Source organism: Tamandua tetradactyla, chromosome 19 (genome assembly GCF_023851605.1).
Source record: "Tamandua tetradactyla isolate mTamTet1 chromosome 19, mTamTet1.pri, whole genome shotgun sequence".
NCBI lineage: Eukaryota > Metazoa > Chordata > Mammalia > Pilosa > Myrmecophagidae > Tamandua > Tamandua tetradactyla.
In genome coordinates, this window is record NC_135345.1 from 47,963,808 (window position 1) to 48,107,986 (window position 144,179).

General features: G+C 36.3%; 1 long non-coding RNA gene across 1 annotated transcript; it reads right to left on the reverse strand.

Moving 5' to 3' along the window:
- Positions 1-15,562: 15,562 nt before the first annotated feature.
- LOC143663592 (uncharacterized) lies at positions 15,563-59,491 on the reverse strand. The gene is made up of 4 exons (XR_013166060.1): positions 59,336-59,491; positions 50,389-50,571; positions 43,152-43,241; positions 15,563-15,753 (listed from the first exon to the last, which is right to left on the reverse strand). It is a non-coding gene; the product is annotated as an uncharacterized LOC143663592 (long non-coding RNA).
- Between the last annotated feature and the right edge of the window lie 84,688 nt (positions 59,492-144,179).

A 144,179-nucleotide genomic window follows, 5' to 3' on the forward strand; every position in this document is an offset into this window, starting at 1 on the left:
GTGTTTTCTAAATTGTTTAGTAACACTGTGGTTTGGGTCTGATTATCTGCAATGTTTTGTGACAGAAGCATATTCAGTTCACCAAAGTTTATAATTCATTCATATTTCTTAATATCTTGTTTTAAAGCCTTAGGGACACTCTTAGATATGAATTAATGAGTTACATTCTCTGCTACCAAAGTGCTGCTTAAAACATTTTCTGTAGAAACACTATATGATGAATGGACAATCTCAAAAATGTTTCCACATATTATTACTTGGTCTATGTATGCCTAGTCATCTGTGGAACTTTGCTCTTTACTGGCCTCAGTTTCTTTAGAGATCCATGAATTTAAAATCACTAGACTGAAGGATTATAAATGAAGTTACTTTAGAAGTGGGTAGCAATGTTTGAGTATGATAATAATGGTGAAAATTGAGGACCGAGTGTCATATCAGTTTGAGAACAAGACAATACAGAAGAATCTGGGACAGCTTACTGTACAGAGGGCATGAAGGCTTGTGAGGTATGAGGCAGATCCATCTGCACATTGATAGAAAAAATGCTGTTCTTCTGACATGTAGTTGTAAAGTAGTAGGTGGATTTTATCCAAATTCACCTGTGCAAATCAGCTCCACAGTAATGTGATTCACAGTTTTTGAGAGAGATAGGCTCTCCTTAAGAGCTATGGTCTGGCCCTCAGCCTCAGAGATAGAAATACTTTTAATGTGAATATTAGAAGGAGAAGAGAAGAAGAAGAAGGCAGAAAAAATCTGAGAATATAATGGCTATAAACTTCATCAATTTGATGAAAATAATCTTCAAATCTATGAAACTCAGTGAAGTCCAAAGAAGTTAAACTTGAAGAGATGCTTGCCTACATATATCATGGTCAAACTGTTGAAAGCCAACTTAAAGAAAAAAAAATCTTAAAATCAGCAAGAGAAAAAGGAATCAACAAGTAAAAGTGAAAAGTGAACCCCACCTTGTGATTAGTAGCTAAATTTACATCAAAACAATAGAGGCCAGAATGCAGTGGGATGACATACTCAACAAAAGAAAAAAGACTTTCAATCAAGAACTCTATATCCAGCAAAATATAGCTTTTGAAACTATGGGCAAAATAAAGACATTCTTAGATAAGTGAGAGAGAGAAAGAGAGAGAGAGAGATTGAGAATTGCTACTAGACATACCTTACAACATGTTGAAAGGAACTGGCACTGGTTGATAACCTGCATCCATAAGAGAAGTACAGTTAACTGGCAAAGATAATTACATAGGTCCTTATAAAAGGCCACATAAATGTCCTTTTTTCTCTTAACTGACTTAATAGGGAATTGCATAAAATAATAATTGTTGTATTGCTATCATCATAATATCTAAAGATATAATATATAGGACAATAATAGAGCAAAGAGAGAGAGGAAATGGCGATATGTTAAGGCAAAGAAATGGCACTAGAGAGTAACTCAAATGCATAAGAAAAAATGAAAAATAGGAGAAAATGTAAATGTGCATGTTAATATAAAATGCTAAAATATATTTTTCTCTTAACATCTCAAAAGATGTTAGACTGTTTAAATAAATAGTTATAAAATTGCATTGGTGGGTTGATATTTGATATACATATGGAAATTAGCCCAAAAGAAGGGAAAAATGTAGAGAGATATTGGAATAATGTCTCTATATTTTACTCTAAATTAAGTTATTATTATTAAAGTTAATTATATTGTTATAACTTCAAATTCAAACTTAATCTCTAAAGCATCTTTAAATATAAAAGTTTAACAAAATTGGACAAATGACATATTACAATTTCAAACTTACCATAAAGCAAGAGTAATCAATAGAGTATGATTTTGGCATTAAGGTAGACATATTTCTCAATGGAAAAGAAGTGAGAGTCCTGAAATGATACAACTATGATCAAGTGATTTTCAGGAAGTTTCAGGAAAAATGCCAATAAAATGAAGAAGGAAAAGGTGGGTCTTTTCAATAAACTGATTTAGGGCATTCATACACATCCAAAAAGAAGAAGCTAGACCCTTACCCCACACCATACAGAAAAATGCACTCAAAATGGTTGGTAGACATAAGGTGAGAGCTAAAGTTAGAAACACTTTAAAAGAAAACATAGGAAAAATATTTGTAACTTTTGATTTCAGAAAAATTTCTTAGATATGACATAAATGATCCATAAAAGAAAAAAAGTGCAATCAGACTTCATCAAAATTACAAACCTTGTAATTTCCAAATACACCATCATGAAAATGAAAAGAAGTTACAGAATGGGAGAAAATATTTGGATATTATATATCTAACAAAGGACTTATTTCCAGAATATGTAAGGACGAATTAAAACTTACTAATAGACAACTCAATTTTAAAAGAGAAAAAAAATTTATATAGACAGTTTACTAAAGATAGACAAATGACCAATAAGTACATGGAATGATGCTCAATGGCATTAGTAATTAAGGAAATGCAAATAAAACCACAATGAGATAATGCTTTACAACTACAAAATGGCTATCATTACAAACACAAATAGGTGTTGGTAAGTACACGAAGAACCTGGAGCTTCCTATATTGACGGTGGGAATAAAAAATAGTACAGCCCTTTGATAAATAGTTAAGCAGTTTTGTAAAATGTTAATCACATATAAACTACATAACTCAGCCTTTTGACTCCTTGATTTATACCAAGATGCATGAAAATATGTGTATTAGTTAGGGTTCTCTAGAGAAATAGAATCATCAGGAAATATTCATAAATATAAAATTTATAAAAGTGTCTCACATGAACATGGGAACATAAAGTCCAAAATCCGTGGGGCATGCTGTGAAGCTGATGATTCCAACGGAGGGTCTGGATGAACTCCACAGGAGAGGCTTGCTGGCTGAAGCAGGAAGAGAGACTGTCTCTTCTGAATCCTCCTTAAAAAGCTTCCAGTGATTAGATTAAGCATCATTCATTAAAGAAGACACTCCCTTTGACTGACTACAATTGGAATCAGCTGTAGATGTAGCCAACATGATCATGATTTAATTCTATGAAATGTCCTCATAGCAACAGACAGGCCAGTACTTGCCAAATCAAACAGGTCCCACCACCTGCCAAGTTGACATATGAACTTGACCATGACAGTCCACCTCTTGTCAACTTGGCAGTTATACTCATCACCTTAGACCACACCTAATTTATAAATAGAAAACAGTAAAAGACACATTTTTTTTCACCTAACAATACTCATCTGTCCTGCATATAACCAGAAGCACATTAAATCTCTTCAGAATAGGGTGCAAGTACTTGAGTAATAGTCATTCTTAAACTTGATCTCTTACAACTTAAAAAGTATAAAATGACCAAAACATGTTATACTATTACATTACAGTCCTTGTTTTTGTAACTGATCAGGTGGTCATAGTTCATATTTATCACTACCTTCTTCCACTATCCATTCCATGTTTCCTTTACCCTCAGCAAGCACTTCAGCTGGCCATGGTTCTTTGCCTTGTGTTGTGACCCAAACCTTCAATCCTGAAGTTTCAGAGCCATTGGTAATCCTGCCAGTACTGAGCTGTTGCAATTTTCCATTGATTTTAATTATAGGGCTTGGTAGTACTAAAAGATACCCTAGGGGATCTACTATATTTCAGGAAAACTCTTCTTTACCTCCATTGTGTAATTGCAGCCCTATTTCCCCCTGATAGTTGGGGTCAATCACCAGAGCCAGTAATGTAATCCCCTTCTTGGCTTGTTGATCCAGGGGCATGAGTAGCCCAAAGTGACCAGGTGGCAGTCTAAGATTTCAGTTCAATGGAATCATTGTCATTTCTCCTGGTGGAAGCACTTTCTTTTTTGAACTAAAATCTGTAGACCAACAAAGTTCAGGGTCGCAGGGACAGGAAGCAAACATCTTCTTAGTGGATCACTAGGGGTAAAAGTGAGTGGTGCCACTCCCATTTTGACCTCTTGGTTCCTGGACTCATGGATCCTGGCTATGGGAGCAACAGCACCATACAGCAGAAACTGATTCAGAGTACACACAACTTCCTGGAGAACATTACCCCGTCCCTTCAAGGTATTGCCACCTAGTTGGCACTGTAATTGAGCTTTCAAAAGGACATTCTACTGTTCTATCTATCCAGCTACTTCTGTGTGGTAGGACCAAAGAATTTCACAAGCATGTGCCCATTCTCACACGTCATTTGCTGTGAAGTGTGTTCCCTGGTCAGAATCAATGCTGTATGGAATACCATGGTGATGCATAAGGCATTCTGTAAGCCCACAGATGTTAGTTTTGGCAGAAGCATTGCGTGCAGGGAAAGCAAACCCATATCTGGAGTTTTAGTCTCTTCCAGTTAGAACAAATCACTGCCCCTTCCATGAAGGAAGTGGTCCAATGTAATCTACCTACCACCATATAGCCGGCTGGTCACCTTGGGGAATGGTGCCATATTTCAGGCTAAATGTGGGTCTCTGCTGCTGTCAGATTGGGCACTGAGCAGTGGTTGTAGCCAGGTTAGCCTTGGTGATTGGAAGTCCAAGTTGCTTAGCCCATACATAACCTCCATCTATACCACCATGACCACTTTGTTCAAGGGCCCATTGGGCAATGATAGGGCTTTCTGGGGAAAGAGTCTGACTGGTATACACAAAACAGGTCATCTTATCCACCTGATTTTTAAAATCTTCATCTGCTGAAGTCACCCTCTGGCTTGCACTCACATGGGACACAAATACCTTCATATTTTTAGCCCACTCAGAAAGGTCTGTTGACATACCTCTTCCCCAGACCTCTTTGTCATCAATTATCGAATTATGGTCTTTCCAGGTTCCTGGCCATCCAGCCAAACCATTACAACAGCCCATGAGTCAGTATATAAATGTACCTCTGGCCAGTTCTCCTTCCAAGAAAAATGAACAACCAGGTACTCTGCTTGAAATTCTGTCAACTGGGAGGATTTCTGCTCACCACTGTCCTTCAAGGACACCCCAGAAAGGGATTGTAGTGCCGAAACTGCCCACTTTCAGGTGGTACCTGCATATCGTGCTGAACCATCTCTAACCAGGCCTGAGTTTTCTTTTCCTTAGTCAAGTCACTGTAACGAATACCCCAAGAGACCATGGCTTTGGTCTGGGAAAGAGAAGTAATGTGACTGGAGTGGAGACCATGGACATTTTGGCCACTTCCTCATGTAACTTAGTTGTGCCTTCAGGGTCTGCTCTGATTCTATCTTGTATATACCATTTTCATTTTACAATAGAGTGCTGCTGAGTGCTCAACTTTATGGCTTGGTGGGTCAGACAATACCCAGCTCATGATAGGCAACTCAGGTCTCATGGTAAGTTGGTGGCCCAAGGTTAAGTGTTTGGTCTCTTAAGGTTTAGTAGTAGGCCAAAAGCTGTTTCTTAAAAGGAGAGAAGTTATCTGCAGCAGATGGTAAGGCTTTGTTTCAAAATCCTAAGGGTTTGCACTGTGATTCTCCTATAGGGCCTGCCAAAGGCTCCAAATAGCATCTCTATTTGCCATAGACACTTCCAGCACCATTGGATCTGCTGAATTATATGGTCCAAGTGGCAGAGCAGCTGTACAGCAGCCTGGACCTGTTGCAGAGCCTCTTTTTGTTCAGGTCACCACTCAAAATTAGCAGCTTTTCTGGTTTCTTGATAAATGGGCTGGAGTAGCACACTCAAATGAGGAATATGTTGTTGCTAAAATCCAAAGAGACCAACAAGGTGTTGTGTTTTTTTGTGGTTGTAGGAGGAACCAGATACAAGTTAGCCTTCACCTTAGAAGGGATATCTCGACATGCCCCATAGAAATGGACATCTAGAAATTTCACTAAGGTGGAAGACCCCTTTGTTTTTGTTGGATTTTTCTCCCATCCTCTGACACGCAAATGCCTTACGAGTAAGTCTAGAGTAGTTGCTACTTCTTGCTTAATAGGGCCAATCAACATGATATCATCAATATAATGGACCAGTGTGATGTCTTGTAAGAGGGAGAAATGATCTAGATTCCTGCGGACAAGATTATGATATAGGGCTGTAAAGTTGCAATACCCCTGAGATAGGACAGTGAAAGTATATTGCTGACTTTGCCAACTGAAAGCAAACTGTTTCTGGTGGTCCTTACTAAAAGCTATTGAGAAAAAAGCATTTGCCAGATCAATAGCTGCATACCAGGTACCAGGGGATGTACTGATTTGCTCAAACAAGGATACCACATCTGGAAAAGCAGCTGCAATTGGAGTTACCACCTAGTTGAGCTTATGATAATCCACTGTCATCTTCTAAGACCCATCTGTTATCTGCACAGGCCAAATAGGAGAGTTGAATGTGAATGTGGTAGAATCACCAACCCTGCATCCTTCAAGTCCTTAAGAATGGCAGCAATCTCTACAATCCCTGCAGGAATCCAGTATTGCTCCTGATTTACTATTTTGCTAGGTAAGGGCAGTTCTCGTGGCTTCCACTTGGCCTTTCACACCATAATAGCCCTCACAGCACGAGTTAGAGAGCCAGTGTGGGGATTCTGCCAGTTGCTCAGTATGTTTCTTTCAATTATGCATTCTGGAACTGGGGAAATGACTGCAGAATGGGTCCAGAGTCCCAGTGACCCACTGTGAATTGGACCTGAGATAAGCTCCATCAATCAACTGACCTTCATAAGCCCCCAGTCTGACTGGTGGACCAGAGTGACAATTTGGGCCCCTGGATTTAATGTCACTTCTGAACCAGTGTCTAATAATGCCCCAAATATCTGATAATTTCCTTTTCCCCAATGCACAGTTACCCTAGTAAAAGACTATCAGTCTCTTTGGGAGAGGCTTGGGGGAATAGTAACAGTATAAATTTGTGGCAGTGTAACAGGACTCTCCCCCAAAGGGACCTGAACTTCCCTTCATTCAAGGGGCTATGGGTCTGTAAACTGTCTCAAGTCTGGAAATTGATTAAGGGGCCATGACTCTGTGCTTTTGTAATTCAGGTTAGACTTCTGTTCACTTGACCTAAAACACTTTTGTTTATACAACTCAAACAAGAATTTAGTAGACTGCCCATCTATTATATTTTTAGGTACCTCATGATTTACTAGTCAATGCCACAAATCTCTGCAAGTCAGATTATTTTGACTCCTCCTTTGAGTTTGCTGTCTATTATAATAGCCATGTCTACCCCATCTTTGGTGATTAAGTGCTACCACCTGGCTTCTGCCGACTTGAGATCCGGTCATCCCCATTGTGTTTAAGGATTCCAGATCAGTGACAGCAGTTCCCACAGTAATATCTGACCTACAGAGAAGTGCAACTACAGAGCTCTTCAAGGATGATGGTGCTAGTCTCATAAATTTATTTCTCACTGTTCTGGTAAAAGGTGCATCTTCTGGACACTCCTGGGATGTAAGAGCAGGCTTTGCATGATAAATCCACTCTAACATTCCAATCTATCTAAGCCTCTGGATCCTGTCATCTATATTATACCAGGGAAGTTCTGGCATTTCAACCTCAGTTAATATCAGCCATCTTTTGATCCATGTTTCAGCCAACCATCCAAACAAACTGTTAATGCCTTTTCTAACTCCTCAAGCTATAACATTGAATGCAGAACCTCTGCTTAGTGGGTCTATATCAATAAATTCAGCCTGATCCAGTCTTATCCCACATGCTTAAAATCCATTGCCACACATTTTCCTCTGTCTATATATATTTTGGAAAACTCACACAGTTCTTTTGGAGTATAATGTACCACCTCATGTATGATACTCTGTACCTCACTTTTAGGGGCCTATTGGGACTTTAGTGTAGGTCTGGAAGAAATGAGGGATGGTGGGGGTGAGTCATAAAAAGAATTAGAAGTACCTTCCAAGCCATTTGCTTCAGGGCGTTCATTTGCAGTTTCATCTGGTGAAACAGGATTAATCACTCCAGGGCTAATCCCTTCAGGTGGAGGTTGGGTGGCCAACTCCTCAAAGCAGGCTGGAGGTGGGGCAGCTATGTCCTCAGGGCAGACTATTACAGGGTTATCTAGAGAAGAGTCACCATGACTTAAGGTTCCAACCTCACCACTAACATCATTATCGATCCATATGTCACCATCCTATTTTTCAGGGTTCCACTCCTTTCCAATCAATGCCCTCACTTTAATGGCAGACACCATGTAAGATTGAGACTTCAGCTTATGTTGCAAAGTTGTTACTCTAACAATAAGATTCTGAGTCTGATTTTCAGATATCTCAGTGTACAGCTATGGGAAATAAGATTTTCCTTCAGGACACTCATAGAAATGTTTATATCTGTCAGACAGCACTTATGCTTCTTGTTTGAAGCCTTGAGCCCATCCCTTTCACTCATTAATGTATGCAGTATATCTAACAACAATCAGCCAACATCTCTACACTTCATAACTCCACAAAACTCCATAAAGGTGTCAAAAACATTATCCCCCAGAGCCTGGCTTCATACAAGAGAAGTAATAGAAGAATGGAATGGTGATATTTTAACTATCTCTTTTGCCAACTCACTCCATGATTTGGAAGATTATGGGAATCAGAGTCCTTAGTGCCTTTGAGTCCAGTCAGAGTAGAAAACCATTCATCAAAGCCCATTTTTAAGATTCTGTTTCTTAGGAACCACTCCTGGTACCAAGTTGTATTATTAGGGTTCTCTAAAGAAACAGTATCAACAGGAAATATTCATAAATATAAAATTTATAAAAGTGGCTCCCGAAACTGTTGGAACATAGAGTCCAAAATCCATAGGGTAGGTTGTGAAACTGACGATTCCAATGGAGGGTCTGGACGAGCTCCACAGGAGTGGCTCGCCGGTCCAAGAAGGAAGAGAGACTATCTGTTCTGAATCCTCCTTAAAAGGATTCTAGTGATTAGATTAAGTATCACTCATTAAAGAACTCATTCCCCTTGGCTGATTACAAATGGAATCAGCTGTGGATGTAACCAACATGATCATGATTTAATTCTATTAAATATCCTCATAGCAACAGACAGGCCAGCACTTGCCAAATCAGACAAGTTGGTATATGAACTTGACCATGACAATATGACTACACAAATACTTATGAGGGAGCATTATTCATAACAGGTAAAAAAAGCAGAAACAATACAAATGTCCACCAACTGACGAATGGATAAGCAAAGTATAGCCAACAAAAGAATACTACTCAGCCATAAGGAATAAATTATGCTACATGCAAAAAATTAATGAACCTCAATAATATTATGCTAAATGAAAGAAGCCAAACACAAAATAACACATATTGTATTATTCAATTTATATGACATGTCCAGAGAAGGCAAATATGTAGGGGATTTATTACTAGTTCTGAGAGCTTGGAAATGAAAATGAGTATGGAGAATCTTTCTGGGCAATGAAAGCATTCTAAAATTGGGTTGTGAGGTTAGATGATCTTCATGTCTCAGCCTGCCTATCTTGATGCATTTCATAAACATCTCTTAAAAAAATGTTAGTGTGTGTGTGCATAAACTAAAAAGAGCTCTAATAAATGAGCTGTAATATCAGAAATCCAAATCTATGATGTCACAGAGTGACCACAGATGACTTTCTCACACTTTTTCACTCTCCGTCCTCTCCCTGTACCTGAGAAGTAATGGCCACTCTACAATGAACAAGAGGAGGATTCTTGTCCTCACAGATATTGACACATCTTTTATACTTATGTTAGTTGAAATAATATGTTGTTTGGGCAAAATTTAGTATGTGGCAATAGAAAAATAAGACATTATGAAACAGATCATAGCATATATAAATGTTTAATAGATTTGATTACAGAAAGCTAAGATTCTAAAAATGAAATGATAGATTATTAAACATATTCTATTGGGGAAATTTGGATCTCTGAAAAGCATGTTTTGCTCATCATATTTCATACAACCATGGCCATTTCAAATGATACAAAATAGCATATGATTAATTCATTAGAATTATTCTATTCAGGTAAAAAATATTTGAGGTTCTAATATTTTAAGCTTGCCATATTTTATTGCCCATTCTATGGTTATCCCATATTATTTGTTTAGATACCGCATTCAGAAGTAAGAAAAATACATAACATTTGAATAATGATAGTATTGCAAAGCACCCCTATGAATGTCAAATCATTTTTATCCTTCTCAACACCAAAGAAAAGTGAGTGAAAAGATGAATCATGTTAATATATCTTTTATTATTGTTTCTTTGATGTTTTCACTGAAATTTTTTGAAATATATGCACTTGTTTGTATGATCTCAGGCTTTATTTAGAGGTCAATATAGCAATAGATTATTGTTATGTGCTATATTCTACTTTATGTTTTATGAATAATAAATAATATTTATTGAATACAATTTTGCACAATTTATAGTAACTACTGTATAGAGATGTTAAGAAGCAGAAAAAAAAAGTGTACTTTCCTTAATGAAGCATTTCTAACTCACTGAAAGTTTTATCATCTGTTTATTGTGCACCCTTCACGGCAGAAATTACATGATCACAGTATAATGAAATATTAGGAAAGGGAACTTCTAATTTCAATTATACCACACTACCCACTCTTATTTATTATCCCCACTGTTTATCAGACCCTGTGTACCTGTTTAATTCCAAGCATCTTTGTTTTTTATCAATCCCTGTAGAACTATCGCTTGCTATGTATTTTAGTAATGAAACTTCTTAATTATTGTCCATTTTTGAAGTTAAGTTCTTAGGCCAGCACAGGAAAAAGGCTTTCATGATAAGCTGAAGAGAAATCTAATATTTTCTTTTAGATAATGAGATGTTGATAGAAAATCTGTCCATTATCTGAAGAAGAACCCAGGATAAATCAGACTCTCATATTCTCTGTTATCTCCCTGATTTTTTCCATATTGGTAGGCACACAAAACAGAAAAAAATGGGACTGATGTTATTTTGCTAAAACAGGTACATACAATTACTTTTGTTCATCCAAATAATGATCCTCTATTATTTCAAGCAAAGTCTGAAAACCATTTTTTAAAACTAGAATTAAAACTTCTATGTGGATCCATTCAAATAAGCTCCTGAAATACCCACTACTCAATTACCATTTAAAAAATATATAAAAGTGACAGAGTAGTGATGTTAAAATAGTGATATTCTGTTCCTTCCTGAAATTATGTCACTTGCTTGTATTTCACTTTCTTCTTCCTCTCTTCTTTCTTCTTTTTTCTTTTCCCTCTTTACTGAGATTCAGAGGTAAAATGTATTGGCTCAATGCAATCACTAAAACTTTGCAAGATAAGAAGGGAAGGGCAAACAAGAATGATACCCAACATAATTATTTAATTGTTCTCTGACTAGCTTAAGTTCAACCATTATGCAATGCTGATTGTGTCTAGATTATCTAGTCACTGACTTGATTGTTTATGACAACATGAAGGGGATGAAGGTATTTATCTGTAAGAGATGTGATTTGATATGTTTTCTTTTTCCAAGTGGCCTAAATAAAATTCTTTGGAAGATAATATAAAGACAAAGATTCAGTGCTTGATTTTGCTTCTAAAGAAGGAGTAGATAATGTACAATCAAAGTGACAGCAATTTTGACAATTTCCTGAATAAAGCCACCAAATGTATTCAAAATTAGACTAATTTTATTTATGAAGCTAGTAAAGTACTTGACAATAAATGAGAGATGCTGAATATTGAGGCTATCAACTGACTCAATTTCTTCCTTAGGTTTAGCACTTTGCAATTTACATGTACTTACATTGATGCTGTGGTTTGATAATTATAAGAGCATTTAGTCATAAATAGGGCATGTTTCGTTGATGGCACTAATTTCATAACAAAGTAAAGTACAAAAGTTTGGCATCCTGGACATGCCACACAACTAGTGAGCAATAGAGCAAGTATAGGACTGCAGGTTCAAGCTTTCAAGTAGTATTTCTAGATTCAGGCTTCCTCCATCTAGTTAGTACTTCTGGGTATATTCAAAATAGATATTATGCAAAACAAAGTATTGGGAGGATTTAATAACAGTTAGTATTGTTATTTTTTTGTGCTGTATGTTGGGGTCACATTTAATTCTTTTTCCACGTGAGTATGCCGTTATTGCAGAACTATTTGGTGAATTTTTTTGTTTTTTGTTTGCTTGTTTGTTTTGGGAAATGCATGGACTGGGAATTGAACCTGGGTCTCCTGCATGCAGGTGAGAACTCTACTACTGAATTACCCTTGCCCTTTCTGCACAAGTTATTTTTTCTAATATCTTAAATTGCAGTACATACAAACAATCCTCAACTATTAATAATGTTGACTGTATTTTAGTACTGGTGATTCTGAATAATTCCCTTTAATCAAGGTAATAGTGATATGTATAATAGAAAAGTGGTTTATTCCTTACAGTCTATTTATATGTATGTTCTAGTTTGCTAGCTACCAGAATGCAATATACCAGAAATGGAATGGTTTTTAAAAGGGGGGATTTATTACTTGCAAGTTAACAGTTCTAAGGCCATGAAATTGTCCCAATTAAAGCAAGTCTATAAAAATGTCCAAATTAAAGCACCAACAAGAGGTTACTTTCATTCAAGAAAAGCCGATGAAGTTCAGGGCTTCTCTCTCAACTGGAAAAGCATATGGTGAACATGGGGATATCCGCTGGATTTCTCTCCAGGCTTCTTGTTTCATGAAGCTCCCCCAAGGGCATTCTCTTTCTTCATCTCCAAAGGTCACTGATTGGTAGACTCTGTCATGGCTCTGCTCTCTTGGAATCTTGTCATTCTTAAGCTTTCTCCAAAATGCTTCCTCTTTTAAAAGATTCCAGTAAACAAATCAAGACCTGCCTGGAATGGGTGAAGCCACATTTCCATGCAGATAATCAAGTTTCCAGATACAGTACTGAATAGGGTTTAAAGAAATGGCTGCCTCCACAAAATTGGATTAGAATTAGAACATGGGCTTTCCTAGGGTACATGGATCCTTTCAAAGCAGCACAATGTAGCTTTGGAATATGCTTTTCTGGTTTACATTTGAATATAAGAATAAGCTTCTTTCTCTTGGTCTTTTATTCCAGAATATTTCTGGCAGTTTTGCATGAATTATCAGCTGTCATCTCCTCTGGACAGAAGCATTTCAAGTAGTAGATAAGTTACAGCAGATACCTTCATGGACAGATTAATTGGGAAAAATACTCCATCAGGAGAGAAAATTTGAAAAATTCACCCTTTGGGCAGCTGAATTAGAAAAGGTTTCCCTATTCAAGGGATGTGAAATATGAAAATGTTCTCTGTGGCCTCCTCAATCAAAAGAATTTACAGAAAACTTGGACATAAGAGTAGTTGACAGACAACCTATGGTCAAGGCTCATAATTTCACCAGTCTTAGGACACAAATTTATGAAACTCTCTTCCAAGTATAACAAGGATTAAATTTCTTCCAGTTTTCAATACCACTCAATGGGTTGACTTTAACAACAGCAATTTATTGTCTCAGCCTAGAAGTTGGAAGTACAATATCAAGGTATTAACAGATCTTGCATTCTCTAAGAGTCTGTAGCATTCTGGCAATAGCATCTCTGGCTTATTGTGATTGTGTCCAAATTTCCCCTCTTTCTAAGGACTTCAATCATATGAATTAAGACTCATCACATTTCAGTTTGGCTACAACAAACTGAAGGAACTTTGAAGATCCTTTTCACGTTGAGTCTACACAAAACTCAGCTTGGTATAATCAAAGATCTATTTACAAATGGATCGACACTGACAAAAATTAGGATTAAGATTTGAACTTGTTTTTTGGGGATACATGATTTGACCCCTCAACACATACTATATATCAAGGAAAGAGGAACGTTATGATACTCGTGGTTTTAAACCTGGTTTAACTGATCCAGTATCTGTAGCAATAGCGATTGGCATTAAAATGATTACTTTATATCAAGCAGAGCTCACCTCTATGGATGGTATTATTCTATCTGAGTAATAGCTTGTACAATATGAGTGGTGACAGTATTGGTGGAGATGTTTAAAAGATGCTAGAATGATAACTGAAATATTCACTATTATATTTGAATTGAAAATCACTCTTCAATATCGTAATGAAATCAAGTCACCTAAGCAAATCCACTAATTTTGCTTACCCAATTTGATAATTTTTCTTGCTTTAGACAATCTTTAGACTGAGAAGATAGCTACAATATAAACTTTTACTAAGAATATGAAGCTGAATCTTCCTGAGTACCTTGTCATCATAATTAAAAACACATGTTCTATGGCTGTATTTCTTGGGTTCACACCATTTTTGAGGGGTATGACATGAAGCAAGTTATTTAAACTTTCTGTGTCTTATTTTACTCATTTCTCAATCATAAAATAGGGCTAAAATTAAGACAATGCTATGAAGACATATTATAGGGATATTGTGAGGTTTGTAATAATCATTATACTTCAAATACATAGAAAAGTGCATGGTACATATTATGTTACATATGCTTTTTTTATACATATAAGTTAGTAAGCTATCATTACAAGTACAATCCAAAGATGAAGTTAATATTTAAAAAACTCTAAAGTTTACATAGTGAGCATTATGTCTTAAAACTAGAACAATGTTTCAGATTTTAATATATATACAATTTATGTATATGTATATATATGTTAGTGTGTGTATGTGTGTGTATACATATTGTAATATATATGAAATTAAATTATTGCAGTGGTCATTACTCTGGAGATCTGAGATAGAACCTTATTTTTTCATATCTCCTTGAAATATTCAGATGTATAAAAGCAAACTAACATCTTTGTGCAGAATTAGCAGAAATATATGAGTGTATTCATGAAAGCATAATGGCATATCAAGATACTCATCAGCCTTTGCCTGATCCTGTTAGCAATCTCTTGCAGTGCAAATTTTTTATGGGGGTAACAGTTCAGGCATCCCCATTACCCTGAGACCAAATCTGTTAACACAATTATTAACACCTTGTTCTAACACACTGTGCTAATCAGATGGAGTAGCATTTGAAGTGGCTAAAATAGATGCAGTGATATGAATAGCGCTTCGTACCTTTGACTCTACAAATATAAGAAAAGTTATGCTTTTTGTCTTTGAAATGTCATTGTGCTATCAGTTTCCTAGATTCTATTTATCCACGGTGAAAACAATTGTTGTCCATGTTTAGATAATTATTAACTATAAGTTTTTGAAATTGAAATTTTAAACCTTTTTTGAAACATAATATTTTATACCCTACCGAATATTTATTATTTTGTAACATCAGAACAGGAACTCTATATGGCTGTTAGTATTACTCTTGAAAAGTACACTAGCCATGAAAAATAAAACTACATGATCACTTATCAAAGTGTAATGGCATATATTATTTTCACTTTATGTTCACCCAATTCAATATTAGTTATTTTCTTAGCTAAAAAATGAAAATAAAAATCATTTCCTAGTGATATGTCTCATTTACTATGAAGTCTTCTCTGACATCTTTTCTTAAAGAAGTTCACTCCAATTTTTATCTTCTGGAAGTTTTTACAATCCAAAGCTATTTTATTTTTTCCCTACTACTAAACTAAAGTAGAATTTTAACCATCTTATTGTATTTCCAGTCTAGCACAAAATGAGTGCTCAATAAATTCAGACATACAGCCACAACTCCTTATTCAAAGCCCCAAGGTCCACATGAGTTCAGAATTTCAAAGTATTTTTCTGTTTCTGGAAGTGCAGCAGCAAATAGAGGAAATCTCTCATTATACTCCAGTAAGGTCTTTAGTAACCCCTGTAATCAAACACAGAAATATTTCTTCAGTAAAACATATGGGATTCACATTCATGAGATAAAGAATCTAAAGACCCCTGCCAAAATGAATTATAGAAAAAATTTGCTTTCCAGAATTCGTAATTTATATACAATAGCTGAGATCTTAAGGAAAGAAGAAGTGAAACAAAAAAAAATTAAATTTTGCCAAAACATGTAATCTGAAAGTTGTAAGTGAAGATTATGAAAATATTGAATAAGAGACATGTAATAGACAGTGAACAAGAGATCATGGCATTTTACATTTGATTTTTGGGACTTCATAGATTGCTCTACCCATGGTAAAAATTTAGTAAGTTGTTATTGAATAAGTAATAAGAAAAGCAATAAGAACTAATATTTTATGCTAAACTATTTACAGTACATAGTTTTTTATAAATATTAACTCCATTTAATACTCATAACTACATGAAATAGGTACAATTTTTATCCATTGTACAGATGGAGAAATGAAATGTTCAAGTAATTTCCCTGTTGGTCAGAAGGAGAGACATGTAACGAGATGACAACCCACTCCATAAAGGGTGTCCAAATGGCTGGCAAAAGTACAGCTCACACAGGCTTTGATGGAAAGATGTTTTACTCACATAAAAAAGAGTTAGAGTAAGGTCAGCTTCATTAGTAGGCACCAATTCCACATAGCCAGTGGGTCTATCTGTGGTTGAAGTAGGGATATATTTTATGCACAACACCCCTGTCTTGTATTCACACGCTGCTGCACACACACCTGTGGTTTTCTGCAACTTCAGAATATTTCTGTTTACAATTATGCTACCTTGATCAACTCACTTTTTCTCTCAAAACGTCATATTATTCACTGATAAAAATTTTTCAGAAGCTTAAATGCTTTTTTATCACCCTTACCTCCATTTCTATTTTCCTTACTATTAGGAATTAGGATTTTGGAAACAAAGAATATAAATAGATATATTCCATTAAAAACTATTTTTTCTGTAATACTACCAGATTTCCCTAAGGCAATGAACACCAATTAGCTTCCTACTAAAACTGGAGGAAATAAAAGAGAAATATAGAGGGGAAAAAAACAAAGAATTCAGTATTTTAAAATATTCTCCTTATATATTATATATTATAAAGATTGACATCCACTTATGCTTAGGGGTGAAAAAAATGTCCTATTATTGAAAGAATATATTTTTGAGAAGTTAGTTTTAATCAGTAGGTAGTGACATGATTAACAAAGAGCAATGTTATCAGGTTAAGTGGATGATAAAATGTTCACTCATATGATTCAAAGAATGAGATATTGGAGATTATAAGTAGTTTTGTGAATATTCAAAAAGGTCAGAAATTTTAATGAAATGATGACTGGACACAGTATGTTTGGCAAGAATCATTATAGAAATCTTCCCTTCAAATCCATAATTATGGTTTATTTTGGTGCTGTTGGCAGCTAAGAGTGCGTGTAAGATTTTAAAGAACAGACGAAAGTAGTAAAACATGTCAGTAAAAGGAACTTGATTCTCGTTACTCTTCAGACATATCTTTGAGGCGATGATGAAAAGAAAAAAATTAAACACAAAATAGAGATTAAAAAGGAATTTATGTGGTAGAAAAATTCTTGAATAGTGCACAGCTATCAATGAAACAATGGCACAGCATTCCATACATACATATATATATAATATATTATATATTCATCATATACCCTTTATTCTGGCTCAGATAGCATGGCATATGTGGGTCCATCAAATCACTGAAGAGATGAAAAGAAAGCCAACGGCCTTAAATCCACCTACAGAATTTGACTAACATAAGTCAGCATCACTCCGCGACTCCACTGAGTGAGCGAAGAGGATTGGGGGAGGTGTCAACCACTCACTTGACTGCAAGGGGAACAGAACCCTTTCATTTTTATCATAGCAATTGTCACTCTTAAAAGTAAATGGTAAAAACAAGCAAAAAAAAAGTAAATGGTGCTAAGACTCAAACTATTAGTCACTTAATCTCAAGCAAGGTTAGCAACCATAAAACAAGATTTGCCTGTGAGAGAACTTTCATGGATAATAGGACAAATGCATGGATGTATAAACAGAACTGAGAATGTTAATGCATTGCAAAGCACTAAATTTGGCACAATCACTGTAATAGTTTAAGATTAACAAGTTCATAAACCTGTATGAAATATAGAAAATTCAGAATAGCATTTACTTTTAAGAGTTGGGTTTCAATTTAAATTTAAATTTTTTAGGTTTAAAATTATAACCTATAGTCACAAACATTCAGAAGGGAAATGAGTTTGTTTTCTGATTTTTGTCAGGAAAGTTTTTTAATACTTCATTACTAACTGCTTTAATGACCATCAATGAGAAATTGAAATGGATTAACTATTCATTGTTAGTATAATATATGATTTTATGCTACTATCATTGATTATTGCATTTTGACAAAGTGCTGGCCACAGACAATATTAGAGAACTGCAATTGTGTTATGACAGACTATTATTTTAAACATCTGCAACAATGGTAGAAATAGATAACATGACCCATTTTTCTTTGTTCCATTTCTCTGGACAACAATTAGACTTATCAGCTATACTTAGATAATATCTTTCAGGTGATATTCTCTGATAAACTAATATGCATGTGTATTAGTTTGCTAAATGCTGTTTAATGCAATATACCAGAAGTGGAGTGACATTTAAATAGAGAATTTATTAAGTTTTAAGTTTACAATTCTAAAACCATAAAAATATCCAAAGTAAGACATTCAGAGAAAGATACTGTGACATAGGAAGGGTGATGTCTGTCACATATGAAGGTATGTGGCTGGTGTCTCCTGGTCCTTATTTCCAGTTCTGTTGCTTCTAGCTTCTGATTCCAGTGGTTTCCTCGCTAAGCATCTGTGGGTCTTCATTTAGCTCCTCCAGGACACAACTATTGTTCTGACTTGCTTAGCATTTCACAGGGCTGAGCTCTGCATCTCCAAATATCTGTGTCTAAGCATCTGCTCTCTCTGTCAGCACTTCAAGCATCCTCAAATGCCTGCATCTCTGTCAGCTCTAAAATAAAATGAGCGCCCTGGGGTTTCTAAAGTCCTCAACATCTGTGTCTACATCTGCATCTGAGGTTTCTCAAAAATGTTTCCCCTTTTAAAGGACTCTAGTAAACTTATCAAGACCCACCTTTAATGGGCGAAGTTACATCGCTATCTGATCAAAAGTTCGCATCCATAAATGGCTAGGCCCATCTCCATGGAAGCAATTCAATCATAGTTTTCCACCCTGAACAATAGATCTGGCCCCACAAGATTGGATCACAATTAAAAATGGCTTTTCTGTGGTACATAATAGTTTTGACCTGGCACAGCATGCTTTTGAATTTTATTTTATCAATACTCCTTGAACACAAAATATGTTATATCATTCATTTTTACCAATACAGAAATAAGCGTATGTGGGAATAATTAAAATTGGAAATGGTCTCACTTCTCTTGCCTCAATTTTTCCATTTGTAAGATAGGCATAATAATAGTACTAGTCTCAAAGATTATGTGAAGATTAAAATATTAATAGAAGTAAAACACTTAAAACAATGTCTAGGGCATAGTAGCTCTTTAATAAGTATTACATATATTCAATTTCAATATTAAAACTTGTTCAGTATCTCTGTAACAAAACTGCAAGACCTAGGAGGGTTACGAGATTCTTTGTATATAGTATGTAATTATGCATTTATATTTGTTAATTAATTCAGTGTAGCAGATGCTTATTATAATTGTTATTTCAATCATATTCTTCCTTGTCTTTTCTTACTTCAAAGGATAAAAAAATTAACATAATTAGTAGCTCAGCATCTGTTGCAGCTATCAATGATTATATGGCACATTTTTGGCCAATGAGATATAGGTAGGCATCCCTGGCAACGCTTCCTTTTACCAATTCCTTTTTTTTTTTCACTTTCTGTCTGAAGTGACAGTGATGTATCTTAAAGTGCAAGGATCATATTGCCTCCATTAGGCAATCTTGTAATTTCAAGATTACAAAGCAAGAACAATAAAGATCATTTTCTGCTAACCTTGTTGAACCATTCTATTGATCCTGAATTGTCTATTGCCAGGCTTCTTTCACATGAGATAAATAAAAAAATTAGTTATTTTAACAACTGTAATGGGTATTTTTGCTGTCTGCACTGAAATGAATTCCTAGAAGATACTTCAGTGTTTAAATACTTCACCATATAAGATTATTTTTAAAATAAAATTATTTCAAAAATATGTAAACATTACTAAAATATGATTTGTTCTTCATTTGCAGTATTAAAAATTACAGAGCTTCTTAATAAAATAGAGATTTCAGAATAAATTATGGCTTCAGAACAAATAAATGAGACTGTAGAGTATAGATGTGAAAGGAGTTGCATCAGAGAAGTTAGAGCAGTGGAGAGTATCATGTTAAAAGAACCCTCACAAAGCCAGGCACCATTTCCTATGTACAGTCTCGTATCCAAATGAAAATCTTAGCATAAAGCAGGGTAACTCTGAGACTTAGAAAAAGTGCTCAGGACTAAGTATGAAGAGATTTGGGCTGTGTCTTTACACCGTTTTTTAGACTTAGATTGAGAGCTATGAACTCTACTATGCATGATCCTTGGGGGTCATGTGTACATCAAGAGAGACAATGCAGGTGAAAATGCTTTAGCAGAGGGATATCTTGTTACTTTACTCTTTCTGGAACTGTTACATCATATTGATGAAAATTAGTCCAACAGTGAAGGTGATATTAGCTTGGCATTGTGGAGTTTCTAAATCAGCCAGACTGCATTTATTGCAACTTAAGGAAGTTTGATTTGGCACTTCAGGAACTTAAGTCTGAAAACATCCTTTCTGATATATCTGCCAATATTCATCAGCTAAACCAAAAGAAAAGTCTGCTCTCTTACCACAATCAGAAGAAGAAATCAAGAAAAAATTCCATTTATGATGGCAACTGAAAGAATCAACTATCTAGGAATAAATCTAATCAAGGTTGTACTAAAAGGACTTTTGCTCATAAAACTAAAAAACATTGCTAAAAGCTATCAAAGACCTCAATAAATTGAAGGACATTCTGTGTTCATGGGTTGGAAAACTAAATACTGTTAAGTTCTCAATTCTACCCAAACAGTTTCTAGATTAAATGCAATCCCGATAAAAATTATAAGAAAATTCTTTCAAAAAATGGAAGAGCAAATCCTCAAATTTATATGGAACATTAAGGTTCAGGGGCCCTGAATGGCCAAAGTCATAATAAAAGAGAAGGATAAAGTTAGAGGGCGCAAACTTCTTTTCTTAGAAATTATTACAAAGCCAAAGTAATCAAAATAGTATAATGCTGGCACAAATGTAGAACCATGGAAACAAATTGAGCTCAGGAATGAACCCTCACATTTATGGTAAACTTATTTTTGATGTGGGAACAAACAACATTCAATTGGGAAAGAATAGCCTTCTCAACATATGGTGCTGGGAAAAATGGAAAAGATGCAAAAGAATGAAAGTAGACCCCTACATCACAACATATACAAAAACAATTCAAAATAGATCATCGACCTAAATGTAAAAAACTAGAACTCTCAAACTCCTAAAAGGAGATATAGGGAACCATCTTTAGGGCTTTGTGTTAGGTCATGTGTTACTGTTAGGGTTCATGTGACAACTTGGCAAGGAGATGGTGCCCAGTTGTCTGGTCAAGCAAGCACTGGCCTAACCTTTAGTGTAAGGACATTTCATAGCTTGTTAATAAACCAGAATGCAGATTATTAAATCATATTAAATCCATAGCTGATTACATCTGCTGTCAGCCAAGGGGAGTGTATTCCACAATTAGTCATATTTAATCTAATCAGCTGAAGGTTTTAAAGGAGAAGTTGGAAAAGAATACATCCTTCTCTGCTTTAGGTAGTCAACCTCTCCTGGGGGATTCATTAAGACGTTCATTGGAGCTATCAGCTTGCTACCTGCCCTATAGAATTTGGACATGTGTATCCCCACAATTGCATGAGACATCTTTATAAAATCTCATATTTACAGGTATCTTGTGTTGGATCTTATTCCCTAAAGAATCCTAATACATCATAGTTTCTTAGACTTTACAACCAAAATACAAGCAATAAAAGAAAGAACTAAGTAAATTGGATATCATCCAATTAAAAACATTTGTGCCTCAAAGACATTTATTATGAAAGCAAAATTGCAATTTATACAGTGGGTCAAAAATATTTAGATACCACATATCTTACAAAATATTGATATTCAGAATATATAAAGAAATCCTTCAACTCAACAACAAAATGACAAACAACCCTGTTAAAAATGAACAAAAAATTTGAGTAGACACATCTTCAAAGAAGCAAAAAAGTAGCAAAAACACAAGAAAAAAGCACACAACATCTTTATTCATTAGGGGAATGTGAATCAATACCACAATGACATACCGTGGCACACCCTAGAATGGCTACTGAAAAAAAAATTGAAAGTTACAAGTATTGGAGAAATAAGAGCACTCATTCATTGCTGGTAGGAATGTAAAATGATGCAACTTCTGTGGAAGACACTTTGGTCAGTTGTTACTGAGGGAACTTCTGCCACTGAGTTGGAATCCTTGAACACAATGGATGATCAAATCCAAAGTTGTCAGAAGCCACGTGACAGCACTTAATCACCAAAGGCAAAGTGGGCATGGCTACCATATTTGACAGCAGACTCAAAACAGCAGTCAAAATAATCTGACTTACAAAGGTTTATGGCCTTAACTACTAGATCATAGATCATGGGGAACTTAGAATTAAAATAGATGGGAAGTCTATGAAATTCTTGTTTGTTATAGAAGATTTCTTCTATAACAAGTGAACAAAAGTCTAACTTAAATTACAAAAACACAAAATCATGGTGCCTTAATCAATTTCCATAATTGAGACAGTTAACAGACTAAGAGTCCCTTGGATAAGGGGAAGGCCAGATTCCCTTGGGGAAGGACACTGTTACACTGCCAAAAATTTATACTGTTAATGTTCCTTCCAGCTTTCACCAAGCAGACCTACAACCATTTACCAGGATAAAGGTGCACTGGGGAAAAGGAAATGATCAGATATTTGGGGGGTTATTAGACATTGTCTCAGATGTGACATTAATTCCAGAAAACCCAAAACATCAAACTGGTGCACCAGAATAGGGGCTTATTAAGGTTAGCTGACCAATCGAGTTTCAGCTCATGTCCATCTCACAATGGGTCTAGTGAGTCCCCAGACCAAAACTGTGGCTGTTTCCCCAGTTCCAGAATGTCTATTGGAATAGACATACTCAGCAACTGGAATAATCCCCAATTGGTTCCCTGACTCATGGAGTAAGAGGAAAGGCACAGTAGAAGCCACTAGAACTATTCCTAACTAGCAAAATAGTAAATCAGAAGCAATACTGGCTTCCTAGGGAGATTGCAGATATTAGTGCCACTCTTAAGAAGTTGAAGGATGCAGGGATGGTGATTTCCACCTCATTTCCTTTGAACTGTCCTATTTGGCCTGTTCAGAAACAGATAGATCTTGGCGGATGGCAGTGGATTATTTTAAACTTAATCAGTTGGTGATTCCAATTGTATTTGCTATTCCAGGTGTGGTATCGTTGCTTGTGCAAATCGACACATCTACTGGTAAGCTGGTATGCACCTATTGATCTGGCAAATACTTTATTCTCAGTGGCTGTTAGTAAGGACCACCAGAAACAGTTCGCACTTAGCTGGCAAGGCCAGCAGTATACATTTACTGTCCTACCACAAGGGTATATCATATTTCCAGTCCTATGTCATAATCTTGACAGTATTGATTTTAACCATTTCTCCCTTCCTCAAGGCATCCAATGGTCTATTAAATTGATGATATGTTCATTAGATCTAGGAAGCAAGAAGTAGCAACTAACCTAGTCTTATTGGCAAGGGATTTGTGTGTCAGAGGATGGGACACAAATATAATAGAAATACAGGGGCCTTCCACTCAATAAAATTTCTAGGTATTCAGTGATGTGGGTCATGTCAAGATATACCTTCTAAAGTGAAGGACAAGCTGTTGTATTTGGCCCCTCCCATGACCAGAAAGGAGAGACAATGCCTAGTTGACCTCTTTGGATTTTGGAGACAACATATTCTTCATTTGGGTGTGCCACCTTGGCCCATTTACCAAGTGACCAGAAAAGCTGCTAATTTTCAGTGGAGACCAGAACAAGTAGAGATTCTGTGATAAGCTGATACTGCTGTGCAAATTGCTTTGCAAGTTCAGTCATGTGATTCAACAGATCAAATGGTACTGGAAGTGTCAGTGGTGACATAGATGCTGTCCGAAGCCTTTGGAAGGACCCTATAAGGGAATCACAACACAGGCCCTTAGGATTTTGGAAGAAAGCTTTATCATCTTCTGTAGATAACTACTCTCTTTAGAAACATCTTTTGGCATGCTACTGTGCCCTAGAAGAGATTGAGTGTTTAATCTTGGGCCACGAAGTTACCATGACACCTGTGTTGCCTAGCATGAGCTTGATGTTGTCTGAACCATGAAGCCATAAAGTTAAGAGTGCTCAGGAGCACTCCGTTATGAAATGGAAGTGGTACAAAGTGGACAGCTACAGCACTGCAGCCCTGTTCTAGCTTGCTAACTGCCAGAATGCAATATATTAGAAACGGAATGACTTCTAAAAAGGGGAATTTAATAAGTTGCTAGGTTACAGTACTAAGGACTGAGAAAATGTCCCAATTAAACAGGTCTATAGAAATCTCCAATCTAAGGCATCCAGGGAAAGATAACCTTTGTTCAAGAAGGCTGATGAAGTTTAGGGTTTCTCTCTCAAATGAAAGGGCACATGGTAAACACAGTCAGGGCTCCTCTCTCATCTGGAAAGGCACATGATGAACACTGTATAATCTGCTGGCTTCTTCTCCTGGCTTCCTGTTTCATGAAACTCCCGAAGAGGCATTTTCCTTCTTCATCTCCAAAGATCACTGGTTGGTGGACTCAGCTTCGTGGTGCTATGGCATTCTCTTCTCTCCAAATCTCTCATTCTCCAAAATATTTCCTCTTTTATAAGACTTCAGAAACTAATCAGGACCCATCCAAATGGGTGGAGACATACCTCTACCTAATCCAGTTTAACAACCACTCTTGATTAAATCACATCTCCAGGGAGATGATCTAATTACAGTTTCAAGCGTACAATACTGAATAAGGATTAGAAGAAAGGGCTGCCTTTATAAAATGGGATTAGGATTAAAACATAGCTTTTCTAGGGTACATACATCATTTCAAACAGCACAAGCCCCTTTTTAAGATCTTCTTGAAGGATAGTGGTAAGGGTAAATCCTCCCAATGGGGGAAACTTTGAGAAATTCACCAAGCTGTTCATTTTGCTTGGAAGGACAACTAGCCAGACGTACATTTGCATACTGACTGTTGTTAATGGTTTGGGTAGATTGTCAGGGACTTGAAAGGAGAGCGATTAGACAATTGGCAACAAAGAGGTCTGGAGAAGAGTTATGTGGAGAGACTTTTCTGTGTGGGCAGGAGAACATGAAGATAATTGCATCCCGTGTGAATGTTTACCAAAGGGTTATTTTGAAAGAGGAAAATTTTAATAATCAAATGGATAAGATGACCAATTCTGTGGACACAAGTTATCCTCTTTCCCCAGCCACTCCTGTCATTACCCAATGGGCTCATGAAATAAGTGGACATGGTAGTAGAGGTGGGGGTTATACATGGTCTCAGCAATATGGGCTTCCACTCATCAAGACCAAACTGGCTATAGCCACTGCTGAGCACTCAATCTTCTAGCAACAGAGAGCCACATTCTGTTGCTGATACGCCACCATTTTCCAAGGTGATCAGTCTGCTATCTGGTAGCGAACTATTCAAAATCTATTTAAAAGGCAGAAGACAATAACAAGTGCTTAGAAACAGAAACAACAAGGAATAAAACTAAATCATAAAATAAATGAAATTTAACCAAATTATGATGTACTATATTAATTCCAGAGACAATTAAAAGACTTCTTTACTGGGGTCATGTTTACTTATATTTACAAATACTTATATAATATATATCAGTACAATATTATGAAACTTTCCATTTTTGTGCATTTGATTTTTTTGTAGTCTTATTACCCTGTTCATTGCCCTGTCCCCTTCATCTCCATTATGTGACCACCCATATGTTATCTAACATCTTTCACATTTTTTGTTCTGTGTTCATATGATTCTGTACATATATTTGTGTGAAGGATAACAACATTTCTACAATTTTCTGTATCTCTCTCTTTATACTCAGTACTTCTGTGATATCTATCTAATTCATTGTTTTAACTTGTCAATGTTGCAGGAAATGTGGTATACCAGAAATGGACTGGCTTCCACAAAGGCAATTTATGAGTTACAAGTCTACAGTTTTTTTAAAAAATAAATTGTTAATAAAAGCAATCAACAGACAATATGAACATTCCTTTTTTTATCATATAGTATATTCATCATCATGACCATTTCTTAGAACATTTGCATCAATTCAGAAAAAGAAAAAAAAAGAAAACAGGAAAAAAATTCATATACACCATACTCCTTACCCCACCCTTTCATTGATCACTAGATCTCAACCTACTAAATTTATTTCAACATTTGTTCCCCCATCATTTATTTATTTTAACTCATATGTATTACTCATCTATCCATAAGGTAGATAAAAGAAGCATCAAACACAAGGTTTTCACAATCACACAGTCGCATTGCAAAAGCTATATCATTATACAATCATCTTCAAGAAACGTGGCTACTGGAACACAGCTCTACATTTTCAGGCAGGTCCCTCCAGCCTCTCTGTTATGCCTTAACTAGAAAGGTGATATCTATTCAATCATAAGAATAAACTCCAGGATAACCTCTCAACTCTGGAATCTCTCAGTCATTGACACTTTATTTTGTCTCAGTTTTAAGGCAATAAAATGTCAAAACTAATGTTCCAAGAGAAGGATACCTTGACTCAAGAAAATCCAATGTCTGTTTCATGAGAAGGCATGTGCTGGCATCTGCTGGTCCTTGTTCCCAATTCCACTGCTTCCAGCTTCTGATTCCAGTGACTTCCTATTTAAGCATCTGTGGGCCTTCATTCAGCTTCTTCAGGGAAAAACTCTGGGTTCTGCCTTGCTTAGTATCTCATGTAGAGGTGCATGACAATTTTTGCTGGGCTTCACATTTCAAAACATTGTGTCTAGGCATCTGCAATAGACACAGATCAATAGGACCTGTGTCCTGGTGTCTCAGCACTCCAAGGATCTCTTTCAGCACTCCAGGCATCTCCAAATGTCTGTGTCTATGACACTTCTGAGATTTCTCCAAAATGTTTCCCTTCTTAAAGGACTCTAGTATACTAATCAAGACCTATTAGTGTGAAGTCACATCTCCATTTAATCAAAAGACCACACCCAAAATTGGGCATGGCACATCTCCATGAAAGTAATCTAACTAAATGTCATACCCACTATTGAGTGAGTCGATATCTATGGAAACAATCTAATTAAAGGTTTCCACCTTAACCAAGAATGGATTAGGGAAATAAAATGTTTTTTGGGGGGGATATCAGTGTCAAGCTAGCACACTCATCTTACATTAATCCAATTAATTTGTTAATGGTTGTTTAATATTTGGTATCATTGGAATCTCTAATTTATTCCACTATATCCTAATGGCAGGTATTCACTTTCTTGAGAGCTTTTTCCACTACAGATAATACTGCAATAAACAATTATGTTCAGATATTCTTATGTACACATATTTTATTCTCAAAAGGATTAGACCTAATAGTCCACTTTTGGTTTCAGATATTTCTCGGTTGTTTCAAAGACAGATGTTTCCATTAGCAATATATGAGAAAACTTTTTGTCTTATTAGCAGCAACAATAGTGTCCTTTAGTCCTCTTAATGTTAAAAGTTTAAAAAGCTTATAAACAACTGCAGTGAAGCAAGATTATGTTTCTTGTTCAAGCAGAGTCAAACACAGACTACACATCAAATGTTTTTCTTTTTTTACTTTTTTTTTTTTTTGGCATGGGTAGATTCTGGGAATTGAACCCAGATATCTTGCATGGCAGACAAGAATTCTGCCAGTGAGTCAATGTTGCACTACCCTAAATGTTTTTTAAATCACATTATAGTGCTAAATCTAAATTCCAATGAAGTAATAAGATATATTTCAATTACCAATTTGTTCAATATATTTCTATGAGTTACCTTTTTATCACATGCAGAAAATACTACTAATGTTTTCTTTTTGGAGATATATACAATATAATGCCCTATTGCTATCAAATATAAATGTAATGATATGAAATCAATAATCAGTTTTCATTTTTTTCATTACAATTAGAAAAATTACAGATTTCAGGTTTTAAGAAGTAAAATCTCAGTACATACAATTTTACCTTAAATGTGGATAGGTCATTTTCAGGATCATGCTAATTATTCTTCTAATTTATAGCATAGAAAGCATTTTTGATAAAGCTCTATAATTCTTAACCATATCCATGTTTTCTTTTTACTTAGTGGAGAGCATACAATACATGCAAATACTGCACTCCAAAATTCTTTTTGCAATACTCTTTTTCACTAACTCCTTCCACAAGTAATAAACCACAGTGTTGTCTTAAGGCTCTCTCTAATGTTTCTCCTTCCTTTCCCCATTAAATCTCTTATGCATATGATCTCATCTTGGTGCCTGCTTCCCAGAAGATCCAAACTAATACAATTTGTATCCAAAATACATAAAGAATGTCTACAAATTCTGAGGCTGATAAAAAAAAGAACAACAAAAGAAAGGACAAGCTATTTATTTCCAAATAAGAAGAAGTAGACAATAACATGTGAAAATGTGATTAACTTCATCAATTGTGAGAAAAATGCAAATTAAAATCACCCACAGGATAAAACTAAATGCTCACAAAAAAAAGGCAACAATGCCAAATATGAGGAGGTAGTGAAAAAACTGGAATTCTCATACACCCTTGCTAAGATTTCAAATTGGAATACATCTTTAGAAAATGGCTTTGAAGACTAATTATGAATAAATGTATACCTTATACCAAGCAGTGCACTCCTAGGTATAAACTCAACAGAAATATATATAAATATATGTATAGGAATATCTTTAGCAAGATCATTAGCAATAGCTCTGTTATGGTTTGTAAGCTGCCAGAATATGATATACCAGAAACAAAAAGACTTTCAATAAGGGAAATTTATTAAATTGCAAGTTTATAGTTTAAGGCTGTGAGAATGTTCAGATTAAGGCCAGGCTATGAAAATGTCCAACTTAAGGCATACGGGGAAAGATAACTTGGTATAAAAAGTTCAATGATGTTCAGAGTTTCTCAACTGAAAAAGCACATGGCAATGTCTGCTGGCTTTCTCTCCAGAAATCCTTAATGGCTTCCTGGGGTCTCTGTCTATTATGTTGGCTCTGTCAGTTTTGGTGGCTCTCAAGCTTTTTCCAAACTGGTTCCCTTTAAAAGGCTCCAGTGAACAACCCCACCTTGAATAGATGGAGACATCTTCATGGAAATCATCTAATCAAAATTCACCAACCACATTTTTTAACCTTTTTTCATTGTATGATATAGCACATGTACAAAGCCAAGAAATAAAAAAAGCAATAGGTTTCAAAGCACTCTTCAAAAAGTGGTTATAGGATAGATCCCAGAGTTTGTCATGGGCTACCATGTGATCCTCTCATATATTTTCCTTCTAGCTGCTCCAGAATATAGGAGGCTAGAGGGCTTAAATACTTTTTTATCATCACAATTGACTCTTTTTTTGACTATAAATATTTTATTTATGGAATCTCAAAATTGAAAAACTGAATGTCAGATGGTCCTGTAGTAACTGCAAGTCTGGCTCCCCAGGGACTGGAATCCACTTCCATCTTTGGACTATTGTAGTTCTCTCTGTTTCATCTGCTGGAAATAACAGCACTCCAGACAACTTTCCCAATGAGCGATCAAAATCTGCTAATACTAGAGCTATCTGTAGTCCATTTGCAGGGATGCTCTTTGGACTCAAGTAAACTAATGAAGACGCACCTTGAATGGGTGGAGTCACATCTCCAGCTAATCCAAAAGTCACACCGAGAATCACAATTGACTTTTTTTCCTTCTTTTTTTGGTGAGCAATAACATATATACAAAAAAGCTATAAATTTCCAAACACACCACCACAATTAGTTGTAGAACATATTTCCAATTTGACATGGGCTATAAGTTCACAATTTTAAGTTTTTACTTCTAGCTGCTCTAAAATACCGGAGACTAAAAGAAATAGCAATTTAATGATTCAGCATTCATATTCATTAGTTAAGTCCTATCTTCTATGTATAATTCCACCATTACCTTTGATCTTTCCATACCCCTCTTTGGGGTTGTTTGTGCTATGACAATTCTAAACTTTTGATATTGGAAGGATCTGTCACTTATAGACGTTAGAGAGATGGAACTATCTGATGTTCTATAGAGGCTGGACAAGGTTTCTGGTCTTATCTGGACCAAGGACCCATGTAGAAGTTGTAGGTTTCTGAAAAGTTACTCTAGTGCCTGGAACCTTTGTGGAATCTTGTATATTGCCATAGGTGTTTTTTAGGATTGGCTGGAATGGTCCTGGTTAGGGGTTGGCAGGTTATGATAGGTAGCAAGATCTACATGAAGCTAGCATAAGAGCAACCTTCAGAGTAGCCTCTCGACTCTATTTGAACTCTCTCTGCCTCTGGTACTTTATTAATTACACTTCTTTTCCCCCTTTTGGTCAGGATGTAATTGTTGATTCCATGGTGCCAAGTCTGGATTCATCCCTGGGAGTCATTTCCCATGTCGCCAGGGAGACTTTCACCCCTGGATGTCATATCTCACATAGGAGGGAGGGCAATGATTTCACTTGCAGAGTTGGGCTTAGAGAGACTGAGGCCACATCTGAGCAACAACAGAGGTTGTCCAGAAGTAACTCTTAAGCATACCAATAGGTAATCTAAGCTTCTCCACTGCCTTCATAAGCTCCACAAGAGTAAGCCTCATGATCGAGAGCATGGCTTATTGCTTTGGGTATCCCTAAAGTTTGATGCAGTATCAGGGGACTCCCTGATAGTAAGAAACTACTAAAAGTTCCATAGTCTTTCTGCCTTCCCTCAGGGGACTTTGCCAATACTTTTTGATTATCTGCTTTATATACTCTAGGATGTTTCCAGACATTACAATAATTTCTACAAGATTAAAGTACCTCTTTCTTATTCTGTGCTTCCTGTGTTTCAGTTGTTCAAATGGGCTGTACAGATAAATTGAATTAGATTATGAGCTACAGAAAATTTCACTTCCAGATCAAATAAAACTTCCTTCCATTGGTCTCAAACAGTATGTGCAATTCTAAAATATAGACATTGTCTTCCTTAGCACTGTGCTCTGAATTACTTTAACCCCAACCTGTTCAGCTTTATTCTTATCTCTAAATATCAGGTTGTATATATAAAACAGCCTCTCAAAATCAGAAATAATAATCACCACCCCAGACTTAATATGTCTGTTCTAAAACCTTACTATCTAGGCCCATGTTTTCTTATAAGCATTTTATAAAGGTGACCATACCATTCTTGTTTTTTGTTTCTGGCTTATTTTGTCTCACCAAATGTCCCACATGTTCATTCACATTGTTGCATGCCTCATACATTGTTCTTTTTGTAGCAGCACAGCCTTTGTTCATAAGTACACATCATTGTTTGCCAGTCTGCTTCTCTGTCAGTGCATCCTTCAGTCACCTGCATTCATTAGGCCTGATGTGGAGAGCCCAAAGTCCACAGTCCATCAACATTCTCAATTTTAGATATTTTCATTTTTCCCAAGAGAAAGAAAACAAACATACCCTAACCAAATAGGAAATCTAAACCTCCTCTTAACTATTATCCCTCAATCCATTATTTACTTCTTTGCTGTGGTAGTGCTGATGACTTCCTTTTGAACAGAGCTCATAGCATGCATAGCAGTTTCCCCCCTGTACCCTGGACTTAAACATTCTTTATACAAGAATCATATCTTTGAAGAAATTCTTAGGAGAACTCATACATATTTCTAGTGTGAGTCAGTGGGACATGTAGGTCTATACAACCCCTTTCAATCTTGTTCATCTTCAATATGGTAATATTACTTCGAGACCCACTAGACAATCACATTCATTCCTATCTATTTCCTTCCATTGGAGTTCAACCTCAGTAGTTAACAGTTCACCCATCTCTAGCTTCTATGTATCTCTAAGTCCCCTATGTTCTATATTATAAGCCTCAGATTATACTTTTATGCTGGTCATAAAAGTGGAATCATACAGTATCTGTCCTTTTCTGCCTGGCTAATTTTGCTCAGCATTATGTCCTCAAGGTTCATTCACCTTGTCATGTGCTTCTCTACATCATTTCATTTTACTGCTGCATAATATTCCATTGTATGTATATACCACATTTTGTTGATCCACTCATCTATTGATGAGCATTTGGTTTGTTTCCATATTTTCACAATTGTGAATAATGCCGCTATGAATGTCAGTGTGCAAATGTCTGTTTGTTTCATTGCTTCCAGCTCTTCTGGGTATATATACCAAGTTGTGCTATTGCTGGGTCATAGGGCAACTCGATATTTAGTTTCCTAAGGAACCACCAAACAGTCTTCCACAGTGGCTACACCATTATACATTCCCAAAAGCAGTGCATAAGTGTCCCAGTTTCTCCGCATCCTCTCCAACATTTATAGTTTCCTGTTTGTTTAATAGCAGCCATTCTTATAGGTGTGAGGAGGTATCACATTGTAGTCTTGATCTGCATTTCCCTTATAGCCAGTGAAAATGAGCATCTCTTCATGTGCTTTTGAGCTATCTGTATTTGCTCTTCAGAAAAATGCCTATTCATATCTTTAGCTCATTTTAAAATTGGATAGTTTGTTCTTTTGTTGTTGAGTTGTATGATTTCTTTGTATATACAGGAAATCAAACCTTTGTCTGATATGTGATTTCCAAATATTTTCTCCCATCTAGTTGGCTGCCTCTTCTCCTTTTTGATAAGGTCTTTTAAGGTGCAGAAACATTTGATTTTTAGGAGTTTCCATTTATTTATTTTTTCTTTTGTTGCTTGTGCTTTGGGTATTGTTCTAGTTTGCTAGCTGCCAGAATGCAATATACCAGAAACAGAATGGCTTTTAAAAGGGGTAATTTAATGAGTTGCTAGTTTACAGCTCTAAGGCCGAGAAAATGTCCCAATTAAAACAAGTCTATAAATATGTCCAATCAAAGGCATCCAAGGAAAGATACCTTGGTTCAAGAAGGCCGATGAAGTTCAGGGTTTCTCTCTCAAGTGAGAAGGCACATGGCAAACACAGTCAGGGCTTCTCTCTCAGCCTGAAGGGCACATGGTGAATACAGCGTCATCTGCTAACTTTCTCTCTTGGCTTCCGGTTTCATGAAGCTCCCCGGGAGGCATTTTCCTTCTTCATCTCCAAAGGTCGCTGGCTCATGGACTCTCTGCTTCGTGGTGCTGCAGCATTCTCTGCTCTCTGAATCTCTTATTCCCCTTTTATAGGGCTCCAATAAACCAATCAAGACCCACCCAAACGGGTGGAGACATGTTGTCCCCTAATCCAGTTTAATAACCACTCTTGACTAAATCACATCATCCAGGGAGATGATCTGATTACAGTTTCACATATAGAGTATTGACTAGGGATTATTCTACCTTTATGAAATGGGATTTATATCAAAACATGGCTTTTCTTAGGGGGCATACTTCCTTTCCAACCAGCAAAGGTATAAACTTCAGGAATCTACCTCCTTTTACTAGGTTTTGAAGATGTTTCCCTACATTTTCTTACAGAAGTTTTATGGTGCTAGTTCTTATATTTAGGTATTTGATCCACTTTGAGTTCATTTTTGTATAGGTTGTAAGATAAGTGTCCGCTTTCATTCTCTCAGCTATTGATATCCAGTTCTTCCATGCCCAATGATTGAAAAGAGTATTTTGTTCCATTTCAGAGGATTTGGAGGCCTTATCAAAAATAAGTTGACCTTAGATTTGGTGATCTATTTCTGCACTCTCAATTCAATTCCACTGGTCCATGCTTCTGTCTTTGTGCCAGTACCTTGCAGTTTTGACCACTGGTGCTTTATAATCATTTTTAAAGTCAGGGAGTGTTAATCCTCCCACTTAGTTCTTGGTTTTTTTGGAATGCTTTTATTAGCTATTCAGAGTCTCTTTCCTTTCTGGATGAATTTGGCAGTTAGCTTTTCCAAATCTTCAAAGTAGGCTGTCGGAATTTTGATTGCTACTCTGTTGAATCTACATATCAATTTGGGTAGAATTGACTTCTTAACTATATTTACTCTTCCTTTCCATGAGCAGGGAATATCTTTCCACCTATTTAGACCTTCTTTGATTTCTTTTAGTCATGTTATGTGGTTTTATATGTACAAGTCCATTACATCACTAGTTAAGTTCTTTCCTAAGTATTTGATTCTTTTAGTTACTATTTTGAATGGAATTTTATCCTTAACTGACTCCTCAGCTAGGTCATTGCTGGTGTATAGAAATGTTACTGATTTTTGCACATTGATTTTATATCCTGCCACTTTGCTGAATTTGTTTATTAGCTCAAGTAAGTTTGATGTAGATTTCTTAGGATCTTCCAAGTATAGTATCATATCATCTGCAAATAATGGGAGTTTTACTTCTTCCTTTCCAATTTGGATGCCTTTTATTTCTTTGTTCTGCCTGATTGTTCTACTAGAACTTTTTGCACAATGTTGAATAATAGTGGTGGCAATGGGCATTCTTGTCTTGTCCCTGATCTTAGGAGGAAGGCTTTCAGTCTCTCCATTGAGTATGATGCTAGCTATCAGTTTTTCATATATTCCCTTTATCATATTGAGGTAGTTACCTTTGATTCTTATCTTTTGGAGTATTTTTATCAGAAAAGGATGCTGAATTTTGTCAAATGCTTTTTCAGCATCAATCGAAATGATCATGTGGTTTTCCCCTTTTGATTTGTTAATGTGCTGTTTTACATGAATTTATTTTTTTGTATTGAACCTTACTTGCATTCCTGGAATAACCCCCACTTGGTCATAGTGTATATTTTGTTAATGTGCTGTTGGATTTGATTTGCTAATATTTTATTGAGAATTTTTGCTTCTATGTCCATTAGGGATATTGGCCTATAGTTTTACTTTCTTATAGCATTTTTACCTGGCTTTGGCATTAAAATGATATTAGCTTCATAAAATGAGTTAGGTAGAGTTATTTTTTCCTCAATTTTTTGGAAAAGTTTGAGCAGGATTGTGTTAGTTCTTTATGGAATGCTTGATAAATTTTCCTGTGAAGCGATCTGGCCCTGGTCTTTTCTTTGTAGGAAGATTTTGGTGACTAATTGAATCTCCTCACTTGTGATTGTTTTGTTGAGGTCTTCTATTTCTTCCTGAGTCACTCACTGTCATCTAAGTTGTCCAGTTTGTTGACCTGTAGTTGTTCATAGTATCTTCTTATGATTTCTTTTATTTTTCCAAGTTCTGTAGTAATGCACCCCTTCTCATTTTTTATTTGTATCTTCTGTCTTCTTTCCTTTGTCAGTCTTGCTAGTGGCTCATCAATTTTACTGATTTTCTAAAAGAACCAACTTTTGGTTTTATTGGTTCTTTCTATCATTCTTTCCCCCCCCCATTCATTTATTTCTGCTTTAATTTTTGTTATTTCTCTTTTCCCATTTGCTTTGCGGTTAGTTTGCAGTTCTTTCTCAAATTCCTCCAGGTTTGCTGTTAAGTCCTTGATTTTTGCTCTTTCTTCTTTTTTTAATATAGGCACTTAAGGCAACAAATTTCCCTCTAAGGACAGCCTTTGCCAAATCTCACAAGGTCTGATAAGTTGTATTCTCATTTTCATTCATCTCCAGATAGCTGCTGATTTCTCTAGCAATTTCTTCTTTGACCCACTGGTTGTTTAAGAGTGTGTTATTTAATCTCCATATATTTGTGAATGATCTCATTCTTTGGTGGTTATTGAAAGCCAGCTTCATCCCATTGTGAACAGAGAAGGTGCTTTGAATAATTTCAATATTTTTAAATTTATAAAGACATATTTTGTGTCCCAGCATATGATCTATCCTGGAGAATGTTCCATGAGCACTAGAGAAAAATGTATAACCTTGTGCTTTGGGGTGAAATGACTTATATATGTCTGTTAAGTCTAATTCACTTATCAAGTTACTTAACTTCTTTATTACCTTGTTGATCTTCTGTCTGGTTGTTCTATCTATAAAGGAGAGTGGTGTATTGATGTCTCCTATGATTATTGTTGAAACATCTGTTGCTCCTTTCAGTTTTGCCAATGTCTGCCTCATGTTGTTGGAGCTCCTTGATTGGGAGCTTAAACATTTATGATTGTTATATCTTCTTGGTGAATTGACCCATTAATTAGTATATAATGTCCTTCTTTGTCTTTTATGATGTCTTTTAATTTAAAGTCTATTTTGTCCGATATTAGTATAGCTACTTCTGCTTTCCTTTGGTTACAACTTGTGTGGTATATCTTTTTCCATCCCTTCCCTTTCAATCTGTTTGTATCCTTGTGTCTAAGATGAGTCTTTTGTAAGCAGCATATGGCTGGATTATGTTTCTTTCTTTCTTTTTGTTGTTGTTGTTGTTGTTGTATTTATTAGCGTAAAGTTGTTCATAGTATCCTGCTATTACCTCCTTTATTTCTGTGAGGTCAGTAGTTATGTCTCCTCTTCCATTTCTGATCTTATTTATTTGCATCCTCTCTCTTCTTCTTTTTGTCAATCTTGATAAGGGCCCATCAATCTTATTGATTTTCTCATAGAACCAACTTCTGGTCTTATTGATTTTCTCTATTGTTTTCATGTTTTCAATTTCATTTATTTCTGCTCTAATCTTTGTTGTTTCTTTCCTTTTGCTTGCTTTGGGATTAGTTTGCTGTTCTTTCTCCAGTTCTTCCAAGTGGACAGTTAATTCCTGCATTTTTGCCTTTTCTTCTTTTCTGATATAGGCATTTAGGGCAATAAATTTCCCTCTTAGCACTGCCTTTGCTGCGTCCCATAAGTCTTGATATGCTGTGTTTTCATTTTCATTCACCTCGAGGTATTTACTAATTTCTCTTGCAATTTCTTCTTTGACCCACTCGTTGTTTAAGAGTGTGTTGTTGAGCCTCCACGTATTTGTGAATTTTCTGGCACTCCGCCTATTATTGATTTCCAACTTCATTCCTTTATGATCTGAGAAAGTGTTGTGTATGATTTCAATCTTTTTAAATTTGTTAAGACTTGCTATGTGACCCAGCATATGGTTTATCTTTGAGAGTGATCCATGAGCACTTGAGAAAAAGGTGTATCCTGCTGTTGTGGGATGTAATGTCCTATAAATGTCTGTTAAGTCTAGCTCATTTATAGCAATATTCAGATTCTCTATTTCTTTATTGATCCTCTTTATAGATGTTCTGTCCATTGATGAGAGTGGTGAATTGAAGTCTCCAACTATTATGGTATATGTGTCTATTTCCATTTTCAGTGTTTGCAGTGTATTCCTCACGTATTTTTGGGGCATTCTGGTTCGGTGCGTAAATATTTATGATTGTTATGTCTTCTTGTTTAATTGTTCCTTTTATTAGTATATAGTGTCCTTCTTTGTCTCTTTTAACTGCTTTACATTTGAAGTCTAATTTGTTGGATATTAGTATAGCCACTCCTGCTCTTTTCTGGTTGTTATTTGCATGAAATATCTTTTCCCAACCTTTCACTTTCAACCTATGTTTATCTTTGGGTCTAAGATGTATTTCCTGTAGACAGCATATGGAAGGATCCTGTTTTTTAATCCACTCTGCCAGTCTATATCTTTTGATTGGGGAATTCAGTCCATTAACATTTAGTGTTATTACTGTTTGGATAATATTTTCCTCTAACATTTTGCCTTTTGTATTATATGTATCATATCTGACTTTCCTTCTTTTTACACTCTTCTCCATACCTCTCTCTTCTGTCTTTTCGTATCTGACTCTAGTGCTCCCTTTAGTATTTCTTGCAGAGCTGGTCTCTTGGTCACAAATTCTCTCAGTGACTTTTTGTCTGAAAATGTTTTAATTTCTCCCTCATTTTTGAAGGACAATTTTGCTGGGTATAGGAGCCTTGGTTGGCAGTTTTTCTCTTTTAGTAACTTAAATATATCATCCCACTGTCTTCTAGCTTCCATGGTTTCTGCTGAGAAATCTACACATAGTCTTATTGGGTTTCCCTTGTATGTGATGGATTGTTTTTCTCTTGCTGCTTTCAAGATCCTCTCTTTCTCTTTGACCTCTGACATTCTGACTAGTAAGTGTCTTGGAGAACGCCTATTTGGGTCTAATCTCTTTGGGGTGCGCTGCACTTCTTGGATCTGTAATTTTAGGTCTTTCATAAGAGTTGGGAAGTTTTCAGTGATAATTTCTTCCATTAGTTTTTCTCCTCCTTTTCCCTTCTCTTCTCCTTCTGGGACACCCACAACACGTATATTTGTGCAGTTCATATTGTCCTTGAGTTCCCTGATACCCTGTTCAAATTTTTCCATTCTTTTCCTGATAGTTTCTGTTTGTTTTTGGAATTCAGATGTTCCATCCTCCAAATCACTAATTCTATCTTCTGTCTCTTTAAATCTATCATTGTAGGTATCCATTGTTTTTTCCATCTTTTCTACTTTATCCTTCACTTCCATAAGTTCTGTGATTTGCTTTTTCAGTTTTTCTATTTCTTCTTTTTGTTCAGCCCATGTCTTCTTCATGTCCTCCCTCAATTCATCGATTTCATTTTTGAAGAGGTTTTCCATTTCTGTTCTTATATTCAGCATTAGTTGTTTCAGCTCCTGTATCTCATTTGAACTATTGGTTTGTTCCTTTGACTGGGCCATATTTTCAATTTTCTGAGCGTGATCCGTTATCTTCTGCTGGCATCTGGGCGTTTAGTCAGATTTCCCTGGGTGTTGGACCCAACAGGTTGAAGGATTTTTCTGTGAAATCTCTGAGTTCTGTTTTTCTTATCCTGCCTAGTAGGCGGTGCTCGTGGCACACGTTTGTCTGTGGGTCCCACCAGTAAAAGGTGCTGTGGGTCCTTTAACTTTGGAAAACTCTCGCTGTGTGGGAGGTTCACCAGCCGAAGTGGCTTGGAAGAGTGCCAGCCGGCCCGGGGGTCTGAACGCGGGGAGGGTCGCCGGCTGCCGCAGCCCGGGAGAGTGCCTGTCCGAATTTCCTAGTCAGCACGGGGCACCAAGCATGGCTGGAGGGCGCCCGCCACCGCAGCCCGGAAGAGTGCACCGTTCCCAGCCGGACCGGGGAGTCACGTGTTTGGAAGGGACCCTCCCGGTCACCGTTCTCCACAGCCTGGGGATTTCCTATCCAATTCTCTCAGTTGGTCCCGGGGGCTGCTCGTGGTGGGGGCGCCAGCTGCTGCGGCTTGAGGGGACCACCTGCCCAATTCTGCCAGCTGGCCCGGGAAGGAGGAAGGGAGGGACTCCGGCCGCTTGCCGCCCCACCCGGGGAAGCCCGCACCCCTCGGCAATCTCACCAGAGCAGGTTCTCTCAGCCAGTCAGCCATTCCAGGATGGGGTATGCTGTCTTTTTGATCTCTGTCATGGCTCTGGGAGCTGTTCTGTATCATTTCTACTCCCCTAGTAGCTGTTCTGGAGGAGGAACTAAGATCCGTGTGTCTTACTAAGCCGCCATCTTCTCCAGAAGTGTGGATTATGTTTCTTAATTCATTCTGCCAATCTGCATCTTTTAATTGGTAAATTTAATCCATTTACATTCAAAGTTGTTACTGAAAAGGCATTTCTTGATTCTGCCATCTCCTCTTTTTAATTTTTTTTGCCAGTTCTATATATTCTTTTCTCTCTTTCTCTCTGTATTCTTTAAATTACCCTTAGTAACACTAAGGGTAATTCAATTTTGTGCTGTCTTCCAGACCCCCCTCTCTTGTCCTTTTTTTTGCTGCTGCTGGCAGAACTTTTAGTATTTCTGGTAGGGCCAGTCTCTTGTTGACAAATTCTTTCAGGACTTAATTGTCTGTGAAAAATTTAATCTACCCCTCAGTTTTGAAGGACAATTTGGCTGGGTACAGAATTCTTAGCTGGAAGTCTCTTTGTTTCAGGATCTTGAATATATCATACCACTGCCTTCTCACCTACAGGGTGCAAGTTGAGTAGTCTTAACTCAATCTTATTTGATTTCTCTTGTATATAGTAGATTATTTTTCTCTTGTTGCTTTTCAGATTTTCTGCTTTCTTCAATATTTAACAGACTGATTAGTATGTACCCTGGGGAAGGTCTATTTGGATTTATTCTGTGTGGAGTTCTTTGAGCTTCTTTGACTTGCATATCAATGGCCTTTATGAGGGTTGGGAAGTTTTCCCCCATTACATCTGCAACTACTCTTCCTAGCCCTTTATTCATCTCTTCTCTTTCTGGGACACCAGTGATTCTTATATTTGTGCATTTTGTTTTATCTATCATTTCCTTGAGTTCACATCCAATTTTTTCAATCTCTTTTGCGTTTGTTGTTTTAAGTCTTCAAAGTCAATTACCCTGTCCTCTATATCACTTATTCTTTCTTCTGTCTCTTCAAATCTGGTGTTGTGTGTCTCTACTATGTTTTTTATTTGGTCAACAGAGTCTTTAATCTCTGTGATTTCTACTATTTTTCTATTTATTCTTTCAAATTCCACTCTGTGCTCTTCTGCTGTCTTCTTGATCTCCTTAATGTCATTTGCTATCCCACTTATTTTATTAAGTAGAGTCATATGAACATTTTTGATTAGTTGTTCCAGCTTCTGTGTCTCCTCTGGTGTTTTAATTTTGTCATTAGTCAGGGTTATATCTGTCTGCATTGTGATATGCTTAGTGATCTCCTGTTGTCTTCATCACATGTAAATATCTTGATTGATTTACTTTGGGATTTGATTTCTTTCAGTAATCTAAAGCCTTGTGTTTGCAGCATGTTTGTGCAGCAAGAAGCAGGGCATGGAGTGGAGCACTCAGTATGGTGATTTGTTTCAGGGCAGGTATGGGTACAGGTTGGGGATGTTATGCTGATGCTTGTTAATGTGGGCACCCAGCAGCCAGGGAGGATGTAGCTGTGTGGGTGCACTGGTCTGGGGGCTATAACCCTGGTGTGCACTGGCCTAAGGCAAGGTGCCTTTTGTGTGCATGTGTACAGCTGTGGCAGCAGGTCAGCATTTTGCCTTCATGTTTTGGGGTAGATGTGACCCAGCTGCACAGGTTGGCACTTTCTTAGATTTAGGAAGTGAGGCTGAGGGCTGTGTGCATGCATGGCTCTAGGATTGCCATAAAGTGCAGTTTCCAGAGCTGAATGATGTGATTGGAGTCCCACGTACATGTGTGGGCCTGGGAGTGCCGTAAATGGACACACTGAGCTCTGGGAGGGCAGGGTGAGGCTGTGAGACACTATGGGTGGAGGAGTGGGTAGCATAGGTATGGAGGTTAGTGCCTGCAACCTTTTTGCACTGTCAACAAACAGCCTGCAGGAAGCAGGGAGAGGGACGTAGAACTCAGGAGAAGTGTAGAAGAGGTGGGTTGGGCTGCACGTGGGGTGGGGGTGGGGGGCAGTTACATGTACTGGGGTCTAGTGGGGTGGGGGCACCTGGAGCATGATGAATGTGAGCAGGTGATGGGGTTCAGGTGCATGGGTTGTGGGGTGAGTCGTCTGTCATGGGGCTGCACTTGTGAGGGTAGTGTGCCCAAGGAACGTGGCCTGGCTTATTTCCTAGTCCCATGTTTCCATTTGTGCAGTCCTGCAGGCTCTGCAGCTCTAGGCCTCCACACCAGGCTCCAGCTTTCTGCCTCTTAGTTCCTTGGCCTTTGCAACCAGGGCTGCCACATGCATTGCAGAAGGCTTTCCCAGGTCAGCTGCACTCCTGAGTTGCCACCTCAGTCACTCTCCTGTCCCCTCTCTATCTTTTCTGTGGAGCAGGGCTAATGTTGAGCTACTCTAGTCAGCCATCTTCCCAGAAGTCATCACCCACATTTTGATGGGTCACATCTCCTTGGAAACAATAAAAAAAGATATCACCTAGCAATATTGAATGAGGATTAAAGGACAAGGCTTTTCTGGGGTACACAACAGATTCAAACTGCCACAAGCTCCAAATGAAACAAGTGAAATGCTAGTCAACAGTAAAAACTCTACTATATTCACATAATTGAATAATATACAGCAAATGACTTTAAAAATATATCTACGTACAATAAATATTCTTTAGACATGACATACAACAAAGGGAACCAAAGATAAAATGTTATCTACTAACTAAGTCAATTTATATAAAATTCAAAAATGGGCAAAATTATTCTATGATGTTAGAAGTCTGCCTGTCCTTGGTTACTATCTGAAAGGGGTTGTAAAAGATATTCTGAGCTAAGTATGTGTCTTAAACTGGTTTCTGATATTGGATGTTTTTCACTTTGGAAGCTTTATTTCATCTGTACATATGATACACACATTTTTCTATTAGAGAATTTGTAGGTTTTCAGAACAATCATGCATAAAGTACAAGGAGTTCATGTATAAACTTGTGGGAGCAAACCTATGATTTGGGTGGAACCTTTTGATTAGGTTGCTTCCATGGAGATTCAATCCACCCAAATATGATGGGACCTTTAGATAGATGAAGATTGTGATTCCACCCATTCAAGGCGGGTCTCAATTGGTTTCCTGGAGTCCTCAAGAGAGCAAACATGGAGAGCTCAGAGCCCAAGATGCTTAGAGAGCCAATCATGCTTGGAGAGCCGATGCAGACAGATGAAACTAGACACAGTCAGATTTTCACACTGCAGCTTTGGGAAAACTCCATTCCTTGGTTTGTGTTTGTCTTGGCCTTCCTGGTGTGCAGTACTGCTGTAGAAAAGTATTAATAGCTTCATTTCATATAAGCATAAGTAACTTCCAGACACTTATGTAGAGGACTGAAATGTATCTGGTATTTAAGTAATCTGAACCAGTTCTGCAAGGACCGTGTTTTGTATTACTGTGAAGATATAAAAATGTAGTTAATTACAATTAAAGAGTATTCTATATAACTCCTTAATTTCTACATTCTCTCCCTTACTTTTCTTCAGAGATTTCCTTTCAATAAGCAACTTTTCCAATTCTTAATGTATTCCTATTTCTTTTTAGTAGGAATCCAGAAGTATTAGATTGAATGGAAAAGCATTTGACATTTCTGGGCTGTGGGGGTCACAAATTGAAATGCTTCCTACATAATATAGTATGGAGGTGGTATACCTGTGACACCAGGGAGTTTCCTTATTCACTCTTCATATGCTGCTGTTTAAGTTGATAACTTCCCTTCCTGATACAAATTCACTTAGAATCCTGAAAAAAAAATTAAATTCAGAAATTAAAGCTCAAAAATTAAATTCAGGGTTTGCTCCAGAGAAGCTTAAAAAGGGTCCAAAGATGCTTAGAGAGAGAAAGCTGCTGGAATCAGAAACAGAAAGTAACAAACAGCAGGCAGGGATAAGTGGATGCCAGCCATGTGCCTTCCCAGCTGACAGAGGTGTTCCCTACGCCGACTGCCTTTCTTCTGAAAAGGCATCCTCTTGTTGGTGCCTTAATTAGGACATTTTCAGGGCCTTAGAAATGTAAACTTGTAATTTAGTAAACTCCCTTCATGAAAGCCAATTCAATTTTCATATATTGTATTCTGGCAACTTTAGCAAACTGAAGCACTGCTATTTACTGATCACATTCTATGTGGCAAGTGTTGTATTAATTGCTGAGATTACACTAGTGAAAATGTTAGAAGAAATCTCTGTCCTCATGAGAGACACAATAAATGTGCAATAAAAATACACAGTGAAAATGTCCGCACATAAAAGTAAACCAGAGACTGGAAATATCCAGGTCATGGCGTAGTGCGTGGGGTTCCTATGAAATAGAAGGATCACAGAGAATAACATAAGAATTCACTTAGAAGGTATAAACTGAGTATACGTGAATGATATAAAGGAGTTAGGCTATTCAAAAGATATTCCAGACAATAGAAAGAACAACTGCTATGTCAGTGAGGCAGCTGTAGATTCGTCTGGAAAAATAGAAAGGAGGCCAGTGTGTCTAAAATAGACTAAGCAAAATTTGGGAGAATAAAGGAGATGAAGTCAAAGGAAAAAACAGAAGTTCACGTCTTACTCTGGTTGAGATAGAAAACCACTAAACAGTATTGAGCGGAGGAATGATATGATTTGTTTTATATTTGTAAATACTTACAGGATCGTTTTTAAATGCTATGTAAGGAATGCACTGTAGTGGATCAGGGACAGGTTCAAGGGGACTAAATGAAAAGTACAACAATCTGGTGGAAGATGATGATGTCTTGGATCAGGCTACAAGTGGTATTTTTGGAAAGAATTGATCAGAATACATATCTACTTTGAAAACAGTGTCAAGATTTGTAAGTCTTTCTGAAGAGAAAAAGTGTAGTCAAGAATAATACTAACTTCATTAAAAAAACATGAAATTCTGATACATGCTATGATTTGTATAACCTCAAAAACATTGTGCTGAGTGAAATAAGCCTGAAACAGAAGTCTTATGGTGAGAAAAAGTCTTGGTAATGGATGTAGGTGATATTAACACAATATTGTGAATGTAGTTAATACCACTGAATTTTTCATGTAAAGTATTAAGCAGGAAAGTTTTATGTTCTATATATGTTACCACCTAAAATAAAGTAAATGTTCAGGGTTTTAAGGATACCCTCTAAAGTCAAAATTATCCATTGTGTAAACAAACAGATATTTATTAGAGTATTAATTGACAGTCTCCACACTTGCTAGGAAAAGCTGATTACCTAAGTAATTCAGGTATACTTTTGACTCAGTTTACTCATTGGTAAAATTGGTATGAAATGAATAGTACTCACTAGTTTCAATGGGATTATTTGAGAATTAAATAAAATAATGCATAAAAAGCTTTTAGAATAGCTCCTAGCCCAAGATAAATTCTCAATAAATGGTAACTGTGATGATGATAATCGTATTTTTGTTTCTAAAATGCTGCTTGGAAAGATAGATAAACAAGCACATGTAAATTTAATGTATGACTATGCTGGCACTGCAAATCAGTAGGAAAAGATGGACTTTCCAAAAACTAACTAAATAGTTATTGCTAAGAAAAAAATAAAATAAAATTTGCTCCATATCATACTATAGCCCAATGTTAACTCCAGGTAGATTAAGAACTTAAATGTGAAAGGTGAAATTTTGCAGTTTTTTGAAAACAATGCAGAATACCTTATGAAGATGTAACTTTTAAAATAAAGCTCATAAAATAGTAACCATCAAAAAATAATTAAATATGATCACATTAAAAAAGAAAACTTCCAGCATAAAAACAAACAAACAAAACCATGAAAAGACAAATGGTAAACTGGTAGTAGATATTTGCCACGTATATAACAATGTCTTAATATTCAAAAAACATAAAAGAAAAAACAAACAACCAAGTAGGAAAAATAGGCAAAGACATAACTAGATATTTCAGAGTGGGGGGATTCCAAATATTAACTAATATATGGTATAATAATTATTTTTACTTATAATAAAAAATGCAAATTGAAATTAATACCATTTCAAAGTATCACCAGAATGGCAACTATTTAAAAGTTTGACAATATAAAGTTTTGACTAGGATATATAAGAATCAGGATATCCATGATCCTAGTGGGCATGTAAACTCATTCTACCCTTTTGTAGATGGGACACTCCCAAATCTGGGTTCATCAGTCGCATGGCAAATCAATGTCACACTGAACAGAGCTGGCAGGAGAACAAGAGCGATCTTCCAAAATCTGTCTCCCTCTCAGAACTTTTCATTTGACCTTTATACCCATTAGAGACAAAGAAAAATAATCCTTTTCGGTAGCAGGTAACAGAGGTCTGGAGGAGTTCAGTAGTTTTTTTTTCAATATCAGTTATTTTTACCTTCTTTTGGGATCTACAGCTTCTGTGACACCTGGGGCATGATGTTTGCAACTCTGGGCTGACAGGTGAAAGCTTATCTGTATCTGGGAAGTCTGGGGCAATAGACCAAGGCTTATTCATTCTTGGGAGGTCTGGGGCAACAGATGAAAGCATATTCACATCTAAGTGCAGTCTTTACAATTATATATTACTTTCCTGTGAGACTGAGAGCTCAGATTCACAACTTGCTTACAGTTTTAAGATTACATTTAAAAAGTTACTATTACAATTTACCCTTAAAACAATATCTATTTCCAATCTTGGGAATTTGTCCAATGTTCATTCTGGCTAATTCCTGCTGAACTGGAGTGACATAGAGTTGTCTGTTGAAATTTCTGACTCATAACTTGTAGATAGCATTGATTTTCTTTGGGGAGAATGGATCAGTTTTGACAAGATTTCTGGAAGATGGAAAGGGTTTCATATTTGAGTTATAATTTGTTCAAGTTATCATTTGAGTATATAGAAACAAAAGACATTTAATTAGAACAAGAATAGATATAACAATCAGGAATATTAAAAGGACAGTTTGAAGAAGAGTCCATAACCATGACTCTATGCCTGAAGGTGACCATTTGAATAGATCTGAGAAATTAAATTTATCAGTTGGAATAGTCATAACCTCAATTTGATCAATTAGGTGATGTAGGAGAGAAGAGATGTTGCCAAATTCATCAGGAATACAGGCACACATTCTATTTTGACTAAAACACATGATCTTCTTTGGGAGGCAATGAGGATATATAAGTCCACTCTACTTTCTGCTTTGCTCATTAAAGTTATTTCTGCATTTATTATAGTTGTACTGTAATAGCTGTTATTTAATGCTCTGGCAACAAAGGTGTTTAATGCATCATCCTTGGCAATTACATTTTCAACTCCTATAGATGGAAAAAAAATTCAGTTACATGATCATAAGATCTATTGGGTTCTGTTAGGGGTGACCTAATATATTTCAGGTTTCAGATTCCTGTCAGTTTTATGCCAATCAGTAGGCAATAAGGTATTGGCTTGTATACAGTTTTCAGAGGCTAACTACCCCATTTTGCATATCAAGGACGGGATCTGGAGCAGGTTGTGGTAGTTAGGTTCAAGTGTGAACTTGGCTAGGTGAGGGGGCCCAGTTGTTCCATTGCCGTCGGCTGAGGGCATCAGCATGTGAAATTTCATCTATGGTTGATTACATCTGTCATCAGTTAAAGGGAGTGACTTCTGCATTAAGTCATGTTTAATTTAATTAGGTGGAGGTTTAAAAGAGAGAGGCCAGAAGACAGCTCAGCAACTCGGACCCAGATTTTGGAGATGCAGATAGAACATGGCCTGAGGAACACCATTGGAACCCAGAAGTCAGGAAATAAGGCCAGGAGATGTCACCATGCACCTTCCCATGTGATGGAGAAACTCAGATAAAAGCTAACTGACTTTTCTCCAACAGAGCTTTCTAGATCAGTCTCCCATATAGTGGGGTGAGTAAATTAGTCTATTCGAGACTTGAACATATCCATTTTTATTCTTTCAGTAAATTTCTTTCCTTTTCTATGTAACTGATGGGAATAGCATAGGACCAATTCACTAGTGATTTTGGCAGAGAAAATAAGACAATGTTCTGGCTGGTTTAAGTTTGCTAGCCAGTGACAAGATTGTTTCTGGTGATGATACTGCTACTCAACACACTGTATTGCTTTTGCACCTCTGTTACCAATGACTTGAAAGCTACCTAGACTGTTCCCTGTAAAAGGACTATAGACCATGGCAAACCAGATACACTAGAGATAGGCAGCTGGCTACAAATCCAGCAATTAGATTGGTTCATAGAAGCAGCATATGATGGACCCCTTGCAAGGAGAGATGACTTTCCTTAGTGTCCTACTAAAGAGCACACTAAAGGTATGGGTAAATAGGAAATTAGGGCCATCATAATCAATTTGATTAGGAAGATTTCTTTGAAACAAATATTTCATGCCATCCAATGGTTCACAAGTATACTTATGCTTTAGATTGTCAGGAGGATTTACTATCACTAGGGCTTTCCAGTTAACAGGAAGTATGTCTCCATCTTGGAAGAGTTACAACTTGACTATGGTGTGCCGAATTTCAGGGCTTTATTTCCTGCGAGTTAAGAGAAGAATAAGTAACAAGAAAACACTAGAGAGATAGGGCAAGATGGCAACCAATGAGGTGTAGAACTTAGTTTATCCTCCAGAGCAGTTAGTAAATAGTCAGGAACTGTATAGAACAACTGCTGGGGGAACATCAGTGACCATATATACATTACATACAAGCCTGAAATGGGTGGAATGGCTGAGATCCCACACAGAACTGGAAGTCTCCAAAGCCATGGAAGCCAGTGGCCCTCCCCCACTGGCATGGCAGGCTTTGTTTCCCAAGGGAAAGGAAACAGACTTGACTTTAGCAAGGTGTTAACTCAATCAAGCGTCATTTGTCAAGTTAATTAACAAATTCTGATTAATGAAAACAGGCCTTGAGTACAGATAAACCTGGAATAAGCACCAAAGGAACCAAGAGTTTTTGCCCCAACACGGAGAGGGCAGGGCTGATGAGAAAAGTAAACACGGATGCTTTTGAGTTGGGCAGCACAAAAAACTGGAAAATCATTTGACCCCAAGAAAAGGAGGCACATAGAGCCTGGAGAAACAAAGATCCATGTACCAACTCAAGCTCTTTTTTGGCAAAACTGGGGAGTTGAGGGCCAGGCTCTGAAAAGGCTAATTTTTTTTAACTTCATAGCAGCTCATTAAATAGACTTGTGAGCATTCTCAAGTTCCAGCTCTGCTCAGAGCAAGGGTGGAATTAAGGCATGTTTGAGACTCAAAGTGTAGATGGGAACAATTCCCCAAAGGGCATATCTTCCCCAAGAAAAGGGGTTGGTGCCCAGCGCAAGTGGAGGACCTCTTTCAGGGAATTCAGGCCCAGGGGCTGGAAAACAGAAGCAATAAAGCCCCCTACCACCTCAGCCTCCATTTCAACCATACTCCTCGCAGGGAGAGGCTGCCAAAATTAAAGGCATTGCATCACTTTACACAGGTGGGACACTCCAGACAAATGAACTTCACATGTGGGCAGGATACAAAAATAGCAGAGTCAGGAGGTTTCATAGAAAAATCTGACAATGTACTGGATCTCACCCTCAAGGATACTTGAGACTGACTACTCTCTCCTCCTGAGAGAGCCTGTCTCATCTGGGAAAATCTGAATGGGTCAATAAAAAAATATCTGAGGAGACCCTCCTCAATAAAGAGCCTTCATATATGCAGGGCAATAAACAGAAAAGAACTGAAAAATTATGATCAGTTGAACAGAACCTTTGCTAGATGTCTAGAGAAAGTTGAGCTGAATGTCAAAGAACAGGTAGAGAACAAAGCCATCCAACAGCAAAATCCTAGGTGAAAGAGTGAAAACAACCTCCAGAATAAAATAATTAAGGAATTAAATGCTTGGACACTGGCAAAAACTGATGAGTCATACTAGGAAAATCAAAGACATGACCCAGTCAAAGGTAAAAAGCAACATTTCAAATGAGATACAGAAGTTGGAAAAACGAATTCAGGATGTTTGAACAGACATGCAAAATCTCATAAAAAAAGTCAAATCAATACATCAAGGGAGAATGTAAAAAAGACATTGGGTGACCAAAATGAAGAACTCAAAAGTTAGAAGAAACAAATTGCAGAACTTGTGGGAATGAAAGGCACAAAAGAAGAGATAAAAAAGAAAAACAGTGTAAACCTACAACAATAGATTCAGAGGTAGAAGACAGGATTAGTGAACTAGATGATAGGACACCCAAAATCCAACACACAAAAGAAAAATAGGGAAAATAATGGAAAAAATATAAGCAGGGCCTCAGGGAATTGGATCACAATTCTTTTTCAAAATTTGGGGTGGCCTCAATACCCCAGGAACCTAGGACTCCTAACCAACACAGCTTCATTTTCCAGGGCCATGGCCAATTGACCTTATTTTCCCCAATTTCTAATGCCTGTGGCACAGAAAAGAGCAGTTTATTTCCATTACCTTCTTGTGGCTGTAAAATTGCTGGTCATTTTAACTAAATTCACAGTGCCAGTATGGGCCACACCAGTTCAACAAGGGCAGGATCTTGGGGCCATGAGTTGAGACTGAAAATGGCCAGATACAACCAGTTATAACCACCTGTGGAGATTGCTTGTCATCTTTTAACTTTAAAAGCCCATTCAAATTAACACCACTGCTGTGGGTTTGTGAGGCAAATGAAATGTCCATAAGACATCATGTTCAGTAGCCCAAGCTTGGATTTGTTTTCTTGAACAGGGGTTCTCCTTATCATTGTCTGCATATATGGGAACACAAACTTGCACTGAACTTTTCCAAGCTACATATTGTAGCTCTTTGGTTAGATTTCCCTATTGGAAAGGTCAGTGACCATCTAGTGGCTGCATCTATGGCTGTAAAAACATATTTCGCACCTCTGGATAAGGAAGGGTCCTCATATAATTTACCTGATAGCTGCTGACTGGAACTTGCTTGTGGTGGCCGTGACTGAATTGATGAAGTATCCTTCAGTATCACAGAGCACAGGAGGGGCAGGCACCCAGGACTCTTTCAGTTTTTGTGTGGTAATGGGCAGCTGGATTTGCTGTGCCAGTTTCCACGGCATCTGGTACTCATGTTGTCCTGTTTTTCTGTGAAAACATTTGGCAGCCTCATATGAGGTTGGCTTTAGACTACAAATTTTTGCTTAATGCATCTGCTTTAATATTGCCAGGTAAAGAATCAGTGCCATGGGCAGAGACAACACAGTTACCTTTTGCTTGTGACAGGTAGCCCAGATATCCTCCCACATTTCTTTTCTCCTTAAACAGTGGCAGACAGCAGTCCATTGCCCTTGCTTTCACATGGTTATCCACACTATCAAGCTCAGGTACATTGCCCAAATGTCAGCACAAATAGTTAATGCATCTCCTGATTTTTAAACAAAGATCATTCATGCAGCCCTTAATTTAGCCCGTTGGCTGATTTACATAGTCCCAGTTTCCCAATATATACTTTCCATACTAGGTTGCATGGGTACTACCATCCAGGTGAGAAGCAACACATGTTGTGATCCATCAATATACCAGACAGACTAAGGTAGACTGCCACATCCATCAATGGTGGGCACAACAGACAGACATATTGGGAGGTTCAGCAGGGAGGGACAAGTGTTTTTCTTCTACATAAGAAACTATTCTCAGAATTTCTTCACTTATGGGCTGTTGTTGAAAATGCTGGGCTGTAGCAGACAAGTATGTAACCACTCCTTCATGCTAATGACTGTTCTTAATTTCACATGACATTTCTGAGTTAGTTTTGTTGCAGGAAACCAGGGACAAGGCTGCAAGTCTCCAGGAATATTACACGGAAACAGAGCAAACCAGGGCTGAGGCTCCGAAGTTTCAGGAAGTAGGTTTTTATTCATCTATGGCCATAGGGCTCAGCCAAGTAGCCTCTGAAAGTCTGAGCCCTGCACAAAGGTTATTACAGGATTTTGAAGGAAGCGCTTGGCTACGTGCTGAAGTACAGAAGGGAATTCTACAGGAATTTTTCTTATCCTGCCTGCTGTGCGGTTTTAAATGTTCCCAGGGTGAGGGAGACTTCTCAAACAGGAAATAGCATGAATAAGCAGGGGCTTGCCTGCTGTGAGAGGAAATGGCTTGGGCAAACAGGAGCTGCCTGCTACATTTCTTCAATTTATGGTAAGGCAATATAAGCAGCACACAATTGTTTTTCTAAGGACTGGTACTGCAGTTCAGCTTCTTTCAAGAACCGAAACCAAAAGCTGATGGGAACGTGCTTTGTTTATTTCCTTTGTCAGAAGTCCAACCCAAAGCCAGTATCAGAACTGGCCATATTTAATTCACAAGTCACATCTGTGCCCACCCCTAATAAAGCCTGAGACAGTGTGATGGCCCATCTGGCTTTTGCAAAAGCAGTCTGCTTAGAGATATCCCATTCCCATGGATGGCTTTTCCTAATAAAAAAATATACTGGTTTTAACATTTGGGGTGAGTGAGGAAAAAAGATTTCTAATACCCACAATAAATCCCCAAAAAAGCCATTAGTTTTTTTGACATATGCAGCATAGGAAAACATTATACCTTATCAATTACTACAAAGGAATACATTTTGCCTCTCCCAACCATACAGTACCCAAGAAAATTTGACAGGGTTGTCAAAGTGTTCTAGTTTGCAAGCTGCTGGAATTCAATAAACCAGAAATAGAACAGCTTTTAAGAAGGGGAAAATTTTTTTTCATGGTCAGGCACCGGGAATTGAACCTGGGTCTCTGGCATAACAGGCAAGAACTCTGCCAGTGAGCCACCATGTGCCACCCTAAAAAGGGGAATTTAATAAGTTGCTAGTTTACAGTTCTAAGGCTGAGAAAATGTCCCAATTAAAACAAGTATACAGAAATGTCCAATCAAAAGCCTTCAGGAAAAGATACATTGGTTCAAGAAGGCCAATGAAATTCAGGGTTTCTCTCTCAAATGAAAAGGCACAGGGTGAACACAGTCAGGATTTCTCTCAGTTGGAAGGGCACACAGCAAACATGGCATCATCTGCTAGCTTTCTCTCCTAGCTTCCCGTTTCATGACGCTCCCTGGGTGGCATTTTCTTTCTTCACCTCCAAAGAACGCTGGCTGGTAGACTCTGCTTCTCACGGCTATGTCATTCTTCTCTGCTATCTCGGAATCTCATAGCTTTCTCTTTTGTTGTTCTCTTTCACAGAATTCAGTAAACTAATCAAGACCTACCTGGAAGGCGTGGAGACACATCTCCACATAATCCAGTCTAACAACCATTCTTGATTGAGTCATATCTCCAGGGAGAAGATCTAATTAAAATTTCAAACATACAGTGCTGAATAGGGATTAGAAGAAATGACTGCCTTTACAAAATGGGATTAGGATTAAAACGTGGCTTTTCTAGGGCACATACATCCTTTCAAACCAGCACACAAGGTATTTCAGTCCACCATGATCAATTATAAATCCCTGGCTGTTAAAATGAAATAGCAAAAAATCTGAAGCTTTTTAGTTCTGGAAAAGAGTTACTGCTTAATATAAGATCATCAATATAATGAAGTAGAGTTATATTTTTCCTTTACCATGAGCCCATGGCAGATGTCAGGACATGTAAATAACTTCATGGGTACATGATGAAAGCCCTTTGCTCTCCTTCCCAGGTGAGGGCAAAAACATGTGGACTGGCCCTATTTAAGGGAATACTAAAGAATTGAGAGTTAATTCCTTGTAAGAAAGAGGTATCCTTTGGAAACACAGCATACAAAAATGGTGTCACTCCATACTTTGCCTCCAACATTTTTATGCTTTTTATCACCAGACAAAAAATCTTTGATCTCCCAGTCAGGGGAAGTCAGGATATGCCCTCTTACCCTAGCATACCAGCATGCTAATAATTCTGACTTCTTATCTACAAGGTATAGCCTCTCATTCAAAGCTTCTTCCAAATCTACTGTTATCTCTATCTTTCTGAAACAGTCAGCTATAACTGATCCCACAGACTTTCAGAATTCTCAGTCTTCCTAAAAACTGCTTGACATAATTGGCCACATGGCATACAATGGCCAACTGACTGCAGCTTAGTCAAGCAAGTGGGTGATCCCTTCCCAGACCAAGGAAGCATGCTATCCCAGGATTACCTCTGCAGAGTTCTCTTTCCCCAGATTCATACTCTCTATTGCCTGTGGCTCTTTGGGCTTCTGGCTTGCTCACCAAATATCCCAGCCCAGCACAAACTCAAGACCAAAGAACACACAGGCAGATGACTATTCATGAGAATAATCAGGGGCTTATGGAAAGGAATAAATCTTCCCCAGTGGTGGTTGGTTGGGAGATTAAAGTCTGCACTCCACCCAAAGAGAGGAGAGAAAAAGAGAGAGAAGAGAAAGGGTTTCCACAGGGAAAGTCTAATAAAATTTAACAATCTCATGAGATTTGATTACACTGAAGTTTCAGCAAACTCTCATAAGAATTGGCTATTAGGGGAGGGGAATTTTACAGTCTTTGACCTTTAACATCTGTACTGGTCAGAATAATACTCATGTTTTCAAGTGCACATGATGGTCACTTCAACAGACAATAAAACAAGACTCCATGAATCCCAAAGCACTGAAATAATTGAGATTATATTACCTATAAAAATCAGAATTGAACTAGCAAAGAATTACAATTTAATATTTAGGAAACAATGTTTGTGAAGTGAATAATATTCTTCTTAAAAATTCTATGGGTCAAAGATGGAATCAAATGTAACAATTCAGTTGTGAAATAAAAGGTAACAAATTTTGTTGGATTAGCTGAATTGCGAATTACCACCGACTTTATAGCTTAAATGCTTATCTAAGAGAACAAGTGTTTTAAATCAATGACCTAAGATTCCACCTTAAGGAGCTAGGATAGGACAAGTAAATATCTCTAATGTACAGAAAAGGAAGAGGCTGATGTTAAAAATAGACATCAATAAATTACAAAGAGAAAAGCAATAAAGAAAATGAACAGAACTGAAAGCTGGTTGTTTAATATGAATAACACTGATAAAAACCCAGCTAGATTAATCAATGAGGATGGAGGAGGGGAGGAGAGGGGGAAAAGAATAAGTGAGATGGAGAGTGAGGGATAGAAAGAGAGAGTACCAGGAATGAGATCAAAACAGATATAGCATATATTAAGATGGTACTAAAATTTGTATAAATGACTTTATGTTACTTCATTTTAAAACAAAGAAAATTGACAAATTATTTGAAAGACAAGAACTATCATGATATTTGAGAAGGTATAGATAAATTGAATAGCCCTTCAAAGTTATGCCACTTTGTTTTAAAACAAAGAAAATTGATACATTACTTGAAAGGCAAAAACTATCGATGGTATTTGAGAAGATTTAAGTAAATTGAATCACCCTTCAAAGTTAAAAGCCCTTTCTCTCCCTCTCTGTCTCTCCCCCTCTCTATCTCTCTCACTTTCACACACATATACATACACACAACTACATGCACACAATCCCTGGTTTAGATGACTTCACGGTAAACTTCTACCAAATTTTTAAAGAATAAATAATACCATTTCTACACTAAACTTTCCAGAAATTAGAAGAGAATACTTCTGCAATCATTTTACAAGACCAACATTAGTCCAGTACTAGCATCAGACAAAGCCATTACAAGAAAAGAAAATTGCAGAACAGTCTCCCTCAGAAACATAGACATAACAATATCAAACATCATCAAATAGACATGAGAAATATGTAAAGTGGACAATACAACAAAATCAAGTGCACTCTATCCAAGAAATACAAAGCTGGTTTAAAATGAAAAATAAATTACTGTAATTCATCTTATTAAAACAATAAGAAGAAAAAACATAAGAGAATTTTAATAGGTAAAGAAAAGTCCTTTGCCAAATTCATGAAAAAGTATCAGGAAACTTACAAGTGAAAGACAATTTAAGTCTAAAGTGAGCAGAGTAAAATAAACAATAAAAATTAGAACACATCATTGAAAACATTACAGAAAATCAACATAATCAAAGCCTTGTTCTTTGAAAATATCACTATAAATGTCAAACCTCTAGCAAAGCAAAGCAAGAAAAAAAGAAGGCATGAATTTGTAATAGAAATGAAAGAGGAGACATAACTATGATCCCGTTGACATTAAATTCATAATAAATGACTATTCTAATCAAGCTTGTGCTTGAAAATTAGGTACGATGGATTAATTATTTGAAAGAGACATACCAAATTTCACACAAAGAAAGAGATAATCCAGATAGACCTAGATCTATTAAGGAAATCAATTAAATAATTAATAATGTGAAAAAAATTAAAACACCAGGCCCAGCCCAGATGGTTTCACTGGTGAATTTCACCAGAAAATTTAAAGAAGAAATTATTTCAATTGACAATAATTTCTTTCAGAAAATAGAAAATGAGGGATTACTCTCTAACTCATTCTAAAGTGAATATTACTCTAAATCAAAGTCAGATGAAGATATTACAAGAAAGGAAAATTGCATACTAAGATACTTCATATAGATCCCAAAATCCTGAACAAAATATTAACAAATATAATCCAATAATATATTAAAAGAATTATAAGTCATGACTAAATAGAATTTATTCCACTTTTGCAAAGCTGTTTCAACATTAAAAATCAACCAATGTAATACAACATATCAGCAGATTAAGGAATAAAAACATCAATATCAATTGATTTGGTAAAAGCATTTGACAAAACCCAACATCCATTTGTGATTAGGAAAAAATTTCAGTAGGTTAGGAATAAAAGCAAACATTCTCAATTTGATAAAGAACATGTGTGAAACACCTACAGCAAACATCAGAGCTAATAGTGAGAAACAAGATGCTTTCACCCTATACTCAGAAAGAAGACCAGTGTCCTTTTTCACCACTTCTATTCTACATCATACTTGAAATCTTATAATAATGATATGTTATATAAGAAAAAGTAGTAAAAGCTGCACAGATTTGAACATACAACTGTCTTTGTTCATAGATAATATGATTGTTCATGTAGTAAAAGAATGAATTGAAAAAAAAAACTGTGTACTAAAAAACTAGTGTATCAAGGCTTTAGAATGGAATATTAATACACAGAAGTCCATTCCTTTCCTTATGCTTGCAATGAACAATTTAAATAAAACATGTCTAAGAAGACTATTAAAATAACATAAAATGGATCATAGGCGGGGCAAGTTGGGGCTTAGTAACAGCTCAGAAGCTGAAGGGACTGGCCCAATGAAGGCTGAGGAACTGGCAGCTGTTGCCACCACCACTTCCTTTCTAGGCAGTTCTGCATGCTACTCGCAGGCTCCATCTGGGCCATGATTATCCATGGCTTCCAGAGCAGCCACCAGGTCTTCTCCCTCAGAACCTGGAAGCTGACAGCTGCCAAGAGCCACAACATGAAGTTAGCAGATGTTAGCTAATGAATTGCATATGCCATCTCTCCCTGAAATGATATTTTGAGTCATGAAAATGGAATGGTTAATAGCTTTGCTAATAATTTTTATCTGCTTAAACTTTCTTTTGTTCAGGAAATTGCAAAGAAGAAATAGAGAAGAACTCATTCACGCTGATATCCAATAATCCTTAATGGTGCTGACAAAGACCTCTGCCCCTACAGAAACAAAACAAGTTGTGCTGACACCAACAAGTCTACTTATCTTCACTAAATAGCCCTGCTCCTGAAGACACATCCTATCTGTCCAAGTTGCAAAATTAATGAAACACAGCCTAAGGACATCTTGCCCCAAAAAACTCATGTTGCTCACTCTCCCTTCCTCTGCTCCCCATTCCCTCATACCTTTCCTTTGTTCCTAGTAGTCATATAAACTGCTTGCCCAAAATGTGCCTTTTGAGCAGTAGCCTTTTTTAGCTGTTCCACATTAATGCTAATTTACTTTAATAAACTTGTTTTATATTTTGATTATCATAGTCTGGTGTCAGAAGTGAGATTCAGAAGTGGACACTGGGTGATGCTAGGATGGAAGCTCAGGGAAGAGTTTGTTACCAATAGGAACCCTTTGTGTTCCATCTTCTCCATCTGCTATGGAGATATTATCTGCTACCGCAGCCAGCCACCTCTCAGATCTCTGAACTCCTGCCCAGTTGCAGTTGAAATCAAATCCATATGTTGGGCTAGGATCTATTTATGCTCTATGGTAGGGTCTCTGTTTTGGCCATCAGTTAAGAGAACTCTCTACTATTTCTCTTATGAAGTGGACTCTGGGGAAATGCCTCTGCAGAAGATGGCTACTCATTTTATATTTTCTGACTTTGGATCTAACTCATGTTCTTCTCCAAAATAAAAATGGACCAAGTTAAACTCTAATGAACCCAAATTTACTTAGCCTCAGTGGGGATGTTTTGATCAAATTAAAGTTAATTATCTCAAGAAGACACTTAACCCCAAATTTAAAATTGCATGCTATATTTTAACAAATAGCTCCTAGTTCAGCAAATTGAATGTAAAACTGCTTCCACTAGTTGCTTCAGTTTTCTCCCCTTCTACTGTGCTGCTTTACTTCTCTCCCTTTCTACTGTGCTTGCAGTGCTTCTAAAAACTATTTCTCCCTTTTCAACTCTCTTCCACAAACCCAATCTCAGCCAAGCACTTTATAAACTAGATCATTTAAACCAGCCCCAATGTTCCCCATCTCAAAATTAAATCTGAAGTAACTAAAACTAAAGATAGGACAGAAATCACAGCTCCTCAGCATTCTTTTTTCCTGGGACCCATAGCATGAACTAGGGAAGGGAGCCCACAGAAATAATCTTGGGTGGCCTACTTCTTTAATGGAGGGAGAGGTCACCCAATTTCTTAAATACTGTAAATCACCATGTAAGTGTATAAGTAAAGGGACACCCTGAAAACAATTGGAGGAAAGATGTGCATGGCATAAAAACAAAACATAAAGAGTTACAGCTAAAAAGAGATATGCAGTTTCCTATCTCTGCTTTAGTGATAAGCTTGTGAGAACAGCTAAATAAGAGCGATAATGCTATAAAAGTGCTACCGGTCAGTTTTTATAATTAATAAGTCAGAAAAGGTGTGGCCAGAGGTTAAAGGTATCTTAACTAAAAAACATTAGAAGCCATAAACTGGAATCCCTGGGAAGACATTGAAAAATAACTGATGCAATTAAAATATTAGCAAAAGTGCAAATTATTAGACGGGTGTAAAGCTCCTTTAAAGGCTCTGTTTAGCTAATGAATGAACTATGGCTGTGAAAAAATATTCTGCCAGGGAAATAATTTAATTGGGTAAAAGTTACCATCTTAGTAACCAAAAAGTAGATGCTTTGGCCTGGATCTGCCTAATATGTTCCACAAATACTGAGAAAGCTACCTTACAATTACTTAAAAATGGGTACACAAAAGGGCAAAAGTCTTAGGAATCCTCCTCTAATACTCTGATTTAATAACTGTAATACAATATTTTGGAGATTGTTCCCAGCTTTGACATCATTTGGGGCCTTATATTAGTGAATATATGCATAAAGCGAATATGCCTGCTTTGCTTTGCTAAAGCTGCTGGTATACAATAGAGAAGAAATGGATTGGCTTTTAAAAATGGGATGTATTAGGTTACCAGTTCATAGTTCTAGGGTCATGAAAATGTCACATGCAATGGTACTTGGACTCTGAAGAAAGGCCACCAGTATCTGAGACACCTCTGCTAGCTGGGAAGGTATATAACTGGTGTTTGCTAGTCCTTGCTCCTGGTCCCATTGCTTTCAGCTTCTGATACCAGTGACTTTCTCTCTGTGTCCTGTGGGTCTTCTCTTAAAATCTCTGGGTATACTCCTTTCTAAGCATCTGTGAGTCCTCTCTTAGCTTCTCCCAGGCAATCACTGGGTTTCATACCTTAGCTTCCCTTTAATTCTCTCCAGGTTCTGGTTCTTTCCATTTCTGTTGATCCTTGCTTAGATTTCCTGGTGGTGTTTGTGTTTCCAAACATCAGTCTCTCCATGAGCTCTCTTAGAGGAATCCAGTAAGCAGATAAGGCCCAGCTCTCTTAGAGGAATCCAGTAAGCAGAAAAGGCCCACCTTGAATGGGTGAGGTCACATCTCCATGGAAACAACATAATCAAAAGGTCCCAACCTACAGTTCTGTTCCCTCCCCGCACGATTGAATTAAAATAACATAGGTATTTCTGGGGTGTATAATAGATTCAAACAAGAGCAGCTACTAAAGGATTTAACAAAACTGAAAAGACAAAATGCTTCCATGTATTTTAAAATTTACATACAATTTAATCTTTTTTATGAGACAATGTAATACCTACACAGGCCATTAATTCTTATTAAAATTGTACATTATTGTTTCAAAACTGCATTGACTAAAGTGTTTAAGTATTTAGCACTATTCTAACAAGTTTAATTTTAGAAGTATCTGTATGCTGTAATATGTGTATTTGAAAATGGTTTCCAGAATCATTTTGGTAACTCGTGTGTAAGATATACAGGATTAGTTTTTATTAAATGAAAAAAGAAAGTAATTTTATCTTAAATGACTGGTTGTACAAAATAAGAAAGAAGAAAACAGCTGCATGAAATTTGTTCTTTCACCTTGCAAAAAGTAAAGTGCTAAAAATGGTTAAAGCCTTTCAATATATTATGTTTCATGAAAATGTTTAGAAAATATCATAAAAATTGAAAGTGATTTTCTAACCTTCTGTTAATTATGGATCTGCAGAATATTAAACAACAGTATAGTGTTGTTAATCAAGGTTTTCATTATTTTAAAGAAGTTATATGTCGCAGAAGCATCCAAATTTACTTATCAGTTACACTTTTTTTATTCTGATGCTTCTCTGAAAGTACTTTCAGCCAGCTATAGGTCAAAGTTTCATCTTCAACAAAAAGAGATATTTAAAAGGAAATAAGACAAGTATATAAATTATATTCCAGTCATTAACTAACATAACCCTAGTAAAAATGTAAATAAGAAACTGGACCTCTGTTTTAACTGAAGTGTTTACATGTTTAAACCAGGCCCCTAGTGCTGTACATGGTATCTCTCCTTTTGAGTTATTGAATAGATGCATTTTTGTGGCCCCCCAAACTATAATGGTATTAGCCACATCTTTCACCCAAAGGTGGAAAAAACACCTTGCTTCTACAAACACCTGTAGCTCTTCCAACCAGATAAAGTCTCAATCACTTTTGCTCTTCAGTGAACACTGCCTCCAGACTTGCTTTGTTGCATAGTGTAAGAGGGCACAAAGAGCCAGACCAGTGGAGCCCTGGATCCCATCTTCTTGTTTTCAAGAGGACTCTACAATATGAAGGATGCACAAGAAAAATGTCCACTGGGGAAATGACTGCCAGAGTGATTTGGTTAGAAACTAACAGGACACAACTGTCACCAAAGCCTGCTCCTATGGAAGGACAGAATGTTTATTAATATAAGCCTAACATGTGCCCATTAATGGCAGTTATCTTAGGCCTTAAGGGGGAAGATTTTATAGTAATTTACTCACATTAGAAAACTTTACCATTGAGGTATCCACTAAATTGTTATGCTTAAATGCCTGGGCTTCTTCCCGACATCATCTAAGTTTATCTGTCTTCCTTAATTAAGCTGCAGCCATAGAAACTTTCTACCACCAGGCTAAATGTGGGTGTGCAGATATGTTCTAGTTTCAAGTGGTCCTGCACTTCCATGGAGTATTCTTCTATTGTCTAGTTAACTAGAACACTTACATAATAAGTCTTAATCACTCAAATCCCCCAAGGTGGCAACTACCTAATTCTAGTACTCTCTATAACTATTCTATCTCTGTTCAACATGCTATTTCTAAAAGCAATGTAGTATACTCAGTGGGATCTTGGAAATGAAAAATACCATGAGGTAAATACTAAAGGGAACCTGAAAAAATATGGACTTTAGTTAATAATAATATATCAATATTGGTTTGTTAACTGTTAGCAAGTATACCATTTTATAATATAAGATGTTAATAATAGGGGAAATAATGGTAGAGCACATAGAGTTCTAGTTTGCTAGCTGCCAGAATGCAATATACCAGAAACAGAATGGCTTTTAAAAAGGGGAATTTAATAAGTTGCTAGTTTACAGTGCTAAGGCCGAGAAAATGTCCCAGTTACAAGTTTATAGAAATGTCCAATTTAAGGCATACAGGGAAAGATACCTTGGTTCAAAAAGGCCGAAGACTTTCAACGTTTCTCTCTCAGCTGGAAGGGCACATGGCGAACATGGCAGCATCTGCTGGCTTTCTGGTGGCTCTACCAAAAAAGGGACTCTCTCCAAATGTTTCCTCTTTTAAAGGATTCCAGCAAGCAACTCCACCTTCAGTGGGTGGAGACACACCTCCATGGAAATCATATAATCAAAAGTTACCACCCACGACTGGGTGGGTCACATCTTCATAGAAACAATCAAAATGCTCTTACCCAGCAATACTGAATGAGGATCAAAGGACATGGCTTTTCTGGGGTCCACCACAGATTCAGACCAGCACACATGGTAACCGTCAATAATACCTTCACATTTTTCTCTAAATCTAAAACTGTAAAATATAAAAGTTTAATTAAAAATCTCTATGCACACAACCTCTCTTATTTCAACTGTATTTTTGCTTCATCTTTATTTCCTAAAATTGTACCTATAATTTTAAATAAACTTGCGTATTTCCAACTCCTCATTCATGCATTTACAAACCATTATTAAAACTGAATTAATTTAGTGCTGTGTATCTCATCCATTACACATCATTTGTTAGCATTATTGTTCTCAGAGTATAATCATATTTCCACTTTCTGAAGACTGATTACTTCATCTCTGCCTTTTAAATATAATAACACTTGAATTATTATGTATCTCATTGTCATATCTAAATGAATGTTATCCTACTGAATGAAGAATGTAGGAATTATTTCACTTTATGCTGTTTTTTTTTTTTTGTAGACCAAATATTTTTGGCTAGAGGGTTCTTTCCAAATTACTTATAATAGGTACAGTATAGTAGTTATTGTATCCAAATGCAAATCAATCATATTGGCACACAGTATAATAAAGAAGGGTGTTTCACATTACTGAATAAATCAATGACATTGTTTACAGAAGTCTAATACCCAAGACACTATATTAGTTAATTCTCACAAAGTGTTTCAGTGCTACCAGTTATCTTGACTTTCATGATTTCCAAAGTATGCTAGGACAAAGAAATTTACGTGTTTTACTTGAGCTATAACCACACATATGTCTATGGAAATCTGTGATTCTATGTGTCTATGGTGAGACAATCCCTTCATTTTCCCATACTTCAGTTCACAAAACTTTTAGCTACAAAACCAATTGACTTAATCAATTAAAGTTTCACAAAAACATGGCAATAATAATTGTGGTAGGGAGCCCATTGTCACAGTGCTTCATTGGCATGATACCATTTCTGTAGCTTCAAGCTATATATTTCCTAGATAAAAGGAAAGCAAGATATTTCCTGAGAGTTCTATAACATATTTCCACATAACATCTCATTGGTAGAAGTATAGAACTGGAACAAATTCAATTCTAGGTACAAAGGGGATTGCTAAAATTATTATTATAGCCTATGTTTCAGAATTGTTCTTAAGCTAATTAACCAGCAATATTTTCAATATATGCAAAATAAATCAAACTATATATATATATACATATATATATATATATATATATATATATATATGTATATATATGTATATATAATCTGTCAACTTAGTTTTCTCATTCAGGATAAATAATGAAATAGAATTTATCTTTGAATTTAATTAGTTGTAGTTGTAGTGGTAATTTGTTTAGTGTTAATAATAATATTTTGGCAGCAACATATATTGATATCATATGTTGCTTTATATACAAGTACTTAGAAAACATTTCCATAACTAGGTAGTAATTTTTATTAATTAGCTGGAGTCATTGATCAGACTTACAAAAAATGATACCCTTTATTGTGGCAAATTTTGTGTGGAAAATACAGTTATGCAGAGTGTGGTGTGTTTGTGCATCATAGTCCTCACAACAATCCTAAAAGATAAATAGCATTATCTCTATTTTATTTACATTGGAATGTAGTTTAGTATGGTGAATTAAATGTCCTGTGGCCCAATTTGAAGCTGAAGGAGTACAGAATGTTTGACAGGATTGACTGTAATGATCCAGAAACAGCACACTAATATCTGCTGTAGCATAACCTTGTAAGTACACTGAGCAAAGCTGAGTGTGAGTATGGTTGAAAGAAGAAGGCTAGGAGCGTGATTGACAGCAGAAGAAAAGATAGAAGGTAAAGACCGGGACTGTGTAGCTTAGCAAAACCAAGAGTGGACAATGTTGGTGATTAACATTAAATGTACAAATATAAAAATGTTTTTACATGAGGGAAAACAAAGGATTGCAACATTGCTAGGTTTTGAAAATGGGATGGTATATTGAAAACTACAATCAATGAAACTAGGGTCTATAGTTAATAGTAACGCGTAGTATGCTTCCATTACATGTAACAAAGGCTGTATACCAAACCTAAATGTCAATAAGAGACAGATATAAGGAAGGGTATGGGATTCTTGGTGTTGTTTCTCATTTTATTTTATTTTATTTTTTGTTCTTCACTTTTTTCTTTTTTTCTCTTTTTTTGTGGAAGAAGTTGAAAGGTCCTCATATAGAAAATGGTGGTGAACTCATAACTATGTGATTATAGAAGGAACCGTTGTTTGTCTGCTTAGGATGAATTGCATGGTGTGTGAATAAAACTGCTTAAAAATAAACAGAGAGTTATAAATGCTAAAGAAAATATAGAGAAAGAGATGTCCCTATTCACTGTTGCTAGGGAAGTAGAATGGTGCAGTCCTGTTGGAGGGCAGTGCAGTGGTTCCACAAGAGACTAAGTATAGGGTTTTCATACGATCCTGCATCCCTGTTATTAGTTATATAGTTGGAAGAACTGAAAACAGGGACAGGAATGGGCATTTATACACTGATGTTTATCGTGGCAATATTCACTATTTGCAGTGGATGGAGGTAGCCTAAGGGTACATCGAATGAAGAAAGGAAGAGAGAACTGTGAGCTATAGGTACAATAGAATATTGAGCAGCAGAAAGAAGTCTGATGTTCTGAGGCATGAAACTAGGTGAATGAACTTGAGGACAGTATGTTGGGTGAAATAAGCCAGAAATGAAAGCACAACTATTATAATGCCTCACTAACATGGACTAGTTATGATTTGCAAACTCTGAGAATTGAATTCAAGAACATAGGTTATCAGGGGAAGGCTAATTGTAAAGGTTTGTAGGTTGTAAGCTCTTACAGCACTCATATTCTGAGTTGTAACTATTATTTCTAAATTCTGAAATACAGACTTCTTTGTGTATAATCTGGTCATTCCCTGGAACTTGGATATCTATGGGACACCTGAGACTCAGTGCCAGAATTCTGCAGCTATGAAAGTCAGCATTACCCCCTACAGAAGCTGTTACAAAACAACTGAAAAAGAGATCAGATTTCAATTACAGATATGAATGAAGTTGATTTGGTTAGGACTAGGGTAAATCAGACTGAAAGGTAAAGGATAATATTGACTGTGTTTTAGAACTTTCAACTTCTGTGTGAGACCAAAGGAAGAAATGTTTATTTGTTGCAAAAAATATGTTTTCTGTAGTATGCTAATTTGCCCATATGGTCAATTTATTTGAACACTATAATTACATAAAATCTTTAAAAAGGAGTTGTTGCTCTGTACAGGTTAATGTAATACCGCAATCCATCCGTCCCAGAGTAATCTGGGCAGGAATTTTTTTTTTTAAGGTATTAACAAAGTCCCCTAGATGGACTGGAGAAAAATGTGGACATATTAAATTTCCCCATGGGAATTCCTGATATTTGCAAGCATTGGAAACTACCAATGTAATAAGCCGAGCCCTTGATCTAGGGGCTTGCCCTTATGAAACTTATTCCTGCAAAGGAGAAGTTAAGCCTACTTATAATTATGCCTAAGATTCACCCACAGAGAACCTCTTTTGTTGCTGAGATGTGGCCTTTCACTCTAAGCCAACTCTGCAGGTAAATTCACTGCCCCCTCCCCACATGACTTCCAGACATTTAAATTTCCGCAGTGTGGGAATTGATGCCTGAGGATGAGCCTGGCCCTGGCATCATGGGTTGAGGAAGTTTTCTTGACCAAAAAGGAGGGAGAGAAAGAAACAAAATAAAGTTTCAGTTGATGAGAGATTTCAAATAGAGTCAAGAGGTCATTCTGTAGGTTATTCTCATGCATTATATAGAGAGTCCTTTTTAGTTTTTGGTGTACCAGAATAACTAGAAGGAAATACCTGAAATTGTTGAACTGTAATACAATAGCCTGATTCATGAGGATGATTGTATATATAGCTTTTCTGGTGTGACTGTGTGATTGTGAAAGCCTTATGATTGACACTCCTTTTATCCATGTATGGACAGATGAGTAAAAAAATAATGACAACAAATATATAAATAATAGGGGGATAAAGAGTTCTGGATATACTGGGTATTCTTTTTATTCTTATTCTTAATTTTGTCAGTAAAATCATTCAAAACTTGCGATGATGAATGCACAGATATATGATGGTAGTGTGAACCACTGATTACAAACTTTGGATGATTTTGGATTTTAAAATTCCATTAAAAAGAAAATTGAAGTCTTATGGCCCATAGGTTAAAAATAGAAGAATTATTCAATTCCAGGCATGCAGGATATACAGTATGTAAGCAAAGATATCCCAGAAGTGGAAACTGGGAGAAATATTGTTTTGTCTTCCAAGGAACAACTGCATATTTGTGTCAGTTTTTTTCCTGCAAGCTTTTGTGTTTTGTGTCATGTTCACAGGTTTCATTAAAACACAATTAGTGTTAAACATTGAAAGGATGATTGACAACAGTATGAGCAAATCCATCCAAGAAAGAAAATTAAAATGAAATTATTAATTCCTTACAAAATAATGTTTATTTTAATATAGATTAAGACAAATGACTGGAAATGCATTTTAGAAAATGTTAACTTCTTGTCATGCTACAGTTTAAATGTGATCACAGCTCTCTGTTTTATTTTTCAAGTTCATGCTATTTTTTTTTAATTATGGGGAAAAGTTTAATAAAAAATAAAAATTCACTTATTCCTTCCCTTACCTGTACAATAAATAATTCAGAATGATTCCCTATTGTTTATATGTTTGGCAACTCAATAATTGCCAAACTGTTCATTCATGGAGCAGATATAATATTGTGTGTTTACTTAAAAAAATAAGTAATAGTGTGAGCCAGATGCTTTAAGGCAAAAATTTCTTGGCAAAAACCAATAGCGGAGAGAATTTTTGCAATGCTTTCCCTTGATGGTTCATGTTTGAACATCTAAAAATTTAATAACAAAAATAGAAATCTAGGATAGAATCTGCCTTGGCAAAATTCCAGGAATACATGTTGAATGGCACACAAAGTACTATAAATAATTATGACTAAATATTGACTAAAGAACTCTTTCTGAGATGTAAACAATGCATACAGGATAAGGATTTCAGCACACGTTATTATGGCTCTGAAAATGGCACTTTAAAACAAAGGGAGTATATCCAAAGCACATATTTTTTCATGAATATTTTTAAACATTTTTATTGACAAACCTTCATACACATACAGTCCATAAATGGTGTTCAATAAATGGCTCACGATACCATCACAAAGTTCTGTATTCATCACTATGATCATTTTTAGAGCATTTGCATCATTCCAGAAAAATAAATAAAAAGAGAAAAGAAAAAACTGATACATCCCATATGCCATATCCTTTCCTCTCATTGATCACTAGCATTTCAATCTATACAATGTATTTTATCCCTTATTCCCATATTATTTATTCATTTTTATCCATATTTGTTACTCTTCTGTCCATGTCCTGGATAAAAGGAGCATGAGTTAACAAGGTTTTCACAATCAAACAGTCACATTTTCAAAGTTATATCATTATACAATCATCTTAAAGAATCAAGGCTACTGTAACACAGCTCAACAGTTTCAGGTACTTCCCTCCAGCCACTCCAATGCACCATAAACTAAGGGATGTCTATATAATGCATAAGAATAACCTCCTGAATAACTTTTTGAATTTGTTTGAAATCTCTCAGTCACTGAAACTTTATTTTGTCTCATGCATTTCTTCCCCCTTTTGGTCAAGAAGTATTTCTTAATCCCATGATTGCAGTTCTCAGTTCATCCCAGGAGTTCTGTCCCATGTTGCTAGGGAAATTTATATCCCAGGGAGTCATGTCCCATGTAGGTGGGAAGGCAGTGAGTTCACTTGCCAAATTGTTTTAGAGAGAGTGGCCATATCTGAACAACAGAGTCACTAGGGGTGACTCTTAGGCATAAGGATAAGTAGAGTTAGCTTATCCTTTGCAGGAATAAGATTCATAGAGGTGAGTGCCCGGCAGTTCACAAGGCGGCCATGATGGACTGAAGATGGAGACGGTGGTCATAGTTCTGGACTTCCGGAGAAGATGGCGGCTTAGTAAGACGCGCAGATCTTAGTTTCTTCCCCAGGACAGCTACTAGGGGAGTAGAAAGGATACAGAAAGCGCCCAAAGCCACAACAGAGATAAAAAAGACAGCGTACCCCATCCTGGAATGGCTGGCTGGCTGAGAGAAGCAGCTCGGGTGAGATTACCGAGGCGTGCGGGCCTCACCGGGTGGGGCGGCAAGCGGCTGGAGTCACTCCCTTCCCCCTTCCTGGGCCAGCTGGGAGAATTGGAGAGGCGGTCCCCTGAAACCGCGGCAGCTGGCGCCCACACCACGCGCGGCCGCCCGGACCAACTGAGAGAATTGGATCGGAAATCCCCAGGCCGCGGAGAACGGTGACGGGTGGGGGAGGCCCCTTCCAAACCCGTGACTCCCCGGGAACGTGCACTCTCCCGGGTGGGCCGCTGCCGCTGGCGCCCTCCCTCCACGCTTGTCACCCCGGGCCAACTAGGAAATTCGGACGGGCTCTTTCCCAGGCTGCGGCGGCCAGCAACCCTCCCTGAGTTCGGACCCCAGGACAGCTCAAGCCGCTTTGGCTAGCGAACCTCCCGGACGGCGAGAGTTTTCCAAAGTTAAAGGTCCCACAGCACCTTTTACTGGTGGGACCCGCAGACAAACGTGTGCCATGAGCGCCACCTACTGGGCAGGATAAGAAAAACAGAACCCAGAGATTTCGCAGAAAAATCTTCCAAACTTTTGGATCCAATACCCAGGAAAATCTGTCTGAATGCGCAGACGCCAACAGAAGATAACGGATCACGCTAAAATAATTGAAAATATGGCCCAGTCAAAGGAACAAACCAATAGTTCAAATGAGATACAGGAGCTGAGACAACTAATGCTGAATACACGAACAGAAATGGAAAACCTCTTCAAAAACGAAATCGATAAATTGAGGGAGGACATGAAGAAGACATGGGCTGAACATAAAGAAGAAATAGAAAACTGAAAAAACAAATCACAGAACTTATGGAAGTGAAGGACAAAGTAGAAAAGATAGAAAAAACAATGGATACCTACAATGATAGATTCAAAGAGACAGAAGATAGAATTAGTGATTTGGAGGATGGAACATCTGAATTCCAAAAACAAACAGAAACTATCGGGAAAAGAATGGAAAAATTTGAACAGGGTATCAGGGAACTCAAGGACAATATGAACCGCACAAATATACGTGTTGTGGGTGTCCCAGAAGGAGAAGAGAAGGGAAAAGGAGGAGAAAAACTAATGGAAGAAATTATCACTGAAAATTTTCCAACTCTTATGAAAGACCTAAAATTACAGATCCAAGAAGTGCAGCGCACCCCAAAGAGATTAGACCCAAATAGGCGTTCTCCAAGACACTTACTAGTTAGAATGTCAGAGGTCAAAGGGAAAGAGAGGATATTGAAAGGAGCAAGAGAAAACCAATCCATCACATACAAGGGAAACCCAATAAGACTATGTGTAGATTTCTCAGCAGAAACCATGGAGGCTAGAAGACAGTGGGATGATATATTTAAATTACTAAAAGAGAAAAACTGCCAACCAAGACTCCTATATCCAGCAAAATTGTCCTTCAAAAATGAGGGAGAAATTAAAACATTCTCAGACAAAAAGTCACTGAGAGAATTTGTGACCAAGAGACCAGCTCTGCAAGAAATACAAAAGGGAGCACTAGAGTCATAACCGAAAAGACAGAAGAGAGAGGTATGGAGAAGAGTATAGAAAGAAGGAAAGTCAGATATGATATATATAATACAAAAGGCAAAATGTTAGAGGAAAATATTATCCAAAAAACAGTAATAACACTAAATGTTAATGGACTGAATTCCCCAATCAAAAGACATAGAATGGCAGAATGCATTAAAAAACAGGATCCTTCTATATGCTGTCTACAGGAAACACATCTTAGACCCAAAGATAAACATAGGTTGAAAGTGAAATGTTGGGAAAAGATATTTCATGCAAATAACAACCAGAAAATAGCAGGAGTGGCTATACTAATATCCAACAAGTTAGACTTCAAATGTAAAACAGTTAAAAGAGACAAAGAAGGACACTATATACTAATAAAAGGAACAATTAAACAAGAAGACATAACAATCATAAATATTTACGCACCAAACCAGAATGCCCCAAAATATGTGAGGAATACACTGCAAACACTGAAAAGGGAAATAGACACAAATACCATAATAGTTGGAGACTTCAATTCCCCACTCTCATCAATGGACAGAACATCTAGACAGAGGATCAATAAAGAAATAGAGAATCTGAATATTACTATAAAGGAGCTAGACTTAACAGACATTTATAGGACATTAAATCCCACAACAGCAGGATACACCTTTTTCTCAAGTGCTCATGGATCATTCTCAAAGATAGACCATATGCTGGGTCACAAAGCAAGCCTTAACAAATTTAAAAAGATTGAAATCATACACAACACTTTCTCGGATCATAAAGGAATGAAGTTGGAAATCAATAATAGGTGGAGTGCCAGAAAATTCACAAATACCTGGAGGCTCAACAAAACACTCTTAAACAACGAGTGGGTCAAAGAAGAAATTGCAAGAGAAATTAGTAAATACCTCGAGGCAAATGAAAATGAAAACACAACATATCAAAACTTATGGGATGCAGCAAAGGCAGTGCTCAGAGGGAAATTTATTGCCCTAAATGCCTATATCAGAAAAGAAGAAAAGGCAAAAATGCAGGAATTAACTGTTCACTTGGACGAACTGGAGAAAGAACAGCAAACTAATCCCAAAGCAAGCAAAAGGAAAGAAATAACAAAGATTAGAGTAGAAATAAATGAAATTGAAAATATGAAAACAGTAGAGAAAATCAATAAGATCAGAAGTTGGTTCTATGAGAAAATCAATAAGATTGATGGGCCCTTAGCAAGATTGACAAAAAGAAGAAGAGAGAGGGTGCAAATAAATAAGATCAGAAATGGAAGAGGAGACATAACTACTGACCTCACAGAAATAAAGGAGGTAATAAGAGGATACTATGAACAACTTTACGCTAATAAATACAACAATTTAGATGAAATGGACGGGTTCCTGGAAAGACATGAACAACCAACTTTGACTCAAGAAGACATAGATGACCTCAACAAACCAATCACAAGTAAAGAAATTGAATTAGTCATTCAAAAGCTTCCTGAAAAGAAAAGTCCAGGACCAGATGGCTTCACATGTGAATTCTACCAAAGGTTCCAGAAAGAATTAGTACCAATTCTCCTCAAACTCTTCAAAAAAATTGAATTGGAGGGAAAACTGCCTAATTCATTCTATGAAGCCAACATCACCCTCATACCAAAACCAGGCAAAGATATTACAAAAAAAGAAAACTACAGGCCAATCTCTCTAATGAATATAGATGCAAAAATCCTCAATAAAATTCTAGCAAATCGTATCCAACAACACATTAAAAGAATTATACATCATGACCAAGTAGGATTCATCCCAGGTATGCAAGGATGGTTCAACATAAGAAAATCAATTAATGTAATACACCATATCAACAAATCAAAGCAGAAAAATCACATGATCATCTCAATTGATGCAGAGAAGGCATTTGACAAGATTCAACATCCTTTCCTGTTGAAAACACTTCAAAAGATAGGAATACAAGGGAACTTCCTTAAAATGATAGAGGGAATATATGAAAAACCCACAGCTAATATCATCCTCAATGGGGAAAAATTGAAAACTTTCCCCCTAAGATCAGGAACAAGACAAGGATGTCCACTATCACCACTATTATTCAACATTGTGTTGGAGGTTCTAGCCAGAGCAATTAGACAAGAAAAAGAAATACAAGGCATCAAAATTGGAAAGGAAGAAGTAAAACTATCACTGTTTGCAGACGATATGATACTATATGTCAAAAACCCGGAAAAATCCACAACAAAACTACTAGAGCTAATAAATGAGTACAGCAAAGTAGCAGGTTACAAGATCAACATTCAAAAATCTGTAGCATTTCTATACACTAGTAATGAACAAGCTGAGGGGGAAATCAAGAAACGAATCCCATTTACAATTGCAACTAAAAGAATGAAATACCTAGGAATAAATTTAACTAAAGAGACAAAAAACCTATATAAAGAAAACTACAAAAAACTGTTAAAAGAAATCACAGAAGACCTAAATAGATGGAAGGGCATACGGTGTTCATGGATTGGAAGACTAAATATAGTTAAGATGTCAATCCTACCTAAATTGATTTACAGATTCAATGCAATACCAATCAAAATCGCAACAACTTATTTTTCAGAAATAGAAAAACCAATAAGCAAATTTATCTGGAAGGGCAGGGTGCCCTGAATTGCTTAAAACATCTTGAGGAAAAAAAACGAAGCTGGAGGTCTCGCGCTGCCTGACTTTAAGGCATATTATGAAGCCACAGTGGTTAAAACAGCATGGTATTGGCATAAAGATAGATATATCGACCAATGGAATCGAATAGAGTGCTCAGATATAGACCCTCTCATCTATGGACATTTGATCTTTGATAAGGCAGTCAAGCCAACTCACCTGGGACAGAGCAGTCTCTTCAATAAATGGTGCCTAGAGAACTGGATATCCATATGCAAAAGAATGAAAGAAGACCCATCTCTCACACCCTATACAAAAGTTAACTCAAAATGGATCAAAGATCTAAACATTAGGTCTAAGACCATAAAACAGATAGAGGAAAATGTTGGGAGATATCTTATGGATCTTACAACTGGAGGCGGTTTTATGGACCTTAAACCTAAAGCAAGAACACTGAAGAAGGAAATAAATAAATGGGAGCTCCTCAAAATTAAACAATTTTATGCATCAAAGAACTTCATCAAGAAAGTAGAAAGACAGCCTACACAATGGGAGACAATATTTGGAAATGATATATCAGATAAAGGTCTAGTATCCAGAATTTATAAAGAGATTGTTCATCTCAACAACAAAAAGACAGCCAACCCAATTACAAAATGGGAAAAAGACTTGAACAGACACCTATCAGAAGAGGAAATACAAATGGCCAAAAGGCACATGAAGAGATGTTCAATGTCCCTGGCCATTAGAGAAATGCAAATCAAAACCACAATGAGATATCATCTCACACCCACCAGAATGGTCATTATCAACAAAACAGAAAATGACAAGTGCTGGAGAGGATGCGGAGAAAGAGGCACACTTATCCACTGTTGGTGGGAATGTCAAATGGTGCAACCACTGTGGAAGGCAGTTTGGCGGTTCCTCAAAAAGCTAAATATAGAATTGCCATACGACCCAGCAATACCATTGCTGGGAATATACTCAAAGGACTTAAGGGCAAAGACACAAACGGACATTTGCACACCAATGTTTATAGCAGCGTTATTTACAATTGCAAAGAGATGGAAACAGCCGAAATCTCCATCAACAGAAGAGTGGCTAAACAAACTGTGGTATATACATACGATGGAATACTATGCAGCTTTAAGACAGGATAAACTTATGAAGCATGTAATAACATGGATGGACCTAGAGAACATTATGCTGAGTGAGTCTAGCCAAAAACTAAAGGACAAATACTGTATGGTCCCACTGATGTGAACAGACATTCGAGAATAAATTTGGAATATGTCCTTGATATCAGAGTCCAGCAGGAGGTAGAAACAGGATAAGATAATGGCCAATTGGAGTTGAAGGGATACAGACGGTGTAACAGGACTAGATACAAAAACTCAAAAATGGACAGCACAATAATACCTAATTGTAAATCAATCAGGTTAAAACACTGAATGAAGCTGCATCTGAGCTATAGGTTTTTGTTTTGTTTTGTTTTGTTTTTTTTGATTTTACTATTATTACTTTAATTTTTTTTCTCTATATTAACATTCTATATCTTTTTCGGTTATGTTGCTAGTTCTTCTAAACCAATGCAAATGTACTAAGAAATGATGATCATGCATCTATGTGATGATGTTAAGAATTACTGATTGCATATGTAGAATGGTATGATCTCTAAATGTTGGGTTAATTTCTTTTTTTCCATTAATTAAAAAAAAAAGAGAACGGGTAATTGGAGCTGAAGTGATACAGACTGTACAACGGGACTGGATATAAAAACTCAGAAATGGACAGCACAATACTACCCAATTGTAATGCAATTATGTTAAAACACTGAATGAAGCTGCATGTGAGGTATAGGTTTTTTGTTGTTTTTCTTTCTATTATTGTTTTAATTCTTATTCTGTTGTCTTTTTATTTCTTTTTCTAAATCGATGCAAATGTACTAAGAAATGATGAATATGCAACCATGTGATGTTATTAAGAATTACTGATTGTACATGTAGATTGGAATGATTTCTAATTGTTTTGTTAATTCTTTTTTTAATTAATAAAAAAAAAGATTCATAGAGGTGAATCCCAAGATCAAGGGTCCAGCCTATTGATGTTGTTCTCCCCACTGCTTGCGAGAATATTGGGCATTCTCCAGATGGGGACATTAAATATTTCCTCCTTTCTCCCCAGTCCCCCAAAAGAACTTTGAAAATTCATTTTTATTCGCTGCCCAAGTTATGCTAGGATATATTGGGGTATCACATTAACCTGAACAAACCAACAAGACCCAATGCCCTATTGAAATTCTATGTAGTTATGGTATTCAACTAAACTGACCATACATGTTAATGTTTGATAATGTGCTAACCAAAATATAAGTTTTGCACCAAATAAACAACTCTTCTTTTGGTGTCACACAGAAGTTGAAGTTTTAAAATATGGGCAATATCATCCTTTACCCTGTATACTGATTTACCTTAGCCCTATCCAGATCAGCTTCATTCATATCTCTAGTTGAAGTCTGATTCCTTTTTCTGCTTTTTAACCAGTTCCTATATGGGGTATTTCTGACTTTCATAGATTCAGAGTTATAACTCTAAGAGTCTGGTATCACATAATTACCCAAAGTTTCTGGGAATGACCAGGTTATATACAAACAGCACAGTATCTCAGAATTTAGAACTAGCAGTTACAGCTCCTGAATATATGTGACTGCTGAAAGAGCTGACAATCTAGAACCATTTAACCCACATTTTTAACATGAATTCACCTAGTTTGCATATTATAATTAGTCCACATGAATGAGGCATGATGGTAATTGTCTTTTTTGCTTCCACATTGTTACATCTTTCATGACTTTATTCTGTTTTACAGATGCATATTTCATCATATGTATATACCACAGCTGGTTTAGCCACTTGTCTGTTAATAGACATTTGGGCTGTTTCCATCTCTTGACAATCATAAATGATGCTGCTATAAATGTTGGTGTTCAAATGTCCATTTGTGTCCTTGCCTTCAGTTCATCTGAATATATACTTTTAATGGATTTCTGGATCATATGGCAATTCTGTACTTAGCTTCCTGAGGAAATGCCAAACTTCCTTTCAGAGCTGTTGTACCATTTTACATTCCCATCAACAGTAGATAAGTGTGCCTCTTTCTCAACATCTTCTCCAGCACTTGTTATTTACAGTTTTTTGGATAATATCCATTCTAAGGGTGTTGATGATACCTCATCGTGGCTTTGATTTACATTTGCCTAACAGCCAGTGAAGCTGAACATCTTTTCATGTGCCTTTTAGTGATTTGTATTTCTTCCTCTGAGAAGTGTCTATTCACATCTTTTTTCCATTAAAATATTATTTTTTTTTGTCTTTTTGTAGTTGAGTTGAAGAATCTCATTATAGATTCTTGATACTAAACTCTTATCTGATATGTGGTTTCCAAATACTGTCTCCCATTGTGTAGGTTACTTTTTTACTTTCCTGAAAAAGTTCATTGATGCATAAAAGTGTTAAATTTTAAGTGATCCCAAATATCTATTTATTTTTCCAATGCTTATGCTCTGGGTATAAGGTCTAGGAAACTACCTCCTATTAAAAGATCTATAAGATATTTCCCAACATTAGCTCTAAAAGTTTTCTGGTCTTAGCTCTAATGTTTAGGTCTTTAACTGATTTTGAGTTAATTTTTGTATAGGATATGAGATATGGATCGTCTTCCATTCTTTTGCCTGTGGATATTCAGTTTCCCAAACACCATTTATTGAAGAGGCTGCTCTGACCCAGGTGAGTTGGTTTGACCACCTTATCAAAGATCAGTTGTCCATAGATGAGAGGGTCTATTTCTGAAAACTCAATTTGATTCCAATGGTCAGTATATCTATCTTTATGCTAGTACCATGCTGTTTCATCCACTGTAGCTTCATAATATGCTTTACAGTCAAGTAATGTGAGACCTCCCACTTCATTTTTCTTTCTCAAGATATTTTTAGGCACTCTGGGCACCCTGCCCTTCCAAAAAGATGGTTATTTGTCTTTCTATTTCTGCAAAGTAAGTTGTTGGGATTTTAATTAGTATTGCATTGAATCTGTAAATCAATTTAGGTAGAATGATATCTTAACTATATTTAGTCTTCCAATCCATGAACGTATATGTCCTTCCATTTATTTAGGTCTTCCTTGGTTTCTTTCAATAATTTCTTATAGTTTCCTATGTGTAGGTCTTTGGTATCCTTAAATTTATTCATAGATATTTTATTCTTTTGGTTGTTATTATAAATGGAATTTTTTTCTTGATTTCCACTTTAGATTATTCATCAGTAGTGTACAGAAACACTATTGACTTTTAGGCATTGATCTTGTATCTTGCCACTTTGCTGTACTCATTTATTAGCTCTAGCAGCTTTCCTGTAGATGTTTCTGGATTTTTGACATATAGTGTCAGGTCATCTGTAAACAGTGAGAGTTTTACCTCTTCCTTTTCAATTTGGATGACTTTTCAATCTTTTTTCTTGTGTAATTGCTCTGGCTAGATTTTGCAGAACAATGTTGAATAACAATGGTGACAATGGGTGTCCTTATCTTGTTCTTGATCTTAAAGGGAAAGCTTTTAGTCTCTCTCCCCATTAAGGATGATGTTAACTGTATTTTTTCTTATTCCTTTTCATTGTTGGGGAAGTTTCCTTTATTCCTATCCTTGAAGTGTTTTAATCAAGAAAGAATGTTGAATTTTGTCAAATGCCTTTTATGCATTAATTGAGATGATCATGTGTTTTGTTCACTTTGATTTATTGATATAGTGCATTACATTAATTGATTTTTTTATGTTGAACCAGCCTTGCATACCTGCAATAAATCCCACTTGGTCATGGTGTATAATTCTTTTAATGTACTGCTGGATTTGATTTGTAAGTATTTTGTTGAAGATTTTTTTTTATCTATATTCATTAGAGTGATTGTTCTGTAATTTTCTCGTCTTGCAGTATCATTGTCTGGATTTGATATTAGGGTGATGATGGCTTTATACAATGAGTTAGGTAGCTTGCCCTCCTCTACAATTTTTTTGAAGATTTTGAACAGGATTGGTACTAAAGTTTCTTGAATACTTGGTTAGAATTCACAGTCAAGTGGTCCAGGAATTTTCATTTTGGGAAGCTTCTTGATGACTGAGTCAATCTCTTTGCTCGTGGTTGGTTTGTTGAGGTCATTTGTGTTGTCTTAAGTCAACGTTAGTGGTAAGTTGTCCACTTCATCTACCTTGTCTAGTTTATTAGCATATAGTTGCTCATAGAGTCCTCTTATTACCTTCTTCAGTTTTGTGGGGTCAGTGGCTATGTCTTCTCTTCTATTTCTGATTTTATTTATTAGCATCCCTCTTCCTTTTTTTGGCAACCTAGCTAAGGGTACAACGATTTTACTGATTTTCTCAGAGAACCAACTTCTGATTTCGTTGATTTTTTGTTATTTTCATATTCTGAATTTCATTTATTGCTGCTCTAATCTTTGTTATTCATTTCCTTTTGTTTACTTTCTGGTTAGTTTCATATTTTTTCTGCAGTTCTTCCAAATGAACAGTCAATTCCTCAATCTTTGCACTGTTTTCTTTTTTAATATAGGCATTTAAGGCAATAAATTTCATTATTAGGACTTATTTCATTAAAGTTATTGTCTTTTCTCTTTAACATTATGTATTTGGTATTTTGTGAGAAGGTTAACTACTGTCATTTAGTCATTGTCTTCAGATCCTGGGGCATTATTGTACATCACTCAGCTATCTTGGCTTTGTTGCTGAATGCAGCCAGTAACTGGTTGAAAGCTTAGGCTATCTTCTTTTGGGGAGGGTATAAAATAAATTATTCACCAAGACTAGGCATTTATGAAATTGCACATATTAGAAGAAATGTACGTATGGAATTGGGCCACTAACATATTTGGTTGTCTTTAACATCAGTTTTTCCTTCCTCTCTTTCAGGTGCAGGAATATATGTGATTCTTGGGAAAGTGAAACTGACATTTCTTGCATTGTATTTCTTTCACTAGAAAACAGTTACTTGATCAGGTTGCACATGTGTTCTAAGACTCACAGAGAAAGAGTGCATCTCAAAACAGTATTACTCTCTCTTGCTTGACAGTTTGTTTGTAAACTATGTGTTTTAAATGTTTTTAAGTTATTTTTCTAATGTGAGGAAAGTTGCCTTCAATGTAAAGCTGCATCACAGAAGAGAGCAGAGATGACAGGATCAGAGTGGTACTCTGATTTAGAGTAATTTTGAGCCCTGATAACTTTTTTTCTTATTTTATAAAACAATATATTCATACAACTGTAAAAAAAAATTTAGTAGATTTCCTTACACTAACCTGAATGTGTGAGCACCCTAAAAGATACACTGAAAATTCCAGTGAATGTCATTGGCATTTGAATGGAGAGAACTAGGGTTTGGGGTAGTATTTATGAGATAGTAAGAGCCATCCCCGATGACTTAAATGAAGAATTATGACTAATTTTCTAACATAACTTTCATAACTCACCATTATTACTTTGACCAATCACTCTTACAATAGTTTTCAATCTATATTCTTACATATACAAGATTAATATTTTTATATTTTCTTAACAAATGTTCTTTTGTCAAATATGAGCCACATGATTGCTTGTGTGCCCATGTGTGAATGTGTGTGAGCATGTGTGTGAGTGTGTATTACTTTAGGTGTTTTTATCTTGTTCTAAGAGCTATTTAGCTCTACCAGCTGACTTTGTATTAGTGTTTTCCTAGTGTATCTTTTATCTTATTGCATTTCTTAGAAACAACAGAAAGGCAGATTTGTAATGAACTATTTTGGGTATATTATGTATAAAATAAAATGCAGCCATTATAAGTGCAGAATTCAGTGTTTCTTGACAAAAATGCAAGCCTTTGTCCCCAGTAACTGGGTTAACATATAGGACATTTCTATCACACCAACCCAAGTACACTCTTATTTTCTCACCAACTATAGGGGATAGATGATTGTTCTGTCTCTATAGATTTTTTTTGCTTCTTCTACAAATTTATATAAATGGAAAGATACAATATGGTAGATTTCTGAATTATGTACCCTGGGGGGGGGGAGCAAATATGTTCTTAATATTATTTCATTCTTGTGAGTGTGAACCCATTGTCAACAAGACCTTTTGAAGATATTATCTTTAGTTAAGGTGTAGCCCAACTGAATGATGTTGGGACTTAATCCTTTTACTGGGGGCTTTATGAAAAGAGAGCCAAGTGGAGGAGCAGAAATTTCTTACTGGAAAAGAAAGGAAAGGGCATTACCATGTGACAGGAAAACCATAGAAACCCCAATTTGCCATCTTCCCAGAATGCTATGCACCTAGGAAGGAAGCAAGCCTTCTAAACTCTGGGACAGTGAATCAACACATTCACTGTTAAGCCAACCCATTATTAGGTCTTTGATTTATGAGCCTTGAAACTAAGACACACTTAATGTCATCTTCTTGTCTTTATTCTTTGCTAAGTGTAATATTTTTCTATTCATCTATATCATTACAGATTGATATATTTTAATGTTTTCCATCTTCTGGTGAACATTTGGGTTGTTTCTAGTTTGGAGCTATATGAGTGAAGTTGCTATAAACATTTGTGGATCTGTTTTTCTGTAGGTATGTATTTTCCTTTCTCTTATCTAGGAGATGAATTTCTTGGGTATATTGTAAATTTATGTTTAGTTTTCAGAGAAAATGCTGAAGTGTTTTATAAAACAGCTGTACTTTGTTTTTTGTATGCTGTATGGTGGGGTCATATTTCATTATTTCTCCATGTGAGTATCCCATTATTGCAGCACCATTTGTCGAATTTTTATTTGTTTTCTTGTTTGTTTTATGGGAAGTGCATGGACCCAGAATCAAACCCAGGTCTCCCACATGGCAGGTAAGGATTCTACCAATGAACTTTCACCCCCACAGTTGTACTATTTTATATTTACATCACCAAAACATTATAATATTAGTTGTTACATGTCTTCTCCAATATTTAGAGTTGCCAGTTTTTTAAATACAGAAGTTGAAGGATTACACAAAAATCATACAGAAAATACTAGTTGTCATATACCATCTATTATTAATGTTCCACATTTGTCATAATTGATTAAATAATATTATTATAATTGTACTATTTTAAAAATATTTTCCATTCTATGGAAGGACATTTGGTGTTATGTATTGGAAGACTAAGTATCACTAAGATGCCAATTCTACTCAAAATAATTTACGGATTCAATGCAATCCCATTAAAAATTCTAGAAGCATACACTGAAGAATTGGAAAAGCCAGTTATCAAATTTATTTGGAATTTGGAAGGGTAAGTGTCCCATAATAGCCAAAAGCATCTTGAAAAATAAGAATGAAATTGGAGGACTCACACTTTGTAGCTTTAAAATATATTACAAATCTACAATGGTCAAAAAAGTATAGCACTGACACAAAGATAGATATATTGCCCAATGGAATCTATTTGAGGTTTCAGAAACAGACCCTCATATCTATGGCCAACTTATTTTTTATAAGACTGTCAAGTCCACTCAATTAGGGAAAGAATAGCTTCTATAAATGGTGCTGGGAGAATTGAATATGTACATGAAAAAGAATGAAAGAAGACCCTATCTCACACCATATATAAAAAATAACTCAGAATGGATTAAAGATCTAAATAAAAGAACCAGAACTATGAAACTCCTAAAAGAAAATGTAGGAAAGTATCTTCAGGATCTTGTTAAGCAATGATTCTTGAGTTTACACTGAAGGTACAAGTAATGAAAGAAAAAATAGATGTATAAGATCTCTCAAAACTAAAATTTTTTGTTCCTCAAAGGACTTTGCTATGAAAGTGAAAAGATAGCTTATTCATGGGAGAAAATATTTGCAATATATATCCAATAAGGGTTTAAAGTAACCATAATATATAAAGAACCCTATAGCTTAACAATAAAAAACAACCCACTTTAAAAATGGGCAAAAGGGGTGTTTGGGTGGTTCAGTGGTATAATGCTTGCCTTCTATGTGGGAGACTGGGTTCTATTCCCAGACCCCGCACCCCACAAAAGAAAAAAAAAAAAAAAAAGGAATGAAAGACCTGAATAGACATTTCTTCATAGAGGATATGGATATATACAAATGGCTAAAAAGCATTTGAAAAAAATACTTACCATTACTAGTTATTAGGGGAAGATAAATCAAAACTACAATAAGATATAATTTCATACACCCTAGAATGCTTACTATTAAAAAAGCAGAAAACTACCAGTGTTGGAGAGGATGCAGAGAAATAGGAATACTCATTCATTGCTGGTGGTGATGTAAAATGGTGCAGCCACTGTGGAAGACAGTTTGGCAGTTCTGTCAAAAACCTAAGTAGAGAATCAACATTTGACCCAACAATACTGTTACTTCCCTTCAAATCATTATGACTGCTATTTCTTTTTCACTAAGCTAGGACTTTTATTGAATAGAAGTGATGGAAGGAAATATTCCTGACTTATACATCTCATAGATTTATCTTTAAATTAAATGTATGTCTTGCATACATGCCCTTTTCAGATTGAGAAAGTTTTCTTCTATTCATAACTTCCCAGGGGTTTTATCATGAGAACATGTCAACTTTTATCAGATACTTTTTTTATTCTCATGTTATTGATATTTTGTTATTTTTTTCCTCCTTTACTCTGTTAATATGGTGAACAACATTGATTAAACACTGTTGGCATAATGAAACTCATATTCTGAGATAATACACATTTGGCATTGATTCATTATCCTTTTTATATTGTTATTTGGTTTTCTACATTTCAATATTTCTGAGAGTTACTGACCTGTAGCTCTCATTGGAAAGTCTTTATTGCCATGTCTTCGTGTTCACTTATATTTTCTTCTTCAGTGTCCAAAATGTCCTTTAAAGCAACAAATGATTTTTAAACTTTTGAATTATCATTTCATCTTTAGAAATTTCAGTTCATTCTTTTATATATCTTTAATTTTTTTCCTTAACCTGTGCTTGCTTTTATGTAATCTTGAATATATTAATAATTGTGGCTTTAAAATATTTACCTGCTTGCCCATCATCTCTGTGATTATTGAGTTTATTTCTGTTAAATGAATTTTTCCTCATTAAAGATCATATTTTCTTGCTTCTTTGGTATGTCTAGTGACTTTCATTGGATTCTGTGCATTCTAAATATAACATTGTTTAGTGTCTGGATTTTGCTGTCTTACTTTAAAGTGTACTGAAGATTGTTGTCAGGCAGATAAGATATGTGGATCAGCTTGATTCTTTGGGGCTTGTTTTTAATCATTTTTTGTGGTATCCCTAAAGTGGCCTTAACCTTGTTCTAATTTAACCATATGAATAGGTAATTATCTTCTGTAGTTACTCCTTATTGCTTAGGTATTCAACAATTTCTCAAAAATTATGTTTTAGAATTTAAATATCACCAGTCTATATCACTAGGGATTTTCAGGTTGTTCTTATCCTGTTCTCACGGCGTTTCCTCCTACACATGCACAGCTGAGAACTCAGCAACAGACTCAGTGAGACACTATGGAAGTTTCTGGGGTTTATTATTTGAATAGCTTTTTCTTCTCTGGTTATCTCTACCAATTCTGCATCATTCTGTCCTACCTGAGATCCCTCCTTTTTTCCACTGTCTATAAATGGTTTCATAATTAAAGCTAGAAGATCATAGGCACCTTCTCTCGGGAATTACAGTCCTGCACTGCCTATTAGTAAGTGTCTGAAAAGAGTTTCAAATATCTTGCTCCATTTTCTAACTACAATTGGTGAAGAGCAAGTCAGGACATCAGTCATGTCCATATGGAAGTAGTGGACATTTAATTCCAATCTTAGAAACCCTGAGCTTTATTTTGAGAGTTTAATCAGTTCATATTTTTTGTGATTTTTTTTTTTCATATTTAGGGCAGTTGACACCACCATCACTCTAAATGGAATTTTTGCTAATCTTTAGTTGTTTACAAAATCTTTCAAAAATTTTTTGCCTATATTTCCATCAGGTGACACAAAGTGTCATCTACTTGAGGTAAGTTTTGTGTTAATTTTTGGAGTTTGGTGTTTAACTTACAATGCACATATGCTCATAGTTTACATTTTTCAGAGGAACTTTTCCACACATTTGTACTCCTCTTTGCCTTTTTTAAAATTTTCTGACTTTTGTTAAGAGAATTTATGTACAGTGAAATACACAGAACTAGAGTGTTACAGCTTTGTTTGTTTTTTCTTTGTTTTTTTAGTTTTAAACAAGCTTATTTTCTCTGGACACATTTATTCAGCTGCTGAAATCAAACACAATTTACTCAACATGGTTAAATGGTTTTCCTACATGACTAACAAATGGGCTACTCAGAAACTTATTTAGGTTGTAGCCTTATTTTCATTGTTCACTTTTGTGAAGAAATTCCATTTTAACTTTACTAACTTCTCTGACTATTGCTTCCTTACAACTTGGGTATATTGTGATGCTGAGGTTGACATATATTCTTTTTTGTTTTAACTTTTTTATTTTATAGTATAACATATATACAAAGCAAAGAAATAAAAAAGCAATAGTTTTCAAAGTACTCTTCAACAAGCAATTACAGGACAGATTCCAGATCTTGTCATGGGCTACCATATGAGCCCCTCAGATTTTTCCTTCTAGCTGCTCCAGATTATAGGACGCTAGAAGGCTTAAATGTTTTTTTTTTTTTTATCACCACAATCGACTTTTTTCTTTCTTTTTTTGTGAAAAATAATATATACAAAAAAAGCAATAAATTTCAAAGCACAGCACCACAATTAATTGTAGAGCATATTTCAGAGTTTGACATGGGCTACAATTCTACAATTTTAGGTTTTTACTTCTAGCTGCTCTAAGATATTGGAGACTAAAAGAGATATGAATTTAATGATTCAGCAATCATATTCATTTGTTAAATCATATCTTCTCTATATAACTCCACCATCACCTCTGATCTTTCTATCCTTCTCTTTAGGGGTATTTGAACTATGGCCGTTCTAATTTTCTCAGGATTGGAGGGTCTGCCACTAATATGGGGTAGGGAGATGGAACTAGCTGATATCTGGAGAGGGTGGGCCCTCTAGGTTTCAGACTTATCTGGTCCAGAGACCCATCTAGAGTTTGTAGGTTTCTGGAAAGTTACACTAGTGCATGGAACCCTTGTGGAATCTTATATATTGCCCTAGGTGTTCTTTAGGATTGGCTGGAATGGTCCTGGTTGGGGTTTGGAAGTTATGATAGGTAGCAATGTCTAATTGAAGCTTGCATAAGTGTAACTACTTGACTATATTTGACTATATAGTCAAGACTACTTGACTATATTTAAACTCCCTCTGCCATTGATACTTTATTAGTTGCACTTCTTTTCCCCTTTTTGGAATTGTTGATCCCACAGTTCCAGGGCTGGATTCCTCCCTGGGAGTCATCTCCCACATCACCAGGGAGAGATTACACTGGATGTCATATTCCATGCAAGGGGAGGACAATGATTTCACTTGCAGAGTTGGGCCTAGAGTTTGAGGCCATCACTGAACAACAAAAGAGGTCCTCCAGAACAACTCTGAGGCATATGTATAGGTAGGCTAATCTTCTCCATTACCTACATAAGTTTCACAACAGTTAGCTCAAGACCAAGGACATGGCTTATTGATTTGGTTGTCACTATAGTTTGACACAGTATTGGCATTTCCTTATAGTAAAGTTTAATAATTCCATATTCTTTCTCCCATCCCTCAAGGGACTTTGCCAATACTTTTTGTTTATCTGCCTAATATACTCTAGGATGTATCCAAGGATTATATAAAGCTATACAGGATTAAAGGACCTCTTTCATATTCTGGGATCCCTGTGTTTCAGTTGTTCAAATGAGATATACAGATAGGTTAAGTTAGATTATGTGTTACAGAAAATTTCAGTTCCAGACCAAACAAGCCTTTATTCCTTTGGTCTTAATGAGTATGTGTGGTTCTAACATATAAAAGTCTTCCTTACCTCTGTGTTCTGAATTATCTTAACCCCAAACTGACTGGCTTCATTCTTATCTCTAAATATCAGGATATATATATCTCAAAATCCAGGAATAATAATGACCACTCTGGTCAAAATGTGTCTGCTATAAAAGCTTGCAATCTAGCAATCTAGGCCCAGGTTGACTGGATTCAATCTCAGAAGTGCCAACTTCAACTTATTGAACCCAGTCATCTTTCTGCTTTTTTATCTTTTACCTTTTTTTTTTTCTCCCAGGCAACTTCCAATAGTGCAATAAGATCTCCAGATTTGGATTTGAGAAAAACAGGAATATGAAAGGAGCAGAAGGAATAGAGTTGCCAATTTAGATTCCAAAACTAATTTGTATGTGGTGGCTAAATTTCCCAGATACTTCTGGGAAGATGGCCAAATACAGTAGACTGAGTTCAGCCTTGCTCCAAGGAAAAGTTAGGGAAGGGACAGAAGGGCAAATGAAACAGTGATTCAAGGGTACAACTGATCTTGGAGAGCCTTCTGCACCACATAGGGCCACCCTGGGTGCAAAAGCTGAGGAACTGGGAAGTAGACAATTGGAGCCTAATACAGAAGCCTGGAGCCCACAGGAGTGCACAGATGGGGAGATGGGGAATAGGAAGTAAGCTAAGCCACATTCCTTGAACGTGGTATCCAAGTCAACATGGTCCCTTGACCTGCGACTCACCCCACACATCACACCTTCATGGGCTGGGGTCAGATGTGCCCTGGCTGCACAAGTCAGTGCTTTCTCATAGGTGGAAAGCATAACTGAGGGTCCTGAGCATATGTGGGTCTATGAGTGCCTTAAATTGATGTTCCTGAACGCCATCACCTGCTCCCACTCCCTGTGCTCAAAGTGTCCCCATCCCACCAACCCCCAGCATGAGTACATGCCCAAAACCACCACCCCAAGTGCAGCCCAACCCACCTTTACTGTATCTCTCCCAAGCACTACCTCCCCCTCCCTGTTCCCTGCATGCTGTCACCAGTGCATAAGGGCTGAGGGTGCATGCTTCCATGCCCAGGCTACAACCACCACCACCCATACTATTGCACAGCCTCACCATGGCCCTCCTTGTGCTCTGCTCATCAGTTTACAGCACTCCTAGAGACACGCATGTGTTCAGCCCACAGTTATGCCAATCAGCTCTGGGAACATCAATTTAAGGCACTCATAGACCCACATATGCTCAGGACCCTCAGTTATGCTTCCCACTTATGAGAAAGCACTGACCTGTGCAGCCAGGGCACATCTGACCCCAACCTATGAAAGCATAGCAGCAACCCACTGCCATATCTCTGTGCATGCACACAAAGGGCCCCACACCCTAGACCAGTGTACACCAGGGTTATCCTTCCCAGACCTGGCACTTGTACAGATACATCCTCCCTACCTGCTGGGTGCACAAGATCATAAGCAGCAGCATAACATCCCCAACCTGCATTTATACCTGAGCCACAATTCATTACCACACTGCTGTGCCCCACCATGTGCCCTGCATCCTGCTTCACATCCATCCTGCAGACACAGGGCTTTAGACTACTGAAGGAAATCAACTTCCAGAGTGAATCAATCAAGATATTCACATGTGAAGGAAGCAATAGACAATCTCTAAGCACATCACAATGCAGAAAGTATAGCCCTGCCTAACGGCCAAATTAAAACTCTAGAGGAAACACAGACATTGAAACCACTAAACAAAGATGTTCATATAATTCTACTAAATAAAACAAGTGGGAAGGCTAATGACATAAAGGAGATCAAGAAGACAGTAGAAGAGCATAAAGAGGAATTTGAAAGAATAAATAGAAAAATAGCAGCTATCAGAGAGATTAAAGATTCTGTTGACCAAATAAAAAACATACTAGAGATACACAAAAACACAAAAATTAAAAATTAAAATAATTTTAAAAGCACGTTTGAAGAGACAGATGAAAGAATAAGCAATACAGAGGAAAGGATAACTGATTTCGAACACTCAAAACAGCGAATGGCAAAAAAGATGGAAAATTGGAATTGGATCTCAGGAAAATGACAAACAAAACAAACAAAGCACAAAAATATAAGAATCATTGGTGTCCCTGAAGGAGAAGAGAAGTATAAATGGCTAGGAAGATAGTTGAAGATATAATGGAGGAAAACTTCCTAACCCTTGTAAAGGACATAAACACACAAGTCAAAGAAGCCCAATGAACTTCAAAATGACTGAATACAAATAGGCCTTCCCCAAAACACATACTAATCAATCTGTCAAATTTTGAAGAGAAGCAGAAAATTCTGAAAGCAGCAAAAGAAAAACAATGTACTAAATACAAGACATACCACATAAGACTGAGTTCAGACTACTCAATTGGCACCATGGAGGCGAGAAGGCAGTGGTATGATATATTTAAGGTCCTGAAAGAAAAAGACTTCCAGCCAAGAATTCTGTACTCAGCCAAATTGTCCTTCAAAATTGAGGGATAGATTAAAATTTTCACAGTCAAACAAATCCTGAAAGAATATGTCAACAAGAGACTGGACCTACAAGAAATAATAGAGGGAGTTCTACCAGTTGAAAAGAAAAGACAGGAGAGGGAGGTCTGGAGGAGGGCACAAAATTGAAGAGTACTGCTAAGGGTAACTTCAGGATAAAAAGAGAAAGTGAGAAAAGAATATCTGGATGTGACAAATAAAATAAAAACGATAAGATGGTGGATTCAAGAAACACCTTTTCAGTAATAACCTTGAATGTTAATGGACTAAATTTATCAATTAAATGATACAGATCGGCGGAACGGATTAATAAATATAATCCAGCTATATGCTGCTTACCAGAGACTCATCTTAGACACAAGGATACAAATAGATTGAAAATGAAAGGATGAGAAAAGAGTTTCCATGCAAGTTGCAACCACAAGAAAGCAGGAATAGCTATACTAATGTCGGACAACATAAACTTTGAATGTAAAGATGTCACAAGAGACAAAGAAGGACACTATATATTACCTAAAAGGGCAATTCACCAAGAAGATACAGCAATCATAAATGTATATGCTCTCAATTAAGAAGCTCTGAAGTACGTAAGACAGACATTGGCAAAACTGATGGGAGTGCTAGATGTTTCAACAATAATAGTAGGAAACTTCAATACACCACTCTCCTCTATATATAGAACAACCAGACAGAATATTAATAAGGAAATAGAGAAGATAACCATCTTGATAAATGAATTAGATCTGACAGACATATATAGGTCATTGCATCCCAAAACTCAAGAATATACATTTTGTCTAGTGCTCATGGAACATTCTCCAAGATAGATCATATGCTGAGGCACGAAATCAATTAAAAACATTGAAATTATTTAAAGCACTTTCTCTGATCACAATGGGATAAAGCTGGATCTCAATAACCACCAATTAACAAGAACATTCACAAATATATGGTGATTAAATAACACAATTTTAAACCACCAGTGGGTCAAAAAAGAAATTGCCAGAGAAATCAGTAGCTATCTGAAGATGAATGAAAATGAGAATACAATTTATCAGAACTTATGGGATGTGGCAAAGGCTGTGCTGAGAGGGAAATGTATTGTCCCAAATGCCTAGTTTAAAAACAAGAAAGAGCAAAACTCAAAGATTTAATTGTTCACCTGGAGGAACTTGAGAAAGAACAACAAATGAACCAGAAAGCAAATAGAAGAAGAGAAACAACAAAAATTAAATCAGTTAAATGAATGGGAGAACAACAAAAACAAAAATAGAAAGAATCAATAAAACCACAAGTTGATTCATAGTGAAAATCAATAAAATTGATGGACTACTAGCAAGACTGATAAAGAAAAAAAGAGAGAGAATGAAAATAAACAAAATCAGAAAAGAGAAGGGGTGCATTAGCACAGATCCTGAAGAAATAAAAGAAATCATAAAAGGATACTATGAACAACTATATACCAACAAATTAGACAACTTATATGAAATGTACAAATTCCTGGAAGCACACAAGCAAGCTACACTGATTCAGGATGAAATAGATTTCAACAACCAAGCATGAGTAAAGAGATTCAATCAGTCATCAAAAATCTTTCTACAAAGAAAAGTCCAGGGCTAGATGGCTGCACAGGGGACTTTTATCAAACCTATATAAATAAAAATATTTATATTTATAAAAAACCTATCCCCAGTCCTACTCAAACTTTTCCAAAAAATTGAGGAAAAAGGAACTCTACCTAACTCATTTTATTAAGCTAATATCATTTTAATACCAAAACCAGGTAAAGATGTTATGAGAAAGGAAAACTGAAGGCCAATCTCCCTAATGAACATAGATGCAAAAATTCTCAATGAAATACTAGCAAATGGAATCCAACAACACATTAAAAGAATTATACATCATGACCAAGTGGGGCTTATACCAGAAATGTGAAGATGATTCAAAACAGAAATATCAATTAATGTACTACAGCTCATTAACAATTTGAAAGGGAAAAAGCACATAATCATCTCGATTGATGCTGAAAATCATTCAACAAAATTCAATATCCTTTTCTGATAAAACACTCCAAAAGATAAGAATCAAAGTAACTACCTCAGTATGATAAGGGAAATGTATGAAAAACCGATAGTCATCATTGTGCTCAGTGGAGAGAGACTGAAAGCTTATTTCCTAAGATCAGGAAACAGAGAAGAATGCCCACTGTCACCCGCTGTTACTCAACATTGTTGTAGAAGTTCTAGCTAGAGCATGTAGGCAGGAAAAAGAAATAAAATGCACCGAAATTGGAAAGGAAGAAGGAAAACTTTCATTATTTGCAGATAATGATACTGTACTTGGAAGATTCTGAGAAATCTCCAATAATGTTACTTAAGCTAATAAACAAATTCAGCAAGGTGGCTGGATATAACAGTAATATTCAAAAATCAGTAACGTTTCTCTACACAAGCAATGACCAAGCTGAGGAGTCAGTTAAGGAAAAAAGTCTATTCAAAATAACAACTGAAAGAATCAAGTACTTAGGAAAGAACTGAATTAGGGATGTAGAAGGACACAGAGAACTACATTACATTGCTAGAAGAAGATCTAAATAGGGGGAAAGACATTCCCTGGTCATGGATAGGAAGGATAGGTATAGTTAAGATGTCAATTCTACCCAAATTGGTCTACAGACTCAACCCAGTATCAATCAAAATTCCAACAACCCACTTTGAAAACTTGAAAAGCTAGTTACCAAATTCATCTGACAGGGAACGAGACACTGAATAGCTAAAAGATCCTTAAAAAGAAAAATGAAGTGGGAGGGTTAACACACCTTGACTTTAAAACCTTTTATAAAGCTATGTTGGTCAAAACAACATGGTTCTGACACAAAGATGGAAGCATAGACCAGTGGAATTGAATCAAGAGTGCAGAAATAGACCACCAAATCTATGGTCAACTGATTTTTGACAAGGCCCCCAAATCCACTGAACTGGGACAAAATAGTCTTTTCAATAAATGGGCATGGGAGAACTGGGTATCAATAGCCAACAGAATGAAAGAGGACCCTTATCTTACACCCTATACAAAAATTAACTCAAAGTGGATCAAATACCTAAATATAAGAACTTGCAACATAAAGCTTCTAGAAGAAAATGTAGGGAAACATCTTCAAGACCTAATAATAGGAGGCAGCTTCCTAAACTTTACACTCAAAACACAAACAACAAAAGAAAAAAAAAATAAATGGGAACTCTTCAAAATCAAATGCTTCTGCACCTCAAAAGACTTTGTCAAAAAGGTGAAGAAGCAGCCAACTGAATGGGAGAAAATATTTGGAAATCACACACTGGACAAAGGTTTGATATCATGTATACACAAAGAAATCATACAACTCAACAACAAAAGAACAAACAATCCTATTATAAAAGGGGCTAAAGATATAATTGGCACTTTTCTGAAGAGCAAATACAGAAGGCTCAAAAGAACATGAAAAGATGTTCATTTTCATTGGCTATAAGGGAAATGCAGATTAAGACTACAGATGAGATACACCCTCACACCTATAAGAATGGCTGCTAAGAATGGCTTGAACTTCTGGTTCAAGAACTGACAACTTCTTGGACAAGTCACTTAACTTCTCTTTGCCTCACTTTTTTCATCTGTGAAATGGGGATAATAATTATATCCACCCCAAGGCATAGCTGTGAGTAACTAACGATTTAGCACATATAAAAATGCTTCATATAATGCATGATGAGTGGTAACCAATAAATATGCATTATCACAATCTCCTGTCATGGATACTGTCCTCAGTGCACTTGGAGAGCTTCCAACTGAGTTTGATGTGTCTCCTCTTTAACTTTAAAGTACGCTGTGAGTAAACATATTCCAATCTTCCTTTATATTTGATTTTGCATCTATTTAAAAGAGCCTGATTTAGACAGAAGTTTGGCTTAGAACTTATCCTATCACTCTGGTCATTATGTATAACATTCTAGCTTCTAAGACATAGTTTGGTATCCTTCCTGAGTGTTGTCATAGGGTGTTTTAGTTTGCTGAAGCTTCCAGGATGCAATATACCAGAAATGAACTGATTTCTTTTTTTTATTTTTTATTTTTTGTGGGGGGGTGCATGGCCTGAGAATTGAACCCGGGTTTCCTACCTGGAAGAAAAGCATTCTACCACGGAACCACCCATGCCCCCAGTTGGACTGGCTTTTATAAAGAGGATTTATTAAGTTACAAGTTTGCAGTTCTAAGACCATAAAACTGCCCAAACTAAGGCATCCTGAGAGAGATACCTTGACTCTGAAGAAAGGGAATGGTGGCATTGGGATTTCTCTGTCATCTGGGAAAGCACATGGCTGACATCTGAGGTCCTTGCTCCTGGTTCATTGCTTTGTGTTTCTGATTCCAGTGGCTTCCTCTCCAAGTTTCTGTGGGCACACATTTAACATCCTTGTATTGGGCCTCTCCAGGTTCTCACTTAGGAAGGTATATGGGGATGTCTGCTGAGCTCTGCATCTCCAGACATCCATATCTAGGTGTCTGATCTCTGTACTGACTATCCAAGCATCTGTGTCAGCACTTTAAGCCTGTCTAAATGCCTGTGTCTCTGTCAGTTCTCCAAGCATCTCTAAACATCTGCATATTAGTTTTCACAAAAATGTTTTCCCTTTTAAATGACTCCAGTAACCTAATTAAAACCCACCTTGAATGGGTAGAGTCACATCACCATGTAATCAAAAGGCCACACTCACTTCTTAGCATAGCACATCTCTGTGGAGATAATCTAATCAAGATGTCCCACTCTACAGTACTGGATCAAGATTAAAAGAACATGGTTTTTCTGGAGTACATAACAGTTTCAAGCCAGCACACAGAGCCACTACCATTGTGGATCTGACTCATTCTGTGTACTTGGTTTTTCAGTATTTTACTTTTTGTGTTACAAAATCAGCACTGGAAATAATTTTGAATTTTATTTAATAAAGCTGTAATAATTCATGTGAAGATTTTGTGTTAGCTCATTTTATTTTTCTGGTAACGGATCTCTTTCATTATTTCAGCAAAGCTTATTATCATCTCCTTCTCAATTTTGGTACAACAGCAAGGCTATCACACTTATTCTGTGATAAAACATTCCAAACATGGTCCAAAAATCAACCCAATGGCTGTCTTCAACCCAAAGCCACACACTAAATCTAACCCTCAACCTAACCCTAACCATAGACCCAACCCTACCTCCAGCCATAACCCAAAACCTAATTCCAACCCCAGCACCAACACTAAACCCAACCCTCAAATTTATAGCAACCCTACACCCAACCTCACCTCTAAACTTAATCCTAACACCAACCTAACCCTAACCCTAACCCTAACCCTTACCATAGACCCAACCCTATCAATAACCCTAGCCCAAACCCTAACTGCAACCCAGAAAACAACACTAACACCAACCCTCAAATTTATACCAAACCTACACCAAACTGCAGCCCTAAACTTAACCCTAATCCCAACCCTAATCCTAACCCTAAACCTAAACCTCACCTAATCCTAGCCCTAACCCAACCACCAACCCTCACCCAAAACCTGACTCCATCCCCAATGCCAACCCTAAATGCAACACTCAGCTTTTGACCAACCCTACACCAAATCACAGCCTTAAATGTAACCCTAACACCAACAATAAGCCTAACCCTAACCCTAACCCAAACTCTAAACCTGGACCCAATCCTACCATGAACCCTAGCCCAAACCCTAACCCCACACCCAAACACATCCGTAAGCACAACCCTCAGCTGTATACTGAACCTGCACCCCAATGTAGCCCAAAAGGTAACCATAACCCCAACCCTTACTCTAACCCTAACCCTAACCCTAACCCTGACGGTGAACTAGCCTTCACATATTGGTTTCTGAAACAGAGAAATGGACATGGTCCACACACGACCATACTTATTTTTAGGTTAAAACGGCATCGTCCAAAATATTTCACCTGATTCTTGCTGAAAAAGTCTGGGAACAGGTTTGTAGAACTGAGTGGCATTCTGACTCCATTCATTTGGACACACGTCTGGCCTGAAAACTTGTATTTCCCCAGAAAACTCAACAATTGCTCTGCAAATCCGTTACCTCAAGCTGTTTTTAAAGCTAGGGACTTATTGGACCCATTCATTTCCATGCAGTTTTGGACTGAAAGGACTTTCTTCAGAGAACACCACCCTTAACCTCAGCTAAACCTAACACTAGCACTTCCTGTAAATGTACAACGACCTCAAAACCGATGACCTAAACAGACCTACGCCACGCATCTCATGAATCTGAATCACACCAGAAGTAGAATCCAGATCCTATAACCCCAGCATAAGCCTAACACTTATCCACAACCAACCACAGATGCCTGCCGAAACTGAACCGTGGACCTAACCCGGAGCCCAACATGAACATGAACATAATCTGTCTCAAAAACCGAACAATACTAATATCTGCACACATTTCCAAGCATTTTTCATGGGAAACACCATGGCAAACTAATGCTGCCCACTAAAACAGGAGACCAGTTTGTACATGTGTTTTGAGATCTCATTGACTTACCAGCTGTATTCACTTTCAAGCAGTTTTTTTCTGAGAAAAACGGCATTTCTGTGGAGCACTCACCTACGACAATGGAAACCATTACCTAAGCATATTTGGAAAATTGAGAATCGTCCTAGTTCCATTCACTGGCAAGACTTTTTACTGGAACTGCAATATTTCAGAGAACCCTCACTGTCACTTAATTTATATGTGACACTAACGCCCCACAAACACAAACCAAAACACGAAAGAACCCATACCAGAACAAGTTACAACCTCCAAAACCAGTCAGAAAATCAACCCGATGCCTGTCTTTCAACCCAATCCCACACACTAAATCTAACCCTCAACCTAACCTTAACCATAGACCCAAACCTACCACCAACCCTAACCCGACACCTATCCCGAACCCCAAAACCAACCCTAAACTCAACCCTCAAATTTATAGAAACTCTACACCCAACCACACCCCTAACACCAACCCTAACCCTAACCCTAAACATTACCCTAACCCTAATCTTAGCCCCAATCCTACCAGGAACCCTAGCCCAAAGCCTTACCGCAACCCAGACACCAACCCTAACACCAACACTTAAATTTATACCAAACCTACACCAAACTGCTGCCCTAAACTTAACCCGAATCCCAATCCTAACCCTAACCCTAACCCTCACCCTAACCCTAGCCCTAACCCTACCAAAATCCTCGCCTGAAATCTGACCCCATACCCATCGCCAACCCTAAATGCAACCCTCGACTTTTGACCAACCCTACACCAAATCACAGCCCTAAACGTAACCCTAGCACCAAAAATAAGCCTAACCCTAACCCAAACCCTAAACCTGGACTGATCCCTACCACGAACCCTAGCCCAAACCCTAACCCCACGACCAAAGCCATCCCTAAGCACAACCCTAAGCTGTATACCGACCCTGCACCCCAACGCAGCCCGAAATGTAACCCTAACCCCAATCCTTATTCTGACCTTAACATGAACCCTAACCCTGAAACTGAGCTAGCCTTCACATCATGGGTTTTGGAAACTGAGAAATGGACCTAGTCCCCATGCAACCATACTTGTTTTTAGGATAAAACGGTATTGACCAACATATCTCACCTGATTCTTCCTGAAAAGTTCTGGGAATGGGTTTGTAGAACTGAGTGACATCCTGACTCCATTCATTTGGACACACATCTGGCCTGAAAACTAGCATTTCCCCAGAAAACTCAACAATTGATCTGCAAATACATTACCTCATACCGTTTTGAAAGCTGAGGGACTTATTGGATCCATTCACTTCCATGAACTTTTTGCACTGAAAGGACGTTCTTCAGAGAACACTACCCTTAACCTTCCTGAAAACTTACACTAGCACTCCCCGTAAATGTACAACGACCTCAAAACTGACGACTGACAGACCTACGCCAAGTTTCTCACCAGTCTAAATCACACCAGAAGCAGGATCCAGATCCTAACCCAAGACTAAGCTGAACACTTACCCACAACCAACCAGAGATGCCTGCCGAAACTGAACCCTGAACCTAACCCGGAGCCTAACACGACCACGAACATAATCTGTCTCAAAAACTGAGCAATACTAATATCTGCACACATTTCCAAGCATTTTTCATGGGAAACACCATGGCAAACTAATGCTACCCAACAAAATAAGAGACCAGTTTGTACATGTGTTTTGAGATCTCATTGAGTTACCAGCTCCATTCACTTTCAAGAAGTTTTTTTTCTGAGAAAAATGGCATTTCTGTGGAGCACTCACCTACGGTAATGGAAACCATTACCTAAGCATGTTTGGGAAACTTAGAATCATCCTAGTTCCATTTACTGGTGTAAGGTTTTTTAAAGGAGCTGCAATATTTCAGAGAACCCTCACTGTCATTTAATTTATATGAGACACTAACTCCCCCACAAACACAAACAGAAACCGAAACACCGAATAACCTATACCAGCACAAATCCCAACCTTCAAACCCGGTCTGAAAATCGACCTGATGCCTGTCTTCAACCCAAATCCACACACTTAATCTAACCCTCAACCTAACCCTAACCCTGGACCCAAGCCTACCTCCAACCCTAACCCAAAACCTAACCCCAACCCCAAAACAAACCCTGAACTCAACTCTCAAATTTATAGCAACCCTACACCCAAACACACCCCTGATTTTAGCCCTAACAACAACCCTAATCCTAATCCTAACCCTAACCCTTGCCCCAACCCTACCAACAACCCTAGCCCAAAGCCTAACTGCAACCCAGACACCAACCCTAACACCAACCCTCAAATTTTATACCAAACCTATACCAAACTGCAGCCCTAAATTAACCTTAATCCCAACCCTAACCCTAACCCTAACCCTAATCCTCACCATAACCCTAGCCCTAACCTGACCACGAAGCCTCGGCTGAAACCTGACCCCATCCCCAACGCCAACCCTAAATGCAACCCTCGACTTTTGACCAACCGTACACCAAATTGCAGCCCTAAACATAACCCTAACACCAACACTAAGCCTAACCTTAACCCTGGCCCAAACCCTAAACCTGGACCTATCCCTACCATGAACCCTAGGATAAATGATACCTTTAGAACTCTGCTGATTTTATTACATGAAGCTACATAGACATATCTAATTGAGAACAATTAAGAAAGTTTCTTTTACAGTTGATTTGTCCATTGTAAATAGTGTTTTTTATCACTGAAATGAGTTGAAATAAGACAAAGCTTCTAAAACTAGTGATCTGGGATGACATACTATTGATATTTGAGACTTTTCTGTCAAACCAATATCAAAAATGTTTATATTAGCACTCTAACCTTCTGATGAAAAGACCAATTGCTTAGTCATTTCTCCAATTCATTAATAAGATATTTCAGTGAGGCTGAGAATTCTGAACTCAGAAACACAAAACCAAGTGGAAAGTAAAAGGATATTATAAAAATGGCAAACAGTGTTTAAAAAAGCAAAAATTCACGAAATGTTGAATAGTAAATATAAAGGTTGGGGTGTTTTTTTTTTCTTGAGATAGTTGGTTAATTATGTAAATCACCAACCAAAATTTACACTGGATATAGTTTCATTTATTTTTAAAACTGTTTTTATATTTCAAAATTATTTTTGATCAATTACAATTTGTTGCAAAGTCATTTCACCAGGGAGGTAACTGTAGGCCAATCTGTTACCAACACTTGGTTTTCTCCCCACTTTGGAATGAAAAACGATTTAATTTTGAAAGCCTATAGATTTATTTCAGCACACATTTAACACAACTCTACTGTTGATGTTAAAGGTCACATTACTGGGACCATTCGATATAAAACGATCTAGGACTAGCTACTTCATTAAATTTTTGAATTCTAGTAAATATTTTCTAATATTTGTGACAGAATCATAAGCATCAGCATTTAAGATTTTAAAATTAGCATTATTGGCATAGCTTGTACCATACAGGCAGACTTAAATAGTAAGAAAAGAGGCAAATAAAGTTAAAGTAAAATCTACCCAAGTTAACATTTTCCCTCCAATGAATATAACAATGAAATTACTTTGAACTAGGAAATAATTAAAGAGAAACTCCTTCACCTCTCTTTGAGATTTTGCAGTAATATCCTATTCATGAATACACTCTTATTTTAAGAGAATGCTCATCTTTATTGATTTTAAAGTCAGTGCATGTTTGATTTAAAGCACTTGGAAATTTTGAAAAATAAGTTAAACAACATCCACAGTCACATGATGTAGAAATGACCACTCTCATGAAAGTCTGATGAGTATTTGTATGCATAGTGAGTGATGTAAGTGCACTTCAGCGCACATATGCACACATGGGCAACTGTGTATGTGTTTATTAGTGCATTTCCACATCTGTGTATGTGGATATGAGTATATGTAGATATATGTTTATATACATATATGTAGGCATATTTTTCTCCAAGTCTAAATACTTATTTCTTAAAAAATTGTATTTAATTATTTCATCTATGTGTTCACATATGTTCATATATTTAACACTTAAGTCTCCCTCTCTCAAAGTGAAATGGGCAAATAAAAGTTAACTAGTAAATTGAATGAGTAACTTGCTACATATTTATTCTTTAAATGCATGTAATATATTTATGATAGTAATGTATTCCCTTTTACTCTGCTAAGAGAGAAAAGTGGAATTTATTCACATAATACTTACATACCACTTAATATGGCACAAGCATTGTAATAAGGGATTTGTAAATACTCAGTTAAATCCTAATTAAATTCTATATAAAATTCCTTTGTATACATAAGAGAACAGACAAGGAGAAATTAAGTATTTGCCTGAGGTCACAAGCAGGTGAACAGCAAAACCTAAATTTGAACCCAGGTAGTCTTGCCCTAAGAGCCCATGTTTTCAATCACTACAGTTGGATGAAAGCTGAAGAATTACTAAATACAAATATTGTGTTTGGCAATGAACTAAGGTTTCCCACTTAAAAAAAAAAACTTATTTAATTCTCACAAATAACCTAGGAAATGAAATTTATGTTTTCATTTTTATGAAGGAAATTCTTCCTCACAGAGAAATACAGGCAGAAAAGAGTGGGGCTGAGATTTGAACTAAAATCTTCCTCCAAATGCCTTACTTTTTTTCAATTTTGTTACTAAACATAAGTATATTATGCAGAGATTTATTTGCATTTTATAGACTTTTATAATAAATTATGTTGTGCATGAATATGTAAAATTTCATGTAAGAAGGAAAATCCATAAATTCTTAGCATTCCTTTTAGTTTCAGTGTTTTAAGTGACTGAAGGTGGCTTGATAAAATTTCATCCTTCCTTATTCAGAGAGGTAGAGTTCACTGTGTTACATGAAGAATTGCTCTGTCTCTATGACTCTACATTGTTTGATTACATTAGATCAAGGGGCAATAATGCTGGAATAAAGCATTTTCAGGTCCGTTGTCTCTAATTCATTGTCATTATAATTCCATATTTTTTCAAAACTTACATCTTTTCAGAAAAAAATCCCTTAACTCCAATCTTCAGCTCTGCAGGCCACTCATTCTCTTTGGCAACTTTTCAACTCTTCTGCCATAGTTCAAAGCAGCAAAACAATGCATAAATGAATGCACCAGTGAAACTTCATTTATGGACATTGAAATTTGATTTTTTTATGATTTTATATGTCACAAAATACAGTCTTTTTTAGATTTAGATTTTTTCATCTATTAAAATGGAAAAAAACATTCTTATTTCATTTATAGCACAAAAACAATTGGCAGCACCTAATTGAGGTATCCCAGAGAACACAAGGCAAGCACTGGCAAAACTGAAGGGCGTAATAGATGTTTCTACAATAACAGTGTGAGACTTCAACACACTGTTCTCTCCAATAGAAAGATAATATAAACATAGAATCAGTAAGGACACAGATGACCTAAATAATATATGAACTAGGTCGAAAAGACAAAACTAGAACATTATATAGCAAAAAGGAAGGATATGCATTTTTCTCAAGTACTCAAGAACATTCTCCAGTATAGACCACACACTGGGGTAAAAACAGGTCTTAATGAATTTTAAAGTATTGAAATTATACAAAGCACTTTCTCTGATGATAGTGGGATGGAGCTGTCAACTGGAGAACCAGAAATTGCACAAATATGTGGAGATTAAACAACAGGCTCTTAAACAATCAATGGATCAAATAAGAAATTGCAAAAGAAATCAATAAATATCTAGAGATAAATGAAAATGAGAAGACAACATATCAAACTTATGGGATGCAATGATTGTAGTGCTGAGAGAGAAATTTATAGCCTTAAATGTCTATGGTAAAAAGGAAGAAAGAGCCAAAAGCAAACCTTAACTGAAAAACGGGAGAAACCAGCAAAGACCAGCAAACTAATCCCACATTAAGCTAGGAAAGAAATAACAAAGATTAGAGTGGATATACATGAAATGAAGAACAAAGAACAATAGAGAAAATCAATAAAAAACCAAAAGTTGGTTCTTTGAAAAGACCAATAATATCTACAGATACTGCAAGTTCGACTTGCAAAGGCAAAAAGAGAGAAGATGCAAATAAGCAAAATCAGAAAAAGATGGGTGTCAAGGGGGAAAAGAAGTGTAGCTAATAAAGTATCAGTGGCTCAGAGAGTTCAAATATTGTCAAGAGGCTACACTGATGGTCACTCTTACACAAGCTTCAGTTAGACATTGCTGCCTATCATAGCTTGCCAAACCCCAAACAAAGCCATTCCAGCCAATCCTAAAGAACACTTAGGGAATTATATAAGATTGTACAAAGGATCCATGTAGTATAGTAAGGCAACTTTCCAGAAATCTCCAACCTCCAGATGGGTCCTTGCACCAGATAAGTCCTGAAACCTAGAGGGCCCAGCCTTTCCAGAACATCCACTAATTCCATTTCCCTAAACCATATTATTGACAGTCCATTACAACATGAAAAAGTTAGAATGGCCATAGCCCAAATACCCCTGAAGACTGAAACAGAAATATCAAAGGTGATGATGGAGTTATACAGAGAAGGTAGGAATTAGCAAACAAATATGATTGCTGAATCATTAAGTTTGTATTTATTTTAGTCTCTAGTATCTTAGAGCAGCTAGAAGTAAAATTAAAATTGTAGAATTGCAACCCATGCCGAATTCTGAAAGCTGTTCTACAACCGATTGTGCTGTGCTTTGAATTTCTTTGTTTTTTTTGTACACATGTTATTTTTCACACACACACAAAATAAGTCAATGGTGATGATAAAAAACTATATATTTCTTCTAGCCTCCTATATTCTGGAGCAGCTAGAAGGAAAAATCTGAGATGTTGTATGGCAGCCCCATGACAAACGTTGGGATCTGTCCTGCAACTAGTTGTTGAAGAGCGCTTTGAAAACTATTGCTCTTTTCTTTCATTGCTTTGTATGTATGTTATATTGTATAAGAAAAAGGTTAAAAAAAAAGAAGGAGGAGAAGTTAGGATTTAACAAATGGGTATGACTACTGAATCATTATATTGATATTTCTTTTTAGTCTCCAATGTCTTGGAGCAGCTAGAAGGAAAAACCTGATTGCAGAACTGTAACCCGCACTGACTTTGAAATCTGTTCGATAATGAATTATTAAAATGTACTTTAAAATGCATGGTTTTTTATATATATACACACATATATATTATTTTCACAATAAAAATGTTAAAATACTTTTTAAAAAGTCTACAGAACCATAAATCATTGGTCCACTAAGTAATACCTGAATGTGCCAATAGCAACAGTTAATATGGTTTGTGGATTGTCATACTCGAAGAACTGAGGTGCTCGTTTGTACTTTACCATCTTTACAAATAATAAGATTATGGCTGTTTGTGTTTGTTTGTATTTTATCAGGTGAAAGAGAGTGTAAGAGAGCTAGGAAGATGGAGTTCTTCCTATATATGAAATAAACAGAAATATAGTCCAAATGAAAAACAAAAGTGAAAGAAAGAAAGAGAGGTGTGTCATTACCATGGACAATGAAAAAATAAAAAAGGTTGTAAGAGGATAGGATGAACAACCCAGTGCCAACTGTGGGAAAATGGGGGAAGGTCAGAAGGTTTCCATAATGCAGGTAAAGATGCAGACCTCGGAACACCAGGTCCTGCCAGGGTGGAACATGGAGAGCACATGATTGTTTGCAGAAGGAAATATTTGAACCTTGTATAGCATGCCTGAGATTAATGTTGATGTGGCAGTTTGGGTGAAAAATAACAACCTTGAAAGATACTTTCTGTTTTGAAGCTTCTCAATAAGTACAATCAGAATAAGTACAATCAGGGTCGCGGGTCTTATCCTTTGCGACATGAGGCCCCTGCTCTCATTTTAAAAGACTCTTCTGTGTAAGTATCTTTACTTTTGAAATTTGGAGTGCCTTCCTTGACCCCTCGTGCTGAGCTGGTCTCAGCAAGTGGCATCCAACGTGTGACTTGAAGAAGAAGATTCACTAGAGCGAAAATTGAAATTGTCGCATCACGAATCCCCGAGTGGATTTAGACGCCTCGAGTCTGGGAAACAGAAACTAAAGGTACAGACACACTTGGTTAAAAAAAGGCAGGGAGAATAGTGATAGCACTGCTAAATATCGCCCTCATGCCTGTCTTCTGAAACAACTCCTCCAAGCAGGAGGACCTAGGGCCAGTGAGCCCTGCATTATGGAACATTGGCAAATTATAGAAAAACACTGTTCCTGGTTTCCAACATTGGGCAGTTTAGAATTAGGAGATTGGGAACGAGTGGGTAAAGAGTTTAAAAAGCTGCATGTGCAGGGGGTCCTGCACCCCGTCACTATCTGGCTGACCTGGACTACTATTAAATCTGTTCTGGAACCTTTGCAGATGGAGGATGGGATGAGGAAGAGGAAAAGGTATTGATAAAGCTCCTCCTATTAAATCTTCTGAGGATTCTAATGTTAAAATTAATTTGCCCTCGGCCCCTATGTTAATTCATTTTGGAGAGGCTCACTCGCCTCCACCTCTTCCCCACCCCCTCCACGGATGCCTGGAGATACCTGATGACCCCAATTTGTGGCTTCCCTTTGGTTTTATATTTCATGTTTTTAGATTGGAGAAGTGTTTTAATATTGAGGACCTCCTTCCTTGGAAGTTTTATCCTTACAGTTTTCCTTTACTTTTAAGTTTAAAAATCTGTTAACTTTCTGTACATAAATTGGAAATCAGTGAAAAATAGCCTAAGATTGAAACTTTAAATTTCAATAGCATCTTGCAATTAGATTTGTTTTATAAAAAGAAATATAATTTTAAAAATCCACTTCAAAATGCAAGAATTGAAGGAAGCTTCCTCAATACGTGAAAAGGCACATTTGAAAACCCATAGCCAACATTGTAGTCAATTGTGAGAGATTGGAAATTTCCCTCTTGGATTTGGAACAAGACTAAGATGCACACTGTCACCACTGTTACTCAACATTACACTAGAAGTTGTAGCTAGAGCAATTAGCCAAGAAAAAAAAAAAAGGTATCCAAGTCCTAAAAGAAGAAGCAAAACTTCTGCTATTTGCAGATAACATAGTCCTATATGTAGAAAATCCTCAAAAAAAACCTACAACAAAGGAATTAGAGCTAATAATGAGTTCAACAAAGTGGCAGGATACAAGATCAACATGCAAAAATCAGTAGACTTTTCATATACTAGTATTAAGTTATCCAAGGAGGCAATCAAGAAAAATTCCATTTACAATAGCAACTAAAAGAATTAGATATCTAGGAATAAACTTAAATAAGAATGTAAAGGACCTGTATACAGAAAACCAAAACATTTCTAAAAGAAATCAAAGAAGACCTAAATAAATTGAAAGACTTGCTGTGTTCAAGGATTGAAAGGCAAAACGTGATTAAGATGTCAACTCTACTCAAATTGATCTGCAGACACAATGCAATACCAATCAAAATTGCAACAACCTATTTTGTAGAAACAGAAAAGGTAATTATCAAATTTATTTATTTGGAAGCATAGGGGTCCTGGAATAGACAAAAACATCTTGAAAAATATGAATGAAATGGCTGGACTCATGCTTCTGGGCTTTAAATTACTTTATAAAGCAACATTGGCCAAAACAGCATGGCACTGGCATAAAGATAGACTTATTGACCAATGGAATCAAATTGAGGATTCAGAAATAAATTTTCAAATCCATGGTCAATTGATTTTTGACAAACGTCCCAAATCCACTCCACTGGACCAGACCATTCTCTTCAATAAATGGTATTGGGAGAACTGGACATCTCAAAAAAGAAAAAAAAAAAAAAAAAGGAAGAAAGGGGCTTCCATTCCACAGCATATACAAACATCAATTCAAAAATGACTCAAAGACCTAAATATAAGAGCCAGTCCCACAGAACTCATAGAAGAAAGCATAGGGAAACATCCTCAAGATGTATTGATAGGAGGTAGTTTTCTAGAACTTACACCCAAAGCAAAAGTGATGGAAAAAATAGATAAATATGATCTTCCCAAAACTGAATACTTCTGTGCTTCAAAGGACTTTGTCAAAAGGTGAAAAGACAGCTGACACAATTGGAGAAAATATTTGGAAACCACATATCTGATAAGTGTTTTACATTCAGAATGTGTAAAGAAAACCTACAACTGAACAATAAAAAGACAAACAGCCTAATTGAAAAATGGGCACAAGACATGAATAGATATTTTTCCAAAAAGGGAATAACAATGATTAAGAAGGACACAAAATGCTCAACTTCACTAGCTGTTTAGGGAAACGCAAATCAAAACCACAATGAGATATCATTTCACAACTACTAGACTGGCCACTATTAAACAAACAAGATACTAGTATTGGAGAGTTTGTGGGGATATAGGAACACTTATTCACCGTTTGTGGGAATATAAAATGTTACAGCCACTGTGGAAGATAAACTGGCAGTTCCTCAGAAAGCTAACTATAGAGTTGCCTTACAACATGGTATATATATTTGATCTCTCGAACAACCTGTATTTATCTGCTGTCTAAAATGCTTGTAACATTTATTATTATTTATTATTTAGTCTTTTGAAAACAATTTAAATGATATAACCAATTTTAGAGTTGTGATTTTCATGTTTGATATAAAATAAAATGGTAAGTTTTTAGCTGTATTGACTGCTTAATAGGACTTGAGTTTCTAAATATAAAATTCAATATTAAATTTATAAGAAAAGTTAGATTTCTAGAATAGTTTTGCTGATTAATAAATGCATTTACAAGATATATAGGGTTTGCAAATGAAAATCAATATATTTGATGGGCAAATGCATTTAGAAATGTTTAAGGAATTACTTATATCTAAAAATTGAATCAATTGTTTAATACAGTTTAAGCTATTCATCTTGAATTGAACTAAGATTTGAAGAATACCCAAAATTGATTTATTTCTTCTAACTCTCTATATTAATAAATGTAAATATGTGATTTGAAAAATGAAATTTAAAATATCAGGAAAACTAGATTTTTACATCCATGAGTTTAATAATTTGAAAAGTTTAAACTCTTCATATGAAACCCATGGATATATGGTATTTTCTCTGGGTTCAAAAACCACACATTTGACAACCTTAATTTGTTTTCTATAAAATATTGCCAAAAAGCTTTATTTAAAAAAAATTTTAAAAAAATGATTATGAGCTTGAAATATGCTGTACTTGCTCTTATATTTAGCAACACAAAATCAACAAAGAAGTAATTATATGTGAGGGAATTAAGAAGTAAAATCAATAGCATTAATGAAGTGGAAAATATTTAAATCTTCATCAAGTACAATCTTTAAATGCTTTGTGGTGTTTATAAGAATCTGAGAGAAAGACGTATTCATAACAGGAATTTAAAAAATCAAGGACAGCCAAAAATGTAAACACACATCCTGTGAAGATAAACTCAGTCACACTTACATAATGGAATATTTCTTTTTGAATTTTCTCTGTGAATATCCTTTGTATCAAATGGCTTAGCTCATATGCATATTTATGCGTCCCTGTTTTATAGTATATTATAAAATGCATATATATTCAACACAATTTCAATACATACAAAGTAAATTGAAAAATTATTTCTAATAATTAAATTAAATCACTTAAAAATAGTTGATTTTTGAAATATATGTGTTCTCTGCCAAAGCTGCCAGAATGCAACACATTAGAGATGGGTTGGCTTTTAATAAAAGGGGATTTTTTTAGTTAAAAACATATAGTTCTTCAGGGGAGAGGCAGCTAACTTTCATCTGAGGTTCTCTCTTACACAGAAAGGCACAAGGCAAGCTCTGCTGTTCTTCCCTCCAGGCTTCTGGGTTCCAACAGCTTTCCTGGGGGTGATTCCTTTTTGTATCTCCAAAGGTCTAGACTGAGCTGTGAGTACTGAGAAGAAGTATGCTGAACTGCTTGGGCTGTGCTGCATTGAGCTCTCTCTTTTAAACTTCCCATGAATTAAATTAAACATCACTCATTGAGGAAGGCTCTCTCCTTAGAGACTGCAGATGCAATCATCCATAGATGAGTTTCAGAAGCTAATGATTCAAATTCACAGCAACAGAGCTAGGCACCATCACCTGGCCAAGCTGACACCTGAACATAACTAGCACAATGCATATTGTAAAATTATAAAATTATAAAGCTAGTGAAAATGTTAGGTCTCTCTCTCTCTCTCTCTCTCTCTCTCTCTCTCTCTCTCTCTCTCTCTCTCTCTCTATATATATATATATATATATATATATATATCAATGTTTTTTGATGTTCCCTTTTCTCCCATTTAGATGCTTTCAATTAGTAACTTCACCTGTGGTTTAGAACTCAATTTTTCTAAGCCTATAGGACTCTAAATTATCATTCCTTCAGTCATGAGTACAATTAATTGACAGCTTCAGGTAGACAGGGCCTGGGAAAACTTTTAGGAAAGTTGATCATCTTCTGTCTGTGGTTTAGACATCCTGTTGGAAAGCAAGTTTATGTCTTTCATTGAAACATTCCAGTTATTCTACTGCATTTTTCAACTAGGTCTTCTAATGCCTTAGCCACTATCAGTGTGCTATAGAACCAACTCATTCTCTATTATTGAACAGAGAGAGCAACAACTTATGATTGCAGGTCACGAAAAACCCAACTCAAATTTCCTTGAACAATGAAGGACTCTATTGCATCCTTTAACTAAAAAAACATTTGGAGGAAAGGGAGTGTGAGGCACTGTGTGATCAGAATGTCATCACTGATCTTGTAGAATCCCTAATTCTTCATTCCTCAATATATAGATTTTTTTCTTCAAGCTGGATTCTGTTAAGGTAACGAAATGTATGTAGCAATTCCAGACCTGACATCAGCTTACCATTCTATCAATAGCAACAAATTAAGTTCCTATAATTCAGAATTCCCATCAACTCTCTTGATAGTCAGTCTTATTGAACCAATATCAGGGTCCAATGGTATAAAATGCCCTGTTTGGTCTATTCTATGTCATATGCTATTAAGTTGCCTGTACTTGAATCTCCAAAAGACTTTGGAAATTATTTTGAATGGGAAGGTTACATGAATGCCTAAGAAGCAACTGATTGGTCTGCACTGTATTGGTCATTTACAAATGTCACCTATGGAAATCCTCAAAGACTGTTTTTAATATCTGTGAGATATTAAAATAAGAGGCATGTGTTAGTTTGAATCTGTGGTGGACCCCAGAAAAGCCATGTCCTTTAATCCTCATTCAAGGATAATAAAGTATTGCTAGCTGGGAGCATTTTGATTGTTCCCATGGAGATGTGACCCACCCAATTGTGGATGGTAACTTTTGATCAGATAGATTCTGATCAACCTACTACACCCACTAATCCTTTAAAACAGGAAACATTTTGAAGAGAGTCCCTTTTTTAGAGCCACGAGAAAACCACAACAGATGCCGCCATGTTCACCATGTGCCCTTCCAGCTGAGAAAGAAACCCTGAACTTCATCAGTCTTTCTTCAGTGAAGTTAACATCTTGTTGGTGCCTTAATTTGGACATTTCCTTGGCCTTAAAACTGTAAACTAGCAACTTATTAAATTCTCCTTTTTAAAAGCCTTTCTGTTTTTGGTAGATTGCATTCCAGCAGCTAGCAAACTAGAACAAGGAATTATCCAATCAATGAAGATAATATTAAGGAGCAGTGGTGACAAAAATGTGAACTTGAAGGAAGATACAAAAGCAAAAATAAAGATTTTCATTTTAATATGACCATATGTGTCTTTGCTTTTCTCTTCACTTTTTCCATATTCACCTCATTTTCCCATGCCTATCTTTCTGTAAAAAAAAATGTTAGTAATCTTTTGGGGAACTTGTAAGGAACTTATGATCTCATCTGAAACCTAGAACAAGTCTTTCTCTGAAAATAGACAATGCTATTCAGTTGCAACAAATTTTTCCCTAAAGTCAGTTATGCACATGAAATTGTTAAACTCTTTCTTTAAAATACGTATATTTGTCATAAAATAAGGAATAACTAGTGTAAAATCCCTACGTTTGACTTTTTCATTCACCCACACCCAAATGAAATTTTACCATGTACAGGAATTGTAGGTAAATTTCTATATTAATTCAAAATTCCTGAAGTGAGAAAGATCAAAGAAACTATCCTGTGTGAATCCATTTGCTAGGGTAGTAACTTAAAGATTCCTAACAAGGTCTGCCTTAGTAGTTGTCAAGCATTTCCTTTGAAGTTGATTCCCATCACTTAGTGAGCAATTACACATTCAGAGCCTAGGATCACATGGATTGTTAATGTTTTACGCTTTAACCAGAGAGTTCAACACAGTTTGACCATTACATTTGATGGCTGTAATGAAGAATTAAATTCCATTTTCCAATGTTTGTTGCTAACAGCTTTCAAGCCACACCATTTTACCTTTATTTTCTGGCCCACATTTGGGCAAGCAGATAAGAAAGATCAGTTCTCTTTTGGCTCAATGAGACATTCAAACTATGTAAGTCCAGACCCACCCAGGATCCACCTCAGCCCTGTCCAGTAACTACCATAAAAACTGAAGCCACTCTCCTTCCCTAGATCACTCAAGCTCTCTTTGATTTTCCTTGAGAAGCTTGCCCTCCTCTCACTAGGAAACTTCACATATAAGCAATAAAACATTCATGCCTTTTTAAAAAATTTATTTATTAATTAATTAAAAAATTAAGAACAAACAAAAACATTAATATGTCATTCCATTATATATATATATATATAATCAATAATGCTCAATATCATCACATAATTGCATATTCATCATTTCTTAGAACATTTGCATCAGTTTGGAAAAAGAAAAAGACAATAGAAAAAGAAATAAAACAATAACAGGGAAAAAAAAGATTATACATAACATACCCCTTACCCCTCACTTTCATTCATCACTAGCATTTCAAACTAAATTTATTTTAACATTTGTTCCCCCTATTATTTATTTTTATTCCATATGTTCTACTCATCTGTTGATAAGGGAGATAAAAGGAGCATCAGACACAAGGTTTTCACAATCACACAGTCACATTGTGAAAGCTATATCATTATTCAATCATCCTCAAGAAACATGGCTACTTGAACACAGCTCTACATTTTCAGGTAGATCCCTCCAGCCTCTCCATTACATCTTGGTTAACAAGGTGATATCTACTTAATGCATAAGAATAACCTCCAGGATAAACTCTTGACTCTGGAATTTCTCAGTCATTGACACTTTGTCTCATTTCACTCTTCCCCCTTTTGGTCAAGAAGGTTTTCTCAATCCCTTGATGCAGGGTCTCAGCTCATTCTAGAGTTTTTCTCAATACCTTGATGCTGAATCTCAGCTCATTCTGGGATTTCTGTCCCACATTGTCAGGAAGATCCACACCCCTGGGAGTCATGTCCCATGTAGACAGGGAAAGGGTGGTGAGTTTGCTTGCTGTGTTGGCTGGGGAGTAAGGCCACTTCTGAGCAACAAAAGAGGTTCTCCTGGGAGTTACTCTTAGGCCTAATTTTAAGGAGGCTTGACCTATCCCCTGTGGGGTTAAGTTTCATGTGAACAAACCCCAAGACTGGGGACTCAGACTAAAGCTCTGGTTGCCCACACTGCTTGTGAGAATATCAGGAATTCAACTTGGGGAACTTGAAATTTCCCCTGTTCTCACCATTCCCCAAAGGGGACTTTGCAAATACTTTTCCACTCACTGATCAAATCACTCTGGGATTCATCAGGGCATCACCTGAGCAAACCAACAAAATCTCATGTCCTATAAAAAGTTCCATGTACTTAAGGTGTTCAACCAACTATATACATAAGTTATATTAGGAGATGCACTAGTCGAAGTATAAATTTGTACCAAATAAACATTTTTTGCTTTAGTCTCACACATAAGTTGAAATTTTTAAATATTAATTACCATCTATTTTCAGCACAGTGTTTGTGCATGAGAAAGAACAAGAGAATGTCATGCCTTTTTGATACATATATGGCACCATCAATAATGATATCCAAGCCAAATTCTCAGTGGTTGGGTCAATCTCACTCTGTTGGGTAAGCAAAATAACAGTGAATACAAAAATGGATGGAACAGTTTGACCATCTCTGTTTTTGTTGTCTTGAAAATATCCATCTTATATCATCAAAAATATGAATTTAGCTCAGAGGCAGACTGTGTCAAGTTTTTGAGAGCTTCTAATAACCCTCAGAAATTTTCTCTGAAATCTTTAGCACCTTCTCACTGAAGCAAAAGTTCACTACCTATTTTATATAGATTTTTACCTTGAACTTTATATTCTCATGTTCAGGATCATTGCCATGATCTTTTTTTTTTTTTGTACTTCCCATTTAGGACTCTATTGATATAGAGAAAAGCCTTTTTTATCATCTCAGGATATTTTTATTTTCTTAAAGCCAATCAGTAAAAGAAATATTGGTTATAGGTTGGATGTATAACAAAGAGTCAGTTGTTTGCTTGATTTAACAGTGTAACACTTATCTTATGGCCAGGCATATTAATAGGAGACTGTGCTATATAGAAATTACTTAGAAATAACTACTAATTATAAGGTATCACTTGCATAATTCTTCACTCTCCAGCAATAAATCCACAAACATTTATTGGGCACTTAATATGTTCACGTATCTGCACAAATTTCTTTTTTCCCAAACATCCTTATTGAGATCTGTCACATACCATACATTCACCCATTTTCAGTGTACAAGTCAGTTCTTTCTCGATATTTACACAGGTTTGCACAACCATCACCACATTCTAATTTTAGAATTTCTAAATTTAGAAATTCCTGTTCTCCTGAAAGGGAAAAAAAAAAAACTACTGTCTCTTCCTATTCTCAGGCAAACACTCACCCCAACCACACTCATTTCCAGCCCTAAACAACCACTAATCTATTTTCTGTCTGCATAAATTTGCCTAATCTAGATATTTCCTATAAATGGAAACATACAATATGAAGCACATAAGATATTCAACCATTGGGTTTAAGTTTTGGGTGCTGCTGTGTTGTTTTGTAAATTTTTGTTAATTATAAATAGCCAAAACTTACCTTTCATCAAATAATTACTCTGGCTGAATCATTTTTCATTATCTGTAACAAGAATTTCAAATTTCTTCATTCACTTTAAGCGTCCACACTTCCTTAGTTTCAGCACAGGATGCTGACTTCTCTAAGGAGAAAGTAGAAACATCAGAAGAAGGTTTTCCAACTTTGTTCTGCTAAACTAGCAGCATCAGTGCATTTCTTTTCATTCTTTTTGGCTATAACATACATTTCCCTCTATCGGCCGTAAATTTTTTGATTCCTCGAGACTCAAGGCTATGTCTAGGCCCTCTATTTTTCTCATTCTATTTCTTCACTTTATTTATTTTATATTCTAGTTATTTCCAAATTTATCTATAGATCTCAGGTTTTCTGCAGAAATTCCACATAGATTCAAAATTTCACCCACATATGCTTTGCCCAGTGTTCCATGATTAACAAATAGCCATCCACGCCACTACATAGGCCAAATACCTAAGAGTCATTGATTTTCATCATGGTTGTTGACCAGTATATCTCAAAGTCCAGTATATTTTCCTTCCTAAATATATCTCAAAGTCCAGTATATTTTCATTCCTAAATATATTATTTCTACTGTTATCTCCCTAGTTTATTTGTGCACCTATCTTATCCAAACCTCTCAAATAATCATCTTTAAATGCAGATTTTCTCTCTCTTCATATTGTATCCAGATTTTTTTTAATATCCATGTTTTAATTAAAAATAGAAAATTTAAAAATTCAAATTTCAAATCTGATCTCTCTATCCTCCTGCTTAGAGTACTATAAAACATTTAAAAATTATATCTCTTTACAAGTGAAAGAAAAAACAAACAGTACAGTCACTAAAAAACAAACCAGTATTATTTAAAAATCCAAGGTGCAACTTGAATGGCAATCTACCAGTGCCATCTAGGCCTGGCTATCCTGCAATCTTTTGCTCTTCTCTTCATTTTCTATTGGATTCATTATCATGTTTGCATGTAAAAAAATAAAAAATAAAAAATAAAAATGGCTGTGTCAGTCCAAACCTAAATTCTCTGGTTCAAATCAGAAGGAAATAGAAAATTCTGCCCTCAGAGACTCAAGGGAAAGCTGGAGCTTTGACAGGGATGGATGACTTGGCTAGGGGGTGGCTTCATATAAGCTCTACTTAAGCCTAAACCAAGGGAGTAGAACTTTTGGAGCTTATGGACAGATAGAGGAATTCATCAAGGGAAACAAGATATCTGCTGGAATTGTGTAGAAAAGATCTGGGGCAGCAAAAAATCGGGGCATATGAGATCATATTTTGCAGTCGGTGTTAGAAAAAAAAAAGAGTTTCACAATACTTCTTTCACAAGAAATTCCCATGACCCAGCCCCTGTTTTATTCACCATCCTCACTTCCCTCATCTCTTTTCTTCTAGCCCATGCTCTACTCACACTGGCCTCTCCTTCAGTCTTTAGAAACCTATATATTTTTTCATTTACTTAATACTCCCCTACTGGTCTTATTTTTATTTTATTTTTTTTTGCTTTTTGCTTTTGCAGTCTTACCTTAGATACTGTTTCCTCAAGTAAACTGCACTTGATTGCCTTGTCTGGGAGAATTTTTTTCTTTCATTTGTTTCATGACACTCTATACCTTTTTTATATAGCATTCATACAATTTTTCAATGGATTATTCACATTAATATTTGGTTAATAAATATCATACTCATCAAAATGTGATTTTGTTAGAGGCAGAGGTTTGTCTCTCTATAACCATTGCTTTCCCCATTTTCTGGACATATCAAGTGCATTTCTTTCATTGGATGCATGAATGCATGAATGACTGACTACAAAATGGGGCACAAAAGATTTGATCTCATTTTAACTCCATTCACTGTCTTTCATGAAAAATCATGAGTTTTCTGGGAGTTATTTTTTAATGTGAGCCAATTTATACTGTTCAGTATCTTTAAAGTGTCTTTTTGAGACTTAAGACCTAGGAACACTAATTAACATTGAGGCGCAATCTTTTACACCAGAGCAACATTCACTGATGTTTCCTTATTAGTAATAAGGTCCTCATATTTCTGTCCAGCTTTTCAGTGGTAGGCTGAATGCAGGAACAAGGACAAGACAAATCTTTAGTTTTCACATATTTTAGCTAAATATTCATGCTAACAAAGAAAGCACATCCTGGTCATTTAAAAATGTTAAATATGGTGGATTTACATAAAGTAAAAATACTGAAAATGTGAATTTTATAAAAAATAATTATAAGCAAGATACAAAGAAAACTATATACTCTGGTAATAGGCATTACATATTCTAATTATATACCTTCTTTTCAGAATAGAAGGCTCTAGTCATTTTAAAGCCAAAAATATCAACAAACAGTTGAATCTCTTTATTTTAGGTATACAGCAAATCATTTCTATTATTAACCTAAAGAAATAGAGCCAGGAAAAATAAATTTAAAAGTACACATTTTGATCAATGTCATTTTAAACTGTAAAAAGTGAGGAGACTGAAATTTGACAAAAAACAATTTGAAATAACATCTGTGGGTCTATATCCACATTTCCACAAAGAAAGAGTTAATATTTTGATTCTTATATATTCACATGATATATTAAAAATAAAATGGGGGGACTCTTGTTGGGATCAAATGTTATAGCTCACTGAATAATTTCCATAGTTGTGTAAATTTACTGTGATTGCAATTCTGCAACTGATGTCACTTATATATAAAAAATCCATAATTTAAAGATATAAAAATATCTGTATTGCCTATATGGAAGATGATATCGGTGCTCCATCCATAACCTCTCATCTTTAGGGCATAAAGCTCAGTTCCTCTGTACACCTACTGCTTCTTATCTCATTTATCTTCTTCTTTCAGCTTGAAAAAAATTGGAACAGCAGAACTGGAACTACTGGAGGATTCTGTCATCATCTGCAAATAATCACACAAAATGAGAGAAATATTGGTGGATAAATGTCCCAGCTTACTCACCCGTTAGTTGGATTTCTTCTGAATTTTACTGCATTCATTTCCTCACAGAGCCCAGATAGATTGACCCTCAGTTGCCCACAACAGTGGCCCATTTATCAACACATGCCCTAGTGGCTTTCCTATCTCATTTTCCCTACTCCTTCACCATAATTTCTGGGATCATCTCTAAAATAAAATACTTGCTCTCAAGTTATTTTCTTAGAATCTGCTTTAAAGAAAATCCAAATTAGAATAGTCCCAATTTAATTTTACAGAAACATATACATTTTTCTCTGCAGCCTTTTGCCATGTGGTCACTTTTTAAATATTTATTTGTATTAATAGTAATATTTTGCTTGTTTTTTTTGTTTGCTTGTTTACCTTAAGTCAAACATGATTAACATTTCGGATTGTGATTTTCCTAAGTATATAATGTCAGTCAGTGGGATTTCTAAACTATGTTGACAGGTAAAGATGGGTTAGCCTACTTTGCCTAATAATTTAATAAAATAAAAAAACAACAAAGTCCACATAATAAGACAGAATGCTGGTATATTAGTTTGTCAAAGCTGCCAGAATGCAATGTACCAGGAATGTAACAACTCTTAAAAAGAGAATTGAATAAGTTGCAAATTTACAATTCTATTGCCAAGAAATCAACAAGAGGTTACCTTCACTCAAGAAAGACCGATGCTATCTGGAACACCTCTATCTTCTAGGAAGGCACATGGCTGGCATCTGCTGATCTCTTGCTCCTGGGCTTTGTAGCTTTCTGCCTCTATTTCCTCTGTGGTTTCATTACTTGGCATCTACAGAACTTCTTAGTTCCTCCATGACATAACGCTGGGTTCTGGCTTCCTTAGCATCTCATGGAAAGGTGCATAGCTATGTCTTCTGGGCCCTGCATCTCCAAACATCTGGGTCTTATGTTGGCTCTGTCAGCTCTGAAGCAACTTTTCTTCAAGCATCTCCATCTTCCCTGAGGTTTCTTCAAAATGTTGCACCTTTCAAATGACTCTAGTAAACTAAGACCCACCTTGAAGGTAGAGTCACATCTCCATCTAACCAGAAGGTCACACCCACAATTGGACATGTCGCATCTCTCTGGAGATAATCTAATCAAAAGTTCTACCCTACAGTTTTGAATCAGAATTTAAAAAATAAAAAAGCTCCCCCTGCAGGATTGGATCAGGAATTAAATATGACTTTTCTGGAATACATAAGAGCTTCAAACTGCCACAGCTGGTAAGAGAGCACAGTACGTCCAGCTCTGGCCGAGTTCAGCCACCAGAACTACCAAGCACTGAGGAAAGTGTTGGCCAAATTGTAATGAAAAAGACTTGTTCACAAGCACTTGGATAGCACATATCCCGATGGGGTTGATGAGCTGGTAATTTCTTTTTGCTTTGTTCAAAGACAACTTCCAGCCAAGATGAATCTAACTTATTTTCTCAAGAAAAGAAACCTTCCTGGAGAAAATAATGCTGAACTGAATCTTGAAGAACACAATAGGCTGGTGATGTGTGTAAGAGAGTGAGGATAACAGAGGGAAGGCATTTTGGGTAAAGGTATGTGAGGCTGGGAAGAATATTGACAAAAAAAATCAAAAAAAGTTACTAAGTATTAAGGGTAAACTATCAGAGAAGCCAAATCATACAGCATCTTGCATAATTTATCTTAAAAACAATGGGCATTTTTTAAGCATGGGAGGGAATATTAAGATTCGTATTGCAGAGCACTCTGTGTGTAGTATAACTTGGATGTTGAAGAACAAGGTTGCAGAAAGGGGCTCTTTTAACTGCCCAAGTGAGAACTTGAAAGAAAGTAGTTATTGTGAGGTTAAATCGAAAATCAATAAGGTTGTGGATTACCTTTACTGCTGTCAAATTTATTTCCAGAAAAATAATGACACATTTTTTGGCTTAAATAATTAAGTGGATGATGTAACAAGTGCAGGTGGTATTGTAGTATCTAATTATTTCATTCCCAGGGAAACTGTAACTTTTTATTACAATTTAGAGATAGTTGGAGAGAAATGTAAAAAACTTTTAACTGCGAAGATGTTACTTCTATAGTTTGGAGATTCAGACATATTTTTATAGTCACAATAGGTATACATATTTTGAATGGTCATATTGGACATTGACTATAAACAAACATAAAAAATACATCTCAGGAAAAAATGAGAAAAATTCTCTCAAAAACCTACTGTTTAAAATATATTGTGTTCATGTGACATTTCCTATGCAATGAGGATTGGGTTCAACATATGCCTTTATTAATTAGGTTGTTCTGCTTTAAAACTATTTGAGATAGATCCCAATAATAGTCATTACCAGAGGTACAATTAAATCTTAACAGAGAATAAAACCATGGGAAGAGAGAAGAGAAAAGAAGCTAAGCAGGAAAACAGTTATTTGGGAGAAAATTGGACCCACCCCTCAGTACCTCCATGTTCCCAAGTTCTAATTTTCTCCTAGTCAGATCAAACATGTTCTCCACTTAGTAGCTTTGTTCTTTTTCTGAATTTGGTATTTTGCTCTTGCACACAATTTGGCACTTGCCCTGGGAACTACTAAAGAGAAGAGATGCCAAATCATTTCTGTGGCTTACCTCACAAAACCTTTGGTTCATGGATTTTCTTATCAAATGTGTAAAGTATTCTGAAACAATCTCACCAGAGGATGTGGTACCTTTGTGTTCTCAAAATAATTCAGATCTGTTCCTGCAAAAGGATGTCCTTAGAGGCACCAAATCTCCCTGTAATTGTTAGAATATGAGATTGCCTTAGAAATCTAAAGTTCTTTTCATGGCATACTTTGTCCCTCCTCTTCAATCTCCCAAATAAAAAACTCTTCCCCTGAGGTCTTCCAACTACCAAGGAAACTAAGGTGCTATAAAAAGATCTTAGAATTGAATATATATTGATGCACTAACACTTCATTTCTATTTTTATTTCTGCGATGCTTTAAGGCAGCATCCTCCAAAATATAATGCCATAATGACATCAGGCAATTTGCCCAAGATAACAGATTTGTCATATAATATAATGAAAATCGTGTGTGTCCTACTCTTCCTCCAGAGCCTAGTCTTAAACATTATACTAGGTTTATTGTGTGTAACATTATTCTCATGAGAGGCATAAAAAATAATGGGGTTCTGTGATCTTATTTGAAAATAATAATTACCCTATCACCCTCTTAAAGATTAACATTGGTCTTTATTGTATTAAAAATTAGGTATGCTCTGAGGATACTGGTTGTCAGGTCACTCTCCCTATACCTTTCTCTTCTATACCCTTCATACCACTGGACCTGTATGTCGTCAGCTTTCTCCTTTCTCCTCATTCTTGCTTCATTCCTCCTCCTTTTTCTGAATCTCAACATCAGTGTTCACTGTCTATTATTCCTCTATTTTGGAGTCATCAACAGATTATTGGGACATTATTGATAAATTCGGTATCCAGGAAAATGGTGTTTCTAAAGCCCTGGCATCTCAATGTCCTGCTCCAATAATCTTTTTGTTTCCATGATCTTAATCACATGTCATTATCTAGACATTGTTGTGATTAATTATTTCAATCTCTCCATAAATTAAATAACATTCTTTGTCCACAACCTCCTTAGCATCTCCTTTCTCTCCCTGTCCAATCCACAGAAAGGCACTGAGATTTTGCACATTGAGGCAAAAAGATCGTGTTTATGCTTCAGAAAAGTATAAAAAGATAGAATATATAGAAATTAAGTAAATTAATATATTATTGAATCTTTAAGAAAACAGAGAGGTTGACATACAGCATGGAGGACACATGAATTTACCATATGAATAAAACTATATTCCCATTCATAGGGAATTAAGTTCTGAAGACTGTTATGGATACTTAACTGCGAACTACAAACCACACCTGCAGAAGATAAAGAAACCCTTCAATTAAAGGACATATAACATGTTAAAAATAATTATTAGTAGTTGAAGTCATATGTTTGCTGCTATTACTGGTGCATTAGTGGCACTTCACACCAAATATTTGAAACCATGAACAAATATGTGAAAAATATGTGAACACACATAAGAGCAGAGATCATCTATTATTTACAACATCAGGTAAATAAAACATTTCACAATTATCTTACTGAAAACATTGACTTTTACTATGAAATACTCATCATGTATAATTCCCATACAATAAAAAAGAATTCAGCCATGAATAAAGTATAAATTACACAAATGGATATTAACTTTTTCAATACACATTTATTAAAACCATATTATGCACTAGTCAGGCACTTTATTAGGCAATGTGGTTACAGCAAACAATAATAAGAATATGCTAAATACCCGAAAGAATCATATAGTTTTGTGAAATATTTGGATAAAAGTGAATAGCAATTACAAAATAAAATGATCTGTGCCTTAGAAGCTGATATTCTAGGAGTACAGAGAGAATCAGTGGAAGTTTTTAGGACAAAAAGGCTTTCAAGTATTAATAGTTATTAGGTTGAAGATGGGAAGAATCTAGAAGGGGAATTGTAGGAAGGAAGGTGTCCTGGCTAGAGAGAGAATCAAAACAGTAAAATGAGTGTAGCTTAGCAGACAAGTCAGGGACTTCCAAAAAGTCAAATTAGAAAGTAAACAGAAGGGTTATGATTAAGGGCTACCCAAACCATTTTAGAGTTACCATTTTACACTGAGACTAATAGCCTGCCACTAACGGATTAAGAAGAGGAATAACATTATTTAATTTGAACTTTTAAAAGATCATTTTATCTGCCACGTGCAGCTGTATCTTGAACTTGTGCCCCCTGAACAAATAGGTACATAAATCACTCAAAATTCTTTTGCCAAATAAGTAAAATAATATATTGATCAATCACCTCTTCTGTGTCAGGCTTGGGAATGGGGATTCAACAGAGCAAGGCATACAGGATCCATGCCCTCATGAAATTTTCCATTTGGTAGGACAGCCTAGGGGATGTTCATCCAGCTGATGGAAATTCAGAACTGCACGCAAGAAAGAGATCATGGCTGCATTTGGGAATTAGCAGGTGGTGATGGTTTGAAGCTGTACATATCCCAGAAAAACATGTTCTTTAGTCTATTTCTGTGGGTACAAACCCATTATAAGTAGTACATTTTGATGAGGTTAATTCAGTTAAGATGTGATCCTGCTCAATCAGGATGGGTTTTAATCCTCTCGGGAGACCTTTATAGATGTAATGAAATTTGGACACAGGAAAACACAGGAAGCAAGAAGTTGAACATCAACGGATCCCAGAAGAGACAGGAGAGACCAGGAGGCACCATCATTGCCTTGCCATGTGTCAGAGAAGCTAAAGATCACTGTCAGTTGTTCTTTGGAAAGAAAGCATGATCTTAATAATGCCTTTGGACTTTCTTTTAACCTCAGAACTGTGAGCAAATAAATTCCTTTGTTTAACATGAACCATTTCATGTTTTTTTTTTCTCATTTGTTTGAGCAGCCAAGGAAACTAGAATTTCATTATAAAAAGTTATAGTAGAAAAGCTGGGAGTTATGATCAACTAATTTATGTCTCATAGATATTTTGGTACATAAATGTAAAACCATAGAGCAATGTACCTTAGTTTTCTAGAGATGCCATGAAAAACACCATGTGATGTGTTGCTTAAGCTACAAGAATTTATTGTTTCACAATTTTGAAGGTAAAGTCCTAAATCAAGGCCATTCTTTCTTCTAGGGTCAGTAGCACTTTGCATTTTGTACTTTGTCACGTAGTAACCTTTCTCTGGCTCTCTCCTGCCTAATATCTCCTGACTGTTGGCGTCTGCCTTCACATCTTCTGGCTTCTCTGCATCCAGATTTCCACTTTAGAATTCTTCTGGTATTTATGGTTAAGGCTCACCCGAATTCAGTTTGGCCATGACTAAGTAGAATCTTTGAAGGTCTTAGTCATACATATTCAAAATTCTACTTTACAAATCCATGGGAAGACAGGTTAAGATTTGAACATATCTTTTTGTTTGGTACATGAGTCAATCTCCAACAGGATCCTAGTTTTATGCCTTTTTCATTGAATCCATTTTATAGGTATATTCAAAATAAATCCTCCTAAAATTTTAACACAAACCAAATCACATTTATACATTTATAGTATAATAAGATGCTGAACACCTTACTCTACAGACTTTAGAAATGACAATGTCAAACATCATCTGAATAATAATTCATGAGACAAAGAGTGGTGTTATGACTTGCTGCAACATCAGTAGCTCTAAATTATAACTAAAACACATAGATGACTTTGAGATAGCTAGTATTTGATGGAATTTAGATGAATTAATCAGTCCTTTAACACCAAATACAATGCAGAGCTGTGAGAGTTTGGGAACATGCACCCTTGCTAAATATAGATAAAATTCTAATTACAGTCACTTTGTATAGTTTCCATTCATAATGCTTTATAAGTACATAGCTGCATTTTTGGGGTGCTCTAAAATTCAAACTCCATTAGATCCCTACAGATATAATCAAAATGCAGTGATATGGGAAAAGGATGAACTTTTTTACATTATTTGGTTGAATTTTAAACTTCTTTTAATGTTTGAAAGAAGTCAAGTTGAAATGTCTAATAAATAGGAGGAATATCACCGACCAATTTACCCTGTCAAGCAGTTGCTTTGTAAATATGTTAGCATATGTCATAAGCCACTTTGTATTTACCTACTTTTAAAAAGTTTCAAATATCTCTCAGACTTCTAAATGAGCATTAGTGGACTGGGAGCATAAAATAATAAGATGTACTGAGAAAAAAAGGAAAATATGTTAAAACTTGTTTTGACTCACATCTGATGTCAAATGCAGAGTATCATGACCTATATTATATTCAGTATCACAGAGAAGTTTCATGATGGAAGGATTCAATACTTAGTGATCAATATATGGTCTAAGAGGTGCTTATACTTTATTATCACCAGATTTGGTCATCAAAAGACCAAACAGAACACTTTATGTTCTACTTACATTTTTTAGTTTCAACTTTTGCTTCCTTTTTGATAGCCTCATTTCTATATGCTCAGTGCCCTAATTATTTTCCTGATGTCCCTGGAAGCCACATGGCATCTTACTAAGTTTCTGTAATGACACTGAATACAAGCATCACAGGGACAGGGACTGCATTTCTTCATTTTCACTGTGGTAATCCTAGCACATAGGTATGAGATACATATTTCCTATTATCAACCTCATGAGTCAGAATAACCTAAGTTATGATACTAAGAAATGACTCCAGAAAAGTCACTGGATTATGACAACAAAGATTCTCTTCTCATTCGTGCAACATAACCATCCTAGAACTTCAGCTCTATTTCATGCCATCCTCCTTTCTTTGGGATCTCAGGTGAAAGAGAGACCTCAATCTGGAAAATTGCCAATCTTATGATAGATGGAAAAGTGACATGGCAAATTATGAGCTTACCTTAAAATATTCTGCCCTGTGTGTCCCACTCATATTTTACTGGTCAAAGACGATCACATGATCAGATTTCAACACTGTTATGGTTGTGGTTTGAATTGTGTTCCCCCAAAAGATGTATTCAAATCCTAAGCCCCACATTATCGGTATTTCCTACTGTATCTTATTTGGAAATAGGATCTTTGAAGTTATTTTAAGATGAGGCCAAACTGGATTAAGATGAGCCCTAATCAAACATAACCCTAGTGGACTTCCTGGAAGATGGCGGCTTAGTAAGACGCGCGGATCTTAGTTTCTTCTCCAGGACACCTACTAGGGGAGTAGAAACGATACAGAAAGTGCCCAAAGCCACAACAGAGATAAAAAAGACAGCGTACCCCATCCTGGAACGGCTGGCTGGCTGAGAGAAGCAGTTCGGGTGAGATCGCCGAGGCACGCGGGCCTTACCGGGCGGGGCGGGAAGCGGCCGGAGTTACTCCCTTCCCCCTTCCCGGGCCGGCTGGGAGAATTGGAGAGGTGGTCCCCTGAAACCAAGGCGACTGGTGCCCACACCACGCGCAGCCCCCGGACCAACTGAGAGAATTGGATCGGAAACCCCCAGGCCGCGGAGAACGGTGACCCCGTGACTCCCGGGGAACGTGCACTCTCTCGGGCGGGCCGCTGCCGCTGGCGCCCTCCCGCCACACGTGTTGCCCAGGGCCGACTAGGAAATTCGGACGGGCTCTTTCCCTGGCTGCGGCGACCAGCAACCCTCCCTGCGTTCGGACCCCGGGCCGGCTCAAGCCGCTTCGGCTAGCGAACCCCCAGGATGGCGAGAGTTTTCCAAAGTTTAAGGTCCCACAGCACCTTTTACTGGTGGGACCCGCAGACAAACGTGTGCCACGAGCGCCACCTACTGGGGAGGATAAGAAAAACAGAACCCAGAGATTTCACAGAAAAATATTACAACCTTGCTGGGTCCAACACCAAGAGAAATCTGAATAAATGCCCAGACGCCAGCAGCAGAAGATAACTGTCCACGCTCAAAAGATTGAGAATATGGCTCAGTCAAAGGAACAAACCAATAGCTCAAATGAGACACAAGAGCTGAGACAACTAATGCTGAATATACGAACAGAAATGGAAAACCTCTTCAAAAATGAAATCGATAAATTGAGGGAGGACATGAAGAGGACATGGGCTGAACATAAAGAAGAAATAGAAAAACTGAAAAAACAAATCGCAGAACTTATGGAAGTGAAGGATAAAGTAGCAAACATAGAAAAAATAATGGATCGCTACAATGATAGATTTAAAGAGACAGAAGATAGAATTAGTGATGTGGAGGATGGAACATCTGAATTCCAAAAAGAAACAGAATCGATCGGGAAAAGAATGGAAAAATTTGAACAGGGTATCAGGGAACTCAAGGACAATATGAACCGCACAAATATACGTGTTGTGGGTGTCCCAGAAGGAGAAGAGAAGGGAAAAGGAGGAGAAAAACTAATGGAAGAAATTATCACTGAAAATTTCCCAACTCTTATGAAAGACCTAAAATTACAGATCCAAGAAGTGCAGCGCACCCCAAAGAGATTAGACCCAAATAGGCGTTCTCCAAGACACTTACTAGTTAGAATGTCAGAGGTCAAAGAGAAAGAGAAGATCTTGAAAGCAGCAAGAGAAAAACAATCCATTACATACAAGGGAAACCCAATAAGACTTTGTGTAGATTTCTCAGCAGAAACCATGGAAGCTAGAAGACAGTGGGATGATATATTTAAAATACTAAAAGAGAAAAACTGCCAACCAAGACTCCTATATCCAGCAAAATTATCCTTCAAAAATGAGGGAGAAATTAAAACATTCTCAGACAAAAAGTCACTGAAAGAATTTGTGACCAAGAGACCAGCTCTGCAAGAAATACTAAAGGGAGCACTAGAGTCAGATACAAAAAGACAGAAGAGAGAGATATGGAAAAGAGTGTAGAAAGAAGGAAAATCAGATATGATATATATAATACAAAAGGCAAAATGTTAGAGGAAAATATTATCCAAACAGTAATAACACTAAATGTCAATGGACTGAATTCCCCAATCAAAAGACATAGATTGGCAGAATGGATTAAAAAACAGGATCCTTCTATATGCTGTCTACAGGAAACACATCTTAGACCCAAAGATAAACATAGGTTGAAAGTGAAAGGTTGGGAAAAGATAGTTCATGCAAATAACAACCAGAAAAGAGCAGGAGTGGCTATACTAATATCCAACAAATTAGACTTCAAATGTAAAACAGTTAAAAGAGACAAAGAAGGACACTATATACTAATAAAAAGAACAATTAAACAAGAAGACATAACAATCATAAATATTTACGCACCGAATCAGAATGCCCCAAAATACGTGAGGAATATACTGCAAACACTGAAAAGGGAAATAGACTCATATACCATAATAGTTGGAGACTTCAACTCACCACTCTCATCAAGGGACAGAACATCTAGACAGAGGATCAACAAAGAAAAAGAGAATCTGAATATTACTATAAATGAACTAGACTTAATAGACATTTATAGGACATTATATCCCACAACAGCAGGATACACCTTTTTCTCAAGTGCTCATGGATCATTCTCAAAGATAGACCATATGCTGGGTCCACAAAGCAAGTCTTAACAAATTTAAAAAGATTGAAATCTTACACAACACTTTCTCGAACCATAAAGGAATGATGTTGGAAATCAATAATAGGTGGAGTGCCAGAAAATTCACAAATACGTGGAGGCTCAACAACACACTCCTAAACAACGACTGGGTCAAAGAAGAAATTGCTAGAGAAATTAGCAAATACCTCGAGGCGAATGAAAATGAAAACACAACATATCAAAACTTATGGGACGCAGCAAAGGCAGTGCTAAGAGGGAAATTTATTGCTCTAAATGCCTATATCAGAAAAGAAGAAAAGGCAAAAATTCAGGAATTAACTATCCATTTGGAAGAACTGGAGAAAGAACAGCAAGCTAACCCCAAAGCAAGCAAAAGGAAAGAAATAACAAAGATTAGAGCACAAATAAATGAAATTGAAAACATGAAAACAATAGAGAAAATCAATAAGGCCAGAAGTTGATTCTATGAGAAAATCAATAAGATTGATGGGCCATTAGCAAGATTGACAAAAAGAAGAAGAGAGAGGATGCAAATAAATAAGATCAGAAATGGAAGAGGAGACATAACTACTGACCTCACAGAAATAAAGGAGGTAATAACAGGATACTATGAACAACTTGACGCTAATAAATACAACAATTTAGATGAAATGGACGGGTTCCTGGAAAGGCATGAACAACCAACTTTGACTCAAGAAGACATAGATGACCTCAACAAACCAATCACAAGTAAAGAAATTGAATTAGTCATTCAAAAGCTTCCTAAAAAGAAAAGTCCAGGACCAGATGGCTTCACATGTGAATTCTACCAAACATTCCAGAAAGAATTAGTACCAATTCTCTTCAAACTCTTCAAAAAAATCGAAGTGAAGGGAAAACTACCTAATTCATTCTATGAAGCCAACATCACCCTCATAGCAAAACCAGGCAAAGACACAAAAAAAAGAAAACTACAGGCCAATCTCTCTAATGAATACAGATGCAAAAATCCTCAATAAAATTCTAGCAAATCGTATCCAACAACACATTAAAAGAATTATACATCATGACCAAGTAGGATTCATCCCAGGTATGCAAGGATGGTTCAACATAAGAAAATCAATTAATGTAATACACCATATCAACAAATCAAAGCAGAAAAATCACATGATCATCTCAGTTGATGCAGAGAAGGCATTCGACAAGATTCAACATCCTTTCCTGTTGAAAACACTTCAAAAGATAGGAATACAAGGGAACTTCCTTAAAATGATAGAGGGAATATATGAAAAACCCACAGCTAATATCATCCTCAATGGGGAAAAATTGAAAACTTTCCCCCTAAGATCAGGAACAAGACAAGGATGTCCACTATCACCACTATTATTCAACATTGTGTTGGAGGTTCTAGCCAGAGCAATTAGACAAGAAAAAGAAATACAAGGCATCAAAATTGGAAAGGAAGAATTAAAACTATCACTGTTTGCAGACGATATGATACTATACATCGAAAACCCGGAAAAATCCACAACAAAACTACTAGAGCTAATAAATGAGTACAGCAAAGTAGCAGGTTACAAGATCAACGTTCAAAAATCTGTAGCATTTCTATACACTAGTAAGGAACAAGCTGAGGGGGAAATCAAGAAACGAATCCCATTTACAATTGCAACTAAAAGAATAAAATACCTAGGAATAAATTTAACTAAAGAGACAAAAAACCTATATAAAGAAAACTACAAAAAACTGCTAAAAGAAATCACAGAAGACCTAAATAGATGGAAGGGCATACCGTGTTCATGGATTGGAAGACTAAATATAGTTAAGATGTCAATCCTACCTAAATTGATTTACAGATTCAATGCAATACCAATCAAAATCCCAACAACTTATTTCTCAGAAATAGAAAAACCAATAAGCAAATTTATCTGGAAGGGAAGGGTGCCCCGAATTGCTAAAAACATCTTGAGGAAAAAAAACGAAGCTGGAGGTCTCGCGCTGCCTGACTTTAAGGCATATTATGAAGCCACAGTGGTCAAAACAGCATGGTATTGGCATAAAGATAGATATATCGACCAATGGAATCGAATAGAGTGCTCAGATATAGACCCTCTCATCTATGGACATTTGATCTTTGATAAGGCAGTCAAGCCAACTCACCTGGGACAGAGCAGTCTCTTCAATAAATGGTGCCTAGAGAACTGGATATCCATATGCAAAAGAATGAAAGAAGACCCATCTCTCACACCCTATACAAAAGTTAACTCAAAATGGATCAAAGATCTAAACATTAGGTCTAAGACCATAAAACAGTTAGAGGAAAATGTTGGGAGATATCTTATGGATCTTACAACTGGAGGCGGTTTTATGGACCTTAAACCTAAAGCAAGAGCACTGAAGAAGGAAATAAATAAATGGGAACTCCTCAAAATTAAACACTTTTGTGCATCAAAGAACTTCATCAAGAAAGTAGAAAGACAGCCTTCACAATGGGAGACAATATTTGGAAATGATATATCAGATAAAGGTCTAGTATCCAGAATTTATAAAGAGATTGTTCATCTCGACAACAAAATGACAGCCAACCCAATTACAAAATGGGAAAAAGACTTGAACAGACACCTCTCAGAAGAGGAAATACGGATGGCCAAGAGGCACATGAAGAGATGCTCAATGTCCTTGGCCATTAGAGAAATGCAAATCAAAACCACAATGAGATATCATCTCACACCCACCAGAATGGCCATTATCAACAAAACAGAAAATGACAAGTGCTGGAGAGGATGCGGAGAAAGAGGCACACTTATCCACTGTTGGTGGGAATGTCAAAGGGTGCAACCACTGTGGAAGGCAGTTTGGCGGTTCCTCAAAAAGCTGAATATAGAATTGCCATACGACCCAGCAATACCATTGCTAGGTATCTACTCAAAGGACTTAAGGGCAAAGACACAAACGGACATTTGCACACCAATGTTTATAGCAACATTATTTACAATTGCAAAGAGATGGAAACAGCCAAAATCTCCATCAACAGAAGAGTGGCTAAACAAATTGTGGTATATACATACGATGGAATATTATGCAGCTTTAAGACAAGATAAACTTATGAACCATGTAATAACATGGATGGACCTAGAGAATATTATGCTGAGTGAATCCAGCCAAAAACTAAAGGACAAATACTGTATGGTCCCACTGATGTGAATGGACATTCGAGAATAAACTTGAAATATGTCATTGGTAACAGAGTTCAGCAGGAGTTAGAAACAGGGTAAGACAATGGGTAATTGAAGCTGAAGGGATACAGACTGTCCAACAGGACTAGATACAAAAACTCAAAAATGGACAGCACAATAATACGTAATTGTAAAGTAATCATGTTAAAACACTGAATGAAGCTGCATCTGAGCTATAGGTTTTTGTTTTGTTTTGTTTTGTTTTGTTTTGTTTTGATTTTACTATTATTACTTTTATTTTTTCTCTATATTAACATTCAATATCTTTTTCGGTTATGTTGCTAGTTCTTCTAAACCAATGCAAATGTACTAAGAAATGATGATCATGCATCTATGTGATGATGTTAAGAATTAATGATTGCATGTGTAGAATGGTATGATCTCTAAATGTTGGGTTAATTTCTTTTTTTCCGTTAATTAAAAAAAAAAGAGAGAAGGGATAATTGGAGATGAAGGGATACAGACTGTACAACGGGACTGGATATAAAAACTCAAAAATGGACAGCACAATACTACCCAATTGTAATGCAATTATGTTAAAACACTGAATGAAGCTGCATGTGAGGTATAGGTTTTTTGTTTTTGTTTTTTTTGTTTTTTTTTCTTTCTATTATTGTTTTAATTCTTATTCTGTTGTCTTTTTATTTCTTTTTCTAAATTGATGCAAATGTACTAAGAAATGATGAATATGCAACTATGTGATGTTATTAAGAATTACTGATTGTACATGTAGATTGGAATGATTTCTAATTGTTTTGTTAATTCTTTTTTTAATTAATAATAAAAAAAAAAACATAACCCTAGTGAGGAAATGTGGACACAAAGCAGACAGACTGGGAAGACAGCCATGTGACAGAAGTAGAGATTGATTTAAGCCACCATCTAAACAATGAGATGGATTATTGCCAAGCCAACACCAGAAAGGAGCACACCTCTGCCAAAAGCATGATTCAGACCTATACCCTTTAGAACCATAAGAAAATAAATTTCTGTTGTTTTTAAGCCACTCAATTTGTGGTATTTTATTATGGCAGCCTTAGGAAAATAAGACCAACATGGTATAGACAGATAATTTTCTCGCAAGAAAGGCCTTATCGGAAGCAAACTATGGTACTTGATAAGCAATAATAGAGTCTACCACTGTGATTGACTATACTATTTGCCAGAGTCCCATGGAACCATATCCCCTTAGGAAAACAAATACCATTCTTAAAGTTAAAAATTTATAGCTCTGGAAACTGAACTACAAGTTTTTCAAGCCATACAAACTTTTCAAGCCATAACCCATAAGTTAGTTTTCTGCTGTTTTGTTAGTACAAATTCTCATGACTCCAAGTAGAGTTATTTCATGACACAGCAAATCCTGTTATTGTGCATATTCCTGTCTAACTTGTGGGAATTTTTTAAAGTTTTCTTTTGACATATCCTTGTAAACTCTGGCTTCATAATCACTATTCCTATCAGTGAACAAAAGCATGGACTTAACTTTTTAATTGTGTTGACCTTGGGAAAATAACTTCTAACCATGCTGTCTCAGTTTCCTTATCTGTAAAATGGGAATGGTAATATTACTTAATTCAAGAGATTATTTTGAGAATTACATAGATCAATACTCGTTACATGGTTTTACAAAAGGCTTCTCATATAATATGGTTAAGCTAGTCTTAATTCCATAAAATTTCAAGTGGAATTATGTAGGATATATTTTTTATGTAGTTATATCAAACCACATATAATGTGTGATTGGCCCATTCAATGGTTTTGCTTTTTTCTAATGAAGAATACATAAAAAGTTCATATAATACCTCTTTCATAGTAATATCACCACCTCATAATGCCCTTCGTTTTGGTTATCCATTACAAATATTAATAACAGTTTTAGCATTTTCCAAGAACTTCAAAATTGAATCAGAATTACCCTAAAGATTCCATCTCCTTGATTGTCCTGAATGCTTTCCTATAACTTGATGTCATAGTCACTGATCTGGTCTCATCATTTCTTAATCTCTTCAAACTCTTCTCCACTAAAATACCCCACCCCCACATCTATAATTTACATCTGTCTGATCTTTAATTGCATATTTATAAAAGTAAAATCAAACTCTCTAATCATGGACTGATTATATTATAAATCCAATTGTTTCTAGAGTCACCATAAAGCTTTTGTTGCACTGATGACTGATTATACTATGTTATATTAGTATAATATAATGATATAATATATTGTACTATAGATTCAATTGCTTCTAGAGCAGTCACAAAAGCTCTTAATCCACTGATGTCTATATATCATTCCTTTTTGTATTAGATGCAATGACTAAACTCAATATTATCAGTCTACAATAATGTTAAAATTGCATTACAAAATTTGATCAACAGTTTGTATACTTTGAAAGATTATGATTCATCATTATATATGTATCTTTCAACAACTTATTTCTGCCTTAACAGTCTATTATTTTATGACAATGTTCCCTCATAATACACATAGTTCGGGGTCCTTATTACCTAGATATATACTTCTCTGTGCTTTTTTAAAATTTCTGCAAGTAATTTGGTTATGAATTTGTGTGTGTGTGTGTGTGTGTGTGTATCTAGGCATGGTATTAGGTGAATTTTATTGTATTAACTCATAAATGTTGGGGTTTTTTTTTGCTCTTGTAATGGCATTATTAAAATGTATTTTTATCTTTTATTTTCTCTTATTTAGAAACTAAATTTAGTTTTATATGTTGACATAGGAGCCAGGCTCCTGGCTAAATGCATTAATTGGTTCTAATGGTTTATATGTAGCCTTGTTATGCTATTTCACCATACAAGTAATGTACGCATATAATGCACAAATGGGAATTTTGTATATTTCTTTCAAACTCTTACTTCTTTTATTTATTTTCCTTGCTTTATTGTGCTCTCGAGAACATCTCTTAGGGTGTGAAACAAAAGTGGCTATAGCATATATTCTTATGTCACTCACTATCTGAAATGAATAGCTTTCACCATGATATTATGATGTTTTTAGTTATTGCATGAGGGATATTTCTTCTATTTGTACTTTGGAAAGTATATTTATTTTACAGTCATAAATGGGTGCTTTTCTCTGACGTGAACTATGAACTTCATTTTTTATTCTGTTAATGTATACATTAATCTGGTGGATTTAAAAATACTCAACTTTGCTTTATTGAAACAGATCTACTTTAAGTATGCTGTACTACTCATTTTGTATGTTGCTGTATCAGAGCAGTGATATTCTATAAAGGGTTTTTGCAATTATGTTTGTGAGATTCATCTGTAATGCCTAATTTCATATGTTCTATATCATGGGTTTACATCTAAATATGCTGAGCCCATAAAATGAATTGAGGAGCATTCCCTTTTGTACTCTCTGAAAGAATCTTGGCAGAGAATTATTTTATTTTAATTTAACTCAAACTAATTTAAATTAAACATGTGGTAAAATATGACAGTGAGTGTCTGGAGTTATTTTATGAAAGAACAGTAATTATGACAATTTTCTTTAATATAATGAGGATCGTCATAGTTTTATTCCATCTTATTTCAGACTGAATACATTTTATTTTCCATGATTTTTTTAGTTTCATCTAAATTTTCATTTGCATAAAGTTCTTCTTACTTCTGATATTTTAATTTCTATTTTATTTATTTTAATTTTTAACTTTTTTATTGTATCATATAATATATATATACCAAGCAAAGAAATAAAAAAACAATAGTTTTCAGAGCACTCTTCAACAAGTAATTACAGATAGATCCCAGAATTTGTCATGAGCGACCATACCATCATCTTAGATTTTCCCTTCTAGCTGCTCCAGAACATCAGAGTCTAGAAGGAATAAATATTTTTTTATCATCACTATAAAGTTTTTTTTCTTTTTTGTGAAAAATAACCTATATATGAAAAAGCAACAAATTTCAAAGCACAGAAAAACAATTAGTTGTAGAACAGATTTCAGAGTTTAGTATAGTATTCAGAGTTTAGTATTCCACAATTTTGGCTTTTATTTCTAGCTACTCTAAGATACTGGAGACTAAAAGAAGTATCAATTTAATCATTCAGCAATCATGTTCATTGGTTAAACCCTACCTTCTCTGTATAATTCTACCATCACCTTTGCTCTTTCTATCCCACTCTTTAGGGTATTTGGGCAATGGTCATTCTAACTTTTTCAGGTTGGAAGGGCTGCCAATAGTATGGAGTAGGGAGATGAAACTAGCTGATATTCTAGAGAGGCTAGGCCCTCTAGGTCTCAGGATTTATCTGATCCAGGGGCCCATCTGGAGGTTGTAGGTTTCTGGAAAATTACACTAGTGCATGGAATCCTTGTGGAATCTTATATATTGCCCTAGGTGCTCTTTAGGATTGACCGGATTTTTTTTTTTTTTTACATGAGCAGGCACCGGGAATCGAACCCAGGACCTCTGGCATGGCAGGCGAGCATTCTTGCCTGCTGAGCCACCGTGCCCCACCCCCTGGAATAGTTTTGATTGGGGTTTGACAAGTTATGATAGGCAGCAAGGTCTAACCTGCGTAAGAATGACCTATAGAGTAGCCTCTTGACCCTGATCTCTCTCAGTCACTGATATTTTATTAGTTACACTTCTTTTCCCCTTTTTGGTCAGAATGGAATGGTTGATCCCATGATGTCAGGGCTGAATTCATCCATGGGAGTCATCTCCCATGCTGCCAGGGGAACTTTCACCCCTGGATGTTATGTCCCATGTAGCAGGAAAAGCTATGATTCCACTTGCAGAATTGGGTTTAAAGAGAGTGAGGCCACATCTGAGCAACATAAGAGGTCCTCCAGAATTTTTAGGCATACCTATGGGTATGCTTAGTTTCTCCACTACCTGCATTAACTTCACATGAGTAAGCCTCAAGGTCAAGGACTTGACCTATGAATTTGGGTGCCCCTAATGTTTCACACAGTGTCTGGGTTTTCCTCAGTGATATAGATTAATAGTTCCATATTTTTTCTCCCATCACGCAAGGGACTTTGCCAATATTTTTTGATTATCTCTTTAATGTATTCTAGTATGTATCCAGGCATTACATTAAGCTGTACAGAATTAAAGGTCTTCATTCTTATTCTGGGCTCCCTGTGTTGTTTTTTTTTTTTTATTAATTAAAAAAATAAACTAACACAACATTTAGAAATCATTCCATTCTACATATGCAATCAGTAATTCTTAATATCATCACATAGATGTATGATCATCATTTCTTAGTACATATGCATCGATTTAGAAAAAGAAATAGCAGGACAACAGAAAAAGAAACAAAATGATAATATAGAGAAAAAATAAAAATAAAAATAAAAAATACAAAAATATATAAGAAAAAAAAACTATAGCTCAGATGCAGCTTCATTCAGTGTTTTAACATAATTACATTACAATTAGGTAGTATTGCGCTGTCCATTTTCTTTCTTTTTTTTTTTTTAGAAATCATACCATTCTACATATGCAATAAGTAATTCTTAACATCATCACATAGATGCATGATCATCGTTTCTTAGTACATTTGCATCGGTTTAGAAGAACTAGCAACATAACCGAAAAAGATATAGAATGTTAATATAGAGAAAAAAATAAAAGTAATAATAGTAAGAACAAAACAAAACAAAACAAAAACCTATAGCTCAGATGCAGCTTCATTCAGTGTTTTAACATGATTAATTTACAATTAGGTATTATTGTGCTGTCCATTTTTGAGTTTTTGTATCTAGTCCTATTGCACAGTCTGTATCCCATCAGCTCCAATTACCCATTATCTTACCCTGTTTCTAACTCTTGCTGAACTCTGTTACAAATGACATATTCCAAGTTTGTTCTCGAGTGTTGATTCACATCATTGGGACCATACAGTATTTGTCTTTTAGTTTTTGGCTAGACTCACTCAGCATAATGTTCTCTAGGTCCATCCATGTTATTACATACTTCATAAGTTTATCCTGCCTTAAAGCTGCATAATATTCCATCGTATGTATATACCACAGTTTGTTTAGCCACTCGTCTGTTGATGGACATTTTGGCTGTTTCCATCTCTTTGCAATTGTAAATAACGCTGCTATAAACATTGGTGTGCAAATGTCCGTTTGAGTTTTTGCCCTTAATTCCTTTGAGTAGATACCTAGCAATGGTATTGCTGGGTCGTATGGCAATTCTATATTCAGTTTTTTGAGGAACTGCCAAACTGCCTTCCACAGTGGTTGCACCATTTGACATTCCCACCAACAGTGGATAAGTGTGCCTCTTTCACCGCATCCTCTCCAGCACTTGTCATTTTCTGTTTTGTTGATAATGGCCATTCTGGTGGGTGTGAGATGATATCTCATTGTGGTTTTGATTTGCATTTCTCTAATGGCCAGGGACATTGAGCATCTCTTCATGTGCCTTTTGGCCATTTGTATTTCCTCCTCTGAGAGGTGTCTATTCAAGTCTTTCTCCCATTTTGTAATTGGGTTGGCTGACTTTTTGTTGTTGAGTTGAACAATCTCATTATAAATTCTGGATACTAGACCTTTATCTGATATGTCGTTTCCAAATATTGATTCCCATTGTGTAGGCTGTCTTTCTACTTTCTTGATGAAGTTCTTTGATGCACAAAAGTGTTTAATTTTGAGGAGTTCCCATTTATTTATTTCCTTCTTCAGTGCTCTTGCTTTAGGTTTAAGGTCCATAAAACTGCCTCCAATTGTAAGATTCATAAGATAACTCCCTACATTTTCTTCTAACTGTTTTATGGTCTTAGACCTAATGTTTAGATCTTTGATCCATTTTGAGTTAACTTTTGTGTAGGGTGTGAGAGATGGGTCTTCTTTCATTCTTTTGCATATGGATATCCAGTTCTCTAGGCACCATTTATTGAAGAGACTGTTCTGTCCCAGGTGAGTTGGCTTGACTGCCTTATCAAAGATCAAATGTCCATAGATGAGAGGGTCTATATCTGAGCACTCTATTCGATTCCATTGGTCGATATATCTATCTTTATGCCAATACCATGCTGTTTTGACCACTGTGGCTTCATAATATGCCTTAAAGTCAGGCAGTGCAAGACCTCCAGCTTCGGTTTTTTTCCTCAAGATGTTTTTAGCAATTCGGGGCACCCTGCCCTTCCAGATAAATTTGCTTATTGGTTTTTCTATTTCTGAGAAATAAGTTGTTGGGATTTTGATTGGTATTGCATTGAATCTGTAAATCAATTTAGGTAGGATTGACATCTTAACTATATTTAGTCTTCCAATCCATGAACATGGTATGCCCTTCCATCTATTTAGGTCTTCTGTGATTTCCTTTAGCAGTTTTTTGTAGGTTTCTTTATATAGGTTTTTTGTCTCTTTAGTTAAATTTATTCCTAGGTATTTTATTCTTTTAGTTGAAATTGTAAATGGAATTCGTTTCTTGATTTCCCCCTCCGCTTGTTCATTGCTAGTGTATAGAAATGCTACAGATTTTTGAATGTTGATCTTGTAACCTGCTACTTTGCTGTACTCATTTATTAGATCTAGTAGTTTTTTTGTGGATTTTTCTGGGTTTTTGATGTATAGTATCATATCGTCTGCAAACAGTGATAGTTTTACTTCTTCCTTTCCAATTTTGATGCCTTGTATTTCTTTTTCTTGTCTAATTGCTCTGGCTAGAACCTCCAACACAATGTTGAATAATAGTGGTGATAGTGGACATCCTTGTCTTGTTCCTGATCTTAGGGGGAAAGTTTTCAATTTTTCCCCATTGAGGATGATATTAGCTGTGGGTTTTTCATATATTCCCTCTATTATTTTAAGGAAGTTCCCTTGTATTCCTATCCTTTGAAGTGTTTTCAACAGGAAAGGATGTTGAATCTTGTGAAATGCCTTCTCTGCATCAATTGAGATGATCATGTGATTTTTCTGCTTTGATTTGTTGATATGGTGTATTACATTAATTGATTTTCTTATGTTGAACCATCCTTGCATACCTGGGATGAATCCTACTTGGTCATGATGTATAATTCTTTTAATGTGTTGTTGGATACGATTTGCTAGAATTTTATTGAGGATTTTTGCATCTGTATTCATTAGAGAGATTGGCCTGTAGTTTTCTTTTTTTGTAATATCTTTGCCTGGTTTTGGTATGAGGGTGATGTTGGCTTCATAGAATGAATTAGGTAGTTTTCCCTCCACTTCGATTTTTTTGAAGAGTTTGAGGAGAGTTGGTACTAATTCTTTCTGGAACGTTTGATAGAATTCAGATGTGAAGCCGTCTGGTCCTGGACTTTTCTTTTTAGGAAGCTTTTGAATGACTAATTCAATTTCTTTACTTGTGATTAGTTTGTTGAGGTCATCTATGTCTTCTTGAGTCAAAGTTCGTTGTTCATGTCTTTCCAGGAACCCGTCCATTTCCTCTAAATTGTTGTATTTATTAGCATAAAGTTGTTCATAGTATCCTGTTATTACCTCCTTTATTTCTGTGAGGTCAGTAGTTATGTCTCCTCTTCCATTTCTGATCTTATTTATTTGCATCCTCTCTCTTCTTCTTTTTGTCAATCTTGCTAATGGCCCATCAATCTTATTGATTTTCTCATAGAATCAACTTCTGGCCTTATTGATTTTCTCTATTGTTTTCATGTTTTCAATTTCATTTATTTGTGCTCTAATCTTTGTTATTTCTTTCCTTTTGCTTGCTTTGGGATTAGTTTGCTGTTCTTTCTCCAGTTCTTCCAAGTGAACAGTTAATTCCTGCATTTTTGCCTTTTCTTCTTTTCTGATATAGGCATTTAGGGCAATAAATTTCCCTCTTAGCACTGCCTTTGCTGCATCCCATAAGTTTTGATATGTTGTCTTTTCGTTTCCATTCGCCTCGAGGTATTTGCTAATTTCTCTAGCAATTTCTTTTTTGACCCACTCGTTGTTTAGGAGTGTGTTGTTGAGCCTTCACGTATTTGTGAATTTTCTGGCACTCCACCTATTATTGATTTCCAACTTCATTTCTTTATGATCTGAGAAAGTGTTGTGTATGATTTCAATCTTTTTAAATTTGTTAAGACTTGCTTTGTGACCCAGCATATGGTCTATCTTTGAGAATGATCCATGAGCACTTGAGAAAAAGGTGTATCCTGCTGTTGTGGGATGTAATGTCCTATAAATGTCTGTTAAGTCTAGCTCATTTATAGTAATATTCAGATTCTCTATTTCTTTATTGATCCCTGTCTAGATGTTCTGTCCATTGATGAGAGTGGTGAATTGAAGTCTCCAACTATTATGGTATATGAGTCTATTTCCCTTTTCAGTGTTTGCAGTGTATTCCTCACGTATTTTGGGGCATTCTGTTTCGGTGCGTAAATATTTATGATTGTTATGTCTTCTTGTTTAATTGTTCTTTTTATTAGTATATAGTGTCCTTCTTTGTCTCTTTTAACTGTTTTACATTTGAAGTCTAATTTGTTGGATATTAGTATAGCCACTCCTGCTCTTTTCTGGTTGTTATTTGCATGAACTATCTTTTCCCAACCTTTCACTTTCAACCTATGTTTATCTTTGGGTCTAAGATGTGTTTCCTGTAGACAGCATATAGAAGGATCCTGTTTTTTAATCCATTCTGTCAATCTATGTCTTTTGATTGGGGAATTCAGTCCATTGACATTTAGCATTATTACTGTTTGGATAATATTTTCCTCTAACATTTTGCCATTTGTATTATATATATCATATCTGATTTTCCTTCTTTCTACACTCTTCTCCATACCTCTCTCTTCTGTCTTTTTGTATCTGACTCTAGTGCTCCCTTTAGTATTTCTTGCAGAGCTGGTCTCTTGGTCACAAATTCTCTCAGCGACTTTTTGTCTGAGAATATTTTAATTTCTCCCTCATTTTTGAAGGATAATTTTGCTGGATATAGGAGTCTTGGTTGGCAGTTTTTCTCTTTTAGTAATTTAAATATATCATCCCACTGTCTTCTAGCTTCCATGGTTTCTGCTGAGAAATCTACACATAGTGTTATTGGGTTTCCCTTGTATGTGATTGATTGTTTTTCTCTTGCTGCTTTCAAGATCCTCTCTTTCTCTTTGACCTCTGACATTCTAACTAGTAAGTGTCTTGGAGAACACCATTTGGGTCTAATCTCTTTGGGGTGCGCTCTTCTTCTTGGATCTGTAATTTTAGGTCTTTCATAAGAGTTGGGAAATTTTCAGTGATAATTTCTTCCATTAGTTTTTCTCCTCCTTTTCCCTTCTCTTCTCCTTCTGGGACACCCACAACATGTATATTTGTACGGTTCGTATTGTCCTTGAGTTCCCTGATACCCTGTTCAAATTTTTCCATTCTTTTCCCGATCGATTCTGTTTCTTTTTGGAATTCAGATGTTCCATCCTCCAAATCACTAATTCTATCTTCTGTCTCTTTAAATCTATCATTGTGGGTATCCATTGTTTTTTCCATCTTTTCTGCTTTATCCTTCACTTCCATAAGTTCTGTGATTTGTTTTTTCAGTTTTTCTATTTCTTCTTTTTGTTCAGCCCATGTCCTCTTCATGTCCTCCCTCAATTTATCGATTTCATTTTTGAAGAGGTTTTCCATTTCTGTTCGTATATTCAGCATCCGTTGTCTTAGCTCTTGTATCTCATTTGAACTATTGGTTTGGTCCTTTGACTGGGCCACATTCTCAATCTTCTGAGCGTGGACAGTTATCTTCTGCTGCTGGCATCTGGGCATTTAGTCAGATTTCCCTGGGTGTCGGACCCAACAAGGTTGTAAGATTTTTCTGTGAAATCTCTGGGTTCTGTTTTTCTTATCCTGCCCAGTAGGTGGCGCTTGTGGCACACGTTTGTCTCAAGTGTTTGGAATGGATCCCCCCATCACCTGTCTCCACGGCCTGGGGATTTCCGATCCAATTATCTCGTTGGTTCAGGGGCCGCGCATGGTGGGGGTGTCAGCCGCCGCGGCTTGAGGGGACCCTGTGGCTGGTCGCCGGCCGCAGCAGGCCCGGGGAATTCGCCACCGGACCAGGAAGTCGCCCGCGGGGGAGGGGCATCGGTCACCGGCTGTCGCGGTCTGGGGAATTCCCCACCGGACCAGGAAGCCGCCCGCGGGGGGGGGCACTGCAGCTTGCATAGCCCTCTGATCCGAGACTCGTAGCCGCGGACTCAAAGCTGAGACTCGAAGCCGCCCGCAAAAGAGGGGTGCCGGCCGCCTCGGCTTGGGAAACTTGCCTCTCCGAGGCTCTCAGCCGGCCCGGGAAGGAGGGAAGGAGTAGCTCCAACCGCCGCAGCTGCCAATGCTTGGGAAATCGTGCGCCGCTCAGGGATCTCACCGCAGCCGAGTCTCGCATTCAGGCTAGCCAGTCCAGACTGGGGTACGCTGTGTGTCCATTCCCTGCCGTAGCCCCGGGAGCTGTTCTGCACTGTTTCAGTTCACTTAGTAGTTGCTTTGGAGGAGGAGAAACTAAGACCCACGAACCTTACTAAGCCGCCATCTTGGAACCCCCCTCGCTCCCTGTGTTTTGATTATTCAAATGAACTAACCAGATAAGTTGAGTTAGATTACATGTGAAAGAAAATTTAGATTTCACAGAAAATAAACCTTTCTTTGGTCTCAAAGAGTAGGTGCAGTTTTAAAATATAGACAATGTCTTCCTTACCCCTGTGTTCTCAATCACCTTAATATTGACCTAATCAGCTTCATTCTTACCTCTAAATACCAGGTTGCAGCTTCTCAAAATCCAGAAATAGTAATTACCACTGCAGACTTAAATGCGTCTGCTATAAGAGATTGCAATCTAGGCTCCTGTTTTCTTACAAACATTTTCTGAAGGAGACCATATAATAATTATTCCTTGTTACTGGCTTATTTTGCCTAGCCAAAAATCCCACAGGTTCATTCACATCATCGCAAGTCTCACGACTTCATTCCTTTTTTGTAGCAGCACAATATTCAATCATATGTATACACTGTTGTTCACCAATCTATTTCTCAGTCAGTGCATCCTTCAGTAACTTGCATTAATTAGGCATCATGTGTAATGCCCAAAGTCCACAGTCCATTAACACTCCCAATTTTAGATAAGTTTATTGTTCCCAAGAGAAAGTTAAGCAATAAACACAGCCTCACCAAATAGTCGAAGCCTCACCTTAACTCTTGTCCTTCCCTCCATTATTTACCCCTTCTATTGCTGTTGTACTATTGATGTTTTCTGTTAAACATAGGCCATAGCTCGCAATAGCAGTTTTCTCCCTGTACCCTGGATTTAAACACTCTTTGTACAAGAATCATACCTTTGAAGTAGTTCTTGCAATAACTTATTTATATTTCTAGTGTTACAGAGTGGGACATAGGTCTATACAACTCCTTTCAATCACGTTCACTTTCAATATGGTAATGTTACTTATAGGCCCAGTAGAGAACCACCTTTCCTTCTATCTATTCCCTTATATTTGAGTTTAACCTCATTAGCTAACCATTCACCCATCTCTAGCTCCTATGTATCTCTGAGTCCCCTATATTCTGCATTATAAATCTCTGATTTTACCTGTACCATGGTCATAAAAGTGGAACCATACAGTATCCATCTTTTTGTTTCTGGCTTATTTCACTCAGCATTGTGTATTCAAGGCTCATCCATCTTGCCATGTTATTTTTGTCTTACTTCTGCATAATATTCCATCACATGCATATACCACTTTTTTTTAATCCACTCATTTATCAATGGGTGCTTGAATTGTTTCCATCTCTTGGTGATTGTGAATAATGCTGTTATGAACACTGATGTGCACATGTCTGTTTCTGTCACTGCCTTGAGCTCTTTTGGGTATATACCAAGTGGTGCTGTTCCTGGGTCACAGGACAACTCGATATCTAGTTTTCTGAGGAGGCTGCCAGAATGTCTTCCATAGCGGCTGTACCATTATACATTCCCACCAGCAGTGCACAAGTGTCTCAATTGCTCCACATCCTCTTCAACATTTTTAGTCTCCTGTTTGTTTAATAGCAGCCATTCTTATAGGTCTCAGGTTGTTATCTTATTGTAGTCTTGATCGGCATTTCCCTTACAGCTAATGAACATGAGCATCTCCATGTACTTTTGAGCCATTTGTATCTACTCTTCAGAAAAATCCCTATTCTTATCTTTAGCCCATTTTATAATTGGGTTGCTTGTTCTTTTGTGGTTGAGTTATATGATATACAGGATATCAAACCTTTGTCTGATGTGTGATTTCCAAATATTTCTCCCATTGAGTTAACTGACTCTTCACCTTTTTGATAAAATCTTTTGAGGTGCAGAAGCATTTGATTTTGCGGAGTCCCCATTATATCTATTTTTTTTTTTCTTTTGTTGCTTGTGCTTTGAGTGTAAATTTTACAAAGCTACTTCCTTTTAGTAGGCCTTGAAGGTGTTTTCCTACGTTTTCTTCTGGAAGTTTTATAGTCCCAGTACTTACATTGAGGTGTTTTACCTACTTTGATTTAATTTTTGTATAGGGTGTAAGACAAGGGTGCCCTTTCATTTTGTTGACTATTGTTATCCAGTTCTCCTATGCCCATTTATTGAAAAGACTATTTTGTGCCAATTCAGTGGCTTTGGGGAACTTGTCAAAAATCAGTTGACCATAGATTTGGTAGTCTATTTCTACACTCTCAATTTGATTTGAGATTGGTCAGTACTTCTATCTTTGTGCCAGTATCGTGCTGTTTTGACCACTGTGGCTTTTAATTTGAGTATATATATTCAAAATATATAAATATTGAATATAAATATGTATAAATATATATAAATATATATCGAATATATATTTACTTCAAGAGGAAGTGTGTGTGTGTGTGTGTGTGTGTGTGTGTATATATATATACACTTCAAAAGGAATACCTTAAATTAATCTAAAAACACTAAATCTATGGTAATCCATTAGTTATAGAAAAAAGAAAATGCATAATAGACATTATTTAGTGTAGTTCTTAAATCAACTCCTTACTTTAAAAATTGGTATTTGAAGGTAAAGAATAAAGCCTGTCTTCCCAGCACTGATGATTTTGAGGAACTTCCAATCTTACTGTACTGGATAACGTTATTTTGGCCAAATAGGTAAATCTACTTAACTTTGAGATATATCCTGTAAGGCCTGTTGCCCCGCCCTTCCTGCTCAAGACTCTGAGCAGCTGGGTGAACCATGGCTCTTTTCCTTGCTCCAGGTGAGAGATCAGAATGGGCTTGGAAACAGGTGATGTTAGGAAGGCCACAGCCACATAGTTGTCCAGTATCACATTTCTGTATAGAGCTTCTGAGAAGGCATCAGGATAGTCCATTAATTCCCAGTGAAATACAGAGCCATATCCTCAAAAGTTACTGATTCCTGGGGCCCAGCAGCTGCCATCATTTTATCTCTTTCATTCCTATCTTGGAAAAAAGTAAAACTTTGTGGAGCATGGAACCCAGGTGGCCTCTGCAGCTTTTCAGCAAACAGAGTTTATGCACACCAACCACTCCCTATAATAAGTTTTAAAGTCAGGAAGTGTTAATCTTCCTACTTCATTCTTTTTGGGGATGTTTTTTAGCTATTCAGAGTCTCTTTCCCTTCCAGATGAATTTGGTAACTAGCTTTCCCAAGTCTTCAAAGTAGGTTGTTGGAATTTTGATTGGTACTGCATTGAATCTGTAGATCAATTTGGATAGAATTGATGTCTGAACTATATTTAATCTTCCTGTCTATGAGCAGATAATGTCTTTCCACCTACTTTAGATCTCCTTTCATTTCTTTCAGCAATGTTGTGTAGTTTTCTCTGTACATCCTTTACATCCTTAATCAAGTTAATTCCTAAGTACTTGATTCTTTTAGTTGTTATTTTGAATGGAATATTTTCCTTAACTGACTCCTCAGTTAGGTCATTGCTTGTGTATAGAAACATTACTGATTTTTGCACATTAATTGTATATCCTCTACCTTGCTGAATTTATTAACTCAAGTAACTGTTGTAGATTTCTCAGAATTTTCTAAGTGTAGTTGTTGCTTCCTATGAAATGGAGCTTGAAGGATATTAAGGAATGATGAGAAAGAAAGAATGAATGAAAGAAAGAAAGACAGACACAGACCGGGTTCAGGGGGTCTGAAGTTTAATTTTAACAAACAACAGACTTTATTCTTATCCAGATCCTGCTTATATACTGTAGGGTGACAAAAGGCATGCATGCATTTCTCGAGGGAACAGAGACCTTATCTTTCAGTGCTCTCTCCCTGCGTACTTAACATAACCATTTGGGGTAAACATTCTCTTCTTCCCAGACTGTTCTACATAACAATCTCCACAGTTTATGGTCACCATCCTGAGGCCAGCTTCTCCCAACAAATTCTGTAGGTCTTATTTTAGCCCTTGGCTCCTACAGTAGTATCATGTCATCTACAAATAATAAATGTTTTACTTTTTCCTTCTGAAATTGGATGCCTTTAATTTGTTTGTCTTGCTTGATTGCTCCAGCTAAAACTCCTAGTACAATGTTGAATAATAGTGTTGACAGAGGGTATCCTTGTCTCATTCTCGGTCTTAAGAGGAAAGCTTTCAGTCTCTCTCCATTGCTGGCTATGGGTTTTTCATATATGCCATTACCATATTGAGGAAGTTACCTTTGATTCATATCTTTTGCAGTTTCTTTATCAGAAAATGATTTTGAATTTTGCCAAATGCTTTTTCAGTATCAATTAACATGATCACGTGATTTTTTCCCTTTTGATTTGTTAATGTGCTATAATACATTACTTGATTATCTTGTGTAGAACTATCCTTGCATTCATGGTATAAACCTCACTTGGTCATGGTGTACAATTCTTTTAATGTGTTGTTCGATTCAATTTTCTAGTATTTTGTTTAGAATTTTTGCATCTATGTTCATTAGGGAGATTGGACTGTAGTTTTTCTTTCTTACAGCATCTTTTCCCAGTTTTGGTATTAAAATGATATTAGCTTCATAAAATAAGTTAGATAGAATTACTTTTCCCCCAATTTTTTGAGAGAGTTTGAGCAGAATTGGTGTTAGTTCATTTTGGAATATCTGATAAAATTCCCCTGTGAAGCCATCTGGCCCTGGGCTTTTCTTTGTAGGAAAATTTTTGATGACTGATTGAATCTCTTCACTTATGCTTGATTTGTTGAGGTCTTCTATTTCTTCCTGAGTCAGTGTAGCTTGTTTGTGTGTTTCCAGGAACATGTCCATTTCATCTAAGTTGTCTATTTTGTTGGTATATATTGTTCATAGCATTGTCTTGTGATTTCTTTTATTTATTCAGGATCTGTGGCAATGCACCCTTTCTCATTTCTAATTTTGTTTATTGCATCCTCTCTCCATTCTTCTTTTTCCATCTTGCTAGTGGCCCATCAATTTTATTGATTTTCTCAAAGAACCAACTTGTGGCTTTATTGATTCTTTCTATTG